This window comes from Salvelinus sp. IW2-2015, linkage group LG4q.1:29 (genome assembly GCF_002910315.2).
Source record: "Salvelinus sp. IW2-2015 linkage group LG4q.1:29, ASM291031v2, whole genome shotgun sequence".
Lineage (NCBI taxonomy): Eukaryota > Metazoa > Chordata > Actinopteri > Salmoniformes > Salmonidae > Salvelinus > Salvelinus sp. IW2-2015.
The window spans coordinates 55652372-55795288 of NC_036842.1; the positions used below are offsets into that span (position 1 = coordinate 55652372).

The 142917-nt window shown below is 40.9% G+C and overlaps 6 protein-coding genes and 1 long non-coding RNA gene across 16 annotated transcripts in view; all 7 read left to right on the forward strand.

The window, feature by feature from the left end:
- Positions 1-14701: 14701 nt before the first annotated feature.
- LOC111962185 (troponin I, fast skeletal muscle-like) lies at positions 14702-30759 on the forward strand. The gene is made up of 7 exons (XM_023985066.2): positions 14702-14791; positions 27212-27244; positions 27364-27400; positions 28459-28587; positions 29014-29103; positions 29207-29383; positions 30052-30759. The coding sequence occupies exons 2-7, from the start codon at positions 27237-27239 to the stop codon at positions 30145-30147; spliced, it is 537 nt and encodes a 178-aa protein (XP_023840834.1). The 5' UTR covers positions 14702-14791; positions 27212-27236; the 3' UTR covers positions 30148-30759.
- A 9900-nt stretch (positions 30760-40659) lies between these two features.
- LOC111962184 (troponin I, fast skeletal muscle) lies at positions 40660-53851 on the forward strand. Of its 2 annotated transcripts, none has more exons than XM_023985064.2 (7): positions 40660-40747; positions 46425-46451; positions 46948-46990; positions 47169-47297; positions 47458-47547; positions 53217-53393; positions 53527-53851. In XM_023985064.2, the coding sequence occupies exons 2-7, from the start codon at positions 46444-46446 to the stop codon at positions 53620-53622; spliced, it is 543 nt and encodes a 180-aa protein (XP_023840832.1). In that variant the 5' UTR covers positions 40660-40747; positions 46425-46443; the 3' UTR covers positions 53623-53851. The 2 variants fall into 2 exon arrangements, with proteins under 2 accessions (XP_023840832.1, XP_023840833.1); XM_023985065.2 differs by having other exon boundaries at positions 40692-40747; positions 46428-46451.
- LOC111962183 (troponin I, fast skeletal muscle-like) lies at positions 40722-72361 on the forward strand. 3 transcript variants are annotated; one of them, XM_023985063.2, is made up of 9 exons: positions 40722-40747; positions 54369-54384; positions 54574-54609; positions 65873-65909; positions 67836-67872; positions 68035-68163; positions 69909-69998; positions 70114-70287; positions 72023-72361. In XM_023985063.2, the coding sequence occupies exons 4-9, from the start codon at positions 65902-65904 to the stop codon at positions 72107-72109; spliced, it is 525 nt and encodes a 174-aa protein (XP_023840831.1). In that variant the 5' UTR covers positions 40722-40747; positions 54369-54384; positions 54574-54609; positions 65873-65901; the 3' UTR covers positions 72110-72361. The 3 variants fall into 3 exon arrangements, with proteins under 3 accessions (XP_023840831.1, XP_023840830.1, XP_023840829.1); XM_023985062.2 differs by lacking the exons at positions 40722-40747; positions 54369-54384; positions 54574-54609 and adding an exon at positions 55388-55477; XM_023985061.2 differs by lacking the exons at positions 40722-40747; positions 54369-54384; positions 54574-54609 and adding an exon at positions 55516-55627.
- Positions 72362-73549: 1188 nt separating this feature from the next.
- Positions 73550-79525, forward strand: LOC139027558 (uncharacterized). Of its 2 annotated transcripts, none has more exons than XR_011479673.1 (4): positions 73550-73637; positions 73801-73868; positions 79058-79094; positions 79439-79525. It is a non-coding gene; the product is annotated as an uncharacterized lncRNA (long non-coding RNA). The 2 variants fall into 2 exon arrangements; XR_011479674.1 differs by having other exon boundaries at positions 73801-73859.
- Positions 79521-93280, forward strand: LOC111962186 (troponin I, fast skeletal muscle-like). Of its 2 annotated transcripts, none has more exons than XM_023985068.2 (7): positions 79521-79557; positions 85957-85989; positions 86602-86638; positions 87949-88074; positions 92450-92539; positions 92629-92802; positions 92970-93280. In XM_023985068.2, the coding sequence occupies exons 2-7, from the start codon at positions 85982-85984 to the stop codon at positions 93048-93050; spliced, it is 516 nt and encodes a 171-aa protein (XP_023840836.1). In that variant the 5' UTR covers positions 79521-79557; positions 85957-85981; the 3' UTR covers positions 93051-93280. The 2 variants fall into 2 exon arrangements, with proteins under 2 accessions (XP_023840836.1, XP_023840835.1); XM_023985067.2 differs by lacking the exon at positions 79521-79557 and adding an exon at positions 84267-84337.
- A 1266-nt stretch (positions 93281-94546) lies between these two features.
- On the forward strand, positions 94547-100128 carry LOC111962187 (troponin I, fast skeletal muscle-like). The gene is made up of 7 exons (XM_023985069.2): positions 94547-94652; positions 96046-96078; positions 96226-96262; positions 98828-98953; positions 99186-99275; positions 99362-99535; positions 99834-100128. Exons 2-7 carry the CDS (start codon positions 96071-96073, stop codon positions 99915-99917), a joined length of 519 nt encoding a protein of 172 aa, XP_023840837.1. The 5' UTR covers positions 94547-94652; positions 96046-96070; the 3' UTR covers positions 99918-100128.
- Positions 100129-131251: 31123 nt separating this feature from the next.
- The window catches only part of LOC111962189 (non-muscle caldesmon-like), a 71148-nt gene continuing 59482 nt past the window's right edge, over positions 131252-142917 (forward strand). For 2 of the 5 annotated variants that reach the window (XM_023985073.2, XM_023985076.2), the window contains exon 1: positions 131252-131631. In XM_023985073.2, the coding sequence (XP_023840841.1) occupies positions 131573-131631 (59 nt within the window). In that variant the 5' untranslated portion in view covers positions 131252-131572. The remainder of the gene's footprint in view (positions 131632-142917) is intronic. The other 3 variants (XM_023985074.2, XM_023985075.2, XM_070442962.1) reach the window with 3 other exon arrangements.

Sequence of the window (142917 nt, forward strand, 5' to 3'; positions counted from 1 at the left end):
GGCGGTAGGAATGTGAGACATTATATCCACAGGAATGTAGAATTACATCAACTTTTCAAAGCACTGGTAGTGCTACGTGTTCAGATTTTCAGCATTCACAAGATAAAAACACATGCATGAGACTCATGCATACTTGCCGAGCTCGTGAACGTGTTTACATGTTTTATGCAAGATTCAGGTGATTGAAATCTGAACGCACTACCAGTGCTTTGAAAAGTTGATGTAATTCTACATTCCTGTGGATATAATGTCTCACATTCCTACCGTGTGTCATCATGATCAAGGGCTAGGGTTGCACTTGTAGTAAWGTACACACATAATGTTGGTTAGCTAGTCATTGGGTATGAATGAATGGTAAATAACACAGATGGAACTGCAAAGATCAATGTTCCTTCATTCACAGGAATGGTTGCTAAGCATCTTCACAACACATTCAGACTTCAACATAGTTTGCATAGACAGTCCATCACTTGCTCAGAATATGCCACTGGTAAGAAAACATTTGACCTTTTTACCCTTTCTTATCCTGGTAATATTTCAATGTTGAATCCTGTTTGAGCACTGCATCATAAATGTTGGGTTTTAGCCTTTAGTTTGATAACAATCTGTTTTACGACTATGTATTAGCTACAGCATATATATATATCCCTAATGTGGTGATGCTTTCCAWTGTGTACAGCATAGCCACGCACAGTTACATAGAAATGACTCTGCCGATTGTCAGTGGGGTTGGTCCTTCAGCTCGTCGAAATTTGAGACAAAACATCCACTAAAAGTTTTATTAAACTGACTTCAAAACGTGGGTCTCTGTGTGTGGCAATCAATATGTTTGCTCATGATCTAAGGCACGTACACAAGACGGAAGTACATGCATGCGTATCAGGGGAGAACGCATGCCCCCTCTCATTGAAGCCACAGAATATTCAAGGCCGACCACGGAACTGCAGGCCTTGTTAGCAGAAAAMAGGGTCCCCCATTATAGTGCATGGAAAAGTGGAAATCTTCATGGTCAATCTGTGTGTAATAAATCATTCGAAGACAACCATGGTACCAATAATTGCTTCTAATACACCAGATGTAAGTCCTTAAGTGTAGTTATTMTGCAATTACTGCGTCCAAAATACCACAGTCGACTTCAGTTACTGCACTTTYGCTGCAGTTTCAAAACTGCTATAATTTTTTGGAAGGGTTGTTTCAGACTGTATACAAATTATTAGTACAGTATCAGTCTGATTTATTAGGCAACAGCACATCCCTAGGATTCATGGGGTTCCTAACTAATCACATTTGACACATCCCTTGTCCTTTGTAAATCAGGGATGTCTGTGTTAATGTTTAGTCCCTTAGCAAGCAACATTTGGTCTGATATAACAGACTCTATCTAGTAGAACAGAAATGGCAATGTTCACGCAGTGGTTAAGCTGTAGATAAAATCAGAGTAGTCTTTTTGCTTGTGAGATCCACTATGCTGTTGAGGCCTTTCTCGTAGTTTTTAAGAAACTGTGCAAAGTTACAGAAAACCTGGWTGTCTTCCCTGTGTGTGTAATTCAGGCTCCTGTCCAAATTTGATGATGAGTAGGAATRAGCACCGTGAGCCTTGGCCTGTCCCCATGGCCCTTGCCCCCAAGTTGCCCCCAAGGGCCCACCGCCCTCTCTGCCTCTCCATCTCCTCAGACAGCAATGGCCGCTTCAAAGCTCTGGAGACCCAGGAGTGGAAGAACAACCTCAAAGCCCAGGTCTGTCTATTAGGCCTACACATACTGGTGGATTTTCTCCTCAGTGACTGCCGYTAGCTATGTGGGTGGCTGTAGTACTTACATTGTAACACTTTAGGTCCACWATGCGCGTGGTGTTGCTTTGCTATCAGAGTTGTGTCAATGTGACGTTCTACCTGCTACACAGAGCGCACTGTTTTGAGAGCTGAGAGGAGCAGAGGCGAAGAACGTCTTTATTCTATTTTTCCCTACTGTAATGTACCGTATTCATCGATTATTGCTTTGGTCCAGTTTTTAGCATGTAGTTTAGCATGTAATTGTTGCTAGTGGTTGTACTAAATTATCCTCTAATTACAGAAGTTGCTTTTGTTTACATTGCGAACATAGTCAATTTAGCTAGCAAGAGTTTATGCTAGCTACTAGCTTATTGACTTCATATATCTTAGTACAATAACCAGTGGTATAGGCGACTCCATATGCAACCAAAATCAACTTTCTTTCTCATTATTTAAATTCACAAGATATAATGAATGTGTGTGTCAGCCATCCAAAATTTAACCTCTGCAATTATTGAGGTTGTCACCATTTGACGTGACACAACCGAGYGCAACACGGGCAGTAAAGCAGCTTTCATTGATTTCAAAGGAAGCATTTGAATATAGAGTAGCAGGGCTGTAACTGTATGTATGCTAACTGCATTCTATTGTTTTTGTTTATCTAGTATTTTAATGTATTGCTGACCTCTCAAAATGAATTTCCTTGAAAACTGATGATTGTCATGTCATTATGGTATCGTATCGCACTTAAATGTAGACTCCTGCATTGGGTTGGATTCCCACGGTTCCCCTCCAGTTACCTGCAAAAAAATCCGCTGGTGGGTGGAAAAATTATTCTCTCAACCAGTGGGTCGGCTCGCAGTTCAGAACAATTATATTGTGGGTCGATAAACGTTTTAAATCAAGATAATAATTGATTTTAGAAACCTAGGAGCTTGTTGTGTTGCATTGTGTTGCGAATTATTTGCCGGGCTCTGGGAACAATTCTATGTGGGTGGGTCRGGTTGCAGAGAAAAATATGTCCTGATGGGKCTCGGAATTGATATGGACAGCGCAGGTGGGTGCAGCTCCAAAAAACCCATGCAGGACTCTACATCAGTGTGCTGTGTGTGTGTGTGTTTGATATTGTTTGCGTCTTCCTACAATTGGAGCAGGCCCACAGTGCAGGAGCAGCCGGCAGCACAGGCTCTCTGGAGAGGGACTYGTTGTTTTGTGCCTCTGGTTCCACCCCGGCCTCCAGCTCTGGCCTGTCCAGCCCCTTGGAGAACCTCCCCAAGATCACCAGCCGCTTCTCCCTATTCTTCCCTCCCTGGAACAGCAGCTCAGAGTCCGACTCCAACCCCCCCTCCCGCTCCGGCTCCAAGAAGCTGTGTAACTACAGCATTAGGGCGGCCACAGGTCCGGCCGGGGTAGGCGTGGGGTCAGTGGGCAGGGTGGGTCCACCAGACACCCCAGACATGCACAAACAGAACRTCCCGGAACAATTCCAGTACTCTGTGCCCATCATATCGAAAGTGACGGACTACATCTTCGTGGGCAACCTGAACACTGCATACAATGGGCGCGTGCTGTGCCGCAACAACATCGACAGTATCATCGACATGAGCAGCCTGCCGGGGGACCCTGGCCCCAGCCTCTGCCTTATCCCATGCACCTGCTCCCAGGGCGCCCGCCACAGCTGGTCCCGCCTCAAGGTGGACATCTGCGACGTGCCRGACGAGCTGGGCGAGGGCAGCCCCGCCCTAAAGCAGTGCTGCTTCGAGGACATCAACGAATGCATCGAGGCGTCCACGGAAAAAAGGAAACGTGTGCTGGTCCACTGTCGTGACGGGCACTCCCTGGCACCGACCTGTATCATCCAGTACCTCATGGTGAAACAGAATATGCATCTGATCGCAGCCTATGAGCTGCTGAGGGCCAAGTATCCTGTCAACATCAGGGAGTGTCACCAGAATGTGCTGGTGACCCTGGAGAGAGCTCTGCGGCCTGGAGGAAACGTGGACCCAGAGTGCTTCAAGCAGGCCATCTCAAGGAAAGTGGCTTGGACTTGACCGGACTCCCTCCCCTCTCGATACAGTTCGGCCCTCTTTATTTTTCAAATCTAATCGTGGCATTCACCGGATCATTTTTTATGGACATTTTTTTAAAGGCAGCATTTCTTTCTGTCATAGTCAACTGGATATATTGATGTTGCACCTACTTGCGGATCATGCAAGTTGATGTAAACTCAGCAAAAACAGAAACGTCCCTTTTTCAGGACCCTGTCTTTCAAAGATGATTTGTAAAAATCTAAATAACTTCACAGATCTTCATTGTAAAGGGTTTAAACACTCTTTCCCAAGCTTGTTCAATGAACCATAAACAATTAATGAACATGCACCTGTGGAACAGTCGTTAAGACACTAACAGCTTACAGACGGTAGGCAATTTAGGTCACAGTTATGAAAAATTAGGACACTAAAGAGGCCTTTTTACTGACTCTGAAAAACACCAAAAGAAAGATGCCCAGGGTCCCTGCTCATCTGCTTGAACGTGCCTTAGGCGTGCTGCAAGGAGGCATGAGGACTGCAGATGTGGCCAGGGAAATAAATTGCAATGTCCGTACTGTGAGACACCTAAGACATTGCTACAGGGAGACAGGATGGACAGCTGATTGTCCTCGCAGTGGCAGACCACGTGTAGCAACACCGGCACAGGATCGGTACAASCGAACATCACACCTGCGGGACAGGTATAGGATGGCAACTGCCCGAGTTACACCAGGAACGCACAATCCCTCCATCAGTGCCCAGACTGTCCGCAATAGGCTGAGAGAGGCTGGACTGAGGGCTTTAGGCCGGCTGTAAGGCAGGTTCTYACCAGACAGCACCGGTAACAACGTCGCCTATGGGCACAAACCCACCGTCGCTGGACCAGACTGAACTGGCAAAAAGTGCTCTTCACTGACGAGTCGCGGTTTYGTCTCCCCAGGGGTGATGGTTGGATTCGAGTTTATCGTCAAAGGAATGAGCGAGGCCTGTACTCTGGAGCGGGATCGATTTGGAGGTGGAGGGTCCGTCATGGTCTGGGTTTTGTCACAGCATCATCGGACTGAGCTTGTTTTCATTGCAAGCAATCTCAACACTGTGCGTTACAGGAAGACATCCTCCTCCCTCATGTGGTACCCTTCCTGCAGGCTCATCCTGACATGACCTTCAGCATGACATGCCACTAGCCATACTGCTCGTTTGTGCATGATTTCCTGCAAGACAGGAATGTCATGTTCTGCCATGCCCAGCAAAGAGCCCGGATCTCAATCCCATTGACACGTCTGGGACCTGTGGATCGGAGGTGAGGGCTAGGGCCATTCCCCTCAGAAATGTCGGGAATCTGCAGGTGCTTTGGGGAAGATGGGGTAACATCCTACAGCAAGAACTGGCAAATCTGGTGCAGTCCATGAGGAGGAGATGCACTGCAAAACTTAATGCAGCTGGTGGCCACACCAGAGACTGACTGTTACTTTTGATTTTGACCCCCCCTTTGTTCAGGGAAACATTATTCMATTTCTGTTAGTCACATGTCTGTGGAACTTGTTCAGTTTATGTCTCAGTTGTTGGATCTTGTTTKGTTCAAACAAATATTTACACATGCTAAGTTTGCTGAAAATAAACGCAGTTGAYAGTGAGAGGAYGTTTCTTTTTTTGCTGAGTTTATTTGCCRACTTATAACCCTATGAATGTATGACTTGGTGATGTTTCTCAGAAGAGGAAAGAGATTAAATGTTTTACTGTATACAGGTGCTAAATATGGGAAAAAATTGTGTCTTCAATCTGAAGAAGCTCTTTGTCAGGTTGGTTTTATTGCGCCCGTGCCAGTTAGAAGGCCAGCGTCCCGGAGTCGCTTCTTCACTGATGACGTTGAGACTGGTGTTTTGCGGGTACTATTTAATGAAGCTGCTAGTTGAGGACTTGTGAGGCGCCTGTTTCTCAAACTATACACTCTAATGTACTTGTCCACTTGCTCAGTTGTGCACCAGAGCCTCCCACTCCTCTTTCTATTCTGGTTAGRGCCAGTTTGAGCTGTTCTGTGAAGGGAGTAGTACACAGCGTTGTACGAGATCTTCAGTTTCTTGGCATTTTCTTACATGGAACAGTCTTCATTTCTCAGAACAAGAATAGACTGACGAGTTTCAGAAGAAAGTCTTTGTTTCTGGCCATTTTGAGYCTGTGTTCGAACCCACAATGCTGATGCTCCAGGTAATCAACTAGTCTAAAGAAGGCCAGTTTTATAGCTTATTTAATCAGAACAACAGTTTCCAGCTGTGCTAACATAATTGMAAAGGTGTTTYYAATGATCAATTAGCCTTTTAAAATGATAAACTTGGATTAGCTAACACAACGTGCCATTGGAACACAGGAGTGATGGTTGCTGATAATGGGCCTCTGTACACCTATGTAGATATTCCATAAAAAATCTGCMGTTTCCAGCTGCAATAGTAATTTAAATCATTAACAATGTCTACACTGTATTTCTGATCAATTTGATGTTTTTTTAATGGATTTAAAAATATAAAAAAAAATTAAACAAGGACATTTCTAAGTGACCTCAAACTTTTGAAAGGTAGTGTACATGGGGCTTTGCACATGGATACCGATTGTAGTTGTTGTAAATCCCTCCCTCACAGCTCCATTGGTCTGTGATCCTCCTGCCCTCTGCAGACATTTTCCATTGTGGTTCAGAAGACCAGGCGGAAGATGATGAATTACCCTGTATCATCCTCCTATGAGGAAAACTAACTGTCGGAATCGTAAATGACATACCTTATCCCTTTTACTCACAATTGCAATAACTTGCTGTGGTACTTCTTGGAAACTGTGACTTTGTGATTTCAGCTTTTGTGTATGCAGTGAAACTTGACGGTCAGTATCTATCTCTCTGGAATGTCAGTATATTATGAATCTGACTGAATGGTGATTCAGTGTTGTACTGCGAGAAATTCTATTGCACTACCTGACCATCTGCATGTCAACCATTTTATCTCAATCAGTTACACGGGAATATGCATTTAGATCTAAAATCTCATAAGAAATGTTTTACAGTAAGGAATGTTACACTATGCTATTAGTTGGTTCTGTTATGTACTGTACAATACTATCATTATGTGATCTTGCAGACATTGATTCAGCTTTGATCTAACTTTATTAAACGAGCACCAATCGCCAGAGTAGCTTGTTTTCTACGAGTAGAGAAGAGTATCCACATGCACAGAGGCTTCAGAGTGGCTGCGGATGACACTTTTCTGGATCTTTCTTCCTGGGGGCTAAAGGGTCCAAAGAAATCGGATTCTGTGGTATAGAAATGTAATTGTTTTGAAGACTTGTGCTCTAGTGTTCGATTCAGTTCATTTGGTCCCAATATTTCTCCCTTAACGGGGCAGTTTGTTCAATTGTAATAATTCCATAATTTAACTTATCTTGGAAGAAGTCATATGCCAGTAGTGACTGTGTCTATGATTAGGGTTTCATTACCTTGCTTCAACCACCACAGGCTAAATGTTACCATCCTCTACCCCAAAACCCAAGGGTTGAATGTTGCCCAGTTTAGCACTGTCTGAATTGCAAAATCAACTCAAAGTAACATCACATTGGGAAGCAGCACTTTCCCATAGGAAATTGTGTAGAGGCTCATATGATTTCAAAAATGGTTACATTACTGTTTAAAAAACTGTTTTCTCTGACAGAGATGTAGTATTAGAATGAATTATTTTCGTCGGCAGTGGTGGTTATACATTTTTGTTCCTTTGTGACCAGTATGGGTGGAATGGTAGCTATCAGAGTACTGTACGGTGACACTTGTACACTTTGTATGCAGTTGTTGGGCATCAATAAAAGTTTTTTATGCTGTAAAATGTTGTCTATTAATTGATGCTATCAGTGTTTTAATTGGAATACATGATGTAATGATTTTATGAAATAATACAGTTATGTGAAATGGTTATTTCTGTATTGCTGTAACTGTTTTGGACCCTTAACATATTTTTAAGTTACCAGAATTTTGCAACCCTAGATGTGGTCATTGAACATTTTGTGCACACCATATAATTTAGGCCATGATATACCTAGACACATGTTTTAATATTTTCAAGGGGAAAATGCTATATTTAAAAATAAACGTTATTGAAGGTTAATTTGACCCTTGTGGTGAGTGTTTGGGTCGTCTCTCAAATTGTTTGGTTTTACAACTTGTTCTTAGGTGAACTGTATAATCATGGCCCNAAGGTTAATTTGACCCTTGTGGTGAGTGTTTGGGTCGTCTCTCAAATTGTTTGGTTTTACAACTTGTTCTTAGGTGAACTGTATAATCATGGCCCAGAATGTTCTGACTGAACTGAATATAAAACCAGAATATGTGAAGAAATGTATTTCCTGTGTCATGTTTTTAAGAGTCAAATGTATTGGTAGGTCTAAATATAAAATAAATACCTGATACATTGTTGCCATTATGTATATTGTTTGACTGGATCATTCTGTATAGGCTTAAACAAAAACCTGAATGAGTTTTTTCTTGATAGTGTTCCCAGGAACGTTTTCATTAGTGCATTCCATAGCAAAATGTTTATGCAACAAAAAGGAGAGTTTCTTATCTGGGTAGTCCCTCCCCATTTCGGTCCATTTTCTTCTGTTTGGTGTCTAGTGAATACAACCCAGTATTTACATAAGGGTCATTTCATCTTGGATTCCCCCATCAATATCAGTCGTGATGTAAACAAATGCACACTCAGGGAAAAGCAATCCTAGGCAACTAGGAGAATAGGGTCTTCAAGGTCTGAGGTTCAGTATAAGGAAACTCTTATTCTGCTCTCTGAAGAGGAGAAAATCACACATGGTGGGGTTGTGTGTCTATTTGTCAATAACAGCTCGCGCGCGATGTCTAATATTAATGTAGTCTCGAGTTATTGCTCGCCTGAAGTAAAGTACCTCATGATACGTTGTAGACCACACTATCTATCGAGATAATCTATAATTTTTGTCTATTTACCACTACAAACCGACACYGGCACTAAGACTGCACTCAACGAGCTGTATAAGGCCATCAGCACCGAGCTGAAGGCTAGAGCTGCCGCTTACAAGAGCGGAGCACTAATCCGGACGCTTATAMGAAATCCASCWATGCCCTCAGACGAASCATCAAACAGGCAAAGCGTCAATAAASGACTAARATTAATCCTACTACACCAGCTCTGATGCTGGTTGGATGTGGCAGGGCTTGAAAACGGATAAGGACTACAAAGGGAAACCYGTCCACGAGCTGCCCAGTCATGCGAGCCTACCAGGTGGGCTAAATACTTTTTTGCTCACTTCGAGGCGAGCAACACTGAAGCATGCATGAGAGCACCAGCTGTTCCGGACAACTGTGTGATCACGCTCTCCGTAGCCAATGTGAGCAAGACCTTTAAACAGGTCAACATTCACAAGGCCGCAGGGCCAGACGGATTACCAGGACGTGTATTAAGAGCATGCTCGGACCAGTATCTTCACTGACATTTTCAACCTCTCCCTGACCGAGTCTGTAATACCAACATGTTTCAAGCAGACTACCATAGTCCCTGTGCCCAAGGAAGCRAAGGTAACCTGCCTAAATGACTACSGCCCCGTAGCACACACGTCATATAGTGCTTTGAAAGGCTGGTCATGGCTCACATCAACAATATCATCCCGGAAACCCTAGACCCACTCCAATTTACATACCTCCCCAACAGATCCACAGGTGACGCAATCTCAATAGCATTCCACATTACCCATTCCCATCTGGACAAAAGGAACACCTACATGAGAATGCTGTTTATTGAATAAAGCTCATCGTTCAACACCATAGTGCCCTCAAAGCTCATCACTAAGCTAAGCACCCTGGGATTAAACACCTCCGTCTGCAACTGGATCCTGGAATTCCTGACGGGCCACCCCCAGATGGTAAGGGTAGGTAACAACACATCTGGCAYGCTGATGCTCAGCATGGGSGCCCCWCAGGGGTGTGTGCTTAGTCCCCTAACGTACTCTCTGTTCACCCACAACTGTATGGCCAAGCACRAATCCAACACCATCATTAAGTTTGCTGATGACACAACACTGGTAGGCCTGATTACCGACAATGACGAGACAGCCTATAGGGAGGAGGTTAGAGATCTGGCATTGTTGTGGCAGGAGAAAAACCTCTCCCTCAACGTGGGCAAGACAAAGGAGATGATCGTGGACTACAGGAAAAGAAGGGCTGAACAAGCACCCCATTCACATCGACTGTGCTTTGGCAAAGTGGGTGGGGTTATATCCTTCCTGTTTGGCCCTGTCCGGGGGTATCATCGGATGAGGCCACAGTGTCTCCTGAGCCAACGTCACCATGTCCGTACACCTCCAGTATTGTACTGACTGCAGTAGTTTATGTGTGCGGGGGCTAGGGCAGTTTGTTGTATCTGGAGTACTTCTCCTGTCTTATCGGTGTCCTGTGTGATTTAAGTATGCTCTCTCTAATTCTCTCTTTCTCTCTTTCTTTTCTCTCTCTTGGAGGACCTGAGCCCTAGGACATGCCTCAGGACTCACCTGGCATATGTGACTCCTTGCTGTCCCAGTCCACCTGGCCATGTGCTGCTGCTCCAGTTTCACTGTTCTGCTCTGCGGCTATGGAACCCTGACCTGTTCACCGGACCGTGCTACCTGTCCTAGACCTGCTGTTTTCAACTCTCTAGAGACAGCAGGAGCGGTAGAGATTCTCTTAATGATCGGCTATGAAAAGCCAACTGACATTACTCCTGAGGTGCTGACTTGCTGCACCCTCGACAACTACTGTGATTATTTATTATTTGACCATGCTGGTCATTTATGAACATTTGAACATCTTGGCCATGTTCTGTTATAATCTCTACCCGGCACAGCCAGAAGAGGACTGGCCACCCCTCATAGCCTGGTTCCTCTCTAGGTTTCTTCCTAGGTTTTGGCCTTTCTAGGGAGTTTTTTCCTAGCCACGGTGCTTCTACACCTGCATGGCTTGCTGTTTGGGGTTTAAGGCTGGGTTTCTGTACAGCACTTTGAGATATCAGCTGATGTAAGAAGGGCTATATAAATAACATTTGATTTGATTTTGATTTGACGGGGTGTAGTGGAGCGGGTCGAAAGTTTCAAGTTCCTTGATGTCCACAACACCAACAAACTACTTCATAGTCCAAACACACCAAGAAAGTAATGAAAAGGGCACGACAATGCCTTTTAACCCTCAGGAGACTTAAAATATTTGGCATGGGTCCCCAGATCCTCCAAAAGTTCTGTAGCTGCACCATCGAGAGCATCCTGACCAGTTGCATCATCTCCTGGTATTACAAATGMTCGGCATCTGACTGTAAGCCGCTACAGAGGGTAGTGCGTACAGCCCAGTACATCACTGGGACCAAGCTTCCTGCTATCCAGGACCTATATACTAGGCGKTGTCAGAGGAAGGCCCAAAAAATTATCAAAGACTCCAGTCACCCAAGTCATAGACTTTTCTCTCTGCTACCGCACTGCAAGAGGTACCAGAGTGCCAAGTTTAGGTCCAAAAGGCACCTTAACAGCTTCTAGCCCCAAGCCATTTGACTGCTGAACAATTAATCAAMTGGCCACCCATACTATTTGCATTGTGTAACGTCCGCCGTTAGGAGAGGAGAGAGGAGGACCAAGATGCAGCGTGGTGAGTATTCATATTCCTTTTAATGAAAACCGAATACTTGAACAAAACAACAAAATAACGATAAACGAGATAAACACGAAACGAAACTGTCCTGTCTGGTGAAATCCACAACGACACAGGAAACAGGAACAATCACCCACAACCCACAATGACAAAACAGGCTACCTAAATATGGCTCCCAATCAGAGACAACGACTGACACCTGCCTCTGATTGAGAACCATATCAGGCCAAACRCATAGAAACAGACAAACTAGATATACAACATAGAATGCCCACTCACATCACACCCTGACCAAACAAAACATAGAAACATACAAAGCAAACTATGGTCAGGGCGTGACACATTGACACTCCCACCCCTTTGTTTTTACACTGCAGCTACTCGCTGTTTATTATCTATGCATAGTCACTTTACCCCTACCTACATGTACAAATTACCTCGACTAACCTGTATCCCCGCACAATGACTCGGTACCGGTACCGAGTCAATGGAGCCTCATTATTGTTATTTTATGATGTTAATTTTTTTTTTTTCTTCTTTAGTTCATATAGTAAATATTTTTTCTTAAAACCTCTTGAGAATACAGGGGGTGCTATTTTTGCATTAGCATAATTTGCTCTACAGATTAAACTGCCTCTTATTCAATTATTGCTCTTACTATATGCATATAAATAATACCATTGGAAAGAAAACAATCTCTAGTTTCTAAAACCGTTTCAATTTTGTCTCTGAGTGATACAGAAGTCATTTCACAGCACTTTCCATGACCAAGAACATAAAATCAAGATGTGTTATGCTGGCTTCAAAGCTCTGCCTATATATGGTCTGTCTCTTATACACATCTAGATGTGTATAAGAGACAGGAGGAGGACCAAGATGCAGCGTGGTGAGTATTCATATTCCTTTTAATGAAAACCGAATACTTGAACAAAACAACAAAATAACGATAAACGAGATAAACACGAAACGAAACTGTCCTGTCTGGTGAAATCCACAACCTGTCTCTTATACACATCTAGATGTGTATAAGAGACAGGGTCTCCACCTTCGGCGCATGTGACAAATGCATTTGATTTGATTTGAAATTGCATCTTGATGACATCACACATTTCTGTAGAGGGGGAAGGGGGGCTTGCTGACCGTGACCCCATCACAGTATTATTAGCCTTATCCCACACACAGGGCTAACACGTTCTGCTGCTGTGGCCTGTCTGTCACCAGCCTCCATGACTTCTATAACCGGCATGACTTCAGCTCTCCCTTTCATCATTCCACCGCCCCGGGGTCCTCCCCTTCTGGCGCTCAGTGGTGCTACATTTCCCTTACGGTTTTCCTCTCTTCCTTCCCTTCTATCTCCCCCATTTCCTGATTGCATGCTGAGGCTGCTGTCTTCACTAACTCGTCTGTCCAACCCATTAGCGATGTGACATCTGCAAAAAGCCCTTTTTACATACAATCGGGGATTTGATATCATTACAACCCAAAGTCCAAAGAAATAAATCAAGTTATACCGAAGTCTAGAACTGAACAGTACATGAGGTCACCAATCCCATATTTCTACTCATTGATTAATGAGTCACTTTAAGACTGCAGGACATTATTGATTTACATAATTGTATTCTTATTTTWGAATTTTTACCCATTATTATTTTGTATGCACATTGTATTCAGTTTGTATTGACTGCTATATGAGTGTAATAAAACAAATTATTGCCCATTGCAACACAGTGTTGGATTCAATGTAGTCTGGCTGTCTGAAAGAAACAGCTCCTGAGATAACATCATACACTTGATCAAATCATACAATACTGTATAAAGCACTACAACACTACTTTCTTCTGTTCGGATGAACACTTTTTCTCAGTGCTGTTCTCTGTTTAGGATGAACACTGCTCAGCGCCACCTCAACCTGGTAAGTTCTGGAAAGAAAAGCCCAAGCATGATGCTGTTCTATACTGAACAAAAATATAAATGCAACATGCAACAATTTCATGAGATTTTACTGAGTTACAGCTCATAGAAGAAAATCGGTCAATTAAAATKAATTCATAAGGCTCTAATGACTGGAAAGGGGCACAGCTTATAAGAATGATTTTTTTCCTCCACAAAAGGGCTTTACTACAGACAGAAATACTCCTCAACATCCCTCCCCCCACCTCCCTCAGACGATCCCACAGGTGAAGAAGCCTGTGGGAGGTCTGGGCTGGCGTAGTTACAGTTGTGAGGCCGGTTGGACATACTGACAAATTCTATAAAACGGGGATGGCTTATGGTTGAGAAATTAACATAACATTTTCTGCCGATAGCTCTGGTGGACATTCCTGCATTCAACATGCCATTTGCACGCTCATCTGTAGCATTGTGTTGTGTGACAAAACTGCACATTTTAGAGTTGCCTTTTATTGTTTTCAGCACAAAGTGCACCTGTGCAGTGATCATGCTTTTAATCAGCTTCTTGATATGCCACACCTGTCAGGTGGCTGGATTATCTTGGCGAAGGAGAAATGCTCACTAACAGGGATGTAAACAAATTTGTGCATAACATTTGAGAGAAATAAGCTTTTTGCGCATATGGAACATTTCTGGGATCTTTTATATCAGCTTATGAAACATGGGACCAATACTTTACATGTTAGGTTCATATTTTTGTTCAGTATATATTGCATCACCATTAACTGCTCACTGTTTCTCTACAGTTGCTTGCACTGTAGGCCACACTGTTGTCAGTTCTTGATAATTATAAGTCTATGGTCACTTGATTAACAGCTTCCTGAACAGTCTCCTTCACTGTGCAGACAAAACCAATTCCCTGGGACCTTTTACCACGTCACACTTACACCTGCCGTCTCCTTAACTTTCATCACTGAGTGTACCCTCCGTTCCCTCTTTTCTTCTCCCTGCTTAAACTGGTGGTGGTGGTACACTTCCATATCACACCGCCACTTCTTTGTTGACATGTTTTTCTAAATCTCCCTATCAAACACACTAGCAACTCTAAACCTGTCTCTCAATTCTTCACACTTTCTAAGCGAAAGGTGCCTATCTAACTGGCAGTAGTAAACCAAGATACCCACAACCAATCAAAAAGGAAGTACTAAATAAGGCTGTTGTCTAAAGGAAAGTGTGAAGGAGGGGGTTCTTGCTTGCCAGCCTATTGGCCCGTGGATAAATTGACTTCCATAAACAGAAAGATTGGATTTCCTTGGCCATTGGGGAATGCAATATATACCATCTTATAATTCCATCTGCTGCTGTACCCACTAGCCAGTCTCACCCATCCCTCTGCCAAAATCTGTCGCTCTCCTCTTCCTACTTAGCTCTTAGGTAAGAACTGCTATTCTTTCAGCCTGCTCTGCTGGTGAATTGGTTGGATTTATTCATTTAGTCGTTTTCTGTTTCCTAGTTTTAAATCCGTTGGTGCTGGTTTATGTTCGTTTTATATTTGGGGTTTTGGACTTAATGATTCTGTTTGGACCTGGAGGTTTTTGCGGCGTTGCTTTCTTGAATTCTGTCGGAGTGGTTGTTTCAAGCAGATGTATTGCCCAAATGTTTATGATTACAGCATGTTTTCATTGAAGTACCTTGCAAACATTTGTGAAAGAGATATCCAGCACTTTCTACATTACAGTAAGTTGTGTCTCAGTTGTTCTAGATTTAGATGGTGTTTATGGGGCCGTTTGACATTGCAAATATCAACACCATGTCCATTTCTGAGGTAAACAGGTAAACAAGAGGCAATCCAACCAATATTGCGGAGATATAGGTGGGCTATGTTCATACAGTCACCTGCCTTGATATGCGGTCCGACAAAGTGTTGAAACGTGACACCTTTAACTGATGGATTGCGGTGTAATACCCCCAGTGTGTATCTTGGTGTCAACACAAACTATTTTGATGTAACTAATACTTTAAAGATGAAGGCTCGGCTGGAGTATCTCAAACTTGAGGATGGTTATGTTGATGGTGGGGATGGGAAGGCGTGTACTGTGGTAAAGCAGCTACGTCAGGTTGATGAATTGGGTTTGCATAATAAAGGAGATCATAGAGGGTTATACTACGTTATCACAGAGGTGATATCAGTTAAGACTTTTGTCCTGCCATTGTAATGTGATACAGTGATTGTCAGCTTTCTGAACATGTCTTTGTGTGCTGAATGAAGTCACTGCATTTGTATATCAGTGTTTAATCAAGTGTGAAGTTAACTTCAAGTATTGAAGGCTGCATGTTGATATTCCATGGTTTTATGTATCTGCAATGATACCAACACTCATGTCACTGAAATGGTTTTTTATCACATGCGTTGATACATTTTAGTATGCAATACCCTCAAATAATGTATTTCTAAAGATGTGTACATATCCAAAGTACAACAAGAAGAGTTCCCTTTTGGTCAGGGGTGTAACGTCTGCTTCCAAATCACACCCTCAAACACGTAGATCCCCTGAACGCAGCTCACTTTCCAGCACACTTTCCAGCTCACACTCTCAAACACCTGGATCCCCTGAACGCAGCTCATTCTCCAGATCCCAATCACCTGAATTCTAATCACCTGTTCACACACCTGTCATTATGTCATTATCATTATCACACACTATTTAGTTCAGTTCTTTGCACCCCGTCACTGTGAGATATTGTTTGTTTTGTGACACATGTCTTTCAGCGCTCTGGGTTGCCCATGATGCACGCCTCCCGTGTATGATGAGTTTTTGCCTGCCTCATTAACGATGCCTTTTGCCTATTCCCTGCCTGTACTTTAGCTGGATATCCTGTTCTCTACCCATTGCCTGATCTCCCGGACTACGTTACTAGCCTTTTCCCTGCCTGTACTGTTGCCCTTTTGGACCCCCTGTGTATGACATTCTGCCTGTCCCTGGACCCAGTTACCTGCATCCTCCTGTGGTCCTTTGCAAAAAACACTTGCTTTGCACTGCGGTTTAAACCAGCTCTCTGTCTCCCCTCGTGTTCATTACAAGGAGAACACAGATCTACTTTTTATGTTTATTTTGAGGAATTAGATATGTTTTTCACTGATATCAATGTCACTGACCATCTTTGAAAGCTGTTTCCTTTCAAACTTCCCCAGCTGATAAGCCTCTTTGATTTTTACTGAGGATAGTCACTGTCCATGGCACCATCTGCCAAAGAAGAAGAGTCAAAGCCACATCTAATCCTTTACGAAAGCACTGGGATTATCAAATTCACAATACATGTTTATAGGAGATTTCGGTTTAGCAGATTTATCCAGGGGCTTTTATTGTGGTATTTATTGTGGTATCAGTTCTGACCATAGGTGTTTAAACACCAACTCAAAGTAGTTATGTTAAGTCTTGAAGCACTGGAGTGGTCTCATTGGTCTGTTGCAGGCAGGGGAGCCTTTATTTCAGATGGTGTGTAACGTCTCTGCCATCCCAGGGATGTTCTAGAGGGTAAGGTGGGCATCAACAGAGGTGGTATCAGGTTGTTGATAATCTCCCAGCCTTCCATTACGGCACTTCTCATGGATAACAGCTGGCTCTCATATATTTATCCTAATTTAGACCCTGCTTCTTTTTTCCAGGGCCAAATGGCCCTCACTTGCATTGGTAGGCTATAGTGTTTCCCCTTAGCGGATCACTTATGGCAGAATCTACTGTATAGGGACATTCCTAGGTGACTCAACTTGGCATGACTTCTGCACGGTCCTCCTTAAGAGATTCCGGGAGAGGTTAATTGGTACATCTGTTTATGTTAGGTGAACACAGTCATGTGTAATTATTTTTGGTATGTGGTATCCTCCCACGTTCCATCAACGTTAATCTGAACAGGAATGGAAAACACAAACTATTTGATAGTTCGATACTCATACTCTCATTAGAATATGTCAAAAGTTAAGACCTTTAACCATTATAGTTACGTCACATAATGTAACGACTCTCGTCGTTGGTTGAAGGAGAGGAGGACCAAATCGCAGCGTGGTATGTATCCATATCTATTTGAATACTTTTTTAAAGACGAACAAAACGAAACCCAACGACGCTACAGTCCTGAACTTGAGAATATATAAAACACAAATAACGCACGAACAGGAACAATCACCCACAAACAAACAGTGAGAACAGCCTACCTTAATATGGTTCCCAATCAGAGACAACGTAAAACACCTGCCTCTGATTGAGAACCATATCAGGCCAATTAGACAACCCTAAACCAATGAAACACATAACATAGAATATACCCACCCAGCTCACGTCCTGACCAACTAAACAAAGACTAAACAAAGGAAATAAGGTCAGGAACGTGACACATAATTTGACATAATGGTGAAATGTATTCTTATTTTTTTCCACTGTAAAACAAAACCAGGTAGTTTATAACAAAAAGTTGCCAAGTAAATCCTAACCTAATTCATGATACAAACAAGATTTGAAATGTCCCACTTTCAAATACAAAAATTTGAAACATTTCTGCAGCAATGGGAAAAAAAGCAGGTAATTTCTCATTGGCAAGTAATTGTACTAAATGAGTTGGAAATGTATATGAAATAATTTGGGGTGGGCACCAATATCAATAATTCGATATAATATTGGTATCGATATGAGATAGGCATATCGTAATAAAATACAATGTTATTTGTCACATACGCTGAATAAAACAGGTGTAGACCTTACAGGGAAATGCTTACTTACAAGCCCTTAACCAACAACGCAGTTTTAAGAAAAATAAGTGTTGAGAAAGAATTTACTAAACAAACTGAAGTAAACAAATAAATAAATACAAATAAAAAAATAAAATAAATGAAAATAGAAAAACAACAATTAAAGAGCAACAATAAAGTAACAATAGCGAGGCTATATACATGCGGTACCAGTACAGAGTCAATGTGCGGGGGCACAGGTTAGTCAAGGTAATTGAGACAATATGTACTGTACATGTAGGTACAGTGGAGTTAGTGACTATGCATAGATAATAAACAGAGTAGCAGGAGCATAAAAATGGGGAGGGGTGGGGGGGCAATGCAAATAGTCTGGGTTGCTATTTGGTTAGCTGTTCAGGAGTCTTATGGCTTGGGGTTAGAAGCTGTTAAGAAGCCTTTTGGACCTAGACTTGGCGCTCTGGTACCGCTTGCCGTGAGGTAGCAAAGAGAACAGTCTATGACTAGGGTGGCTGGAGTCTTTGACAATTTTTAGGGCCTTCCTCTGATATCGCCTGGTATAGAGGTCCTGGATGGCAGGAAGCTTGGCCGTACGCACTACCCTCTGTAGTGCCTTGCGGTCAGAGGACGAGCAGTTGCCATACTAGGCAGTGATGAAACCAGTCAGGATGCTCTCGAGGGTGCAGCTTTTTTAAGATCTGAAGACCCATGCCAAATCTTTTCAGTCTCCTGAGGGTGAGTAGGCATTGTCGTGCCCTCTGCATGACTGTCTTGGTGTGTCTGGACCATGACAGTTTGTTTGGGATGTGGACAACCAGGAACTTGAAGCTCTCAACCTGTTCCACTACAGCCCCGTCAATGAGAATGTGGGCATGCTTGGCCCTCCGTTTCCTGTAGTCCACAATCAGCTCCTTTGTCTTGATCATGTTGAGGGAGAGGTTGTTATCCTGGCACCACACTGTCAGGTCTCTGACCTCCCTATACGCGGTCTCATCGTTGTCGGTTATCAGGCCTACCACTGTTGTGTTGTCGGCAAATTTATTGATGGTGTTGGAGTCGTGCTTGGCCTTGCAGTCATGAGTGAACAGGGAGTACAGGAGGGGACTGAGCACGCACCCCTGAGTGGCCCTCGTGTTGAGGATCAGCGTGGCAGACGCGATGTTACCTACCCTTACCATTTGGGGCGACCCGTCAGGAAGTGCAGTTGCAGAGGGAGGTGTTAAGTCCGAGGGTCCTTAGCTTAGTGATGAGCGCTGAGTTTTGAACGCTGAGCTGTAGTCAATGAAAAACATTCTCACGTAGGTGTTCCTTTTGTCCAGGGGGGAAAGGGCAGTGTGGAGTGCAATAGAGATTGCATCATCTGTGGATCCGTTGGGGCGGTATGCAAATTGGAGTGGGTCTAGGGTTTCTGGGATAATGGTGTTGATGTGAGCCATGACCAGTCGTTCAAAGTACTTCATGGCTACAGATGTGAGTGCTAAGGGTCGGTAGTCATTTAGGCAGGTTACCTTTGTGTTCTTGGGCACAGGGACTATTGTGGTCTGTCTGAAACATGTTGGTATTACAGTCTTGGTCAGGTTGAAAATGTCAGTGAAGACACTTGTCAGTTGGTCTGTGCATGCTACGACTACACGTCCTGGTAATCCGTCTGGCCCTGCGGCCTTGTGAATGTTGACCTGTTTAAAGTTCTTACTCACATTGGCTTCGGAGAGTGTGATCACACAGTTGTCTGGAACAGCTGGTGTTCTCATGCATGCTTCAGTGTTGCTTGCCTCAAAGCGCACATTTAGCTTGTCTGGTACTCTTGTGTCATTGGGCAGCTCGCGGTTGTGCTTCCATTTGTTGTCCATAATAGTTTGCAAGCCCTGCCACATCCGACGAGCATCAGAGCCGGTGTAGTAGGATTCAATCCTAGTCCTGTATTGACGCTTTGCTTGTTTGATAGTTCGTCGGAGGGCATAGCTGGGTTTCTTTTAAGCATCCGGATTAGTGTTCCATTCCTTGAAAGTGGCAGCTCTAACCTTTAGCTCAGTGCAGATGTTGCCTGTAATCCATGGCTTCTGGTTGGGGTACTGGCGAGTCACTCGTACTTCCAGCTTTAGTGTTTTCTTGTAAGCCGGAATCAGGAGGATAGAGTTATGGTCCGATTTGCCAAATGGAGGGCGAGGGAGAGCTTTGTACGCACATCTATGTGTGGAGTAAAGGTGGTCTAGGCTTTTTTATTTTCCTGTGGTTGCACGGATTTAAGTTTCCCTGCATTAAACGTCCCCGGCCACTAGGAGCGCCACCTATGGATGATAATTGTGTTGTTTGCTTGTGGCCTTATACATCTTGTAGAGTGTGGTCTTAGTGCCAGCATCGGTTTGTGGTGGTAAATAGACAGCTACGAAAAATAGAGACGAAAACTCTCTTGGTAAATAGTGTGGTCTACAGCTTATCATGAGATACTCTACCTCAGAAGAGCAAAACCTTGAGATTTCATTAATATTAGATTTCGTGCACCAGCGCTTACTGACAAATAGACACAGACTGCCACCCCTTGTCTTACCGGAGGCAGCTGTTCTATCTTGCTGATGCACAGAAAACCCAGCCAGATGTATGCTGTTCATGTCGTCTTTCAGCCACGACTCGGTGAAACCTAAGATATTACAGTTTTTAATGTCCCGTTGGTAGGATAGTCTGATCGGTGCTCATCCAGTTTATTATCAAATGATTGCACGTTGGCTAATAGGGCTGATGGTAGAGGTGTGTTACCCACTCGCCGTCAAATTCTTACAAGGCACCCCGACCTATGAGCCCTATATCTCCATCTCTTCTTCATGCAAATGACAGGGATTTGGTTCTTGTCCAGTGTCTGAAGTCTATCCTTCGCGTCCGACTCGTTAATGAAAAATCTTTGCCCAGGTGAGTATTCGCTCTTCTGATATCCGGAAGCTCTTTTCAGTCATATGAGACAGTGGCAGAAACATTATGCACAAAATAAGGTCTAAATAACGTGAGAAAACACACACAATAGCACAATTGGTTAGGAGCCCATAAAATGGCAGCCATCTCCTCCGGCGGCATTATATAACACATCGATTTATCCATGCTGTTAATCTACAGTACAATATACTGTACGTACATGACTGTTCCTGTAGGCACAAAACTCTTTCACAGACCTTCTTACAGGCTATCAACTTGCTTGCTGATGAACTTCTCATTGTATTGAAACTGGTTAGGTAGGTTAAGGCCTCAAAAACGTTCCCATCTGGCACAATGCGCAATCAACAAATAGCTCTCTGGACTTCACAAAGCCTTTGAAGTGAGCAGAAAATTAACACCATTGCGATGCAGTGAGGTCAGTGGCCAGGTAAGCACAAGCTATTATCAAAGACAGATTTACTCACAAACCTTGATGAAGTCTAAGTTCACCAAACAACAGATAGCTCCAACAACCAGTGACATAGGCTATTAAACGAAATTGACAAACAATTTCCACCAAATGTACTATAAATATCAATGTACCCAAGATACACAATTGATAGCCTCCGATGGCGGCATATTTAAATTTCATCCGACAAAATGACACACTTCTCAAAACAGTTCAGCCATAGACCGATGTAGCATCCAGTTACAACTGATAGCTGGCACTGAAATACCAACATATGAACACATTTCATCTGAATAATTCAACGCAAACTCCAAAGCCTTTTACCATGGATCTACATTTCTTCCAATGTCCATGGCTATTCCGTGCCACTAGTTTGAAGTAGACTAGCTGGCTAGCTAGCTAATCAGATACATGGCTTTAAGATCACAGACATCAACAATATAACACAACATCAATGATACATATACAGTGCCTTCAGAAACTATTCACACCCCTTGACTTTTTCCACACTTTGTGTTACAGCCGAAATGTAAAATGTATTAAAACCTCTCTGGGATAGGTGGGACATTAACCTGGCCAAAATACAGTGAAAATGCAGAGCGCCAAATTCAAATAAATTACTATAAAAATTAAACTTTCATGAAATCACACATGCAATACACCAAATTAAAGCTACACTTGTTGTGAATCCAGCTAACATGTCAGATTTCAAAAATACTTTACGGCGAAAGCAAACGATGCTATTATCTGAGGATAGCACCCCAGCAAACAAACACAGACAATCATTTTTCAACCCACCAGGCGCGACACAAAACACAGAAATACAGATATAATTCATGCCTTACCTTTGACGAGCTTCGTCTGTTGGCACTCCAATATGTCCCATAACCATCACAAATGGTCCTTTTGTTCGATTAATTCTGTCAATATGTATCCAAAATGTCCATTTATTTGGCGAGTTTGATCCAGAAAAACACCGGTTCCAAGTCGCGCAACATGACTACATAATATCTTATAAGTTACCTGTAAGCTTTGTCCAAACATTTCAAACTACTTTCCTAATACAACAGTAGGTATTTTTTAACATAAATAATCAATAAAATTTAAGACGGGATATACTGTGTTCAATACCGGAGGAAAACAAAGTGTAGCGAGCTTTCAGGTCACGCGCCTCTAACAAAGAKTACACTTCYCTCTACCCTCGTTCTGAACAGTGCTACTTCTTCATTTCTCAAAGGAAAAACCTCAACCAATTTCTAAAGACTGTTGACATCCAGTGGAAGCGATAGGAACTGCAAGAAAGTCGCTTAGAATTCTGGATTCCCATTGAAAAGAGTGACTTAAAAAGACAAATCAGAATGGTTTGTCCTCTGGGTTTCGCCTGCCAAATAAGTTCTATTATACTCACAGACATGATTCAAACAGTTTTAGAAACTTCAGAGTGTTTTCTAATAATATGCATACCTTAGCTTCTGGGCCTGAGTAGCAGGCAGGTTACTTTGGACACGCTTTTCATCCGGACGTCAAAATACCGCCCCCTATCTCAAAGAAGTTTTAAATTGAGATTTTTGTTTACTGGCCTACACACAATATCAAACTGGAATTATGAAGTGCCTTGAGTCAATAAGTATTCAACCCCTTTGTTATGGCAAGCCTAAATAAGTTCACGAGTAAAAATGTGCTTGAGTTGCATGGACTCACTCTGTGTGCAATAGCGTTTTACATGGTTTTTGAATGACTACCTCATCTCTGTACCCAACACATACAATTATCTGTAAGGTCGCTCAATCGAGCAGTGAATTTCAACCACAGATTCAACCACAAAGACCAGGAGGTTTTCCGATGACTCGCAAAGAAGGGCACCTATTGGTAGATGAGTAAATATAAAAAAATCTGACATTGAATATCCCTTTGAGCAAGATGAAGTTATTAATTACACATTGGATGATGTGTCCATATACCCAGTTACTACAAAGATACAGGAGTTTAGTTGTCAGAAAGGAAGGAAACCGCTTAGGGATTTAGGGAGGCCATGAGGATAGATCAACAACATTGTAGTGAAAAGAAGGAAGCCTGTACATAATATAAATATTCCAAAACAAGGCACTTTAAAGTAATATTGATTACAAAGTGTTATGTTTGGGGCAAATCCAATACAACACATTACTGAGTACCACTCTCCATATTTTCAAGCATAGTGGTGGCTGCATCATGTTATGGGTGTGCTTGTAATCATTAAGGACTGTGGGGTTTTTCAGGATTAAAAAAAAAATGGAATGGAGCTAAGCACAGGAAAAATCCTATAGGAAAACCTGGTTCAGTGTGTTTTCCACCAGACACTGGGAGATGAATTTACCTTTCAGCAGGACAAATTACAGTCTTGGCGTAAATCTCCTTGAAAATCTATGGCAAGACCTGAAAATGGTTGTCTAGCAATGATCAACAACCAATTTGACAGAGCTTGAAACATTTTGAAAAGAATAATAGGCAAATGTTGCACAATCCAGGTATGAAAAACACTTACAGACTTACCCAGAAAGATTCAAATCTGTAATCACTGCCAAAGGTGTTTCTACAAAATATTGACTCAGGTGTGTGAATACTTACAGTACCTACTCATTCAAGGGATTCTAATTTTTTTTAAACTATTTTCTACATTGTAGAAGAATAGCGAAGACATCAACACTATGAAATAACACATATGGAATCATGTAGTAACCAAAAAAGTGTTAAACAAATCAAAATATATGTTACATTTGAGATTCTTCAAAGTAGCCACCATTTGCCTTGATGACAGCTTTGCATACTCTTGGCATTCTCTCATCCAGCTTTATGAGGAATGCTTTTCCACCAGTCTTATTAAGAAGGAAAGAAATTCCACAAATTAACTTTCAGCCATGCACACCTGTTAATTGAAATGAATTCCAGGTGACTTAAATAAAGGTTTAATAAAAAAATAAAAAAAGACTACCTCATGAAGCTGGTTGAGAGAATGGCAAGAGTGTGCAAAGGCAAACAGTGGCTACTTTGAAGATTCTCAAATATAAAATATATTTTGATTTATTGAACACTTTTTTGGTTACTACATGATTCCAAATGTGTTATTTCATAGTTTTGGTGTCTGAACTAGTGTTCTACTATGTAGAACATAGTAAAAACATAGAAAAACCCTTGAATGAGTAGGTGTGTCCATACCTTTGACTGGTACTGTATGTAAATGAGATATTTCAGTATTTCATTTTCAATATATTTGCAAACATTTCTAAAAGCATCTTTTCACTTTGTCATAATTTTTTTAATACAAGCTAGCTACACTAGCTAGCTGGCTGCTAGTGTAGTTTGAAAACAACGATCAAAACAAGTAATCCATAGTAGCTATAACACTCGCATACATATTTTTAACAACATAGCAAACACAACATATCACTTTATTTAGCAAAATATAGCTATCTCTTACCTTTTCAGCCATCTGGTTTTGAATCTCTTAGCTAGCTAGCAAGTAAACTCCATTCCTTATGTGCACAAAGTAAAAGTAAATGTCCAAGATGTGTAAAAGTCTGGGTAACAAGTTTTAATTGGTATTGACATTTCAGACAAATGGACAGTCCAGTGCTCACTCTGTTCACCTGCCAACAGCTAGCAGTGAAGGAGATGGTGTCATGGTGGTTGCCTCTGAGCAGCTTACCCCAGGGCAAAACCCAGACAACATGTTGATGCAATATGCATCTCAAAATATGTAATCGTCTCGATTTAAGCTACTACAAGCAAGGCAAAGCAGTGATGCCCATGCTGACCCTGTCTATTAACAGTGACTGGAGTCAGATAAGATCTAGCGTCAAGGATTCTAATGGATTTGAATGGATGGATAGAAAGGCATGAACACCCTGGTGCATTTTCTTAGGTTCTGATGCAGTTTTAGACAATTTTGAGATTTTGAGCATAAAATCACCAGAATCATTGAGAAAATACATTGGATAGCAAAACATTTTTTTCATAACAGCTTTTTTTATTTGATTATCACATGGGTACGCCCTGCCTACCCTGAACGCATGTCACTATTGCAATGTTATTTATAAATCTGATATGATATAATTTCAAAAACTGCAACTTACAGTGCATTCGGAAAGTATTCAGACCACTTGACTATTTACACATTTTGTCACGTTACAGCCTTATTCTAATGGATTAAATAATTTACACACAATAATCAATCTGCACACAATACCCAATAATGACAAAGCGAAAAAAGTTTTTTAGAAGAAAAAAACCCTGAAATGCCTTATTTACATAAGTATTCAGACCCTTTGCTATGAGACACGAAATTGAGCTCAGGTGCATCCTGTTTCCATTGATCATCCTTGAGATTTTTTTCTACAACTTGATTGGAGTCCACCTGTGGTAAAGTCAATTGATTGGACATGATTTGATAAGGCACACATGTGTCTATATAAGGTCCCACAGTTGACAGTCCACGTCAGAGCAAAAACCAAACCATGAGGTCGAAGGAATTGTCCGTAGAGCTCCGAGACAGGATTGTGTGGAGGCACAGATCTGGGGAAGGGTACCAAAAAATGTCTGCAGCATTGAAGGTCCCTAAGAAAACAGTTGCCTCCATCAATCTTAAATCGAAGAAGTTTGGAACCACCAAGACTGAGCTGGCCGCCCAGCCAAACTGAGCAATCGTGGGAGAAGGGCCTTGGTCAGGGAGGTGACCAAGAACCTGATGGTCACTTTGAAAGAGCTCCAGAGTTCCTCTGTGGAGATGGGAGAACAGTCCAGAAGGACAACTATCTCTGCAGCACTCCACTAATCAGGCCTTTATGGTAGAGTGGCCAAATGGAAGCCACTCCTCAGCAAAAGATACATGACAGCCCGCTTGGAGTTTGCCAAAAGGCACCTAAAGGACTCTCAGACCAGGATAAACAAGATTCTCTGGTCTGATGAAACCAAGATTAAACTCTTTGGCCTGAATGCCAAGCGTCACGTCTGGAGGAAACCTGACACCATCCCTATGGTGAAGCATGGTGGTGGCAGCATCATGCTATGGGGATGTTTTTCAGCAGCAGGGACTGGGAGACTAGTCAGGATCGAGGGAAAGATGAACGGAGCAAAGTACAGAGAGATCCTTGATGAAAACTTGCTCCGTAGTGCTCAGGACCTCAGACTGGGGCGAAGGTTCACCTTCCAACAGGACAACAACCCTAAGCACACCGCCCAGACAATGCAGGAGTGGTTTAGGGAGTGGCCAAGCTGAGCCCGTAATTGAACCCGTTTGAACATCTCTGGAGAAACCTAAAAATAGCTGTGCAGTGACGCTCCCCAGCCAACCTGACAAAGCTTGAGAGGATCTGCAAAGATGAATGGGAGGAAGTCCCCAAATACAGCTGTGCCAAGCTTGTAGAATCATACCCAAGAAGACTTAAAGGCTGTAATCGCTGCCAAAGGTTGAATAAAGTACTGAGTAAAGGGTCTGAATACTATTGTAAATGTGATATTTCTGTTTAAATTTCTTATGAATTTGCATAATATTCTTAACATGTTTTTGCTTTGTCATTATGAGATATTGTGTGTAGATTGATGAGTGGGAAAAAATATTTAATCCATTTTTAAATAATGCTGTAACCTAACAAAATGTGGAAAATCAAGGGGTCTGAATACTTTCCAAAGGCACTGTATATCAATACAGATTTTCCATATCAGTGCCCATCACTATAAATAATTGACCTCTCTTTTTTCACAGGGTGTGAAATTAAAGAAACGCCAAGATGTCGGAGTGAGTAACTTAGAACGAACATTGATTATGATCAAACATTTATTATGACGTAAATGACCCAGTCCAACTTTTCCCTTAACCTTTTTTTTTAAATCAAACAATATATTATACCTCCACAGGAAAAAGATGTCTTCGAGTCGGAGGCATTACCTGAAGGTAAACATTTTCAAATATCTGATGTTAATCGTTGTTTTATTATATATATTTTTTACTGCAGTAGCAACCATGGGAACATTCTTTGAGTTGGGGGTGCTGGTGGGGGGAGGGGGGGAGAGTGAAAAAAACTCCTTTATCAATAAATTGCATTTGCGTATAGTGGTATACAGTTGAGGCGTTTTTCGGGTCTGAAAAAAAGGCCTTTTAAAAACTAATTCCATGCAATTCTACGTCATTTACATGATAGAAGACATTACCAGAATATTTTTTTATGTTTTTAATATTTCTTTTATACTCTGACCGTGACAAACTGAGAGCAATAAAAACGACCTGGTCTAAAATTCAAACAATAGCTCTGGCCAATGAAGAGACCCTAGGCTAGTAAACAAACTTTCCAGTGGCACTGACTCACCCAATGGTGAAGAAGAAGCCTAGGCTACTCACCGGTGATGTTTGATGCGCTCGTGCCTATAGCCTGACAGTGGCAACCAACCATAGAAATAGAAGTTCCCCTTCAAGTCAGGACTGACAGCCATTGCTAGCTCACCCATGAGTTTAACCGTCAAATTTCCAGGGTTAGAGGTTCCAAAACCCTTCTATGGATTATATGTCTATGGCCACAACGTAACAATCTGTTCCATATTAGGTGTGCATGCTGCCCAAATTGCGGCCTTCCCGTCTGTAAATGCTTGTGATAAAACTTAATCCACAGTTATTTTTAGAAGCATTTGATCTTCTGTGGCGAAATTATGCTCTCTGGTGTAGTATTTTATTTATGTCTGTACAGACAGGAGTAATATAAATGTAAAAAAAAGAAAATTATACAATTTTGCCCAAATTATTTCAATTAATCAGGGAGTGCTGCAGCACCTCCAGCACCCCTACTTCCTTCGGCTATGTCAGCAACCATAAATACAATGGTTATACTGGAGAACACAAGAATATCATATCTTACGGTTAAGTTTTACACGAAAGCCTGTTTACAAAAAAGGTCTACTTGATTCTGGTCGGGCTAGGCTTTTCATAAGTGTAACCTGCATGCTTTCCATTGTCTCCAGAGCTTGATGCTCTCCGTTGCTAAAGGCTTACTGGAAGAAGAGGCAAAGGAGAATGAGCAGGAGAGAATAAGATGGATGGAGGAGAACTGCCCTCCCCTGTCCCTACCAGGGGGTACTCAACAGTTAATGGTAAACCAAACAACTAATCAAATAATTACATGATATTCCTCAAGCAAGGGGGGTGGCCGATGTCATCACATCAGACAAACTCCTTGAATGCCCTACTCATTGAAGTTTGCAGTTGTGTAAAGAAAATGTACTTGGGATATAGTTTTCAACAGGAAAGATTAAAAAATATCTGGAGTGCATCTTTAATGTGGTATTTCACTCCACAATCAAAGTTTGGTCTGTCCCTAAATCTATTTGGAGGGGGGGGGGGGGGGGGTGGATGTGCCTTTGTATAAAGATGATTACAACATTTGTTGCTGTATTCAAACGTGTTGAATAACGTTTTCACTATTATATAATAAAAATAATAAGAATATTAGTAGTTGTATTAGTATTATCATTATGATGCTGATTATTAATGTCTGATATTTGTTGATATCACCTCAGGAGTTCTTGAAAGAGTTACACCATAAGATTGACGTGATAGATGAGGAGAGATATGACCTGGAGAGCAAAGTGAACAAAGCCACTAAGGAGGTATATCAAATTCACTTTCCCTCACACCTCCTAAAACTTGAAATCCATTCCATCAGTAGCAACAATGTGGTGACAGTTGTTGTTCTCTTCTTCCATTGACCAGATTGAAGATTTGAACATTAAAGTTATTGACTTGAAGGGCAAGTTCAAGAAGCCAACTTTGAGGAAAGTGCGTATGTCTGCTGATGCTATGCTCCAGGCTCTGCTGGGCTCCAAGCACAAGGTGTCCATGGATCTGAGAGCCAACTTGAAACAAGTGAAGAAGGAGGTGAAAGAAGAGGTGTGTAACTGTTCAATAACATAACACTATATTGTAGAGTTGTCTCATCGACTAACTTTGTTCTGGTGCACTTATTTTGAGTCACTGATCATTTAGACAAATCACAATTTCGGAAGTCTTTCGAATTTCAGAAGGGGAGGGGACATTTGGACCATAGACTTGCCGAAAATTGTCTGAGAGTTTCCGTTTAGAGGGGTGGAGACTTAACTTGTCTCATTAGCACATTTTCTAACACGACTCCCCCTCAATCGAGCATCTGACGCGATTACACAAGATTTTAGTTCTGGGTGTCCAAGGTGACCCATTGGGAGACATTGTTATTGTCAAACCTGAGGCCTTGTTATTATGTTCTATTGTAAGAGGTTGGTCTTACTGAAATGTGTTCATAGATAAGCTCAGCAGAGGGTGCCTATGTTAATAAGACTGATTGATTTTATATAGAGTTGCCCCAAACCCCTAATACAGGGTAAGATATATTTTTATCCCCCTACTGTAAGTAGGATTGGGAGAAGGGTCAAGGCTCATCTACAGTAGATCTGTGGTTAGGGATCATGTGACATGACAAACAAGCCGCCTTCTTTGCCTTCACCACTCTATTATCTCAAGGTTTCATGGACACCATTTAGTGAATTCTAAACCCTGAACCTTTGACTATGTTGCTATTGCAGGATAAGGAACTGCGTCATGTTGGAGACTGGCGTCAGAACATTGAAGACAAGTCTGGCATGGATGGCAGGAAGAAGATGTTTGAGTCCGAGAGTTAAATTAGTCCACATATTTTCCCTGTATAGATCCCGATAAGCCAAAGTTATTTGTTCGACCGAATGGGAAAACATTTGTGTGAGCATCTTTAATGGCTCATGCTAGCAATGGCTGATAAGCAACACATAGCTCAGAGTTTGTCATATTTATCACCATGTTATAATTTGCACCAGTGTATGTTTCTGTAAAACAAAAGTACATTTACATTTTATTAGTGGAACAGAAAAGTATTAATACATTATTTTCAGATTGCCAAAGACACACAAAAGATACACGTCAAATAACACTATTTGACGTCACAAAATATTTTAATTTGACACTTCAAAAAACACAAGTCTATTATAGAATGTTGTGTGCACTGAATTTGCATGCGCAATCCATTGAAGTCAAGAGCCACCACTATGGTCAGTAGCACTGTCAAAGCTGTAAAAAAAACTCTGCAAACAGGCACACACACCGCACACGATGTGATTACAATACAGCGTTTGTAATAAGCCAAAGTTATTTGTTCGACCGAATGGGAAAACGTTTGTGTGATCATCTTTAATGGCTGATGGTAGCAATGGAACAGTGGGACAGAAACTTATTAATAAATGCTTTTCAGTTGGCCACAATTTCTTGTCCCTGTGTGATCAAGTCTATGTTTTGTTTATGACTTGTCTCTGTCTTGTCTACACTCTAAGACATGCTGGTTTAAAAACAACCCAATATGGATTATTTGGTAACCCAGTGCTGGGTGAATATAAAACAGAACCCACGTTGGGTTATTTTGATCCAGCCAGTTGGGTTGCGTGTATAACCCAACATGTTGGGTTGTTAAGATTTCCCAAACACGGGTTCATTTAACCATCAGTTGGGTATTATTTACTTTCATGACGGGTTGACCTAGCAGCTTGTTCTTTTTATATTAATCCTCAGGTTATTTTCAGGAGGCGTGGCTTAGTAGTGGCATGGCTTTCAGACCTTATTGGCCACCCATGAGAGTACATGTAATTCCTGTTCGTCATGTTAAGTTTACATACTGCACATAACATTTTTCTTTGTGTGCATTTGACACGATGTGATTACAATACCGCGTTTTTAATAAGCCAAAGTTATTTGTTTCACTGAATGGGAAAACGTTTGAGTGAACATTTGACATAAGATCAGGATTAAAAGATCAGGATTAAACTATCAGGATAAAAAATGTTAGCTAGTTAGTCCAACATTCTCTCCGACCATAAGGTTCCTGACATGCAACCATCCCACAGGCAGAGAAGAAAGGATGGTGATCCTGTTGCTTCGAGAGACCCTGCTGCTTTTGCCTGCCAGCCAGCCACATCCCAAGCAGTTGCACCTGATTCATCCTAGCAATTCAAAAACCAGAATAATAATCAAGCATTATGTCAACATTGATGACAGTTTAGAAACTGGAGGTAGGCCATCTCCCTACTACATTGACTCTGGTTTTCAGTATGACAAAGTCAGTCACAAATATCTTTGATGTTATTAGCAACTTTTGAGGTAGCTAGCTAGCAAGCTTTAGCTTGGTACTTAGCTACTGTAGCTAGAACAATGCAACCAGCCTGAAAACAATGACCAGAGAAGCTGCAATCATTTTCAAAATTGTTAGCAATTATTTAGAAATCAACGTGACTAAGTACTAGCTAGGCAGCCACTTGTCCTACTATTGAAAATAACAAACTAAACAAGCTAGCCAGCTAGGCAGGCCTCTTGCCCCAAGCTAATATTTATAAGCAGCTACATTCAGTAGCTATCTTCATCTGGCTCGTGTGGCTTGACCGCATCGGGTCCGACATTCATCAACCAAATACGGAAACTGTTATATAAATTACGTTTTTTTAGATGATGACACATAGCTAGTGAAACAGATGTCATTTTGCTTTGTTTTTGGCAGAGAACATTGTTTGCATCCATCAGCTAGCTAACTTCTTTTCTAAACAGCACTGTCCCAGAGCCTGGGGAAGTGTGTGAGACTAGGAAAACAATTATAGCTCAATAATCACTCAAAACCCACCCAAAAGGCCTGAAAACCAGCCCCAGTTTTATTTTCATGGAAAGAGAGTAGTTGCCACATTTATACAGTAAACCCTTTTCCATAACTTTATTGAACCAATTAAGAAGGAATATCGATGTAACTTCTAATGATGTTAGAAGCTAAATTTTGTTTTCATCAAAATAAAAATATTGCAAACTATGACATGAAGTAATACACCATTTTGAATATGTTGCAAGAGAAAATATAATTTGCCCTTGTTCAACTCGCCAGATAATTTCCCATCAATGGATGTCGATTTAACTAATTTGACTGCTATGATTAAGCAAAATGATATAGCACGGCTTTCAGCTAATCAGCATTCAGGGCTTGAACGCAGTTTATAATCATGAATAAATCCCTTTTGAGAATTTGCATAGCTACAGATAAATTCGATAGGAGAGTTTGAGTGATGAAAGTTGGACAGAGGATCTCAAAATCTCTGAGCAGGAAACACTTGGCAAACTATAAAAAATTCTAATGTTAGGCTATCTTCGGTCACGTCTACCGCCGCTCCCCCTCTCTGGCGCTTGACATCGCCGGAGACAGTTGAGGCTCTGTTCCTATTGTGGCCAGGAGGGGCTTCAGCGGTGTCCGGTGCGCCCTAACCTGGGGTCCACTAGAGCAGAGAGGCGGCCTCATGACCTTCCGTATAGAGTATTCCAGTATCATTGTTTTCTCCCAAACCCTTTATGGTTCCTATTTCACTGGCTGGCTGTCCCTCAAGTGTTGTCTCTACAGTTATCGTGGACTCTGGTGCCGCTGAGAACTTCATCGACCAGGCCCTAGCCTCCTCCCTGAACTTAGCCTCGTACCCGCTCTCCTTTTCTTTTCCTTTCCTAGTCCTAGATACGTGGCCTTTGGGATCCAGGACTATTATCCACATCACAGCACCACTCACCCTCACCATGCACCAGGAAAGTCTTCCCTTCTTCATCACCACTGCACCCGAACACAAGGCCATCACTAGCACATTAGAGGCTGCTGCCCTATATACATAGACTTGAAATCACTGGCCACTTTAATAATGGAACACTAGTCACTTGAATAAATTTGACATATTTTGCGTTACTCATATCATATGTATATACTGTATTCTATCCTATTCTACTGTGTCTTAGTCTATGCCGCTCTGACACTGCTCGCCCAAATATTTATGTATTCTTAATTCCATTCCTTTACTTTAGATTAATGCACCTCATCACTAGGCACATCTGGACTTCACCACTTCACTGATTACTTCACTTTTACAGTTAAGTCGGAAGTTTACATACAGTCATTAAAAATAGTTTTTCAAACACTCCACAAATTTCTTGCTAACAAACTATAGTTTTGGCAAGTCGGTTAGGACATCTACTTTGTGCATGACACAAGTAATTTTTCCAACAATTTTTTACAGACAGATTATTTCACTTAAAATTCACTGTATCACAATTCCAGTGGGTCAGAAGTTTACATACACTACGTTGACTGTGCATTTAAACAACTTGGGGAAATGATGTCATGGCTTTAGAAGCTTCTGATAGGCTAATTGACATCATTTGAGTCAATTGGAGGTGTACCTGTGGATGTATTTCAAGGCCTACCTTCAAACTCAGTGCCTCTTTGCTTGACATCATGGGGGGAAAAAAAAAAAATGTAGACCTGTAGAACCTAACAATACATACATACATACATACAGGGCACATGTGTAAAAGAGACTTAGGTCTCAATATGACTTCCTTCTTAAAATAAATATCAAAATGTCACTTTTTCATATGGCAGTGGTTCCACACATTGCCGTGATGCAAGTTGTGTGGGAAAAATATTATTTGTATTTTATTCTGTCATTTTTCATTATTTTCTAAGCCTACGATAAAATAGCCTATGTGTATTGACTGTGATCAAGGTAGCCTAAGTGTGTCTTGTCTGTTTAATTAACAAAATAACTACTGATATCATGTGCATGGCGCCACCATTTAACATATAGGCTGCACAGACCAGTAACATAATTCAATTCAAAATATGTCATTCTATTCTTTTGAAAATACATTTTTATAATGTTTCTTAGGACTTGCCAAAAACAAATTAATAATGGATTTATTTGTGATAGAATATATTCAATGTATTTATTAAAATAGAAGTCCACCCACATCAGCCCACCTCAACTCCCACTACTAAACTTGCCGGCATGTGCACAAAGATATAAGTCTTATCCTGCCAAAAATGTGGTTAAAATGGGACTGTATGAATTGGGCTCTAAAAAACATGGCTTTTTTTTTTTTTTTTTTTTTACAGGCAACTGTCACGCCCTGACCAAAGTTTGCTTTGTATGTGTCTATGTTTTGTTTGGTCAGGGTGTGATGTGAGTGGGCATTCTATGTTGTATGTCTAGTTTGTCTATTTCTATGTGTTTGGCCTGATATGGTTCTCAATCAGAGGCAGGTTTCTGTCGTTGTCTCTGATTGGGAGCCATATTTAGGTAGCCTGTTTTGTATTGTGGGTTGTGGGTGATTGTTCCTGTTTCTTTATGTATGTCACCATAAGGGACTGTTTCGTCTTTGTTCGTTTGTTGGTTTATTGTTTTTGTTCTTTGTTTAAGTATTCTTATTAAAATGAATACTCACCACGCTGCATCTTGGTCCTCCTCTCTTTCACCCGACGAAGAACGTTACAGCAACACACAGTAAGGTGAGTTTGTAAAGGCTACATACAGTGGGGCAAAAAAGTATTTAGTCAGCCACCAATTGTGCAAGTCCTCCCACTTAAAAAGATGAGAGAGGCCTGTAATTTTCATCATAGGTACACTTCAACTAGACAGACAAAATGAGATTTTTTTTCTCCAGAAAATCACATTGTAGGATTTCTAATGAATTTATTTGCAAATTATGGTGGAAAATAAGTATTTGGTCAATAACAAAAGTTTATCTCAATACTTTGTTATATACCCTTTGTTGGCAATGACAGAGGTCAAACGTTTTCTGTAAGTCTTCACAAGGTTTTCACACACTGTTGCTGGTATTTTGGCCCATTCCTCCATGCAGATCTCCTCTAGAGCAATGATGTTTTGGGCTGTTGCTGGGCAACACGGACTTTCAACTCCCTCCAAAGATTTTCTATGGGGTTGAGATCTGGAGACTGGCTAGGCCACTCCAGGACCTTGAAATGCTTCTTACGAAGCCACTCCTTCGTTGCCGGGCGGTGTTTGGGATCATTGTCATGCTGAAAGACCCAGCCACGTTTCATCTTCAATGCCCTTGCTGATGGAAGGAGTTTTCACTCAAAATCTCACAATACATGGCCCCATTCATTCATTCCTTTACACGGATCAGTCGTCCTGTCCCTTTGCAGAAAAACAGCCCCAAAGCATGATGTTTCCACCCCTATGCTTCACAGTAGGTATGGTGTTCTTTGGATGCAACTCAGCATTCTTTGTCCTCCAAACACGACGAGTTGAGTTTTTACCAAAAAGTTATATTTTGGTTTCATCTGACCATATGACATTCTCCCAATCTTCTTCTGGATCATCCAAATGCTCTCTAGCAAACTTCAGACGGGCCTGGACATGTACTGGCTTAAGCAGGGGACACGTCTGGCACTGCAGATTTGAGTCCCTGGCGGTGTAGTGTGTTACTGATGGTAGGCTGTTACTTTTGGTCCCAGCTCTCTGCAGGTCATTCACTAGGTCCCCCGTGTGGTTCTGGGATTTTTGCTCACCGTTCTTGTGATCCTTTTGACCACACGGGGTGAGATCTTGCGTGGAGCCCCAGATCGGGGAGATTATCAGTGGTCTTGTATGTCTTCCATTTCCTAATAATTGCTCCCACAGTTGATTTATTCAAAACAAGCTGGCTTACCTATTGCAGATGCAGTCTTCCCAGCCTGGTGCAGGTCTACAATTTTGTTTCTGGTGTCCTTTGACAGCTCTTTGGTCTTGGCCATAGTGGAGTTTGGAGGTGTGACTGTTTGAGGTTGTGGACAGGTGTCTTTTATTTACTTGAAATTTAAACAAGTTCAAACAGGTGCCATTAATACAGGTAACGAGTGGAGGACAGAGGAGCCTCTTGAAGAAGTTACAGGTCTGTGAGAGCCAGAAATCTTGCTTGTTTGTAGATGACCAAATACTTATTTCCCACCATAATTTGCAAATAAATTCATAAAAAATCCTACAATGTGATTTTCTGGATTTTTTTTTCTCATTTTGTCTGTCATAGTTGAAGTGTACCTATGATGAAAATTACAGGCCTCATCTTTTTAAGTGGGAGAACTTGCACAATTGGTGGCTGACTAAATACTTTTTTGCCCCACTTTATGTAGGCTATTACATTATCAGCCACTGTTGTTATTTTGGATGTGCGTAAACAAATGTCAATGTGGGCTACAGTATATGTCATGGAAGGAGAAATGCGATAATCCGTTGACATTTGTATTTAGAAACATTTAAGTTATTTTCCAAAAATTGCTTGTTTTCCGTTTACTTTGATTAAAAAACAAGCCCTTAGTAGGCTACCCTTACCCTACTATAACGAAAGCTGGTTCAACAGTAATGCTTCTCGTGTCTTTTGTATCCTGGCCATGCATTAGCCAAGTAGCTTGTCCATAACATGTTTCTAAATGGTCTACTCCTAAGGCTTTTGCCGACATGCTTTTGCATTATTCACATAGGCCTACCTGCAGTGCTTACTCCATTTGGCTTGTATCCATCCCCATTTCCAAAGAGTGCCTCTTGTCCAGTTAAGAAAGACGCACTACTCCAAACATAGGCAATTCAAATTTGTCAGTCCTACAATCTAAAAATTAAGGGTTCAACGAGGGTTCTTCAAAGATCCTTAAAGTTCTTTGAAGAACCTTAGGGTTCTTGGCACTGAAAATTGCCCCCAAAAGGTTCTTTCAAGAACACTATAGGAGACAGGGTTCATTGAGGAACCTCCTTAGTTAGTGTTTTCTTTTGCAGGAACCTAACTGCCCAAGAGAAACATTTGGATTTAAATTTGAAAGGACAGCAGGTGTAGTCACTTAACTGAAAAATGTAAAGATCTCAATTTAAGATAAGGTTTGTCGGTTGTATGATCTAAATTGATATTGATTTATGATGATATAACATCTATCTTTTCATATTTGTACCAATCTTTCTAAAGCAGAAAATGGACACAATTCAATGGATATCAATCAACAGAGGTAAGAATATGTAGGCTATAAGAATATGTTGAAGTCTAGCTGTATTGGGTGCAGATGACTGAACTGCTCACTTTTGTGTCTGTGTCTGCAGGTATACAGACGAGGAGGCATACAAAGGCATTTGTAGCTGGGGATTTTAACAAGTCTAATCTGAAAACAAGGCTTCCTAAATTTTATCTTCCGCGACGCATACAAAGCCCGCCCTCGCCCTCCTTTCGGCAAATCTGACCACGACTCCATTTAGTTGCTCCCAGCCTATAGACAGAAACTAAAACAGGAAACGCCCGTGCTCAGGTCTGTTAAATGCTGGTCCGACCAATCTGATTCCACGCTTCAAGATTGCTTCAATCACTTGGACTGGGATATGTTCCGGATAGCATCGGACAACAATATTGATGTATACGCTGATTCGGTGAGCGAGTTTATTAGCAAGTGCATCGGTGATGTTGTACCCACGGTGACTATTAAAACTTTCACCAACCAGAAACCGTGGACTGATGGCAGCATTCACGCAAAACTGAAAGCGCGAACCACTGCTTTTAATCATGGCAAGGTGACCGGAAACATGACCGAATACAAACAGTGTAGCTATTCTCTCCGCAAGGCAATCAAACAAGCTAAGCGTCGGTATAGAGACAAAATAGAGTCGCAATTCAACGGCTCACACACGAGACGTATGTTGCAAGGTCTACAGTCAATCACGGATTACAAAAAGAAAACCACCCTCGTCGCGGACACCAATGTCTTGCTCTCAGACAAACTAAACAACTTCTTTGCTCGCTTTGAGGACAATACCGTGCCACTGACATCAATCCCTATCCAAGTCTGCTGTTCCCACATGCTTCAAGAGAGCCGCCATTGTTCCTGTTCCCAAGAAAGCTAAGGTAACTGAACTAAACGACTATCGCCCCGTAGCACTCACTTCCGTCATCATGAAGTGCTTTGAGAGACTAGTCAAGGATCATATCACCTCCACCCTACCTGACACCCTAGACCCACTCCAATTCGCTTACCGCCCCAATAGGTCCACAGACGACGCAATCGCAATCACACTGCACTCTGCCCTAACCCATCTGGACAAGAGGAATACCTATGTAAGAATGCTGTTCATCGATTACAGCTCAGCATTTAAAACCATAGTACCCTCCAAACTCGTCATTAAGCTCGAGACCCTGGGTCTCGACCCCGCCCTGTGCAACTGGGTCTTGGACTTTCTGACGGGACGTCCCCAGGTGGTGAGGGTAGGAAACAACATCTCCACCCCGCTGATCCTCAACACTGGGGCCCCACAAGGGTGCGTTCTCAGCCCTCTCCTGTACTCCCTGTTCATCCATGACTGCATGGCCATGCATGCCTCCAACTCAATCATCAAGTTTGCAGACGACACTGCAGTGGTAGGCTTGATTACCAACAACGATGAGACGGCCTACAGGGAGGAGGTGAGGGCCCTCGGAGTGTGGTGTCAGGAAAACAACCTCACACTCAACGTCAACAAAACACAGGAGATGATCGTGGACTTCAGGAAACAGCAAAGGGAGCACCCCCTATCCACATTGACGGGACAGTAGTGGAGAAGGTGAAAAGTTAAGTTCCTCGGCGTACACATCACGGACAAACTGAAATGGTCCACCCACACAGACAGCGTGGTGAAGGCGCATCAGTGCCTCTTCAACCTCCGGAGGCTGAATAAATTTAGCTTGTCACCAAAAACACTCCCAAACTTTTACAGATGCACAATCGAGAGCATCCTGTTGGGCTGTATCACCGCCTGGCACGGCAACTGCTCCGCCCACAACCGTAAGGCTCTCCAGAGGGTAGTGAGGTCTGCACAACGCATCACCGGGGGCAAACTACCTGCCCTCCAGGACACCTACACCACCCGATGTCACAGGAAGACGAAAAAGATCATCAAGGACAACAACCACCCGAGCCACTGCCTGTTCACCCCGTTATCATCCAGAAGGCGAGGTCAGTACAAATCTCTAGCCACTTTAATAATAAAAAATTGTATGCAAGAAATGTATCACTAGCCACCTTAAACAATGCCACTTTATTTAAACAATGCCACTTTATATAATGTTTATATACTGTCAAACTGTGTTTGTCTATTGTTGTGACTAAGATGAAAATCAGATCGAATTTGATGACCAATTTATGCAGAAATCCAGGTAATTCCAAGGGGTTCACATACTTTTCTTACCACTGTAAGTATGCCCCAATGCAATGCCCCCAGTGCGAATTCAACTAACAATTGTATTTTGTTTAATGTATATAACAACACTCCAACCTTGAGTAGTATTATTTAGTCCAATTGTGGCATTTTCTTTCTCACAATTTCTATAGGTTTGCATCAGTTGTAATGGGGGGCTTTTATTTTGAATTCCAAATTCCATTATTGTTGCTCATGCAAATGTTGTTCAAGACACACTGGTGTCAATAACTTACAAAACTTGAGACAAATGAATGCAGTATTAAGCCATGGAATGTCGTGAGTGGACAAAACCGTGTCACACCTCCAACTTGTTTATTGATCAAAACCCAGCCCTTTTGCACCACCTTCAGCTATTGCACTCATGGTAATGGCTGTGAAAATAGCCAAAATATTTGACATACACCCAGACCTATAGTGCTACTGTGAGCGCCTAGATTTACCATTGCATTAGGTTTGTTAAAATAGAGCGCTCAATGTGAGAACTGATTACAAATGTTAGTATTTAGGTAGTGCTGATGAATGTTTCCAAGTAGCCCTCAATATGTTTCCAAGGTTAATTCTTACATCCATAATGAAAACTTGAGTTTGTAGTAATAAATATCCATAAATCATCCTTGAAATCCTTGTCTATCTTACTTTTCTTTCAGTAAGAGATCCGAAAGTGACAGAACTGTCATCAGGTCCTTTGGGCGCCTCAGGAAGCACGGACATCAATCCCAGACACATGACGCCTCCGAGGTATGACCAGTTTAATAGTTTGTCATCCTTTTACAATATACAACATGGATGCCAGACAGTTGCACGTCTGGTGTTCTGAACATACTGCATGTGTGTGAATTACAGCATTCTCTATTACTGTTGATGTGAGTGGCCTTTAAAGTTCTACCCCTCTCTGCTTCTTATGGGTGATGGCATATGCTAAATAAAAGATAATGAAATAAGAACAACAATCTTGAAGGACGAGTTATTTATAATGGAGACGCTGGGGAGGGGAGCGAACAGGGAAACACTGTACTGTATTTCATGACCTTGTCAGCCCATTGGTTTGGTCTGTAATCCGCTTCCATAAAGAGAATTTAGGATTATAGAGAGTGATCAGAGAATGCAATATATACCTTCTTAACACTTGAGCTGCCTGCAGTCAGTCAGTCAGTTGGACATCCCTTAACAAGCCTGTGCTGCTCTCCTCAGTTCCAAGGTGAGAACCATCAAGTCTGTCTCTGTTCTGTACTTCTATCTAGTTAGACACTATCCAGAGGAAAGAAGAATCATTTAGAGATTTTGATTTTCGGAGAAACTTAATTACTATATAGCAGCATGACGTCTTTGCGCCAACTTATTCATGAGTACTTGTAGTATTATAGTGATATGCCTATTACAGATTTAATGTAATTACCTAGCTGTTGGTTGAGAAAAAGATTTTAGCATGTGAAATGCATTTGAATTTGTGAAATGTATGAGAATTGTATTGTGCATTGGAATTGTATTTGAATGCGATTACTCATTTTTTAATTGGCTATTAACATTGGCTATAAATTAAGGTTTTTGGATCGTTGCTTCACATGGTAATGCTCTCTGTCTATTACATTTTATTCCTATTTAAACAAATGTAATGTCTTTCACTAATACATATTTTCATAGTCGGCTGGATTGCAATAAAATGATCCATGTTTAAATGACTCAAATGTAAATGATAAAATATTGACATCAGTGTTTTAAAGTGCACACATACATTTCTTAATTACTTGGTTTATTTCAACACATTTGACATTTCAGTTGTTTTGTACAGTATTTCTTGATTTATGTTGTTGATGGATCTTAATGTGTAACATTTCAATAGTAGTATTTGCATAAAGAAAAGTTTCTCAGGTACCAGTAGTGTATTAAATATGTTTTAGTGAGCAGACATCAACTGTATAATTGTCCACGGGGTGGTAAATGATTGATATATGGACTGATGATTTGACATGCTGAAAGGGTACACCACCACAAGACATGGATCTGAAAGTGATCTACAAATGTTTTCCTTCCTGTCAACATATTTTGGACATAACTAAACAGCCTGTTACAACATCGTAGACATCTCTGATACATCACCTAATTCGCCATCTGAACATACACTGAGTGTACAAAATATTAGGAACACTTTCCTAATATTGAGTTTGCGCCCACTTTTGCCTTCAGAACAGCCTCAATTTGTTGGGGGATGGACTTTACAAGGTGTCGAAAGCGTTCCACAGGGATGTTGGCCCAAGTTGACTTCAATGATTCCCACAGTTGTATCAAGTTGGCTGGATGTCCTTTGGGTGGTGGACCATTTTTGATATACACAGGGAATTGTTGAGTATGAAAAACCCAGCAGTGGTGCAGTTCTTGACACACTCAAACCGGTGCACCTGGCACCTACCACACCCCTTTCAAAAGCACTTAAATAGTTTGGCTTGCCCATTCACCCTCTGAATGGCACACACACACAATCCATGTCTCAAAAATCCTTCTTTAACTTGTCTCCACTCCATCTCCACTGATTGAAGTGGATTTAACAAGTGACATCAATAAGGGATCATAACTTTCACTTGGATTCACCTGGTCAGTCTGTCATGGAAAGAACAGGTGTTCCTAATGTTTAGTACACCCAGTGTATAACCTAATTCACAGTATTTGCTCCACTACATTTTCGGAGCCGCAAAAATGTCCTGCGTTTTGATTTTCGATATGACTAAAGCACTTGAGTTACTGTACTGGAGTTCATGGGCATAGTGAGGATATGTCTTTGTTAATAGATGAGCTCATACCACGGCAAGTTGAACAGCTGACATGTCAGCACACAAGAGTTGCTGTATTGTAAATACCTCTATGCCTGTGTCATTGAGCTTATTGAAGCTGGAGTTATACTATTCCAATTTTAAAAGTACTGTGCAGCTCTCTGAAGTACCCACTCTTCTGCAGGTCTGAAATGTACTGTCTGGGACTGGAGTTTTTGAGAACTCTACTCCTTTTAAATATCATTATGAGACATTCATGGCTTTGGTTTATTACACAGTAAACTAATCTGAATTTGAATCTGAACAATAATTACCCTCGAAAGAAAAAGAGAGATGCTTATAACATCTATTCAGTGTATGTAATCATGAAGAGTGGAGACAGTTGAGTTAGTGCACTGAACAGACCTGATAGAGCAGAAGCAGTTATTTTTGGCCTAACGTGGCCTAACGTCTTGGTCAGCTAAGGGATGTTCTAGAAGGCACCACCAGCTGTCGTGTTGGCTTACTGTGACCTCTCGGAGACAAGTCTGCCATAAAGTAGAGCCACTTAAGACAAGATCTAGGACCAATTTAGATCTCCTCCACTCAACTCAAGATAACGTTCCCATCTCCGGGGACACCCTGAGCCCAGACCAAAGATTGTGTCGGCTGAGTTTAAGGGATTCGGAATGTATTCTAATTACTTGTCTCCATTACAAACCCAAGCAAAGACGTCCATTGTCAATGCTGGCTGCATGGCCCCTGTTGGAAGTATAGGAGAGTGGGGACAATTATAAGAAGGGACAGACTCAATAACACTAATTAGAAACAATCTAGAGAGCTGTTATTCGATGTGCTTGAAAAAAGTGAAACTGTTTTGTATTGACCTGTCTAACATTCTCAATTTACCTAAACCTACAGTACCAGTCAAACTTTGGACACACCTACTCATTCCAGGGCTTTTCTTCATGCTTACTATTTTCTACATTGTAGAATAATAGTGAAGACATCAAAACTATGAAATAACACATATGGAAACAGAAAGTAACTGTAAGTGTTTAGCGAATTAAAATATATTTTAGATTCTTCAAAGTAGCCACTCTTTTTCCTTGACGACATCTTTGCACACTCTTGGTAATCTCTCATCCAGCTTCATGAGATAGTCACCTGGAATTAATTTCAATTAACAGGTGTGCCTTGGAATGTCTTTCCTTCTTAATGCGTTTGAGCCAATCAGTTGTTTATGACAAGATAGGGGTGGTATACAGAAGACAGCCCTATTTGGTAAAAGACCAAGTCCATATTATGGGAAGAACAGCTCAAATAAGCAAAGTGAAACGTAGCCACCCTTTGCCTTGATGACAGCTTTGCACACTCTTGGCATTCTCTCAACCAGCTTCATGAGGAATGCATTTCCAGCAGTCTTGAATGAGTTCCCACATATGCTGAACACATGTTGGCTGCATTTCCTTCACTCTGTGGTCCAACTCATCCCAAACCATCTCAATTGGGTTGAGGTCAGGTGATTGTGGAGGCCAGGTCATCTGATGCAGCACTCGATCACTCTCCTTCTTGGTCAAATAGCCCTTACACAGCCTGAAGGGGTGTTTTGGGTCATTTTCCTGTTGATAAATAAATGATAGTCCCACTAAGCTCAAACCAGATGGGATGGCGTATCACTGCAGAATGCTGTGGTAGACATGCTGGTTAAATGTGCCTTGAATTCTAAATAAATTACTGACAGTGTCACCAGCAAAGTGACACGGTGGGAACTACACATGCGGAGATCGTCCGTTCACCGACTCCGCTGCGTCTCACAAAGACACGGCGGTTGGAACCAAAAATATCAAATCTCAAATTTAGACCAATGAACAGATGATTTCCACCGGTCTAATCTCTATTGCTTGTGTTTCTTGGCCCAAGCAAGTCTCTTCTTCTTATTGGTTGGTGTCCTTTAGTTGTGGTTTCTTTAAAGCAATTCGACCATGAAGGCCTGATTCGCACTGTCGTCTCTGAACAGTTGATGTTGAGATGTGTCTGTTACTTGAACTCCATGAAGCATTTATTTGGGCTGCAATCTGATGTGCAATTAACTCTAATGAACTTATCCTCTGCAGCAGAGGTAACTGGGTCTTCCTTTCCTGTGGCGGTCCTCATGAGAGCCAGTTTCATCATAGCGCTTGATGGTTTTTGCGACTGCACTTGAAGAAACGTTCAACGTTCTTGAAATGTTCCGGATTGACTGACCTTCATGTCCTAAAGTAATGATGGACTGTCGTTTCTCTTTGCTTGTTTCAAATCAAATCAAACTTTATTTGTCACATGCGCCGAATAAAAGAAGTGTAGACCTTACCGTGAAATGGTTACTTTCAGGCCCTTAACCAACAATGCAGTTCAAGAAGAGTTAATAAACTCTTAAAAATATTTACCAAATAAATTAAAGTAAAAAAAATATAAAAAGTAACACAATAATATAACAATAATGAGGCTACATACAGGGGGTACCGGTACCTGGTCAGTGTGAGGAGGTACAGGTTAGAGGTAATTTGTACATGTAGGAAGGGGTGAAGTGACAATGCATAGATAATAACAGCGAGTAGCAGCAGTGTACAAAACAAATGGAGGGGGTCAATGTAATAGTCCAGTGACCATTTGATTAATTGTTCAGCAGTCTTATGGCTTGGGGGTAGAAGCTGTTAAGGAGCATCTTGGCACTCCGGTACCGCTTGCCGTGCTGTAGCAGAGAAAACAGTCCCTCGTCACGACTGTCTTGGTGTGTTTGGACCATGATAGATCATTGGTGATGTGGACACCAAGGAACTTGAAACACTTGACCTGCTCTACTACAGCACCGTTGATGTTAAAATGGGACTGTTCGGCCCGCCTTTTCCTGTAGTCCACGATCTGCTCCTTCGTCTTGCTCACATTGAGGGAGAGATTGTTGTCCTGGCACCACACTGCCAGTTCTCTGACCTCCTCCCTATAGGCTGTCTCATCGTAGTTGGTGATCAGACCTACCAGTGTTGTGTAATCAGCAAACTTAATTATGGTGTTGGAGTCGTGTTTGACCACGCAGTCATAGGTGAACAGGGTGTACAGGAGGGGACTAAGTACACACCCCTGAGAGGCCCCAGTGTTGAGGATCAGCGTGGCAGACATGTTGTTGCCTACCCTTTCCACCTGAGGGCAGCCTATCAGGAAGTCCAGGATCCAGTTGTAGAGGGAGGTGTTTAGTCCCATGGTCCTTAGCTTAGTGATGAGCTTCGTGGGCGCTATGGTGTTGAGCGCTAAGCTGTAGTCAATGAACAGCATTCTCGCATACGTGTTCATTTTGTACAGGTGGGAAAGGGAAGTGTGGAGTGCGATTGAGATTGCGTCATCTGTTGCCATAATATGAACTTTGTCTTTTACCAAATAGGGCTATCTTCAGTATACCACCCCTACATTGTAGGGTCAGCAGGTAGCCTAGTGGTTAGAGTGTTGGACTATTAACCGAAAGGTTGCAAGATCGAATCCCCGAGCTGACAAGGTAAATATCTGTCATTCTGCCCCTGAACAAGGCAGTTAACCCACTGTTACTAGGCCGTCATTGAAAATAAGAATTTGTTCTTAACTGACTTGCCTAGCTAAATAGAGGTAAAATAAATTGTCACAATACAACTGATTGGCTCAACTGCATTAAGAAATTCCACAAATTAACTTTTAAGAAGGCACACCTGCTAATTGAAATGTTTCCAGGTGCCTACCTCATGAAGCTGGTTGAGAGAATGCCAAGAGTGTGCAAAGCTGTCATCAAGGCAAAGGGTGGCTACTTTGAAGAATATAAAATATATTTTGATTTGTTTAACATTTTTTGGTTACTACATGATTCCATATGTGTTATTTCATAGTTTCGATGTCTTCACTTTTATTCTACAATGTAGAAAATAGTAGAAATGAAGAACAACCCTGGAATAAGTATGTGTGTCCAAAACTTTTGACTGGAACTGTATATAATAGTATCAGTAATCGTATTGGTATAGTTTTCGTATTTGTATAGTTGATGGAGGATATACTAGTATTGTTGGTAAAATGTTCGCTGTTATAAGTACACATTTCATGATTATTATTGTTTTTCATTTTTTGGAATAGAAGACACCAAACACTTAAGATGGCTGAGTAAGTATATGCCAATTCATTTGCATGTTGTGTTTCAAAGGGGTCTTTCACTCATTTTTACATGGCCTTATTTTCACTCTCTCTGGGCTTGTAGTTGATCCCCCAAACCATTGTTTTATATCTTATTTCTTACAGAGAAAATTGGTTGTCACATTTTGCTGAGTAATCAATTGCCTTTCACTACAATACATTATGAAAATGTGTCTAAAGCATGATGGAAAACGCTCCAAAACATTCCAAACCAACTCATATTAAATCAGAATCCCATTCTGAATTGTCTCTGCACCAAATAAATAAAAGGTGTCCACTGTGCCATAAATCCATGTTTGAATGATGCTGTTTATAGCAAAAACAAAAATATGCAAGTATGAAAGTATGGACAGTGAAACACTTAAAACAAAAATTGTGCAGAGACATCATTCAGAATTGGATTATGATGTAATATGAGTTGGTTTGTAGTGTTACTAAACCTGACTTTCTCTCCTTTGTCCAATAGCAAGAAAGGCAATGTGTCCTCAAGCCGTAAGCATACTCTGAAGGTAAGGAATCCCACTCAGCCCTTCCTTTAATGCTTTGTTTTTTATGTAATAAAAACGTAAATAATGTATAAAAATATTAATAAAAGACACTTTTTTATAAAATAGTAAATCAAAGGGAGATATTGGTCAATCGTCTTATCAACTGTCAAAATATAGGTTGTCATAAATTTGTCTTCAGAGTTGTATGCTGGCAGTTGCTAAGGATTTGCTCGAAGCTGAAGCATTAGAGAAAGTTAAAGAGAGGGAGAGATACATGGACGAGAACTGCCCTCCTCTGGAGATTCCCCACTCCAAGGATGATTTGGTGGTATGATATTCAGATATTCACAGATATTATGAAAACATATCATACCTGCTTGATACAGTGTGCTGTATGAGTTGTGCTTCTATCAGGTTCAGCTGTACCAAGGAAGTTAAGGTATTATATGCTGGTGGTAACATTTTTCTTTGTTTAATTCTTTCATTAGGACCTTTGCACAAAGATGTACGACAAAATTAATGTGATTGATGAGGAGAGATACAACTTAGAATACAAAGCAGTCATGGTTTGCAATGAGGTAAGCAACCCTCTTTTAATTGATTTATGTTTCAATATAAATAAATTTACAGTGCCTTCAGAAAGTATTCACACCGCAACAAACATTTTAACAGATTAAAATGGATTTAATTGTCATTTTTCGGTCTATCTACAGAAAATACACTAATGTCAAAGTGGAAGAAAAATTCTAACATAAAAAACATTACAAATAAAAATAAAACACACTAATATATAATTAACATAAGTATACACACATTAGAATCACCTTTGGCAGCAATTACAGCTGTGAGTCTTTCTTTGTAAGTCTCTGAGAGTTTAGCAAACCTGGATTGTACAATATCAGCACATTATTTTATTTTTTTATTCTTCAAGCTGTATCAAGTTGGTTGTTGATCATTGCTAGACAACCATTTTCAAGTCTTGCCATTTTAAGTCAAAACTGTTACAAGGCCATTCAGGAACATTCAATGTTGTCTTAGTAAGCAACTCCAGTGTTAATTTGGCCTTGTGTTTTAGCTTATTGTCTTGCTGAAAAGTGAATTTGTCTCCCAGTGTCTGTTGGAAAGGAGACTGAACCAGGTTTTCCTCTAGCATTTTGCCTCTGGTTAGCTCTTTTCCATTTATTTTTATGTAAAAAAAAAACTCCTTAGTCCTTGCCAATGACAAGCATGATGCAGCCACCACCATGCTTGAAAATATGAAGAGTGGTACTCAATGAGATGTTATGTTGGATTTGCCCCAAACGTAACATTTTGTATTAAGAGCATGAAGTTCATTTCTCTGCCACATTTTTTGCAGTTTTACTTTAGTGCCTTATTGCAAACATGATGCATGTTTTGGAATATTTTTTATTCTGTACAGATTTCTTTCTTTTCACTCTGACATTTAGGTTAGTATTGTGGAGTAACTACAATGTTGTTGATCCATTCTCAGTTTTCTCATCACAGCCATTAAAATTGGTAGCTGTTTTAAAGTCACCATTGGCCTCATGGTGAAATCCCTGAGCGCTGTCCTTCCTCTCCATCAACTGAGTTAGGAAGGGCGCCTGTGTCTTTGTAGTGACTGGGTGTATTGATACACCATCCAAAGTGTAATTAAAAACTTCACCATGCTCAAAGGGATATTCAATGTCTGTCTTTCTGTTGTTTTTTTTTTACCCATCTACCCTTCTTTGTGAGGCATTGGAAAACCTCCCTGGTCTTTGTGGTTGAATCTGTGTTTGAAATTCACTGCTCGACTGAGGGACCTTACAATTATCTGTATATGTGGGGTACAGAAATGATGTAGTCATTCAAAAAAATAATTTCAAACACTATTATTGCGCAATGAGTGTGCCCATACAACTTATGTGACTTGTTAAGCATGTTTTTACACCTGAACTTTCTTAGGCTTGCTATAACAAAGGGATTGAATACTTATTGACATACTGTAAGACATTTCACCTTTCCATGTTTTATTAATTTGTACACATTTAGAAATATCATAATTCCACTTTGAAATAATGGGGTATTGTTTGTGGGTCAGTGACAAACAAATCTAAATCATATAAATTTACAATTCAGGCTGTAACACAACAAATGTGGAAAAAGTCAATCGGTGTGAATACTTTCTGAAGGCACTGTTCTATCTACCACACAGTGAGGTTCAAAATTATTGACACCCTTGATAAAGATGAGCAATAATGACTGTATAAAATATATAATAAAACATTTGAGCTAAATTTTATGCAACAAAAAAAAGGAAATTATATTGTTTTATAGTAATACAATTGCTCAGAGAAAGAGATATTGTTTAACGATTAATATCGTTTTTTTCTCAAGTTAGGGGACAAAATTATTGACTACCCTAAAGATTCTTATAAATTAAGTACTCAAAGGTTCAGCATTTGGTCCCATATTCCTAGCACGCAATGACTACATCACGTTTGGGACCGTACAATCTTGTTGGATACATTTCAAGTTCGTTTTCATAGTGTTTCAGATTATTTTGTGCCAAATAGAAATGAATGTTAAATAATGTATCCTGTCATTTCGGAGTCACCTTTATTGTAAATAGCAATATATGTTTCTAAACACTGCTACGTTAATGTGGATGCTTCCATGGTTACGGAAATTCCTGGATGAATTGTTACTGGTAATAGGGAGAGGTTAGCATGTCTTGGGAATATGATCTTTGACCCACCTTACTCACTCATCATTTTTCACGATTCATTCAGGATTATCCGTAATCATTGTAGCATCCACATTAATCTAGAAATGTTGAGATACATATTCTATTCTTATTTACAATAAAGTATTTGTGTATATACAGTACCAGTCAAAAGTTTGGACACACCTACTCATTCCAGGGTTTTTCTTTTTTTAAACTATTTTCTACATTTTATAATAATAGTGAAGACATCAAAACTATGAAATAACACATATGGAATCATGTAGTAACCAAAAAAGTGTTAAACACATCTAAATATATTTGAGATTCTTCAAAGTAGCCACCCTTTGCCTGGATGGCTACTTTGCTACTAAATCTGCCGTTTCCAGCTACAATAGTCATTTACAACGTTAAGAATGTCTACAATGTATTTCTGATCAATTTGATGTTATTTTAATGGACAGAAAATGTGCTTTTCTTTAAAAAAACAAGGACATTTCTAAGTGACCCCAAACTTTTGAATGGTAGTATATATATATATATATATACAGTTGAAGTCGGAAGTTTACATAAACCTTAGCCAAATACATTTAAACTTAGTTTTTCACAATTCCTGACATTTAATCCTAGTAAAAATTCCCTGTCTTAGGTCAGTTAAGATCGCCATTTTATTTTAATAATGTGAAAAGTCAGAATAATAGTAGAGAGAATTTTTTATTTCAGCTTTTATTTCTTTCATCACATTCCCAGTGGGTCAGAAGTTTACATACACTCAATTAGTATTTGGTAGCATTGCCTTTAAATTGTTTAACTTGGGTCAAACGCTTCGGGTAGCCTTCCATAAGCTTCCCACAATAAGTTGGGTGAATTTTGGCCCATTCCTCCTGACAGAGCTGGTGTAACTGAGTCACGTTTGTAGGCCTCCTTGCTGGCACACGCTTTTTCAGTTCTGCCCACACATTTTCTATAGAACGAGGTCAGGGCTTTATGATGGCCACTCCAAAACCTTGACTTTGTTGTCCTTAATCCATTTTGCCACAATTTTGGAAGTATGCTTGGGGTCACTGTCCCTTTGGTAGACCCATTTGCGACCAAGCTTTAACTTCCTGACTGATGTCTTGAGATGTTGCTTCAATATATCCACATAATTTTCCTGCCTCATGATGCCATCTATTTTGTGAAGTGCACAAGTCCCTCCTGCAGCAAAGCACGGCCACAACATGATGCTGCCACCCCCTTGCTTCACGGTTGGGCTGGTGTTCTTCAGCTTGCAAGCCTCCCCCTTTTTCCTCCAAACATAACGATAGTCATTATGGCCAAACAATTCCATTTTGTTTCATCAGACCAGAGGACATTTCTCCAAAAAGTACTATCTTTGTCCCATTGTGCATTTGCAAACCATAGTCTGGCTTTTTTATAGCAGTTTTGGAGCAGTGGCTTCTTCCTTGCTGAGCGGCCTTTCAGGTTATGTCGATATAGGACTCGCTTTACTGTGGATATAGATACTTTTGTACCTGTTTCCCCCAGCTTCTTCACAAGGTCCTTTGCTGTTGTTCTGGGATTGATTTGCACTTTTTGCACCAAAGTACGTTCATCTCTAGGAGACAGAACGCATCTCCTTCCTGAGCGGTATGATGGCTGCGTGGTCCCATGGTGTTTATACTTGTGTACTATTGTTTGTACAGATGAACATGGTACCTTCAGGCATTTGGAAATTGCTCCCAAGGATGAACCAGACTTGTGGAGGTCTACAATTTTTTTTCTGAGGTCTTGGCTGATTTCTTTTGATTTTCCCATGATGTCAAGCAAAGAGGCACTGAGTTTGAAGGTAGGCCTTGGAATACATCCACAGGTACAACTCCAATTGACTCAAATGATGTCAATTAGCCTTTCAGAAGCTTCTAAAGCCATGACATCATTTTCTGGGATTTTCCAAGCTGTTTAAAGGCACAGTCAACTTAGTGTATGTAAACTTCTGACCCACTGGAATTGTGATACAGTGAATTATAAGTGAAATAATCTGTCTGTAAACAATTGTTGGAAAAATTACTTGTGTCATGCACAAAGTAGATGTCCTAACCGACCAGCCAAAACTATAGTTTGTTAGCAAGACATTTGTGGAGTGGTTGAAAAACGAGTTTTAATGACTCCAAATTAAGTGTATGTAAACTTCCGACTTCAACTGTGTGTATATATATATATATTGAGTCTACAAAATATTAGGAAAACCTTCCTAATATTGCATCCCCTTTTGCCATCAGAACAGTCTCAATTCGTCGGGGTATGGACTCTACAAGGTGTCGAAAGCGTTCCACAGGGATGCTGGCTGATGTTGACTCCAATGCTTCCCACAGTTGTATCAAGTTGGCTGGATGTCCTTTGGGTGTTGGACCATTCTTGATACACATGGGAAACTGTTAAGCATGAAAAACCCGGCAGCGTTGCAGTTCTTACTCAAACCGGAGCGCCTGGCATCAACTACCATAGCCCGTTCAAAGGCACTTAAATATTTTGTCTCTCTCAAGGCTTGTCTCTCAAGGCTTAAAAATCCTTCTTTGTCCTGTCTCCTCCCCTTCATATACACTGAATGAATGTACTGTATATACTGTAATTACAGTAACAGTCAAAAGTTTGGACACACCTACTCATTCAAGGTTTTTTCTTTATTTTGACTATTTTCTACATTGTATAATAATATTGAGGACATCAAAACCATGAAATAACACATGGAATCATGTAGTAATAAAAAAAAGTGTTAAACAAATCTAATTATATTTTAGATTCTTCTAAGTAGCCACCCTTAGCCTAGGCAAGTCAGTTAAGAACAAATTCTTATCTTCAATGACGGCCTAGGAACAGTGGGTTAACTGCCTTGTTAAGGGGCAGAACAACAGATTTGTACCTTGTCAGCTCAGGGATTTGATCATGCATCCTTTCAGTTACTAGTCCAATGCTCCAACCACCAGCCTTGATGACAACTTTGCACACGCTTGGCATTCTCTCAACCAGCTTCACCTGGAATGCTTTTCCAACAGTCTTGAAGGAGTTCCCACATATGCTGAGCACTTGTTGGCTGCTTTTCCTTCACTCTGTGGGCCAACTCATCCCAAACCATCTTAATTGAGTTGAGGTCGGGTGATTGTGGAGGCCAGGTCATCTTATGCAGAACTCCATCTCTTTCCTTCTTGGTCAAATAGCCCTTACACAGCCTGGAGGTGTGTTGGGTCATTGTCCTGTTGAAAAACAAATGATAGTTGCACTAAGCTCCAACCAGATGGGATGGCGTATCACTGCAGAAAGCAAGACAAGACAAAGGGTGGCTACTTTGAAGAATCTGAAATATAAAATATATTGGTTACTACATGATTCCATATGTGTTATTTCATAGTTTTTATGTCTTCACTATTATTCTGCAATGTAGAAAATAGTGAAAATAAAGAAAAACCCTGCATTGAGTAGGTGTGTCCAAACTTTGTATATGTTTCCTCCGTTGAGCCCTCCTGAATCACTGATTTTCCTTTATAAAATTACACCCACCAGGTTATAGACCTAAACATAAAAATCATTGACATGAGGGGCAAGTTCAAGAAGCCAGCTCTGAAGAAAGTGCGTATGTCTGCTGATGCTATGCTCCAGGCTCTGCTGGGCTCCAAGCACAAGGTGACCATGGATCTGAGATCCAACCTAAAACAAGTGAAGAAAGACGAGAAGAAAGAGGTGAGTATCTGTCCATTAGGCTAACACAATATATTACAGAGATATTGCATGGGGAGACATTGTCAATGTTGAATGCACTTTAGGCCTTAATATTCCACCCTTCGATGTCTTCTCACCCTTTCTATCATCACAGGATAAGGATTTGCGTGACGTTGGTGACTGGCGTAAGAACATTGACGACAAGGCTGGCATGGACGGCAGGAAGAAGATGTTTCAGGGAGATTCTTAGATCATTGGGATGTGTTTGTGTGATGTGGCTGACTACTGTCCTGTAATGTCTAGCTGTCAACCACATACTGATATTCATTACAACTAATATCAGAACTATGTAATACATCTTTGTTTCTTTTGAAGACAGAAAGAAACAGAAACAAGATGTGTGTAATTGTTTGACAGTTGGTTTACTGTAGTAAAGGTAAAGGTGGACAACTTTTCTAATAAATTGCCTTTAAAGGAAATCTTTCTTAGTTTGTGTTATTTATATTTTGTCATGCTGATACACTAAGAGAACTAAAATGCTATATCTCGGAACCACTATCCTGTACTATTACCGTATAGGGTGGACCCTTGGTAATGTTCTACACTAGAGTGCTGAGCTGCCCATCTCTCTTTCAAACATGCAAATCTCTGCTATAGTTGATACTCATCTCAATTGAGTCTAAATGGAGCAACATGTAACGAGTTTCTAGAGGTTTTGAAATCAATGCTTTCTGTCATGTTATACAACTGTATTTGGATTGTTATTCATTTACTGTTGGATTAAGATCACTTCCCAAGACATGTTAAGTGAAATCATGAGGTTTGTTTTAGAGATTTTGTATGTATTTTAAGAGCTTGAAAAATTGGCCACAGCTTTTTTCTGTTTCATTCTGTACCCGTTTCTACTTTGAGGTCGTTGTAGCTTTTTTTCCCATAGAGATCCTGCTATTCTGCATATGCTAATTCCTAATTATGTTTTTTTTTTTTTACCACTAGGGCAACTGAAAATAAGGTGAGTTTCTTTATTCGTTTTTCTTTTTCTTTGCATCACAAAGTTATCAAGTATATTATTAGTCCATTGCTGAATTGTTTCAAAAGTAACACATTGACTAAGCAATTTTATGTTTTCAAAAATTGTTAAATTGTTTCAAATGATCTTTCCCGTCTACATTGCCATTTACTGTAATTTATCTCTCAACAGAAACAGTCCCTTAATCATCAGATGGAGTCTTCAGTGGTAAGTGTCTATATATTGAGGATATCTATTTATTCTCCAACCATCACATCTCCCACCATCTCACCATCATCATTTGGGGCGGCAGGTAGCCTAGTGGTTGGAACTTCGAGCCAGTAACCGAAAGGTTGCTAGATTGAATCCCTGAGCTGACACGGTATAAATCTGTTGTTCTGCCCCTGAACAAGGCAGTTAACCCACTGTTCCTAGGCCTTCATTGTAAATAAGAATGTGCTCTTAACTGACTTGCCTAGTTAAACAAAGAATAAATCAATAAAAAAAAAATCACATAAATATGTTTAACATTTAGCAGACGTTGTTATCCAGAGCGATTTACAGGAGCAATTAGCGTTAAGTGCTCAAGGGAAAATCTATTTTATTTTTATCTCACCTAGTCAGCTCAAGGATTCGACTCAACAACCTTGCAGTTACTGGCCCAATGCTCTTAACCGTTAGGCTGCCCGCCACCCTGGTTATGTCAGTTCACATGCATATTATATTCTCAGAAAGAGTTGTTTAATATTAGGCCAATGCTTATCTCTTTATCAAGATTGTACAAAAATGTAGAGTTGAACTATCCGATCTGCACTGTAATTTTGTAACTCATCAAAGCTTAAATAAACAAGCAATAAAACTAGAATAACAATCTTGAAGGGTTGGTTATTTATATGCATGGAGGTTAGGTTGTGGCTAGAGTTTCAGCAGCTTGCTGAACCATTGGTCTGGAGTGGGACTCCGTTCCAATTTCCTAAAGAGAAATGCAGAGTTTTGCTGACCCATCATAGAAACCCATTAAAACCCTCAGAGCATTTCAGTTGCCTGTCCCAGTCCCAAGCGTGTGTCCTGCTTGATCGCCAGCCTTCTATAATAGGTGAGAACCTCTCACCTGTCTATCCTGACTCTATCTGCTCTCTGTTCTCGGCTTGGTTAAGCATGACAGGATTTCAGCAACTCCACCGGCTCTCCCGTTCTGGATTAGCACAACTTTTTCTATTTGGAAACCCTGCAATCAGCTGCACACGTGAGATCAGACCACGTGTCTCTCTATGTGCAAAATGACTTGTTCAAATTGGTATATATAAAGCTTGGATGATAAAGTAACTAGGACATAGTCCTGTCACAACACACATATTATAGAGCATGAATGACTTTGCTCACTTGTCTTTTAGTCATAAAATTGATAAGCCATCCATGTATGCCTCATACCTGTTGATGTAAACCTACTGTACCTGAATACATATTCAGCTATTGCGATAATAGAGAAAGAGACACACTTTATTATTGCCATTGTGATTGTGTGAGTTGATTTGAACTAACCTACTGTATGTGATTTAATTTGCATGTTAGACTGTTTAATATTATTATTGCAGAGCTGCATTGTGCTATGATGTTTTTGTTTTTTATTTGAAAGGTGGCATGACTGCAATAGCTATGTATTTTATATTGAGCATGTCCTATTAGTATTCCACATTTACCATGTGTAGAGGGCATTAGAAGTATTGACCCTGGCAAGCAAATTGGTCTTCCTAACATAGGCAGCATCATACACTACATACATAATTACAATTTGTAAGCACATTTAAAAATAAATGTGGCTCTACTTTCCAGCATTTTGGATTTGAGGTACAATGTTTCATTTGAGGGTATTTTCATAAATATATATTTGATCATTTAGAAATAAAAGCACTTTATGTATCTAGTCCCCCCCAACTGAATATGTAGGTTTTTTTCATAAGTATTTGAACAAATTCACTTACAGTGTATTAAAGTAGTTAAAAGTTTAGTATTTGGTCCCATATTCCGAGCATGCAATGACCACATGAAGCTTGTGTCTCTACAAACTTTTTGGATATATTTGCAGTTTGTTTTGGTTGTGTTTCGAATTATGTTTTGCCCAATAGGATTATTGTAAATTAGAATAGAAGATGTTTCTGAACACTTCTACATTAATGTTGATGCTACCACGATTATGGATAATCATGAATAAATAGTGAATAATGATGAGTGAGAAAGTTAAAGGGAACAAAGATTATACCCACCCCAAAATACTAACCTGTAACCGTTTCCAATAACCAAGAAAGTTAGGATGTTTTTAACTTTCTCAATCATCATTATTCATTATTCATTTATGATTATCTGTAATCATGGTAGCATCCACACTAATGTAGAAATGTTCAGAAACAACTTATATTGTTAAAGGTGACAATAAAAGTTATTCCAAAATGCATTTATAATGGCCACAACGAAATCCAAAACTCAACCAAACAAACTTCAAATGCATCCAAAAAGTTTGTGGAGTCACAGGCTTGATGTAGACATTGTGTGTTAGGAATATGACCAAATACTAAACTTTGACTAATTGAATACACTATAAGTGAATTTCTCCAAATACTTATGACACATTCAAATGGGGGGACTTGACATATTCATTTCTAGGAAAATAAAAGTTGATATTCTGTACTTTCACCTCATAAAACATATTATCGAAAACCAAAATGCCTGAGTATGGAGCCAAGTTAAACGTGTCACCTTCAATCGCCAAACAAATACGTATTGGAGTGTATATTATTTAAACCTGGAATTCATTTAGAAAAATGAAATCATACAGGGAAAAAAACTGCTGGGTAAAACATGGTGATCTCATTTAATAGGTTTGTTTGAGTTCCATATACTCTGGAATATAGTGTTACATGTATCATATTCTTTCCAATTTTGTGACTGACGTGACCGAATCATATTCCAATTCTGGAGAACATCGCTGTCTGATGAAGTGTAGCAAATTCTTGGGGACATTGCCAGCTATTTGATATATGAACTGTTGATGTGACATTCGGAAACCAGACTCCTACACAAGCAATTTGTTTAGAAAGCTACAGTGCTTTCAGAAAGTATTCATACCCCTTGACTTTTTCCACATTTTGTTGTGTTACAGCCTGAATTTAAAATTGATTAAATGTAGATTTTGTGTCACTGGCTTAACACACCCATAATGTGAAAGTGGAAATATGTTTTTCATTTTCATATTTTTATTAATTGAAAATAAAAAACTGAAATGTCTTGAGTCAATAAGGATTCAACCACATTGTTGTGGCAAGCCTATATATGTTCAGAAGTAAAAATGCGCTTATCAAGTCACATAATAAGCTGCATGGACTCACTCTGTGTGAAACAATAGTGTTTAACATTATTTTTGATTGACTACCTCATCTCTGTACCCCACACAAACAATTATTTGTAAGGTCCTTCAGTCACGTAGTGAATTTCCAACACAGATTTAACCACAAAGGCCTGGGAAATGTTCTAAAGCCTCGCAAAGAAGAGCACCTATTGGTAGATGGGTAAAAAAAAACTAAACAGACATTGAATATCTTCTTGAGCATGGTTAAGTGTTTTATTACACTTTAGATGGTGTATCAATACACCCAGCCACTACAAAGATACAGCCGTGCTTCCTAACTCAGTTGCCAGAGAGGAAGGAAAGCTCTCAGGGATTTCACCATGAGGCCAATAGTAACGTTAAAACAGTTAAGGAGTTTAATGGCTGTGATAGGAGAAAACTGAGGATGGCTCATCAACATTGTAGTTACTCCACAATACTAACCTAAATGTCAGAGTGAAAAGAAAGAAGCCTCTTCAGAATATTCCAAAACATGCATCTGTTTGCAATAAGGCACTAAAGTACTAAACATCTAGTCAAATGGCTACCCAAACTATTCACATTATCCTCCCCTCTCCACACCACTGACACTCTCTGTTGTCATCAATGCATAGTCACTTTAATTAACTCTACCTACATGTACATACTACCTCAACTAACCGGTGTCCCCTTACATTGACTCTGTACCGGCACCCAGCGGTATATATTGTTATTTTTTACTATTCCTCTTTATTTACATGTTACTTTTAACTCTTATTCTTATCTGTATTTTTTTGGAACTGCACTGTCGGTTAGGGGCTCGTAAGTAAGCATTTCACTGTAAGGTCTACACCTGTTGTAATTGACGCATGCGACTAATAACATTTGATTTGAAGTACAAAGAAAAAAAACGGGGCAAAGAAATGAACTATACAATCTGAATACAAAGCAATATGTTTGGGCCAAATCCAACACATCACTGAGTACCACTCTTCATATTTTCAAGACGGGTGGTGGCTGCATCATGTTATGGGTATGCTTGTCATCGGAATAGAGCTAAGCACAGGCAATGCCCAAGAGGAAAACCTTGTTCAGTGTGCTTTCCAACTGACACTGGGAGACAAATTCACCTTTCAGCAGGACAATATCCTTAAACACAAGGCCAAATATACACTGGAGTTGCTAACTGTACCAAGATGACATTGAATGTTCCTGAGTGAACTACTATCATATTTGGACGGCATTTTCCTCCCCAAACTATCACTATCAGCTGCTTCGCGATTCTCGTTTTACACATGAGGAAGTGTTAGTAGCTATTAAGTCCATGCCTGCTAATAAATCCCCAGGCCCAGATGGCTTCCCAGGTGAATTTTACAAGCAGTCCTGGCCAGAACTATGTCCTATATTTATGGCTATGATAGACAACTTTTGTACTAAGGGAATTTTGCCTGATTCTATGAATAGAGCTTGTATCACTGTCTTGCTTAAAAGTGGAAAGACCCATTAGAATGCTCTTCATTTGAAGTTTGTTGAATTTTGATTATAAAGTGATACTAAATTGATAGCCAGATGACTAGAGTCCCTATTACACTCGCTTATTAAACCCGACCAAACAGGATTTATAAAAAAAAAAAGGGTATTTATCGGATAAAGTCAGGACTGTTTGATGTTATCGACCACTTAAATGAGTATAAGACTCCTATACTGTTGTCAAAGCAGCAGCTACTCTTCCTGGTGTCCAGCAAAATTAAGGCAGTTTAAGGAATTTCCTCTTTTCTATTCTGCAAACATTTTATACATTAGCTAATTTCTTGAAATGGGTCAAATCGATTCATACCAGTCCCAGAGCTATGGTCTCCACTAATGGTTTAAGGTCACAACAACTCCCACTGAGTGGGGGCAAGGCTGTCCTCTGTCTCCCCTCCTCCTTCGATGGCTGTAGAACCATTGGCAGAGTCCATACGTTCCAATGAGAGGATCAGAGTTCCCTCTATTACTCATCAGCTACAGTATCTTTATACGCAAATAATATGATATTGCATGTTGTTAACCCAATGAACTCTATTCCACATATCTTTGATATTCTTGCCCAATTTGGTAAATTCTCTGGCTACAAAGCAAATCTAATGCTTGTTTTTTAAATAGCCAGCTATCAGATGAGTTGAGTTTAGTCTGCCCTTTCTCTTGGAAACCAAATGGATAGAAATATCTGGGAATAAATGTTACCACAGACATAAAGAATCTGTTTAAAGAATTTAACACTCCCCTCGTTAGCAAAATTAAAGAAGACCTGATCAGTTTCTCCACTCTCCCAGTAACAATGATTGGATGGATTAACATAATCAGGATGTTTTTATGGTGCAACAAAAAAACGCAGAATTAAGTACTCTACTCTGGTCAAACCCGAGTCTATGGGGGTTCTGGGTCTGCCCAATTCCAACTTTACTATTGGTCAGCCCAAACTTGCAATTTGCTGTCCTGGACTTTGGGCAGACTGTACTCCCTATGGGTTCAGATTGAATTTACCTCTGAAGATATTTGTGATAACAGTAAGACCTTCACTATGTACAACACATTAATGGCATGGGTAGACTGTAGAAAACACTTGGGTATTTCAAACACCTGCTCCTATTTCTTCTAACCCTGAGTTGACAAATGTGTCTCTAAAAGGTCGGCCTTCATAATTGATGCTTATGGGGTCTTATGAGGCATTGTATGCTGCTGAGGGGAGGACGGCCATAATAATGTCTCTAACGGAGCGAATGGAATGGCATCAAACCCATGGAAACCATATGTTTGATGTATTTGATACCATTTCACTCATTCCGCTCCAGCCATTACCACGAGCCCGTCCTTCCCAATTAAGGTGCCACCAACCTTCTAGTGGCTTGCGAAAGTATTCACCCCCCTTGGCATTTTTCCTATTTTGTTACCTTACAATCTGGAATTATTATTATTATTTTTTAGATTTGTATCATTTGAGTTACATAACATGTCAACCACTTTGTAGATGCAAAATATTTTTTTGTGTAAAACAAACAAGAAATTAGACAAAAAACCAGAAAACTTGAGCGTGCATAACTATTCACCCCCCCCCCCCAAAGTCAATACTTTGTAGAGCCACCTTTTGCAGCAACTACAGCTGCCAGGCTATTGGAATATGTCTCTATAAGCTTGGCACATATAGCCACTGGGATTTTTGCCCATTCTTCAAGGCAAAACTGCTCCAGCTCCTTCAAGTTGGATGGGTTCCGCTGGTATACAGCAATCTTTAAGTCATACCACAGATTCTCAGTTGGACTGAGGTCGGGGCTTTGACTAGGCCATTCCAAGTCATTTAAATGTTTCCCCTTAAACCACTCAAGTGTTGCTTTAGCAGTATGCTTAGGGTCATTGTCCTGCTGGAAGGTGAGCCTCCGTCCCAGTCTCAAATCTCTGGAAGACAGAGAATTTCCTTGTATTTAGTGCCATCCATCAATCCTTCAATTCTGACCAGTTTCCCAGTCCCTGCCGATGAAAAACATCCCCACAGCATGATGCTGCCACCACCATGCTTTACTGTGGGGATGGTGTTCTCGGGTGATGAGAGGTGTTGGGTTTGCGCCAGACATAGTGTTTTCCTTGATGGCCAAAAAGCTCAATTTTAGTCTCATTTGACCAGGGGAGTCTCCCACATGCCTTTTGGCGAACACCAAAGTGTTTGCTTATTTTTTTCTTTAAGCAATGGCTTTTTTTCTGGCCACTCTTCTGTAAAGCCCAGTTCTGTGGAGTGTACGGCATAAAGTAGTCCTAAGGACAGATACTCCAATCTCCGCTGTGGAGCTTTGCAGCTCCTTCAGGGTAATCTTTAGTCTCTTTGTTGCCTCTCTGATTAATGCCCTTCTTGCCTGGTCTGTGAGTTTTGGTGGGCGGCCCTCTCTCTTGGCAGGTTTGTTGGGGTGCCATATTCTTTCCATTTTATAATAACGGATTTAATGGTGCTCCATGGGATGTTCAAAGTTTCAGATATCTTTTTATAACCCAACTCTGATCCACTACCCACTTACTAGTCCCAATATTAAAGAAACTAACTACAAATTCATCTTAAAGCTGTATTTTACTCCTGTTTAATTAAACCGTATGTTCCCAGACACTTCACCAAATTGCCTGAAATGTAAGGCTGAGAAAGGAACTTTTTTAGCAGTGCGATAAACAAATGGATTTCTGGCACTCTATTCATACAACTAGTCAGACAGATTATTTAAATACAGAATGGTACAATCCCCAAGCCTTTACCTTGTTAATTACATGCTTGTTTCAGACAAGGTTGCTGATAACTATTTCTACTTTGCAAAGAAACGTATTCTTGTGTGTTGGAAGAATTACATCCCACCAACTGAACATTGCCATTTGTGTAGCTTCAATGCGTCTTACAGAAGTGTATGAGTTCCCTAAAAACCTATGTAAATTGTTGGGATGCAATAAGGTGGTATACTTTATGATAATATGTAATAAATAACTGTAATATTATAGAAGAATTTGTGAAAAAAAATGCAGTGTGTGAACTTAACATGATGAACAGGAATGACGTTTACTCTCACGGGTGGTCAATAAGATCTATCGGAAAGCCATGCCCTTAACTTTTTCGGGATCGTTGTCCCTTCCACGGATCCATACATTTCAAAGTGTTTCCTTTCAAATCGTACCAAGAATATGCATATCCTTGCTTCAGGGCCTGAGCTACAGGCAGTTAGATTTGGGTATGTCATTTTAGGCGGAAATTGAAAAAAGGGGGCGGAACCTTAAGAGGTTTTAAGGACAATAGCGGGGAACATACACAATAAAAAAAAATGCTGGGTTAAAACCAACCCAATTTGGGCTATTTGGTAAACCAGCGCTGGGTAAATATTGGACAGAAGTAATGGACAGAACGGTTATTTTTACCCAGCCAGTTGGGTTGCGTGAATAACCCAACATGTTGGGTTGTTGAAATTACCCAAACACGGGTTAATTTAACCATTGGTTGGGTATTTTTTACTTTCATGCTGGGTTAACCATGCAGCTGTTTTTTTAACGTAATCTTTAGGTTATTTTCAAGAGGCGTAGCTTATTAATAGAACAAAGCTCTTCAAAAGTGTCCAGCATCCTGAGACCCAGCAAGTACCCCTATTTGAAATTGTATCTACATTTATAGTACTTGTTTGGATTTACTCTGAAAATATATCTGTATTAACAACATTAACAGTATTTTGAAATTATATCTGCTGCCATCTACTGCTAAGTTGTAATACTAAGGCCTAGATTCAAATCAGATCCAGCATTAACTGGCGATAGCAGACAGTCGCATAGCGGATATTTTTGCGGTGTCAGAGGTGGAACTGTGTTAGAGTGTCAGGTTTTGGCCAGGACTGTTCAGGTTTTGTTCACTAGATGTCCCCCTTGCACCTTTTTTGTACCTTTTGTTTTTCTTGCCCTAATTATTGTTTGCACCTGTAAGTCATTCCCTTGTTAGTATTTAAACCCTGTGTGTTCCTCAGTTCCTTGCTCAGTGTTTGTATGTTAGCACCCAGCCCCAGCCTTTGTGATCATTTTTCTCTTGTTGGATTTTCCAGAGGTTCTCTGGTTTTGTTCTCGTGTATTTTTGGATTGGTCTTTTGAGATTTGTTTTTCCCTTGCTGTTTTTACCACTTTGTGGATTTTCTTTGTATTTTGGAAGATATCTATTTTTTATTAAACCACATCTCTTACTGCTGTGTCTGCCTCATCTTCTGGTTCTGCCATTATTAGTGACTGTTTTCTCGCAACCGGGTCCTGACATAGAGCCATCAAATTTGGTGAGCAGCTGCCCTGTGATCATTGTCCAGAAGCCACATTCGCCCACTCGTAGGTGTAATTCCGGTAGCTACTTGTGGATATGACAGCTCTAAACGAAGTTTCAACCTCCGACACCTCCAAAACAACCACTATTGCGGATGTTGGCTGAAGATCCTATTGAATCGAGCCCTAACTGTACTTTATATATTATGTGCATGTGATAGTCTTTCTGTTTATTTCTGTTTGTCTTTATAATTGTTATAAAAACATATATATATAGTATATAAAGAAAAGGATAAAATTCAATTGCACCATTGGCAATATTCAAGCAAGTTTAAGTCGTGATCTTATCTGTTACATGACAAGCACAATGTTACATCTTGTATTTTTTATTTAGTCGTGATCTTATCTGTTTACATGAAAAGCACAATGTTACATCTTGTATTTTGGCAATATTCAAGCAAGTTTAAGTCGTGATCTTATCTGTTTACATGACAAAGCACAATGTTACATTCTTGTATTTTTTATTTTAGTCGTGATCTTATCTGTTACATGACAAAGCACAATGTTACATCTTGTATTTTTTATTTTATTTAACCATTACTTAACTAGGCAAGTCAGTTAGAACAAATTCTTATTTACAATGACGGCCTACCAAAAGCAAAAGGCTCCTATGGGGAAGGGGCTTTGATACATTTTAAAAATAAATAAATACATTATATCAGACAAAACACACATCACGACAAGAGAGACATCACAACATACATAAAAAGAGACCTAAGACGGCAACATAGCAAGGCAGCAACACATGACAACACAGCATGGTAGCAACACAACATGAACACCACATGGTAGCAACACAACATGGTAGCAGCACAAAACATGGTACAAAATTATTGGGCACAGACAACAGCACAAAGGGAAAGAAGGTAGAGACAACAATACATCACGCAAAGCAGCCAGACACTGTCAGTTAGAGTGTCCATGATTGAGTCTTTGAATGAAGAGATTTAAGATAATGTCCAGTTTGAGTGTTTTGTTGCAGCTCATTCCAGTCGCCAGCTGCAGCAAACTGAAAAGATAAGCGACCCAGGGATGTGTGTGCTTTGGGACCTTTAACAGAATGTGACTGGCAGACGGGTGTTGTATGTGGAGGATGAGGGCTGCAGTAGATATCTCAGATAGGGGGGAGTGAGGCCTAAGAGGTTTTATAAATAAGCATCAACCAGTGGGTCTTGTGACGGATATACAGAGATGACCAGTTTACAGAGGAGTATAGAGTGCAGTGATGTGTCCTATAAGGAGCTTGGTAGCAAATCTGATGGCGAATGGTAAAGAACATCTAACTGCTCGAGAGCACCCTTACCTGCCGATCTATAAAGTATGTCTCTGTAATCTTGCATGGGTAGGATGGTCATCTGAATCAGGGTTAGTTTGGCAGCTGGGGTGAAAGAGGAGCGATTACGATAGAGGAAACCAAGTGTAGATTTAACTTTATCTTGGAGCTTTGATATGTGCTGAGAGAAGGACAGTGTACCATATAGCCATACTCCCAGGTACTTGTATGAGGTGACTACCTCAAGCTAAACCCTCAGAGGTAGTAATCACACCGGTGGGGAGAGGGGCATTCTTCCTTCTTGTTCAGAACAAGGTTAAGGGTAGAGAAAGTTTGTTGGACACTAAGAAAGCTTTGTTGTAGAGCATTTAACACAAAATCCGGGGAGGGGCCAGCTGAATATAAGACTGTATCATCTGCATATAAATGGATGAGAGAGCTTCCTACTGCCTGAGCTATGTTGTTGATGTGAATTGAGATGAGCGTGTGGCCTAGGATTGAGCCTTGGTGTACTCCCTTGGTGACAGGCAGTGGCTGAGACTTTATATACTGCACTCTTTGAGAGAGGTAGTTAGCAAACCAGGTCAAAGACACCAATATTCCTTAGCCGGCCCACAAGAATGTAATGGTCTACCGTATCAAACGTTTTGGCCAAGTCAATAAAAATAGCAGCACAACATTTCTTAGAATCAAGAGCAATTGTGACATCAATGAGGACCTGTAAGGTTGGAGTGACACATCCATAACCTGAGGGGAAACCAGGTTGCATACCAAAGAGAATACTATAAACATCAAGAAAGCCAGTCTGTTGATTATTGACAAGTTTTTCCAACACTTTTGATAAACATCTCATTCATTGAAGTCAATTATTTTTGGTCAAAGATTGCTATTGGTATTCAAATGCTTTTCGAAAAAAGAAAAGGTTGTCAACAGTACAAAATTATTTGCAAGTGAACTGTATATTCTGTGAGTTTTTTACATTGTTGTATTGTTTGCTTCAGAACCCTTTGGAAAGAAACAAGAGTCCAAGATGTCTGAGTAAGTTCCAATATGTTTTTATGATATCAGTATACAGTCGTAAGCGGAAGTTTACATACACCTTAGCCAAATACATTTAAACTCAGTTTTTCACAATTCCTGACATTTAATCCCAGTAAAAATTCCCTGTTTTAGGTCAGTTAGGATCACCACTTTATTTTAAGAATGTGAAATATCAGAATAATAGTAGAGGGAAAGATTTATGTCAGTTTTTATTTCTTTCATCACATTCCCAGTGGGTCAGAAGTTTAATACACTCAATTAGTATTTGGTAGCATTGCCTTCAAATTGTTTAACTTGGGTCAAACGTTTTGGGGATCCTCCCACAAGCTTCCCACAATAAGTTGGGTGAAATTTGGCCCATTCCTCCTGACAGAGCTGGTGTAACTGGGTCAGGTTTGTAGGCCTCCTTGCTCGCACACGCTTTCTGCAGTTCTGCCCACACATTTTCTATGTGGACTGATGTCGGCACTCCAATACCTTGACTTTGTTGTCCAAAAGCCATTTTGCCACAACTTTGGAAGTATGCGTAGGGTCATTGTCCATTTGGAAGACCATTTGCGACCAAGCTTTAACTTCCTGACTGATCTCTTGAGATGTTGCTTCAAAATATCCACATAATTTTCTTGCCTCATGATGCCATCTATCATATGAAGTGGAACAGTCCCTCCTGCAGCAAAGCACCCTCACAAAATAATACGGCCACCCCCGTGCTTCACGGTTGGGATGGTGTTCTTCGGTTTACAAGCCTCCTCCTTTTTCCTCTAAACATAACTATGGTCATTATGGCCAAACAATTCTATTTTAGTTTTTTTCATCAGACCAGAGTACATTTCTCCAAAAAGTACGATCTTTGTCCCCATGTGCAGTTGCAAACCGTAGTCTGTTTTTTTATGGCAGTTTTGGAGCAGTGGCTTTTTCCTTGCTGAGCGGCCTTTCAGGTTATGTTGATATAGGACTCGTTTTACTGTGGATATAGATAATTTTGAACCTGTTTCCTCCAGAATCTTCACAAGGTCCTTTGCTGTTAATCTGGGATTGATTTGCACTTTTCGCACCAAAGTACGTTAATCTCTAGGAGACAGAACGTGTCTCCTTCCTGAGCGGTATGACAGCTGCGTGGGCCCATGGTGTTTATACTTGTGTACTATTGTTTGTACAGGTGAACGTGGTACCTTCAGGTGTTTGGAAATTGCTCCTAAGGGTGAACCAGACTGTGGAGGTCTGCAATTTTTTTTCTTAGATCTTGGCTGATTTCTTTAGATTTTCCCATGATGTCAAGCAAAGAAGCACTGAATTTGAATGTAGACCTTGAAAGACATCCACAGGTACAACTCCAATTGACTCAATGACCTCATTAACCCTATCAGAAGCTTCTAAAGACATGACATCATTTTCTGGAATTTTCCAAGCTGTTTAAAGGCACAGTCAACTTAGTGTATGTGAACTTCTGACCCACTGGAATTGTGATAGTGAGTGAAATAATCTTTCTGTAAACAATTGTTGGAAAAATTACTTGTGTCATGCACAAAGTAGATGTCCTAACCGACGTGCCAAAACTATAGTTTGTTAGCAAGAAATGTGTGGTGTGGTTGACAAACGAGTTTTAATGACTCCAACCTAAGTGTAGGTAATTTTCGACTTCACCTGTATATTTTATGCCCTGTTTGAATTATATTAACATCACCTTTATATTGGTGTTCATCTATGTAATATCCTCCTATTAGAGGAGAGATGCTCAATGTGGAAAAGGAAATATAGTATTCACTCTAATTATGATATCATCTTCAGGATCTTGGGCATTCATGGAAATCAAGAAACTGCCATTTTTTTTAATTAATGGTTAGAAACTCATCTTTACCTCCCCAGTGTCAGAAATGTGTACCTTTCTGGAAAATTCACACGTCTTTTCATGAACTATTTTAGGAAAAAAATGCCATCGAGTCGCAAGCATCATCTGAAGGTAAGTGGTCACTAGTAACATTGAATTGTTATTTTTGTAATGAAACTTAATCTTGAGCAAAATATATTATATTATTATTATTATAAAAGTCTCTGTGTGTTGTGTATTCACCTGTTAACCATAATCCAGTTGTGTCACTATTCATGCTTCTCTCTCCTCCAGAGCGTGATGCTCCAGATTGCTAAGGACTTGCTGGAGGCAGAGGCCATAGAGGCAGTGGAAGAGAAAAAAAGGTACATGGAAGAGAACTGCCCCGCATTGGACCTGCCTGGGTCATTGGTGGAACTGCAGGTACAGTATCACCAATAGTTGAAAACACCAGTGTTTACCATAGCTTCACAAAGCAGTGCTTAAACAGCTGTTCATAACGGTCCAATGCAGGCATGATTTATGGGTAATAATTAAGTACTTTACTGTGATTGTTTTCAAATACAATGGTCAAAAGGAAACAAAAATAGCTTCTTAGCAAAGAACAATTTCTCAAGCAAGAATTTTGCGAGAACTGTGTTGGAGTGGTCTGAGTGGGGAGGGCAGAGAGGCAGAGAGGTTTGGAACTCTCTTATCGGTCTGTTAATTCATGTAGTATATCAGGCCAAAACTCCATCCCACCAAAACAGGATGAAATTTCATGTGGTCTTATACTTAAGCATTAGCCCCTTTTCCCCCCCAATTTTCGCCTAAAATGACATACCCACATCAAACTGCCTGTAGCTCAGGCCCTGAAGCAAGGATATACATATTATTGGTACCATTTGAAAGGAAACACTTTGAAGTTTATGGAAATGTGAAAGGAATGTAGTAGAATATAACACAATAGATCTGGTAAAAGATAATACAAAGAAAAAAACAACCGTTCTTTTGTATTTTTTTTGTACAATCATCTTTGAAATGCAATAGAAAGGCCTTAATGTACTATTCCAGCCCAAGTGCAATTTAGATTTTGGGCAGTAGATGGCATCAGTGTATATGCAAAGTTTTAGACTGATCCAATGACCATTGCATTTCTGTTAAAAATGATGTATCAAGACTGCCCAAATGTGCCTAATTTGTTTATTAATAACTTTTCATTTTCAAAATTGTGCACTCTCCTCAAACAATAGCATGGTGTTCTTTCACTGTAATAGCTACTGTAAATTGGACAGTGCAGTTAGATTAACAAGAATTTAAGCTTTCTGCCCATTACAGATACGTCTATGCCCTGGGAAATGTTCTTGTTACTTACAACCTCATGCTAATCGCATTAGCCTACGTTAACTCAACCATTAGCTCAACCGGGGACACCGATCCCAAAGAAATTTTAAAGGGAATTATCATAATTTTCACAATTTTACAGTATTATTCCAACCTCATTGTGTGGAAATATACACTGAGTGTACAAAACATTATGAACACCTTCCTAATATTGAGTTGCACTCCCTTCTGCCCTCAGAACAGCCTCAATTTGTCAGTGCATGGACTGTGTCGAAGGTGTCAAAAGCACTCCACAGGGATGCTGGCCCATGTTGACTCCATGCTTCCCACAGTTGCGTCAAGTTGGCTGGATGTCCTTTGGGTGGTGGACCATTCTTGATATACACAGGGAAACTGTTGAGCATCAAAAACCCAGCAGCATTGCAGTTCTTGACACACTCAAACCGGTGCGCCTGTCACCTACAACCATACCCGGTTCAAAGCACTTAAATCTTTTGTCTAGCCCATTCACGCTCTGAATGGCACATATACATAATCCATAATCTCAATTGTCTCAAAGCTTAAAAGTCCTTTAACCTGTCTCCTCTCCTTCATCTACACTGATTGAAGTGGATTTAATAAGTGACATCAATAAGGGATCCTAGCATTCACCTGGTCAGTCTATGTCATGGAAAGAGCAAGTGTTCCTAATGTTTTATACACTCTGTGTTTTTAAAACACAGGTAAATCATGTTTTTGACTGCACTGGGCCTTTAAACTGGATTTTCAATCTACGCTGTCAGTAAATTCACTGTAAACCCACAGTACTGTTGTTGAAGGTTCCTTTTGTTGATAACCAACTGCAGGAAATGTGCAAGACAATCCATCACCAGCTTGATAAAGTGGATGAGGAGAGATACGACCTGGCAGGCAAAGTGGGCAAGTGTGACAAAGAGGTATTTTCATCCAGTTGAGGTCGATTACATTTGTTGATTTTCTCTCTCGTTTTGATTGAAGACCTGAAGATAAAAGTGCATATCTCGCTTTTTTCCTGATCTTTTCTCTTTACAGATTGATGATTTGAGGATTAAAGTGGTTGAGATCCAGGGCATCAAGAAGCCAGCTCTGAAGAAAGTACGTATGTCTGCTGATGCTATGCTCCAGGCTTTGTTGGGCTCCAAGCACAAGGTGACCATGGATCTGAGATCCAACCTGAAACAAGTGAAGAAGGAAGTCAAAGAGGATGTGAGTAACATGGAGGCATAATAATGTTCAAATATATATATGTACTATGGATTGATATCAGTGCATAGCCGCCGGAAGATGTTTTGAGTTGGTGGGGTACGTCTATCATCTTATTTGCGTATAGTGGCATAGAGTAGAGCAGAGGTGTTTCTAGAATTTTCACACATGGGGAAAAAGGAATCCAGACTTTTAGTAAGGTCCAGGGAAAATGTAGCATTTTAAAAACGGATTTCATGCAATTCTACATAATTTTACGTGTGGAGAAGTTACCAGAGTATGTTTTAATACCACACAAATGATCAAGTGGACAGGGTTCTGACACCAAACTAAGATCAATTGAAACAACCTAGCCTTTGTTATGCAGGTGAATGAGGACCCAAAAGCGACGTAATAGAAACAGAGTCTTTATTCCAGTATCAAACAAAACAATGATTCTCCTGGATATATCAAAGGTAAATCCAAAACAGGAAACTGAAATCCTCTCGTCAGTAGAGAGGAACGACAGGAGACGCGACCACAGACTGCAGGTCGCTTCAGGAAGGCACAGGCCGTAGCTGACATAGACACCTGCTCACACGCAGCATCTGAAGAAGGCAAAAACACGACAGGGCGGAACAGGACACAGGAACAGCAAACATCAAACAAGAATCCGACAAGGACAGAAGCGGAAAACAGGAGGGAGAAATAGGGACTCTAATCAGAGGGCAAAATAGGGGACAGGTGTGAAAGAGTAAATGAGGTCGTAGGAGAATGAGAAACAGCTGGGAGCAGGAACGGAACGATAGAGAGAGAGAGCGGGAGAGGGAGAGAGGGAGGAGGAGAGAGAGAGAGAGAAAGAGGGAAAGAACCTAATAAGACCAGCAGAGGGAAGCACAGGGACAAGACATGATGATCAAAGACAAAATATGACAGCCTTGAATGCAACCAATAGCCTAGGCCAACGAAAAGAGTGGAGACACAATATGAGGAGGAATTTATAGTCCTCAAAAGCTTTGACTACCAGTGATGGAGAGACTGAATACACGCCTCACCAGCGATGGCAGATGAGGTCGTGCCAATAGCCTATCTCTCATAGATACTTTGTAAAACAATGCTGTGCATTCAATATTGCAAAGTTGATAACATATTCAGTAGCTTAATTATAGGTAATACTTGTGTAGCCTAACTTCTCTTTTCAGCAGTAGCCAATCTGTTTTTCCCGTGATTGTATTTCAAAATATTGCGAGAGGCCAGGATATTTTAGCTGCTGTTCACTCAAAAATCAGCTGCTTGATATTTGTGCTGTCCAAATTGTAGCAGGATTCCTGACAGTATGCGCTTGTGATTACACACAATCGACAGCTAAAGAAGCTATTGATCCTCTCTGGCTAAATTATGCTCTCTGGTGTAGTAATTTGAATGATTTGATTATATTTCTGTACAGACAGGAGTAGTTCTATAATTTTGGTTAACTGTATTTCATTTATCAGAGGGTGCTGCAGAACTTCCAGCACCCTTACTTCCCAAGGCAATGTATCAGTGCCAATATACATTACATTTGTAATCAATCATTTTACTCGAATCCAATTATTTTGGCACAAATGTGACTTCATATTGACGAATATCATCCTATATATTTATTTTCCTTTTATAAACCCCTTAAAGCTCAAAATAAATCATTTCCTTGACCTAAACAAATAGCTTATTGTCACTCTTGACCTGATATCTCTGCTGTAACACCCACTTTCCATTAAAGGACAAAGATACAGTTGGTGACTGGCGTAAGAACATTGACGACAAGGCCGGCATGGACGGCAGGAAGAAGATGTTTGAGGCCGCATAAACGCTATGGCAAGACCATTTCCCCTGCTTTTCTCTGTGTCTTAATAAATCAGTTGTTAGCCATGGCCGTCTTTTGTGTTGGATATATAAGGTAGTATTGTGGTTAAGTCACAGGTGGATTTGTATGACCTTGTTATCGATTTCACTGCTTCCTTTTTGTCTGTATACCCCAGACCCAGGTAATTACCTCACAGCAACTTAAACACATTTTGAAAAGCACTTACTGTATATTAAATAAATATTTCCACACTTACACCTTGAAAAGCAGTTTTATTTTGCTTGCACGTCTTCATAATGTGTGAGATTTAAAAAACGATAACTACTTATGCAGTAGACTACTTGATTTGGGTAGGATTAGTATACTATTCAATGTTATTCAATAGAAGATAATGGGCATGAAAAGCTAGGTGTGAAAAAAAACTGGAATAACTAAAGGACTTTAAACCTAGGACTTGATTTATTGGAACATATCACACACACCAAAAGGCATATTCTCTGTGCATGTACTCTTTTGCTCTCATATAATGAATAATAATTTCATGAATTAATCATTGCATAACTTTTTAAATAATATAACAATAAACTATTTATATATATTAACCAAAACCACAAGATGTCAGTGGAGCACCTGTTATCCTTGCCTCCTCTCTCCCTCTCCCGTTTCTCTCTCGTTCTCCCTCTCCCCCTGTCTCTCTATCTCTGTGTCAATCTGCTGACCTATTGAACTTGAGGTAATTATGACTCCTATAACTGGTATGGCAAATTTTTATTGTGTGAGCATTTTGTGCATGAAAACTGATAGAAACATATTTAAGCTAGGATTTAATCAATTGTTGATGTTTTATCAGTACTAACACTAAAATACAACACTCATTTGATGTAAGTAATGAAGAATGAATATAGACTAACATGTTGTAACACATTTTATGAATGTCTTAATTAACTATTTACAATCTATTATTTGTAAACATTTATAAACTTTTATATGCAGAAACAGCATTACAATTCATAAGCATTTATAACATGTATGATCATTTAGGCCTATAAAGTTTTGTAAGCATTTGTAATGGTTTATTCATGAGAGTTATTTTAAAGGGGCAATCTGTAGTTGCTACAGTACATCAATTTTTGGAATCCTAAATTAATTATATATACCCATTGACTCTTGAAGAATAATACTTATAAATGCCTCATGAGCTTAGTTCATGTGTCATTCCCCATCAGAACCCAAAATATAAGCTTGTTTTACTCCAATGTTTGTAAACAAAGTACATTTAAATACATGCTATAAAGCTTAAGGAGTTACAGAATATAGGATTGTTAGTATTTCTCACACAAAAATCAGCATGCATGTGTTGACCAGGGTAGTTGAGTATTCATGATGAAAAAGTTATGTTTTGTTGTATCTTGTGACACCATAGGTTGGTGCTGCATCTTGTGACATCTCCGATGCAGTGAGAGCAAGACAGTGGAGGACTAGCATGGATATGATGCCCTCTACTGCCCCACCATAGCTCACACAACTGCAGGTAAGGAAGAAATAAGAAACTGGATAAGAAACCTGTTTGCTGGATGATGTAAAAATGAATCAATACATCGATCATCAGTGTAGTACACTTATCTTTACCTTTCACTTACAACAGCTTCGATGTGATTTATTGACAAGTGCCTTGGTTTTATTGTCAATTACAGTGTAGAATTCAGTCTGGGTACCTGAACAATTGAGACATCTGATGGAAAAAGGATATTGGGTGAGTGATGTAAGTACTGTTTAGATCATGGTGCTTTATGAGGTGAAAAGGAAATGGTTGTGTGATTGCATTGTTGAAGCTTACAGGATCATAACTCTGTGTAAGCAATGCGTGACAAAATCTTCTATATAGAAACTGATAAACCATAGGGTGCATGATTCCCCTGTCTCTACGTCTTGGTGTCTGTCTTGGTCTCTGCCTCTACTTCTTGGTTGCTGTGAGGCCCATTTGCAAAATCGTCCCTCTTACTTTTAAGGTGACACTTTTCACTGGATATCAAATTTAACCGACTGTGTCTTTAACGGACAGATTCCCTTACAGTTTCACATTAAGCAAACGTTGCATTCCAAGTTTGCATGTCACTAATACAGAGGAGCCCTTCTCCCCAAAATAGAGGACGCCTGCAATATCTTATAAGAGCTGCAGAAATATTTGCCACCACATATTCCAATACATTTGTCTAGGAGGGACCATTACATTTTGGCAGATCATTTTGCCAGACTTTATGCCTTTAGTTACATGGCCGGGGAATATAGGACTAGGCCTACACGGTTAGCAAGCTAATTCTGGCACCAAATTACCTACAGTAAATAAACAGTATAGATGTGGTCAAAGTATGGATCATACCCCCTACCTATCCTACCATAAGATCCTGAAGCACCGCCGCAATACATCATATTTTACCGCGAAGGGTGTCAGCGACTCTAAATAGTAAGATCCACTATTTCCAACACGTATAACATCTGGCCCTGTAGTGTAGGCCAACTATGACCACATTATTTAGCATTAATTGATTAATACTCAATCACAACAAGAAAGCTATAGAGGGATATATATATATAGAGAGAGAGGGATGAAATTGTGACAAGCAGTTGCATGTTGTTTTTTATTGTTTACGTTACAGAGCAAGACGTGAAAATATTATTGATACTGTAGTTATCTGGTTGGTCAGTGTGGAGCCTATTTTAAGCTTGGGGCTCAGACTGACCCTCATGACATGTGTTACCTCTCATGATGTAGAATAATGCAAGAGCCAATGTTCGCTTGCGGATGGCAGGATATGATGATATTACAGGCATGACAGGGCAGTATATCAGGCTGACAGGGGGCCGGCAGCATCATTTTCTATTACCATAAAGACCGTAGGAAAAATTACCACGTAGAGGGAGGGATAAACAACTGGCATCCACTATTAGCATTTAATACTGTGTACTGCCTCGTTCATCTGCCAGTGGCTTGCCATCCTCTCACAGCTGCTCTTCATTTCTCATCATTGTTTCTCTCATAGGTGAGGATTATAGTGGGATCTGATAGTGCTCCAGCATCCATAATGTGCTCCTGTCTCTTGACTGTTTTGAACTGTGTCTAGTATTGCAGTTGTGTATTAACTGTTGGTTTCTGCATATTGTGAGGTATTAAGATCTCAGTTGAAGTGTGGTGCTTTATGGCTCAGTTGGTAGAGCACAGCGCTTGCAATGATAGGCTTGTGGGTTAAATTCCAAGGGCCAGCCACGCAAAAAATCTATGCATGCATGACAGCTAAGTTGCTTTTGGTTAAAAGCGTCTGTTAAATGGCATACAGTATAATTGTGGAAGTAAATATAGATCTGTATCCACACCTTAGTTAGTTTTGTATGTAAAATATGTTAATTCATTATGTGCACATGATTGACAGATATTAAGGAATTTAAATGCTTAATTGCTTTTATTTCATTGCTGGATTGTTTTGCGTCACCAAATGTGAATCTAGCTATTCAGGAAGTATAGCTAGCTCAATAGTTTGAGCCGTCTTGGTCACTAAGAATAGTTTACTTCGTAGGCAGATTGCATGCATGAGGATGCTCAAGGGAACCTTGTTACCTGGATGTTTTACTTCCGCTATGTCTGTGTAATCTCATGCAAAAATGTATTTTCCTGAATAGATTGTCTCTAGATGTCGGGAATGCATAGGAATGAAATATAAACAATGATCAGAATATGAAACCTTGTATCATGAGTTAATACAACAAGTTGCATTTTGTTTGAGTAAGATTGTAGCATTCTTTAAAAAAATAACTGATATTTAACTTTTTTGAACTATTCGCATATTTTCGACTTCTTTAGAGTGTTGTCATTTCTCCAAACTGTATGTAAATTGTATTTTCGAAACAGTCAGGAGGAAACAACAACAATTTAGGGAAGTTGAAAGAAAAGCAAATAAAAATATATACACTATAAGTAAAACGTTTTAGAACACCTACACACCTACTCAAAAAGTGCTAAACAAATCAAAATATATTTTATATTTGAGATTCTTCAAATAGTCACCCTTTGCGTTAATGACAGCTTTGCACAATCTTGGCATTCTCTTAACCAGCTTCACCTCGAATGCTTTTCCAACAGTCTTGAAGGAGTTCCCACATATGCTGAGCACTTGTTGGCTGCTTTTCCTTCACTCTGCAGTCGAACTCATCCCAAACCATCCAAACTTGGTTGAGGTCGGGGGATTGTGGAGGCTAGGTCATCTTATATGGGGCAGCAGGTAGGCTAGTGGTTAGAGTGTTGCACTAGTAACCGAAAGGTTGCAAGATCGAATCCCCGAGCTGACAAGGTAAACATCTGTCGTTCTGCCCCTGAACAAGGCAGTTAATCCACTGTTTCTAGTCCGTCATTGAAAAGAAGAATTTGTTCTTAACTGACTTGCCTAGTTAAATAAAGGTTAAAAATATATATAAAAATACAGCACTCCATGACTCTCCTTGGTAAAATAGCCCTTACACAACATGGAGGTGTGTAGGGTCATTGTCCTGTTAAAAAACAAATGATAGTCCCACTAAGCCAAAACCAGATGGGGTGGCGTATCGCTTCAGAATGCTGTGGTTGCCATGCTGGTTAAATGTGCCTTGAATTCTAAATAAATCACAGACAGTGTCACCAGCAAAGCACCATAACACCACCTCCTCCATGCTTCACGGTGGTAAATACACATGTGGAGATCATCCATTCACCCACACCACATCTCACAAAGACTTCTTCTTTAGTAGTGGTTTCTTTGCAGCAATTTGACCATGAAGGCCTGATTCACACAGTCTCCTCTGAACAGTTGATGATGAGATGTGTCTGTTACTTGAACTCTGTTAAGCATTTATTTGGGCTGCAATTTCTGAGTCTGGTAACTCTAATGAACATCTCCTCTGCAGCAGAGATAACCTTCCTCTGTCGGTCCTCATGAGAGCCAGTTTCATCATAGCACTTGATGGTTTTTGCGACTGCACTATAAGAAAGTTCTTGAAATCTTCTGTATTGACTGACTTTTATTTCTTAAAGTAATGGTGGAAGGTCATTTCTCTTTGCTTATTTTAATTGTTCTTGCCATATATGGACTTGGTCTTTTACCAAATAGGGCTATCTTCTGTATACAACCCCTACCTTGTCACAACACAACTGATTGGCTCAAACGTAATAAGAAGGAAAGAAATTTCACAAATTTCACAAACAGGCACACCTGTTCATTGAAATGCATTCCAGGTGACTACCTCATGAAGCTGTTTGAGAGAATGCCAAGATTGTGCAAAGCTGTCATCAAGCCAAAGGGTGGCTATTTGAAGAATCTGAAATATAAAATATATTTTGATTTGTATAACACATTTTTGGTTACTATGTGATTCAATATGTGATATTTCAAAGTTTGATGTCTTCACTTTTACTCTACAATGTAGAAAATAGTAAACATAGGTGTTCTAAAACTTCTGACCGATAGTGTATGTATATTTATAAACTCAGCAAAAAAAGGAACGTCCTCTCACTGTCATCTGCGTTTATTGTCAGCAAACTTAACATGTGTAAATATTTGTATGAACATAACAAGATTCAACAACTGAGACATAAACTGAACAAGTTCCATAGACATGTGACCAACAGCAGATTAATAATGTGTCCCTGAACAAAGGGGGGTCAAAATCAAAAGTAACAGTCAGTATCTGGTGTGGCCACCAGCTGCATTATTAAGTACTGCAGTGCATCTCCTCCTCATGGACTGCACCAGATTTGCCAGTTCTTGCTGTGAGATGTTACCCCACTCTTCCACCAAGGCACCTGCAAGTTCCCAGACATTTCTGGGGGGGAATGGCCCTAGCCCTCACCCTCCGGTCCAACAGGTCCCAGACGTGCTCAATGGGATTGAGATCCGGGCTCTTCGCTGGCCATGGCAGAACACTGACATCCCCCTCTTGCAGGAAATCACGTACAGAATGAGCAGTATGGCTGGTGGCATTGTCATGCTGGAGGGTCATGTCAGGATGAGCCTGCAGGAAGAGTACCACATGAGGGAGAAGGATGTCTTTCCTGTAACGCACAGCGTTGAGATTGCCTGCAATGACAACAAGCTCAGTCCGATGATGCTGTGACATACCGCCCCAGACCATGATGGACCCTTCACCTCCAAATCGATCCCGCTCCAGAGTACAGGCCTTGGTGTAACGCTCATTCCTTCGACGATAAATGCGAATCCGACCATCTCCCCTGGTGAGACAAAACCGCGACTCGTCAGTGAAGAGCACTTTTTGCCAGTCCAGTCAGGTTCAGCGACGGTGGGTTTGTGCCCATAGGCGACGTTGTTGCTGGTGATGTCTGGTGAGGACATGCCTTACAACAGGCCTAAAGCCCTCAGTCCAGCCTCTCTCAGCCTATTGCGGACAGTCTGAGCACTGATGGAGGGATTGTGCGATCCTGGTATAACTCGGGCAGTTGTTGTTGCCATCCTGTACCTGTCCTGCAGGTGTGATGTTCGGATGTACCGATCCTGTACAGGTGTTGTTACACGTGGTCTGCCACTGCGAGGACGATCAGCTGTCCGTCCTGTCTCCCTGTAGCGCTGTCTTAGGCGTCTCACAGTACGGACATTGCAATTTTTCCCCCTGGCCACATCTGCAGTCCTCATGCCTCCTTGCAGCATGCAAGCATACCTCGACACCGGTGCCCCCTGTACAGTATATGACCCCGCTATTGTTATTTACAGCTGCTCCTTAATTATACGTTTTTCTTATCTCTTACTTTTTTTTAGCTATTTTCTTAAAACTGCTTTGTTGGTTAAGGGCTTGTAAGTAAGCATTTCACTGTGAGGTCTACAACTGTTGTGTTCGGTGCATGTGACAAATAACATTTGATTTGATTGTCAGATCTCTATCATGTCACAATTTGTCTACATCTTCATCTCACAGGAAAAAGATGACATCGAGTCGCAGTGGTCATCTGATGGTAAATATACTGATCTAATCCAATTTTCCCCTCCAATATGGAAAGCTGTTTTGTTCTTGCTCTCTTATTATATAACTTTTATCTATACAGGTAATTCAATTATTTAAAACAAATATGAATGTCAAAAGGCGAGCACAGCAGCAATATAAAATACAAATATCTTTCCTTATTTAATCAAATAACCACAGAGTAACTATGTTTACAAATGGTAGCACAAGATGGTATCAAGAGAAATACAAACTCTGCACCAAGCCACCTTGTTTCCATTGGTGAGTCCCACATGTTTTTGCCTAGTCTTGGTCTGTGTTAGCTGCTCTAACACCCGTTCTCCCCCTGTTCTCTAGAGCTTGATGCTTTCGATTGCCCATAACCTGCCGGAGGAAGAAGCAGTAAAGGAACAGGCAGCGTATATGGAAGATAACTGCTCTGCTCTGATATGCTTGGGGGTCTTCCTGAGCTGCAGGTATCTTACCACTCTGACCAGTTTATTCTCATTTGATCTGCTTTGAATACCTGACATATGAAATCATCCATACAGCCATACAATGGGTACCACAAAATCCTTACTTAATTATCTTCCGTGCTACATATTGATTTTGCAGTATGTGTTAAAGCTTCTTTTGGATGGATTTGATTTGCATAGAAATGAAATGAATTGAATGAAATGTATCTATCTTAAACTTCCTCCTTAGAATCTGTGCAAAAGCTGAACCCGACCATTGAGAGACACCATCAACGAGTTTGATGAGGACAATATATATATTTAACATTTATTTAACCAGGCAAGTCAGTTAAGAACACATTTTTATTTACAATGACGGCCTACCATGAGGCAAAAGGCCTCCTGCAAGGACAGGGGCTCGGATTAAAAAGAAAAATGTAGTACAAAACATACATGACAAGAGAGACACCACAACACTACATAAAAGGAGACCTAATACAGCAACACAGCATGGCAGCAACGCATGACAACACAGCATGGTAACAACACAACATGACAACAACACGGTAGCAACACAACATGACAGCAGTGCAACATGGTAGCAGCACAAACTGGTACAAACATTATTGGGCAGACAATAGCACAAAGGGCAAAAAGGTAGAGACAACAATACATAACGCGAAGCAGCCACAAGTGTCAGTAAGACTGTCCAGTTTTAGGTTTTTTTGCAGCTCACTCCAGTCGCTAGCTGCAGTGTTACTGAAAAAAGGAGTGACGCAGGGATGTGTGTGCTTTGGGGACCTTTAACAGAATGTGACTGGCAGAACGGGTGTTGTATGTGCAGGATGAGGGCTGCATTAGGTATATCAGATAGGGGGGAGTGAGACCTAAGAGGGTTTTATAAATAAGCATCAACCAGTGGGTCTTGCGTTGGTTATACAGAGATGACCAGTTTACAGAGGAGTATACTTTAGAGTGCTGTGATGTGTCCTATAAGGAGCATTGGTGGAAAATCTGATGGGGAATGGTAAAGAACATCTATCTGCTCGAAAACACCCTTACCTGCCGATCTATAAATTGCATCTAGGTAATCTAGCATTGGTAGGATGGTCATCTGAATCAGGGTTCATTTGGCAGCTGGGTTGAAAGAGGAGTGATTACGATAGAGGAAACCAAGTCTAGATTGAACCTTAGCCGGCAGATTGGATATTTGTTGAGAGCAGGACAGTGTACTGTCTAGCCACACTCCCAAGTACTTGTATGAGGTGACAACCTCAAGATCTAAACCCTCAGAGTGAGTAATCACAACGGTAGGTAGAGGGGAATTCTTCTTTTCTGAACCACATGACCTTTGTTTTGTAGGTGTTCAAAACAATGTTAAGGACAGAGAAATCTTGTTGGACACTAAGAAAGCTTTGTTGTAGAACGTTTAACACAAAATCCGGGGAGGGGCCAGCTGAGTATAAGACTTTATCATCTGCATATAAATGGAAAGGAGAGCTTCCTAACACCCAGATGTTTTCTTGGGGTCAAGATTAAGGAGAGCCTTTAGCACCTCGGACTCAGTGACCGACTGCAGCCAGAAACTGTGTACCAGGGCAGGGTAAAAAGAGGGAGGAGCTTTGGGGCTAGTCGCATTAGAAGGGCTGAGAGATGAGGAAATGTTGGACGGGCAAGGAGGCATGGCTGAGTCAAATAGGAATCCTGACTTAATGAAGTGGTGATTAAAGAGGTCAGGCATGCAGTCCTTGTCAGTAACAACCACAACCACACAGGGACATGGGCAGCTGTGAGGAGGAGGGTGTTTTTTTCAGGTTTTTCACCGTTTTCCAGAACTTCTCGGGATTAGACCCACAGGGAGAGAACTGCTCCTTGAAGTAACTAACTTTGGCCTTCCAAATAGTCTGAGTGCAATCATTTGCCTGAACGACAGCCAGTCAGCCTGACTATTTGTGTGCCGAGCCTTTCGTCAAATGGTGTTCTTGAGATGGAGGAACTCTGCCAGATCACAGTCGAACCAGGGGCTGAACCTTTTTTTAATTCTAATTTTCTTTATGGGGCGCGTCCTAGCTTCTAGGCCTGAGTAACAGGCAGTTTACTTTGGGCACGTCATTCATCCGAACTTCCAAACACTTCCCCCTAGCCCTAAGAGGTTTAACAAATATCAAAAAAGAAGGTCCAAGCGTCTTCGACAGAGGGGATCAAGCTGATTCTATACCAATTTACAGAGGCCAGGTCATGAAGGAAGGCTTGCTCATTAAAGTTTTTTAGCAATGACAAATCAGGACAGGTTTTTTAACCAAGAAACCATTACGAACATAGGCTGTAAAACAGTGGTCACTACGGTCATTGCAGAAAACACCAAACTAATATCAGGATTATTTGTGAGGATAACATCAAGAAGAGTAGCCTTTTCCGGGTGTTTGGTGTCATACCTTGCGGAATTGGTAATACTCTGAGAAAGATTTAGGGAGTCCCATTGCTTTAGGACTTGTTCAGTTGGTTTAACCATGTACCATTTTAGGTCACCTAGCAGGACAAACTCAGACTTAGTGTAAGAGGCCAAGAGAGAGCTTAGGGCAGGTAGGGTATAGGCCGGTGCTGATGGTGGACGATAACATCCAGCAACAGTCAACAAAGAGCTATTTGAATGCTTAATTCTTAATACTTAAAACCAGCAAATTGTTTGGGTGACAGACTTGGTGACAGAGCACTCAATGTGTTCCTTGGTAAAGATTGCCACTTCACCACCTGTGGAAGATCTGTCGAAAAAGGTTATTACCAAAAAGGTTAATATCAGTGCTCAAAACACTCTTTCTTAACCACGTCTCAGTAATGACCAACACATCTGGATTGTAGCTGTGAACCKTAAGACAGATATGACACAGAGGMAAAAGTGAATAAGGCAGACATAGAGGTACAGTAGATTGTATTCCATATTGTCCTCACCCTGGAAACAAATACTGCCGGTCTTTACAATATCTAAGATTTGACTGAGTTACAGTTCGTATAAAGAAATCAGTCAATTGAAATAAATTGGTGGGACAACTGATGAAAAYATAAGTTTTGCTCTGTGATGCTAACAAGCTACACAAGAGTCAGGTAAAGGGTTCTTCTACATAGAAGAGTGTAGGAAATCCCAAGACATAGTGTCTATAATACTGTAATAAGCTGGAATAGTTGCTATCACAAACTCCAAACAAGTGTCACTGACTAGTTGAATATTAATTTCCCACTGAGCAAACCATTTATGTACTTAAGCATTCATATAAAATCATTTKATCCGTTTTCTTCTTTGGCTGACCTTATTTTTTTTATTGACATTTGTCAACTGTCTATGTCAAATTGTTTTGTGTTCTAATTGTAGCCCTGGTTTTCCTGAAAAGAAAATGGTAAAACCCTTCATTGTGAGGCTAAACATAAGGGCTAGACATGCATATAAAAGGCAACTAAATGAAATGGCCATTGTTGCTGGCGTCTCAGGATTGATAGGGTTGCACCGACGTCACTCGGTTGTGTCACGCCATTGTTAAGAATGTTTTCAAGACACTCTCAGCCATAGTGACTCCAGAAAAGGAGTGGTGCACAGTCATTCATAATAGGGGCCAATGATTGTTTTACAGCATAGTGGCCTGGAAATACGATGCCATTGTTAAAAAGCAGGCAAATCATTAGTAGGAAACAACTTTGTCATCATTATGATGTCATCAAATTTACTTTAGTAATAAAGTAATTATATATCAATTAAAATGCTATTAACAGCAGATTACATGCACCTACGTGTTAAAACAAACTTGCTTGCAACCGAAAACCCACAATGAAAAACCAGCAGATCAGTTGATCTCATGTGTCAAGCGAATGTGACACCAGACAGCTGCATCTAGGTTCTTTAATTAACTCAATCAAGATTGGCATGATATAGTAGTTAAACATTTTAGATGTTAATTAATATTAAAACATATTATTTATATTTAATTAAACATTTAATTAATAAACAATTTATAATAATATAAATAAATAAACCAATCCCCCCACGCTGTCTCAGCGCGCCCATTCTCTCTCTCCCTCCTCTTCTCCCCCTCTCCACCTCTCTCTCTCTCTCTCTCTCTCTCTCTCTCTCTCTCTCTCTCTCTCTCTCTCTCTCTCTCTCTCTCTCTCTCAATCTCTCGCTCTTTCTCCCCACCTCCGATCCCATCTCACCTTTGAGCAACAGAGGGCTGTTTGCTTGCCCACTTTTTTCTCAGGAATTTGTCATTATTTGTAGATATTTGATTTGCAGGCATTGCAATGAATATTAAGTTAGTGCACTGCAATGAGGAACTCTAGCCCTGCAAAACAGTGGCAGGGTGTTCACTTTGTTATCGTTTGAACTGCAGATTGCCCCTTCAACAATTGATTTCTGATTTTTATCATCATTCAACCAAAATAGTTCCAAGAATATATCAATGTTGTCCCTTGCTTAACCGGGTTTATCTATCCATGTTGTCCCTTGCTTAACTGGGATGGCTTTGTCTATCCCTTCCAACACTGTAGGAATGGAAGCCAAGTGGCAGCTCAGGTTTTGGGAGACATTTTGCATGAAGGGAAATTTATGATATGAGTTGGAGGAAAGGGTTGGTGGTATTTCAGGAGCTCGCAGTTCCATTGGCCTAAGTTGTGTCCACCACCATAAGAAGGTTCTGGATTTCTGCTGATTCATCACTAGTCTACATATAAACCCTGTTTAATTTGTTCTTGGCCTGTGACTTGCCAGTGTCTCCCCTTCTTCACCAGAGTGTGTCCTGTCCTCCTCTTCTCATAGGTGAGAACATCTATTTTCCTCCTCTGATCTTTATTACACGGAAAATAAAGTCTGAACGTGTCTTATTGATAAATAATGAAATACAAAGTCACACGGTGGGTCGTAGTTTTACCTAATTAATTAAGACTTACACAGTGGGTGCACATGTAGACTGTGATGAGAAGGTGGTTTCATGGCTGAATTTACAGATAGCATCTGGAAATGATCACACTAAGTGACGTCTGTCACAAGATCACTACRTTTTACCTGTCAGTACAGGTGAATACATTGAGGTAAATATATCATGCTTTCCTCCTGACAGCCAGTGGATACTATGAGAGACAAATTAGCCTGTCTAGACAGAATGATGAGGCCCATGGGGGGAAGGCTCCTGCTCACAGGCTTTACTCTAGCGTGGAAGGTGGTTGAAGACGTTGACTTAGCTATCCACATACCAAAGAGTTGAGTTTCTGTTTGCTTTTGGTGGGATTTAACACTTCTCTCTTTGAGTGATTTATGTTGCTCCAATATTCAATGTGAATAACTGTTATGGGTAACAATATGGGATTTGTGATACTTATATTATAACTAGTGTGCGAGGTAACTAGGTTACAGCAGACAGTGTTTTCTGAATGGGGCTTTGGGGCCATTGGTTCGTGGCCAGATCCTCTTGGGTTACAGCTAAGAACTGGGTGTGGGCTAAAAACATTTGGTAGGTCACAACGCCAAGGGTCGTCGGGTTGATTGCCGCTGGGGCCACCTATACCAAAAGTGTATGCATGCATGACTGTAAGTTGTTTTGGATAAAAGCACCTGCTAAATGGAATATATTATTATTATATTAAAGTATAATTTTCTTGAAGTATGGAAGCTCTACAGTTATGACATGTCTATCTTGCGTTAGAAAGTAACAGCTTAAAGCAACTTTTGCTCGCCGTGTATGATCCTAGTTGACAGATTGGAAAAGGATGTGTTTGCAAGAGTTTTTATTCACTATTTCTCTGTTTGCTGAAGTATAATAGTACCATTTATTTCATCAATTGATATGACTGAATGTGAACCAATTTGAACTGAATGTGTCATTGATTAAAAACTACAGAAAACAGCGAAGTTCTTAATAAATTAAGACAAACAAAAGTATATCCTATTCTTAACATTGATATTCATTGCTGCAGTGTGGTTAAATAACAGTGTCTTTTGAGTCATTCTGATGACCACACTGTATTTGATTGAAAGGACTTTTCAAAGAGATACTGGTAGGGTTCGCTGAGGACGCAGTTGCATTGATATAAGTGATACCCAAGATGTTCTCAGGGTAGAGCAGGACCATGACGCCTGCTGAGGTTTTGTCTATTAATGACATCAATAAAATAACAGCCCATGAATGTCATGGGTGACTCCAGTCTCCAGCTGTCCAAATGTAGCCTGATCATAATTGCTCCGAAAGGTCTTATCGGTAAAAAGGATCAGGTTTCCCCTCCCTTCCTTGAAGAGTCCAGATTGTTCCATTAGCAGCCAGTGTTCATTAATCAATCTTGAGCTGGATAAAATAGCCTTTGCTAACTTTAGGCAGATAGCACCCTGCAGTGCATGCTATTGCTAAAAACATTTATCTTGCCTGTTGCCTCTTTTTGTTACAGGGTCTGAAGCACACATTCCGCAATCATGTCTGAGTAAGTATCATTACCTTGTTGTTTGCTACAGTTTGGTGTTAGAAAGTAATGGCGTTTTTATACCAAAACAAACAGGCAGACAGGTAGACAGGCAGACAGAAAACAAACAGGCAGACAGGTAGACAGGCAGACAGAAAACAAACAGGCAGACGGGTAGACAGGCAGACAGAAAACAAACAGGCAGACAGGTAGACAGGCAGACAGAAAACAAACAGCAAACCCTAACCCTCAAATTGACCAATTGCTAGTATGTCTAAACCATACCCTAATATGGGCAAATATCCACATGTCTAATATGTGAAACGTAATATTTACTTAAGGCTAAATGTTTTAATTGCATAGCAATTGAGTAGAATACGTAATTCCACTAATGATACCACATTGCTCCTAAACTCCCTAGAAACTATTGGGTTTGCCTCTTTCTTTTTTCAATAACAATGTGAGAAAAGTAAAAGTAAATGAGATATTTAGGACCTTTCTATTCTATGCAGCATGCCATAGAATATCATTGCTACAACCCTTGGTCAGCGTATTGACCAGTTATGTCCCCTCAGCATATTAACTAGTCATGTATATAACAATACTATATGTCAAACTCCCCTTTCTTCATAGGAAAAGAATGACCTCGAGCCGTAAGCATCATCTGAAGGTAAACCAACACATTTCATTGTGACAACTTTCTACAGTGCCTTCAAACTATTCACACCACTTGACTTTTTCCACACTATGTTGTGTTACAGTCTGAATTTAAAATTGATTAAATTAATAGTTTTTGTCACTGGCCTACATGCAATACCCCATTATGTCAATGTGGAATTATGTTTTTTTACATTTTTACAAATTAATTAAACATGAAAAGCTGAAATGTCTTRAGTCATTAAGTATTCAACCCCTTTGGTATGAAAAGCTTAAATAAGTTCATGAGTAAAGATTTGCTTAACAAGTCGCCTAATAAGTTACATGGACTTTGTGTGCAATAATAGTGTTTAACGTTATTTTTTAATGACTACCTCATCGCTGTACCCCAGACATACAATTATCTGTAAGGTCCCTCAGTCGACAAGTGAATTTCAAACACAGATTCAAYCACAATGATCAGAGAGGTTTTCATCGTTAAATACTGGGGTGTTTTTCATGATAACAAAATAAACGGAATGGAGCTAAGCACAGGCAAATTTCTAGAGGAGAACCTGGTTCAGTCTGCTTWCCACCAAACACTGGGAGATGAATTCCGCTTTCAGCAGAACAATAACCTAAAACACAAGGCCAAATCTAAACTGGTGTTGGTTACCAAGAAGACAGTGAATGTTCCTGTGGCCGAGTTACAGTTTTGACTTAAATCTACTTGAATATCTATGGCAAGACCTGAAAATGGTTGTCTAGCAGTGATCAACAGCCAATGTGACAGAGCTTGAAGAATTTTGAAAATAATAATATGTAAATGTTGCACAATCCAGATGTGGAAAGCTCTTAGAGATGTACCCAGAAAGACTGACAGCTGTAATAGCKGCCAAATATGCTTCTGCAAAGTACTGACTCAGGGGTGTGAATACTCATGTAAATGAGATATTTCTGTATTTCATTTTCAATCCATTTGAAAACATTTCTAAAAACATGTTTTTAATTTGTCATTGTGGGGTATTATGTATAGATATATCAGGAACATTTTGAATTCAGGCTGTAACACAAACATTTTTGGAATAAGTCAAGGGGTAAAAATACTTTCTGAAGGCACTGTAAGTATTCTTATGGTGTGCTCGGCGAGTTTGGTGCCAAAATTGCATTTTGTCGATGGCGTTTGCTTAAAAGCAGTATTTGGCTCTAGGTATGAAAATATACATATGTATCTCTTTGTCCTCAATAATCTTTAAGCATCCGAAACAAGCTAGTGTGTCATAAATGTACACCAAACCAAGTACTAGACTGGGTTTGGCCTCACTATATGTCTTTGTCATCCAGAGCTTGATGCTCCAGATTGCAGCCAATTTGATTGAAGAGGAGAAAAAGGAGATGAAGCAGGAGAAAGCCAATTTCATGGCTAATATCCCCGCCCTGGATTTGTCTGGAGATCAAGCGGCGCTGATGGTACGATACTAGTCATTCATTCCTTTACAAGTTCCACAAAGCTACTCTAATCTATTCAATATATCACTATGTACACTGTGTGTAAAAAACATAGGGAACACCTGCTCTTTCCAAGACTGAACAGGTGAGTCCAGRTGAAAGCGATGATCCCTTATTGATTTCAATTGTTAAATCCACTTCAATCAGTGTAGATGAAGGGGAGGAGACAGGTTAAAGAAGGATTTTTAAGCCTTGAGACAATTGAGACATGGGTTGTGTATATGTGCCTTTTTAGAGGGTGAATGGGCAAGACAAAATATTTAAGTGCCTTTGAATGGGGTATGGTAGTTRGTGCCAGGCGCACYGGTTTGAGTGTTTTAAGAACTGCAACACTGCTGGGTTTTTCATGGTCAAAAGTTTCCCGTGTGTATCAAGAAGGGTCCTCCACACAAAGGACATCAAAACAAATCAAATCAAATGTTATTTGTTACATGCGCCGAATACAACAACCTTACCGTGAAATGCTTACAAGCCCTTAACCAACAATGCAGTTCAAGAAATAGAGTTAATAAAATATTTACTAAATAAACTTTTTTGAAACAAGTAACACAAGAAATGTACATAACAATAACGAGGCTATATACAGGGGGTATCGGTACCGAGTCAATGTGCGGGGTTAGAGGTTAGTCGAGGAAATTTGTAAAGTGACTATGCATAGATAATAAACAGCGTGTAGCAGCAATTGGGGGGGGGCAGTGTAAATAGTCCGGGTAGCCATTTGAGTAGTTGTTAAGCAGTCTTATGTCTTGGGGGTAGAAGCTGTTTTAAGGAGCCTTTTGGTTCAAGACTTGGCGCTCCATTACCGCTTGTCGTGCGATAGAAGAGAGAACAGTCTATGACTTAGGTGACTGGAGTCATTGACAATTTTTTAAGCCTTCCTCTAACACTGCCTAGTATATAGGTCCTGGATGGCAGGAAGCTTGGCCCCAGTGATGTACTGGGATGTAAGCACTACCCTCTGTAGAGCCTTACGGTTAGATGCCGAGCAGTTACCATGCCAGGTGGTGATGCAACTGGCCAGGATGCTCTCGATGGTGCAGCTGTAGAACTTTTTGAGGCCAAATCTTTTCAGTCTCCTGAGGGGGAAAAGGTATTGTCGTTTCCTCTTCACAACTGTCTTGGTGTCTTTGGCCCATGATAGTTTGCTGGTGATATGGACACCAAGGAACTTGAAACTCTCGACCTGCTCCACTTCAGTCCTGTCGATGTTAATGGGGGCCTGTTTGGCCGTCCTTTTCCTATAGTCCACGATCAGCTCCTTTGTCTTGCTCACATTGAGACAGAGGTTGTTGTCCTGGCACCACACTGCCAGATCTCTGACCTCCTCGCTTACCACTGTGGTGTTGTCACCAAACTTAATGATGGTGTTGGAGTTGTACTTGGCCATGCAGTTGTGGGTGAACAGGGAGTACAGGAGGAGACTAAGCACACACCCCTGAGGGGCCCCAGTGTTGAGGATCAGCTTGGCAGATGTGTTGTTGCCTACCCTTACCACCTGGGGGCAGGAAGTACAGAATCCAGTTGCAGAGGGAGTTGTTTAGTCCCATGGTCCTTAGCTTAGTGATGAGCTTTGTGGGCACTATGGTGTTGAACACGGTGCTGTAGTCAATTACCAGCATTCTCACATATGTGTTTCTTTTGTCCAGGTGGGAAAGGGCAGCGTAGAGTGTGATTGAGATTGTGTCATCTGTGGATCTGTTGGGGCTGTATGCGAATTGAAGTGGGTCTAGGGTTTCTGGAATGATGCTGTTGATGTGAGCCATGAACAGCCTCTCAAACACTTCATGGCTACCGACATGAGTGCTACGGTGCGGTAATCATTAAGGCAGGTTACCTTAGCTTTCTTTGGCACAGGGACTATTTTCTTGGCACTTTGCCCAGTCATATTTAAGGTTAGAACTACCTTTCTAGGCATGCTGATGCTTCTAGCTTGGAGTAAAAAATGTTGATAACATATCTACAGTATTTCACTTTTTAATGTGTATATTATTGCTTACTAGGTGTTGTCAAACAATTTTGCAACCATTCCCTCTTCTAATTAGGGCTGATTGGAAAAAGCTGTTCAAAGAGGACATTGTATTATCATTTATTTGTACTCCCTGACAAAGGCCATGCAGCCAAAACGTGTCAGATTTTTAAAACTTTGTTTCTATTGAACATGCCATACAAATGAAGGAATTTAAATTAATTATATGAAGAGTGCCTTGGTCCTCCTTTGTTTTTGATAACCAATTTACCCCTTTTACCAAAGAGCACCTTTTGTCTACCAAAATCTACTATTGTGTACCTTAGCAGCGCTTCCTTTCCTCCTCGTTTTTTTTCTACAGGGATAGTGTGGTGTTAATATGATGTTCTGTTTGAAACAAGTAGGTATTACAGACGCGACCAGGGAGAGGTTGAAAATGTCAGTGAAGGCACTTACCAGTTGGTCCGCACATGCTTTGAGTACATGTCCTGGTAATCCGTCTGGCCCCGCGGGTTTGTGAATGTTGACCTGTTTAAAGGTCGTGCTCACATCGGCTATGGAGAGCGTGATCACACAGTCGTCCGGAACAGCTGGTGCTATCATGCATGCCTCAGTGTTGCTTGCCTCGAAGCGAGCTTAAAGGGCTTTTAGCTCGTCTGGTAGGCTCGCGTCACTGGGCAGTTCGCTGCTGGGTTTCCCTTTGTAGTCCGTAATAGTTTTCAAGCCCTGCCACATCCGACGAGCATCAGAGCCGATGTAGTAGGATGATTCAAACTTAGTCCTGTATTGATGCTTTGCCTGTTTGATGGTTCGTCTGAGGGCATAGCGGGATTTCTTATAAGTGTCGGGATTAGTGTCACACTCCTTGAAAGTGGCAGCTCTAGCCTGTTAGCTCGGTGTGGATGTTTTCTGTAATCCATGGCTTCTGGTTGGGAAATGTAGGTGCGGTCACTGTGGGGATGACGTCGTCGATGCACTTATTGATGAATCCTGTGACTGAGGTGGTATACTCCTCAATGCCATTGGATGAATCCTGGAACATATTCCAGTCTGTGCTAGCAAAAAAGTATTGTAGCATCCGCATCATCTGACCACATCCGTATTGAGCGAGTCACTGGTTTTTGCTTGTAAGCAGGAATCACGAGGATATAATTATGGTCAATTTTCCAAAATTGGGGAAGCTTTGTATGCATCTCTGTGTGTGGAGTAAAAGTGGCCTAGAGTTTTTCCTSTGGTTGCACATGTGACATGCTTTTAGAAATACGGTAAAACAGATTTAAGTTTGCCAGCATTAAAGTCCCCGGCACTAGGTGCGCCACTTCTGGATGGGCATTTTATTGTTTGCTTATGGCCTTATACAGCTCGTTGAGTGCGGTCTTAGTGCCGGCATCGGTTTGAGGAGGTAAATAGACAGCTAAAAATAATATAGTTGAGAACTCTCTTGGTAGATAGTATGGTCTACAGTTTATCATGAGGTATTCTACCTTAGGCAAGCAATACCTTGGGACTTCTTTAACATTAGACATCGCGCACCAGCAATTATTGACAAATAGACACACAACTCCGCCCCTCGTCTTACCAGACGTAGCTGCTCTGTCCTGCCGAAACACAGAGAAGTCAGCCAGCTCTATATTATCCATGTCATCGTTCAGCCATGTCTTGGTGAAACATAAGATATTACAGTCTTAATTGTAGATTGTCCCATTTGTTTTCCAATGATTGCACGTTGGCCAATAATACAGAGTGTAGTGGTGGTTTACCTACTTGTCTGCAAATTCTTACAAGGCACCCTGTCCTCCTCACCCTTTTGATGACGGGGATTTGGGGGATTTGGGCCTTGTTTTGAAAAAGCAGTATATCCTTCGCGTCAGTCTCATTAAAGACAAAATCTTCATCCAGTTCGAGGTGACTAATCGCTGTTCTTCTGTCCAGAAGCTCTTTACGGTCATAAGAGACGGTAGTAGCTAAATGATGTACAAAATGAGTTACAAACAATGCGAAAAAACAAACACAGTTGGTTAGGAGCCCGTAATACGGCAACCATCCCCTCCGGCGCCCACTTGACACAACTGTGGGAAGCATTGGAGTCAACATGGGCCATCATCCATCTGGAACGCTTTCTACACGTTATGGAGTCCATGCCCCAACGAATTGAGGCTGTTCGGAATGCAAAAAAGGGGGTGCAACTCAATATTAGGAAGGTTCCTAATATTTTGTACACTCAGTGTAAGGCAAAGCCTTTATCAGCTCTCTCTCTAGATAGCTGTTGCCTGCAGAAAGTTGTTAATTCCACAGACTTTAGATGCTGGTGCCACGCTGGTGCTCTGGTGCCTTTTACAAATCATCTGTAATGTGTTTGTGTGCCAACAGGAAATGCTCAAAAAGTTGTCCCAGACCATCGACAAGGTTGATGAGGAAAGATATGACGCAGAATCAAAAGTGAAGAAGACAGAAAAAGAGGTACAGTACATTGCATTCCATATTGTCCTCATCCTGAAAACATATACCTCTGGAAATCTAATATTTCTCTTGACTTTCTCACTTCCCAGATTGAGGACTTGAAGTTGAAAGTGATTGAGGTTCAGGGCATCAAGAAGCCAGCTCTGAAGAAAGTGCGTATGTCTGCTGATGCTATGCTTGCAGCTCTGCTGGGCACCAAGCACAAAGCTTCCATGGACTTTAGATCGAACTTGAAAGAAGTGAAGAAGGAGGTCAAAGAGGAGGTGGGTATTTGTGTGGAATCTTACAGAGCAGTGAATCACAGCACTATAGGAGTTGGCAACATTTGTCCTACGTTTTCAGAGCTTAAATGAAAAATTATGAAAAATATGTCCTCATATTATGTCCTCAAACACTGAAAATGTCACATCATAAACTTTGTGTCATGCAGGAGGAAGTTGGTGACTGGCGTAAGAACATTGATGAACAGGCTGGCATGGATGGCAGGAAGAAGAAGTTTGAGTCCGCATAAATGATTGAATTAGTTTTGGTGTTCAAAACTACGGAGGCTACTGTAAACCCCCATTTATCTTTTTCATTATTTTGTGGTACTGTTAGAGTATAGCATCTGATAAGCACTTATACTAACTGTAAACTGTCATTGAATTGTAACATATTTTCCAAATGTATAGGCTTATTGGAAATATATTCAACTGCCAAACTGTAGTAATTAAATAAATGTCAGCAACATGGTAAAAATGATATACATTTCGTGGTCCTGTTTTGTGTTCAGTTTTGTTACCCCTTTCAGATTTGGTCCCTCAATGCTTTTGGATGTAAGATGTTCTGAAGTATGGTCGCAAAAAGTTGACTTGCTTCCCTTCTAATTTCGGGAATCTTCCAATCAGGATTTCTGGAAAACCTAGACATTTTGGGAAAGTTACCAGCATTTTGCAACCCTATTCTGGAGAAGCCTAGATCAGCTTGGGCTGATCCAAATCAAGGCTATCAAAATACTGTATAAACAAATCTGAATTATAAACCACAAGATGTCAGTATAGTAGAACATTCGTTTTCTTTCTGATGACCCTTCCTCTTTCTTTCATTCACTACCCCACTCTCTCCTCTTTCTCTGACTCTGATTCCTCTTTGACCAGCAAACAAGCATGTCATCTTTGACAAACATTCATCAAACACCCCCCCCCCCCACATAACCTTTCAAATTGAAAGTATGGCAATGGAAAAAGTGAGGAAGTTAATGAGTTTTTAACAAACAAAGGCAATCTGCACTTGTAACCAAGTGCAATGTGTAACCAAGCAGAATGAGTAGAGTAGCATTTCAGTTATGTGTTATTCATTATTTTGTTTATCTAAATGTGTTATATGTGGGCCTGCTTAAGCACTCGACTTATTAGATTGTGTTTTGTCTTTAAGACAATACATTTGTTTCAGATGTCAATACAATTTCTGAGTACTTCATTGTTTGGACAAAAGTACAACTTTTGAAAATGTATTAAGATTGTAAAGTACTTTGTTTTCTGGAATTGATAGTATGATTCACTTGTTGAATTACATTACAATGATTCACTTGTTGAATTACATTACTATGATTCACTKGTTGAATTACATTACTATGATTCAATTGTTGAATTAGATTCCAACTTCAATTCATAGAGATTTTAGAAATAAATGTTTTGTACAGTATTGATTACACATTTAGACATCCAAAAGGAACTGAAAGTCAATTTTTTCCAATACTTACATTTGTTATCCATGTTGCCCGTGAATATCATAGACATAGAATAACTTCACTCATATCTATAATTACTTTCCCTATCGCTCCCATACTGTACTGTAATTCTATACTCACTGCCCAGAGCAACATACATGTATGTCTTGGAAGACATCTTGAAGGAAATAATATGAGGTGAACAGGGTTGGGCAGAGTGTATTTCAGGAGCTCGATGTTCCATTGGTCTGACACGGAAACCACTTCCATAAAGAGGACCCGGTGCTTCTGCTGATGTATCATCCGACACCATATATACCGTGTTTCATGTTTCACTGCCTGTTGCTTGCCAGTCTTCCCTTCTTCCTCCAGGTGTGTCCTGCCCTCTTCCTCTTCCTTTCGTAGGTGAGAATCTCTCTTTTCCTGTCTTTCTATCACACTTTGAGTGTGTAGCATCACTGGGATTAAAAGCACAAAGAAATAGAACGAGACTATAAAGCCTCCCAACAGATGTCAATCTTAACTATCAAACACACTCATTGCACATTGCTGTATTACTGTACATCACCTTATGGATCATTACAAATTGAACATATGGAACAGACGAATTCACCTGGCAATACAGGTGTATACACGTCCGGTTTTCCCTCTGACAGCCAGTGGATACTGATAGAAAAATGAAGTTGTCTTGACAGAATGATGTGAGCCATGGCCTCTGCCTTTTTATTCAGATGTATAGAGGTAGATGGAAGATTGTGAAACTTTGGCTAGGTTTCTGGTTAGGGGTGATACTCTTGCAGTCAAAGCTGGTAAATACATTTAACCGAAATCCAGAAAGTTGGTATGTGTTAATTTGAGGAGTTGGATGGTGTAACAGCTTTGTGAAACTGAACAATAGACAGCATGCTGTGTCATGTTAATTGCTATGTATGTGTAATGTTAAACAAGGAGAGTAAGGTAAACTAGTTGTGTTTCATGAGCGATCTTTCATCAGTCTTGGCTTGCTAAATTGTATACTTGACTTAATTCGATGATTTGAAATGTAAATAATTGATTTGATTAGATTATGAATGAAGCAATGGGAAGGTAAAGTGTCAGATGTTCTCAGTTCACAAAAGTGGTCTAATGAATTAGTTAAATCCCTTTAGACATTGCCTATCTTTCTAATTAACTTAGAGCTCAGTCATGTAGCTGGATCCAGACAACAGATGGAATTGGAATAGGGCTCATCTCCACATCAAAACCTTTTTTGAGTTTTGAAAATGTTTGAATGAACTTTTCACTGAGACTTACTGTAATCCTGGGGAGGAAAAAGAGCAAACCATTATATTAGTTGATTAAGTGTGACTATCTTTATTCAACACCTACACATCTGTCTGCAGAATGAAGAAGATGCTGTTGATTTATGTGAKTAGGAAGGCTTTTCTGATTCATGCCACAGCGGCAGGTTCATAGATCGAGACATGTGTCTTTGAAGGCAGCAGCAGTTAAAGTCTGTTGAGGAACACTTGGCCAAACTAGGTTCTTAGGTGAAACATTATCCATTTTCAGAGCTAGAGTCTGGAGCGATTATGAGCGAGCTAAATCTGGACCGCTAGAGTCAGGTGTCATCTCTGACTTTTTTTATGGTTGATGGTTGTTGGCGTGTGAAACCCTATCAATCTTCAGCTAAATATCACAGCATGATCTTTAGACCAGACATGTCTCTCGCTTTTGAACTTATTGCACCCTAATGATATTATAAAAGGTTTTATCATAAATATCAAAACAAGTTTTCTCTCTTCTGTCTTCTATTCAGGGTGTGAAGCACAACAACAGCCAAAATGTCGGAGTAAGTCTTGGCATATTTTTTTTTATTCACTAAAAGTTGCATTCCAGACTTTCAGCCTGACACAAAACATGTCTGATCCAGTCATAAGTTCTCTCAGTAATGCAAATGCCGCTTATATCCCTAACAAAAATCCACCTTTCTTCATAGAAAAAAGATGACATCGAGTCGCAGGCATCATCTGAAGGTAAACGAATACAATGAATTGTGGTCAATTGTCTGAAAGAATCATTACAGGCACGCCAATACCCAGTACTTGAGTGGATTAGTTTGGCTTTCACACGACTGGTTTAAAAACTTTTCACCTCTTTAATACTTTATATATTTTTTTTTACCCCTGTTTCATGGTATCCAATTGGTAGTTACAGTCTTGTCCCATCGCTGCAACTCCCGTACGGCCTCGGGAGAGGTGAAGGTCGAGAGCCGTGTGTCCTCCGAAACACAACCCAGCCAAGCCGCACTGCTTCTTGACACAATGCCCACTTAACCCGGGAAGCCAGCCGCACCAATGTGTCGGAGGAAACACYGTACACGCGTGACCATGTCAGTGATCCCGACCCGCCACAGGAGTCGCCTGCCGGCCAAACCCTCCCCTAACCCGGACGACGCTGGGCCAATTGTGCCCCACCCCATGAGTCTCCCGGGCGTGGCCGAGCCTGGTTTCGAACCAGGATCTCTGGTGGCACAGCTCGCACCGCGCTGCAGTGCCTTAGACCACTTCCCCACTCGGGGGGCCCCTCTTTAATACTTTAAAGGGGAAATTTGCACTTCAAACAATAACACAGTGAACACCTCACCACTGTTTTGGTAAAAAGCTAAGGGATGGTCCCGCATGGCTTACTTAGTTGGTAGAGCATGGCACTTGCAACGCCAGGGTTGTGGGTTTAATCCCACGAGGGATCAGTACGAAAAAGATAAGTACAACAATTTATGCACTTACTGTAAGTCGCTCTAGGTAAGAGCATCTACTAAATTACTAAAACGTGTTGTTTTTCCATAAATAAATACAAAATGGTTTGGGCCTAGAGAAATGTAACCACTCTCAAATTCATAGACAGGGCTATGAATACAAGGACCATTCATGATATCAAAATTAGACAATTTGTTGGGGCTATACAATGTTTGTTTACAGTTAACATTATTTACAAACAATGGAGTAAACAAGCATATATTTTGGCTTCTGATGGGGCATGACAGTTGAGCTAAGTTCATGAGGCATTTATACCACAGTAGGCCTACTGGTCTTCTTGTCTTGTAAGAAAATATAAAGATTCAYCTATTGAGTGTTATTGACTTKTTCTACAAATAAATAAATAATCTTTGCTAGCCATAAAACATAGGAAATGTTAGGCTACTCTTATACCAGCCTAACCAYGAAAAAAAAAAGATGGAATATACAGTAATTTGTGCAACTTAATACTTTTATTTGAATACAATTTAATTCAAAATACAACACAATTTAGTTTCAAATGTCAAATGTGTAGCCTATAGTTCGTGAATATTTAATTTCCCACTTTTGATAAGAAATGTTCATATTAGATTCAGACAAGTAAAATCATTAATGAATTACGTACATACATTAGAAACTAAAAAAAATATTCATACACTTTTCCATTCATACAATGTGTGGGGTATGATATATTGCCATAGTAGATTTGCCATGGTAAATTAAAAAATGAAATACTTTAGTTCAGTAATACAGAATTGCTATATAGATAAACTGGCTTTAGGTAAAATTGCCGGATCAAATTGTTCCGATGATAATACCCACCAGAGGGCTGGTTGAAATAAGGACTAAAAGCCCAGAGGAAGAGGCGAAGCGAGAGGGATAACCTGTCTTCTCTAGCAGGTGGCGTTTAATCACGATATTTGTCGCTCACCAAGTGATGAGTTTTTGTATGGCGGTCAATGAGAAAGTGTTGAATTTGGTTAACAAAACTGTAATGGCTTATTTGCTACGTGTGGGTTATTTGATCGAATAGAAGTTTCACAATGATAAGATTATTAGGAGTGTATTGATATACGTAGGACAAGTGACATCCCAGCAACTTTGAGATAAAAAAAACACTTTATATCGAGTTGTGCTTGGTCACCAATAGTTACCACAGCAACAAAGTCCTAAACCCTGCCCATTTCTAAAATGTATCTTCATAAAAGGTCATTTTCAACCTAACTTTGACCACACTGCTAACCTTGTGCCTAACCCTAACCTTAAATGAAGACCAAAAAGCAAATGTTTGTTTTCATGAATCTTTACAATGTAGCCGATTTCGACTTTGTGGCTGTGGTAATTAGTGGAAACCATTGTGCCTGTTGTTCACACACRTATCTGCCACTCATTGGCTAGAATGTTCCCACCTGATCGTGCCTACTCCCAACTCCCTTCCATGAAGACATTTCTTTTCATTGTTAGAGCAGCCACTAGACCTATCTGGTCATAACAATGGAAAATCTGTGCAAAAAAATTATCCTAATATCTGAGTTAGGGAGTGGTAAATCAGTAGCCAATGTTGTTGCAGTTGAAATCAGCTGCATGGGTGAATTTAGTGCATATTGATGGTTTAACAAGAGACACACTGGAGATAATCTAGTGGCCAAAATTCATTGTAATAGGCCCAATGGGTATATATTATTGATTTAAAAGTCCAAACATTTATGTAGCAATCAAAGATTTCCACTTTAAGTCACATTTTGTTCACCAATACTATGTTGTAGACTAGGTTTGGCCTTACTGTGTTTCTTTGTTCTCCAGAGCTTGGTGCTCCAGATAGCATTTGAGCTGATTGAAGTGGAGAAAAAGGAGGCTGAGCAGGTGAAAAAGAATTTCATGGCTGAGATCCCTGCCCTGGATTTGTCTGGAGATCAATCGGCGCTGATGGTACGATACTAGTCATTCATTCATTTACACAAGCTTTGCACATCTAGTCCAATGTTCTAGGCCTGCAGTGTACCATTGGTGGTTCTTGTAATAAGCAATGTGTATTTGCATACAAAGTACACAGACTCCAATTCCTTTACTCTAAATAACTGTTGCCTGGAGAGACTGATTCCTTCAGGAGAAGATAGTTTGTGTTACAAATTCTATGACTGATGTGTTTGTGTACCAACAGGAAATGCTCAAAAAGTTGGCCCATACCATCGACAAGGTAGATGAGGACAGATATGACGCAGAATCAAAAGTGTCGAAGGCTGACAAAGAGGTAGATTGTATTGTATCTTGTATCTTTCCTCATATTGAAACATATACAGCAAATCTAATCTTTCTCCTGACTTTCTCACTTCCCAGATTGAGGACTTGAAGATGAAAGTGATTGAGATCCAGGGCATGAAGAAGCCAGCCCTGAAGAAAGTGCGTATGTCTGCTGATGCTATGCTCCAGGCTCTACTGGGAACCAAGCACAAGGCTTCCATGGATTTCAGAGCGAACTTGAAAGAAGTGAAGAAGGAGGTCAAAGAGGAGGTGGGTATTTGTGTGGAAACCTGCATAGCAGAAAGTACTGTGTACCGAATCTGTATTGAGCTTTGATTGTCCAATGTGGCTCAGTTGGTAGAGCATGGCACTTGCAACACCAGGGTTGTGGTTTGATTCCCGCGGGGGACCCGTACAAATATAAATGTATGCACTCATTACTGTAAGTCACTCTGGATGAGAGCGTCTGCTAAATGGCTAAAACCTTTTTTATATGAAAGAATCAGTTGATAGTATATCCTCAATATGTCTTTGATATATCATCTATCACAAACTTTCTGTCATGCAGGCAGCGGATGCAGTTGGTGACTGGCGCAAGAACGTTGATGAACAGGCTGGCATGGACGGCAGGATGAAAAAGTTTCAGGGTTAAACACAGCTGTCTTTTCTCGTATTGTGGTACAGAGATGGATTTATATGACCTTGTTGTTTGGCATCCCTGCAGGAAGAGGATCTTTGATCCGAAATGCTGTTCTTTTTTTTACTGTAGCTGTTCAACTTTTCAACACTATGGTTTTGGATCTCTTTCTCTCTCTGTCTCGCTCTCTCCGCCAAATAAAACAATAAAAAATGTTTAAAAAGCTTGTGAAAGTTTTTGTCATCCGTTTGCATATATTTAGATCTGGAAATTGTACCTGTACAGTGGCTAGATCCAATACAATAAATATAATTGGGATTTAGCAAAGTGTTATATACAAAATATATATTGTTTGATTGATAGTTTTTTATATATATTTTTTTTGTTGAGATACAACAACAAACACACAACCTTGGATTGAACAACCAATTATTATTCATTAAATAGCCAACCTAATTTTTTTCATCCAGATTAGGAAATTGTTGTGGATGTAATCTGAAGTTCGAAATAATACTGTTCTTAACATCTGTTGTGCTAATACTTTTAGCCAGAGCCATATACAGTACATAGAGAGTTAGGTCAATGTGGTTAAATGTTCAGATAGCAACCACTATGGATGATAAAGTTGTGCTAAGGGACAATTAACGCTTCTGTGTTGTGCTGTTTATTTCTGATCGTTTTCAAAACCTGTGAAGATGTCCAGTGAAAGCAGATATGCAATTTGATGACACAGTAAAGACTTGGATACACCAACTTTCAAGAATAAAGTTCTATATGGGTGCTAACACAGACGTTCTAAAACCTGGCCTAACTCTCTATGTACAGTGCCTTCGGAAAGTATTCAGACCTCTTGACTTTCTCCACATTTTGTTACGTTACAGCCTTATTCGGAAATTGAGGAAATAAACAAGGTGTGAATAGGTTTTTAGAAAAATATTCACGTTTATTAAACATAAAAATCAGAAATCAATATTTACATAAGTATGCAGACCCTTTGCTATTAAACTCGAAATTGAGCTCAGGTGAATCCTGTTTCCATTGATCACCCTTGAGATGTTTCTACAGCGGATTGGAGTCCACCTGTGGTAAATTCAATTGATTGGACAAGATTTAGAAAGGCACACACCTGTCTATATAAGGTCCCACAGTTGACAGTGCATGTCAGAGCAAAAACCAAGCCATGAGGTCAAAGGAATTGTCCGTTGAGCGCCAAGATAGGATTGTGTCGAGGCACAGATTGGAGGAAGGGTACCAAAACATGTCCGCAGTATTGAAGGTCACCAAGAACACAGCGACCTCCAATATTCTTAAATGGAAGAAGATTGGAACCACCAAGACGCTTCCTAGAGCTGGCCACCCGGCCAAACTGAGCAATCGGGGAAGAAGGGCCTTGGTCAGGGAAGTGACCAAGAACCCGATGTTCACTCTGACAGAGCTCCAGAGTTCCTAGGTGGAGATGGGAGAACCTTCCAGAAGGACAACCATCCATGCAGCACTCCACCAATTAGGCCATTATGGTAGAGTGGCCAGATGGAAGTCACTCCTCAGTAAAAGGCACATGACTGCCCGCTTGGAGTAAGCCAAAAGACACCTAAAGACTCTCAGACCATGAGAAGCAAGATTCTCTGGCCTGATGAAACCAAGATTGAACTCTTTGGCCTGAATGCCAAACATCACATCTGGAGGAAACCTGGCACCATCCYTACGGTGAAGCATGGTGGTGGCAGCATCATGCTGTGGGGATGTTTTTTAGCGGCAGGGACTGGAAGACTAGTCAGGATTGCGACAAAGATGAACGGAGCAAAGGACAGAGAGGTCCTTGATGAAAACCTGTTCCAGAGCACTCAGGACCTCAGACTGCGGCGAAGGTTCACCTTCCAACAGGGCAATGACCCTAAGCACACAGCCAGGATAATGCAGTCTCTGAATGTCCATGAATGGCCCAGTCAGAAAACTGGACTTGAACCTGATCGAACATCTCTGGAGACACCTGAAAATACCTTGAAGCAACGCTTCCCATTCAACGTGACAGAGCTTTAGAGGATCTGCAGAGAAGAATGGGAGAAACTCCCCAAATACAGGTGTGCCAAGCTTGTAGCGACATACCCAGGAAGACTTGAGGCTGTTGCTAAAGGGTCTGACTACTTAGGTAAATGTTGTATTTCATTTTTTTATATTTAATAAATTAGCAACATTTTCTAAAAACCTGTTTTTGCTTTGCCATTATGGGCTATTGTTTGTAGATTGATGAGGGAAAAAAATCTGTAACCTAACAAACTGGAAAAAGTCAAGGGGTCTGAATACTTTCCGAAGTCACTGTATATAAACTGTATATAAATATACATATATAGTCAAAAGTTTGGACACACCTACTCATTCAAGGGTTTTTCTTTATTTTACTATTTTCTACATTGTAGAATAATAGTGAAGACATCAAAACTATGAAATAACACATATGGGATCATGTAGTAACCAAAAAAGTGTTCTGCAATGTAGAAAATAGWAAAAATTAAGAAAAACCCTGGAATGAGTTGGTGTGTCCAAACTTTTGACTGATACTGTATATATGTGTGTTTGTGTGTGTGTGTATGTTTAATATAGCTTGTAAATGTTTTTGTCATGTTTTCATAAAATAGCATTGCCAGTTAGGCCCAAATTGCCATGGGGCGTGCTTCTGCCAGTGAAACATTGCACTCAACGAGTTAATGCCTATCTTCCCAGAAGAGTACACTACAAAGCAGGATCAATGAATTAGCCAGCTAACTTTGGTAAACAACCAGACAAATGTTGATTTTTTGGTTCATTAAGAATGCTAAACATAGGAACTTAATTTTGGTTGTTGTAGACCATGACCAWTTCAAGCTTATCTTTTAAAAACAAAAAAGTTTTTTCGGAATATTCAGGCACCTTGATCCTGCTTTGTAGTATACCCCTCTGATGAGTCCCTAATTCGCCATATCCGTGAGTCTGTAAGGTTCTGTGATAGATCCAGCAGCCCAGTAGTAGGCTGTTATTTGTGTTATGCATAGCTTACACTACATACACAAAAGTATGTGGACGCCCTTTCAAATTAGGGGATTCAGCTATTTCAGCCACACCCGTCGCAGACAGGTGTATAACATCAAGCACACAGTTATACAATCTTCATAGACAAACATTGGCATTAGAATGGCCTTACTGAAGAGCTCAGTGATTTTCAACATGGCACCGTCATAGAATGCCACCTTTCCAACTAATCAGCTGCCCMAGTAAGTGCTGTTATTGTGAAGTGGAAACGTCTAGGAGCGACAATGACTCAGCCACGAAGTGCTAGGCCACACAAGCTCACAGAACGAGATCGCCAAGTGCTGAAGCGCGTAGCATGTAAAAATCGTCGGTCTTCTGTTGCAATACTCGCTACCGAGTTCCAAACTGCCTCTGGAAGCAACATCAGCTCAATAACTGCTCGTTGGGAGCTTCATGAAAGGGGTTTCCATGGTCAAACAGCCGCACACAAGCCTAAGATCACCATGCGCAATGAAAAGCGTTGGTTGGAGTGGTGTAACGCTTGCCGCCATTGGACTCTGGAGCAGTTGAAATGCGTTCTCTGGAGTGATGAAACACACTTAACCATCTGGCAGTCCAACGGATKAATCTGGTTTTGGCGGATGCCAGGAGAACGTTACTTGTTTCAATGCATAGTGCCAACTATACAGTTTGTGGRGGAGGAATAATGTTCTGGGGCTGTTTTTCAATGTTCGGGCTAGGCCCCTTAGTTCCTGTTTCAGCATGACGATGCCCCTATGCACAAAGCGAGGTCCATACAGAAATGGTTTGTCGATGATCGTTGTGGAAGAACTTGGCTTGCACAGAGCCCTGACCTCAACCCCATCGAACACCTTTTGGATGAAGTGAAACGCCGACTGCGAGCCAGGCCTAATCGCCCAACATCAGTGCCGATCTTACTAATGCTTGTGGCTGAATGGAAGCAAGTCCCCTCAGCAATGTTCCACATTTAGTGGAAAGACTTCCCAGAAGAGTGGAGGCTGTTATAGAACCAAAGAGGGCAACAACTCCAGATTAATGTTCATGATTTTGGAATGAGATGTTCGACGAGTAGATGTTCACATACTTTTGGTCATGTAGTGTATATTTAGATCTGGAAATTGGACCTGTGCAGTGTAGAGATCCAATCCAATAAATATAACTGAGACTTTGTGGTCAATTGTGGATTTTGATGTGTCCTTTTGGGTCATTGCTGGAAGATCCACATGCGGCAAAGTTTCAGCCTCCTGGCAGAGKCAACAAGGTTTTTGGCAAAAATGTCCTGGTACTTGGTAGAGTTCATGATGCCACTGACCTTAACCACGGCCCCAGGACAAATGGAAGCAAAACAACCCCATAACATAAAAAAATCCAGCACCATATTCTGCATATGCATCAGTCTTGGCCAAATACCTCTATTGTCGTCTCATCTGAACATAGCACCCGGTTCCAATCCAAGTGCCAATGCCGTTTAGCAAACTCCAGGTGTATACATTTGTTGGTTGCTCTCATAAGTTTGTTTTTATGGCAACCCTTCCAAATAGCCAATTGGCATGGAGATGGTGTATAATTGTAGATTTGGACACTTGGTGACCCCAAGATGCGACCAAGTTCTGTAATTCTCCAACTGTGGCCCATCTTCCTCACTGTGCGTGGAGACAAGATACACTTGGATCCTCTATTAGACAAGTTTACCACTGTTCCAGTGGTTGTAAATGTCTTAGTCTTTTCCCTAACAGTGGTAAGTAGTATATTTGGGTTTTTAATTATTTTTTTGTACCAATTGCCTGATTTATGAAAGTCAACAAACCTTTGTCTCTTTTCATTTGTGAGCGCTTTGCCTTTTACCATGGTGACGGATGACAAAGGRATTTTACATGCTTGTTATCTCATTTTTATGCCCCAATGAAACAGGAAGCCATGGAAGGCTTAAGCTGAAATTACCTTAAACGAGTAGAATGTTAATGCAGATTKAATTTTCTAAGATTTAATTGCTAAGAATCTTTAGGGGTGCCAATCAAACAAAATATTTTTCTCTGAGCAATTGCATTAGTATAAAATAATTTTCACATTTTTTTGAGCATTCAATGGAGCTCTGTATTTATTTATTTTATAGTCTTTTTTGCTAATCTATTTCAAGGATGCCAATAATTTGGCAGGTGACTGTACATGCACATGTATTGTGCAGACATTGCTAAAACATTTACCCACAAATATTTTCAGACATTACTCAGATTTACTCAGATGTGCCCGTCTGAGCACCTAACCACCCATTCACGCTCAATATTTGAATGCTTAGCCTATTCAGTTTCGATATCAAACCTCCAGGCAGCCAGCTCCTCCCAATGGCATACAGATACCTTAGCAGTCCATCTACGGTCACGATGGCCTGTATTTAATGGCCCTCCTCAGCTCCCTGGGCCAGCAGTTAAACTTGGGCTGGGCATCTTAGGTTACCTCCAAGAAACTCAAATGCAGTACTGAGACTGGAGGACTGGCTAAGTATATCCCCTGACGCGGGTTCAGAATGCAAGATGATGCCATAGTGCTGTATTTGGAGCATCTGACTCCACCAAGGCACATCATTTATAAAAGACGCGATATTCAGGAGACTCCTTGGTGGAGATCTACTGTCAGTGGTCTCCTGGGACTTACTTGGGGGGGGGGGGAATTCTGTCGAGTTAAACGCGTGTAAATGGAATATAATTGGCTTTTTATGCACTTTTCTCTCTAAGTGTATTCTGACCTTGAACTTAAAAGGAGAAGTTTCCTTTTTTTTACAGCCAATCTCAATTTTTTATGTGAATGGCATGTTAAAGAAGGGTCTAGACACCTTTTTTTGCGATTTCACATTTTTGAGAAACTTACCCCAAATAGAAAATCACTTCCTCATCCTCCTTGTCTAGTATGGGGGCCCTGAAAAAACATGAACAAGGCTCCAAAAACATCCAAATAGGTCCTTTTAGAAACAGCAAAGCTCTCAGTATAGTAATGTTGGTCTTTAGATGTTGTACACATGTAATTGTGTCGTTCTGTACTTTATCCGCAACGTTATATTCCATTTTGTTGCAACTCGAGTGATACAGTATCTCTCAATCCATTCTACATGTACCTGCCAAAATAAAGGAAACACTTGAGTAAATGAAGCTCATGAAACACATAAAGTGTTGTAAAGTGTTGGTCCCATGTTTCATGAGCTGAAATAAAAGAAATGTTCGATATGCACAAGAAGCATATATTTTTTAAATGTTGTGCACAAATTTGTTTACATCCCGGTTAGTGTACATTTCTCCTTTGCTAAAATATTCCATCCACCTGACAGGTGTGGCATATCAAAAGGATGATTAAAAAGCATGATCACTACACAGGTGCACCTTGTGGTGGGAACTATAAAAGGCCACTGCAAAATGTGCAGTTTTGTCACACACCGTGAATTGCTCAAGTTTTTTAAGGTATCTGTGACCAACATATGCATATCTGAATTTCCAGTCATGTAAAATCCATAGGTTAGGGCCTAATGAATGTATTTCAATTGACTGATTTACTTATATGAACTGTAGCTAAGTAAATCTTTGACATTGTTGCATGTAACTTTGTTCAGTATATTTTGAAAGCATGGGCTGCTTCCACACATGAAGTTCCAGACAGTTGTAGATTCTATACCAAGGCGCATTGAAACTGTTCTGTCGGCTTGGGGTGGCCCAACGCCATTTTAAGATGCTTTATGTTGGTGTTCCCTTCATTTTGTCAATTACATGAAGCAGCCGGCTGAAAATGGAACAGCTTATGCTCCAGTCACGCAAAAGGGAATATAACATTCCGGATTAAGTTAGGAATGACACAATTTCATGTGTACAACACCTAAAGACCTGCATCACTATACTGAGAGCTTTGACATTTCTAAAATGATGTATTTRMGTGTTTTTGGAGCCTTTTTTTGTTTTTCAGGGCCCCCATACTACATTTTTACATTTGACATATTAGTAATTTAGCAGACACTCTTATCCAGAGCATGAATGAATGTAAAGTTGCGTATCATCTGTGTAGCAGTGAAAATCAATGCTGTGCTTTCTGGTAACACTGCCAAAGGGTAACATATGTAAACTAAACCGGACCGGACAAAAAATCAAAGCTTGTGGAATGCCACGTGTCACACCCTGATCTGTTTCACCTGTCTTGTGCTTGTCTCCACCCCCCGCCAGGTGTCACACATTTTCCCGATTATCCCCTGTGTATTTATACTTGTGTTTTCTGTTTGTCTGTTGCCAGTTCGTCTTGTCTCGTCAAGCCTACCAGTGTTTTTTTCCCGTACTCCTGTTTCTCGTTAGTTCCTGTTTTCTAGTTCTCCTGGTTTTTGGCCATTCTGCCTGCCCAGACCCTGAGCCTGCCTGACGTTCTGTACCTCTTGACACTGCCCTGCATTACTGACTCCTGCCTGCCCTGACCCTGAGCCTACCTGCCGTTCTGTACCTTATGGACTCTGCCCTGGATTACTGACCTCTGCCTGCCCTTGACCTGTCGTTTGCCTGCCCCCTGTTTTGTAAATAAACATTTGTTATTTCAAACTTTCTGCATCTKGGTCTTATCCTGAGGTCTGATAACATGTGATATGTATTTTCTCTGAGTTAAATAAGTCCTACACAAATTTAGAACTAGACTGGAGAGGCCAACCCGCCTCTCCTGTCTGTCCCAAAGGACATCATGGTCAACAGTGTCCGAAAGCTGTTTTGCATCTGTGTTGGCTCTAAGATCATTTACCACTTTAACTAACCAGATTGGAAAACCAGATTGGAAGTTTTCAAAAATACAGTAGGCACTTAAAAAATRATTTAGCTGGGGCCTCCCGAGAAGCGCAGCGGTCTATACCACTGCATTGTGCTAGAGGCAACACTACAGGCTGTATCACAACCTGCTGTGATCAGGAGTCCCACATGGGGGCGGACAAGTCGTCCAGGTTAGGGGAGGGTTTGGCCGGGGGGGCTGTACTTGTCGCATCGCAGGCTGACCTTGGTCATCAATTGGTGCTGCTGGCTTCCGGGTTAAGCGGGCTGGTGATAAGAAGCGTGGTTTGGCGGGTCATGTTTTGGAGGACGCATGACTTGACCTTTGCCTCCGGAGCCTGTTGGGCAGTTGCAGCRATGAGACAAGATCGAAATTGGAGGTAAAATTAAAATAAAAACATTTACAGTAGCTGCTTCAAAACCTATTTCTCCAGAAGTTTGCTTAAAAGAATGGAAGGTTGAAGATTGGCGTAAAATTGCTAAGAGCTGAAGAACCTAGATTACTTTTCTTCAGAAGGGGTTTCACCGTAGAAGTTTTTAGTGCAGTGTTGAAAGTTCCTGTGAATATGTAATGGTTAACAATAGCTTGCACTTCTTAAGATATGCAATTAAAAACTGTTTTGAAGAAGTTGGTGGGGATAGGATCGAGAAGGCAGGTAGAAGGCTTAAGTTGAGATATTCCTTTCCTGAGCATGTCTGTGTCAACCATGGAAAATAAATCCACAGTGCCTTTGCATGATAGGCTAGGGCACGTATCATCAATCTTTTCATTAGGTCTTGCTTGACTGTTACCCAGCCTAATGTTTGTTATCTTATCTCTGAAATATGCCACAAACTCATCACATTTAAATGTGGAGGAAAGTTCACATAGTTTTGAAGGGGTAGGATTTATCAAGCATTCAATGGTCGAGAAGAGCACTCTCAAATGATTCTGATTGTTAGTAATCAAGTTAGAAAAATGAGCCTGTCTGGCATTTCTAATTGCCTTGTTATACAGAGCCTTCTGAAAGTATTCAGACCACTTGACTTTTTTCACATTTTGTTAGGTTACAGTCTTATTCTGGAATTGATTAAACCTATTTTTTTCTCATCAATCTACACACAATACCCCATAATGACAAAGCAACAACAGGTTTGTAGACATTTTTGCAAATTTATGAGAAAAATAAACAGAAATATCACATTTACATAAGTATTCAGACCCTTTACTCAGTACTTTGTTGAAGCACATTTGGCAGCAATTACAGCCTCGAGTCTTCTTGGGTATGACGCTATAAGCTTGGCACACCTTTATTTGAGGAGTTTCTCCCATTCTTCTCTGCAGATCCTCTAAAGCTCTGTCAGGTTGGATGGGGAGCTATTGGTTGGATGGGGAGATATTTTCAAGTCTCTCCAGAGATGTTCGATCAGGTTCAAGTCCGGGTTCTGGCTGGGCCACTCATGGACATTCAGAGACTTGTCCCGAAGCCACTCTTGTGTAGTCTTCGCTGTGTGCTTAGGGTTGTTGTCCTGTTAGAAGGTGAATGTTCGCCCCAGTCTGAGGTCCTGAGCGCTCTGGAGCAGGTTTTCATCAAGGATCTCTCTGTACTTTACTCTGTTCATCTTTGCCTCGATCCTGACTAGTCTCCCAGGCCTTGCCGCTGAAAAACACCCACGCAGCATGATGCTGCCACCTCCATGCCTCACCGTAGGGATGGTGCCAGGTTTCACCCAGATGTGACACATGGCATTCAGGCCAAAGAGTTCAATCTTGGTTTCATCAGACCAGAGAATCTTGTTTAAAAAAAATGTAATCCATTTTAAAATAAGGCTGTAATTGAGCAAATGTGGAAAAAGTCAAGGGATCTGAATACTTTCCGAAGGACTGTATATGCCAAGTTGCTCTCTCATAATAGCATAATGGACCTGCAACTTTCACTTTCTCCACTTCCGCTCTGCCTTTCTGCAATTTTTCTTTAATTTATTAGTGTCACATTCTGACCTTAGTTTCTTTGTTATGTCTTTATTTTAGTTTGGTCAGGGCGTGAGTTGGGGTGGGCATTCTATGTTGTTTTTTCTATGTTTTGTTCTATTGTTCTATTTCTATGTGTTTGGCCTATTATGGTTCTCAATCAGAGGCAGGTGTCAGTCGTTGTCTCTGATTGGGAGCCATATTTAGGTAGCCTGTTTGTCATTGTGTGTTGTGGGTGATTATTTTCTGTTCTGTGTTTTTGTTTCACCGTACAGGAGTGTTCGTTTGTCGTTTTATTGTTTTTGTTCAGTGTTCATTATTCGTATTAAAACAATATGGACACTTACCACGCTGCGCATTGGTCCTCCTCTTCTTCCAACCACGACAAGTGTCACAATTAGTTTCCTCACATACATGGAGGGAACGATTTGGCATTTCCCATATAATTGATGAGGACCTCCATGTGGCAAATGTACGGTTCCTTACTAGACGTCTGCGAGCGTTATTAAAATAGGCTKACGGCCTCGGGTCGTGCGCCAGGGCCCGCTCTTCCAGGAAGTCAACAAATGAAGTCTCTCGGACATTTGGTTTCCGTTTGATCCTTCTTTTTTTTAAATGTAATTTTTCCTATGTACCGAAAAATTCCACCAGATGGCGACTGGCTGCTTATTGCAAATGGACAAGAAATCCCCAAACAGACATGGTCGTTTCTCCTACACGGAAAAGACTTCGAAGACGAAACTCGGTGAGCACAGGAATGGCCAAATGGGCTTTTAGCCCAGAAAGAAGATGGCGTCAAGGCCTCAACGCTTTTTGAGTTAACTTCTTATGGCTGAAGGGGCAGTATTGAGTAGCTTGGATGAAAGGTGCACAGAGGTGCCCAGAGTAAACAGCCTGCTCCTATGTCATAGTTGCTAATATATGCACATTATTATTAGTATTGGATAGAAAACACTCTGAAGTTTCTAAAACTGTTTGAATTATGTCTGTGAGATTAACAGAACTCATATGGCAGGCAAAAACCTGAGAAGTTCCACTTCCTGTTTGGATATTTTCTGGGGGTGCCAGAGTTTCAACCAAGCTCTCATTGAAAATACAGAGAGATATTGATGGGTTTTCACTTCCTACGGCTTCCACTGGATGTCAACAGTCAATAGAACTTTGTCTGATGACTCTAATGTGAAGGGGGGCCAAAAGAGACAGGAATGAGTAATCACTTCCATGAGGTGCCCACGTATTGAACTGGCGCGTTCACGTGAGAGTGAGCTCCGTTCCATCGGTCACTTGAAGTCGATGTAATTCTCCGGTTGGAACGTTATTCAAGATGTATGTTAACAACATTCTAAAGATTGATTCGGTACATCGTTTGACATGTTTCTACTGACTGTAACGGAACTTTTGGACATTTCGTCACGTTATRGTGGACGCGCTTTGAGACTTTGGTTAGGGCGTTTGGTAAACAATTCRAAAGTAGCTAATTGGACATAAATAACGGACATTATCGAACAAATCAAGCATTTATTGTGGACCTGGGATTCCTAGGACTGCATTCTGATGAAGTTCATCAAAGGTAAGGAAACATTTATCATGTATTTTCTGGTTTCTGTTGAGTCCAACATGGCTGCTAATTTGGCTATTGTTCTGAGCTCCGTCTCAGATTATTGCATGGTTTATTTTTCCGTAAAGTTTTTTGAAATATGACACAGCGGTTGCATTAAGGAGAGGTATATCTATAATTCCATGTGTATAAGTTGTATTATCATCTACATTTATGATGAGTATTTCTGTTGAAACGATGTGGCTATGCAAAATCACTTGATGTTTTTGCAACTAGTGAATCTAACGCGCCAATGTGAACTCAGATTTTTTTATATAAATATGAACTTTATCAAACAAAACATGCATGTATTGTGTAACATGAAGACCTATGAGTGTCATCTGATGAAGATAACCCAAGGTTAGTGATTAATTTTATCTCTATTTCTGGTTTTTGTGAAAGCTATCTTTCGCTGGAAAAATGACTGTGCTTATTGTGGTTTTGTGGTGACCTAACATAATCGTTTGTAGTGCTTTCGCTGAAAAGCATATTTGAAATCAGACACATTGGTGGGATTAACAACAAGATTACCTTTAAAATGATATAAGACACATGAATGTCTGAGGAATTTTAATTATGAGATTTCTGTTTTTTGAATTTGGCGCCCTGCACTTCGACTGGCTGTTGTCATATCGATCCCGTTAACCGGACTGCAGCCATAAAAGGTTAATGCAACAGCTGTGTCAGATTTCAAAATAGCTTTACTGAAAAAGCACACCATGCAATAATCTGATTACAGCGCTAAGCCACAAAAAACAAGCCATACAGATACCCACCATGTTGTGGAGTCAGTAAAAGTCAGAAACAGCATTTTAAATATTCACTTACCTTTGATGATCTTTATCAGAATGTACTCTCAGGAATCCCAGTTCCACAATAAATGTTTGTTTTGTTCGATAAAGTTCATCTTTATGTCCAAATACCTCCTTTTTGTTAGCACGTTTAGTTCACCAATTGAAATTCACAAGGCGAAAAGTCTAAAACTTTCTATTACAGTTCGTAGAAACATGTCAAACGATGTATAGAATCAATCTTTAGGATGTTTTTATCATAAATCTTCAATAATGTTTCAACCGGACAATTCCTTTGTCTTTAGAAATGAAAAGGAACGCAGCTCACTCTCACGGCCRCGCGCATGACTTAGCTCATGGCACTCTGCCAGACCTCTTAGTCAAACAGCTCTTATTCTCTCCCCCTTCACAGTAGAAGCCTGAAACAAGGTTCTAAAGACTGTTGACATCTAGTGGAAGCCTTAGGAAGTGCAATATGACCCCATAGACACTGTATATTCGAAAGGCAATGACTTGAAAAACTACAAACCTCAAATTTCCCACTTCCTGGTTGGATTTTTCTCAGGTTTTTGCCTGCCATATGAGTTCTGTTATACTCACAGACATCATTCAAACAGTTTTAGAAACTTCAGAGTGTTTTCTATCAAAATCTACTAATAATATGCATATTTAGCTTCTGGGCCTGAGTAGCAGGCAGTTTACTCTGGGCACGCTTTTCATCCGAACGTGAAAATGCTGCCCCCTATCCCAAACAGGTTATGTACCTGCATAAGATATGTCTGAACACCAACTACTGAGAAGCGCGTAGGAAAGGCGTGAGCAGGACAGGCGTTACAATTCCTAAGTCTGAATCTGGCCCTTGGTGAAGAGGTGCAGTCTGGTAGTCATGGTTTCATTTGGTCTTAGTTCAACTCTAGTAGGGATATTCCTTAACGTAGTTATATTGATCATCATTTTGCTGCTGATCCTCTGTCTCCACCTCTAAATGGAGGCTGTTTTTGTTATTATTTGAGAGGGGCAAAAGGAGAAATTGAGTGGAGGGTTGTGATCCCACAACCTAAGGTGGGAAAAAAGGCTGCCTAAGTATGATCCCCAATCAGAGACAACGATAGACAGCTGCCTCTGATTGGGAACCATACCCGGCCAACAAAGAAATAGAAAAACTAGAATGCCCATCCAAATCACACCCTGACCTAACCAAATAGAGAAATAAAAAGGCTCTCTAAGGTCAGGGCGTGACATAATTCTTATTTTCAATGCCAGTTGTTATTCAGATAGTTAAGACCCTTTTAATGTTATGACTTGGATGTATGACAGATTGCATCCAGAAATAAAAAATTACATTTATAGATGAAAAATGCTAACATTTGGTAGTCATATCGCCCTTACTGGCATATCCAGTCTGCAGCCAAGCATGTGTTGATATTCTGTCAGTGATGTCATGACTCTGTGTTCTGGCTTATTTCAAACCCAGGTCAGTCAGCCGTAGAAACAGAGCGAGCATTCACAAGATTGCATTTATTACTGTAGGTGCAATGGCAGCCTTTAAAATAATCCCTGTTTTTTGGTCCCATGTGTTTCAGTTGGTAGAGCATGGCACTTACAACACCAGGTTTGTGAGTTCAATTTCCCCGGGGGGACCAGTACAAAAATGCATGTACTCACTACTGTAAGTTGCTCTGCTTAATGACTAAAATGTAACACAATAAAATGCATGAGGGGAATCTAGACCAATCCTTTCTTCATCAACACACATGTAGACCAGATATACAGAATCAAGTGAACATATGAAAACAAGTCCCCTTTGTTTTCCTCATCATGATCGTCATTTCACTGACCTGAACATGCTTCTGATAGAAGCAAAGACAAAAACAGACACTATTGCCGGCTTGTACAGTAAAGTTGGCAGAGATTCGGGGTTGAAGGTGTGTCTGTTTTCTAGACCTTTATTCAGAGAGAACTGAAATGTCTTTATAATACCAATGGTCGACATGGCCAATAGGGCCTTTTCTTTTATTTATGATCATCCAATGATACCCTCTGACACTCAGTCACTGTTTTAACCCCTCTACTGCTGTACCAAGCTCACAGTACAGTTACAGTATATGAAGGGTTACACTATACCCCCAACCACAGTCTCTATCAGAGAGCTTTACGGGTCAGCCATTACCACCAATGATGAATGTTAACTACAACTGTATTAGCAATTGAGTCATTTTCTGGTTGTGCGGAAAATAGGCAAATGAAGCAGGTCACAATGCCCCCAGGACCCAGGCGGCTCATAGCAGGGATATGAGGTCATACTGCAGCCAGACTGCTCTAATGGCCCAGAGTAACTCAGCCGAGACCAGGCTCTTCCTGTCAGGACTGTTTGGATGTTGAGCCCTTACATTTGGCCTGTGGAATGGTCCAGGTCCCGATAAAGTCGGGCTGCTGCTCTGTTTGAAAGGCTCAGCCCAGTCAAAACTGTTCGCTGCTCTGGCACCCCAATGGTGGAACAAACTCCCCCACGACGCCAGGTCAGCGGAATCAATCACCACCTTCCGGAGACACCTGAAACCCCACCTCTTTAAGGAATACCTAGGATAGGATAAAGTAATCCTTCTAACCCCCCCCCCCCCCCCTTAGAGTTAGATGCACTATTGTAAAGTGGTTGTTCCACTGGACATCATAAGGTGAATGCACCAACTTGTAAGTCGCTCTGGATAAGAGCGTCTGCTAAATGACTTAAATGTAAATGTAAATGTGTTCCAAATGGCACTCTGTCCCCTATATAGTGCACTACTTTTGACAAGAGTCCTACGGGCCCTGTTCAAGAGTAGTGCACTATATAGGAAATAGGGTGCCATTTGGGACATAGCTCAGGGCTAAAGGATCCTCTGTTCACAGACAAAAGCCTATCTTCTAGGCACAGACACATGCATACAAGCACACGACAACGTACGCTCTATACACATGGATTTTGTAAGGGGCCTGACGGCATTCACTTAATATGTTGTGAAAACATWAAAAAATGTATAAYTGCCTTGATTTTGCTGGACCCCAGGAACAATAGCTGCTGCCTAGGCACCAGCTAATAGGAATCCATAATAAATACAAATACAAATGGCAGCTAGGGACACTGTCTTCGTCGGACTAGGAAGAACGCGCCCCCCATGGAGGATTGATTGTGACACATACTGACCCTGATGTTGATCGGTGATGCCATTATTAGGAATTACAATTGGAATGTAGTCTAAAAGCCCCATGCATTTTGTGATTATCTTTTTGATAATAATATTCCCTGATGAGCAATGGCCATACATGTAGCAGCACAATTAGAGACGGTCGGACATACAGTACCAGTCAAAAGTGTGGACACACCTACTCATTGCAGGGTTTTTCTTTATTTTTACTATTTTCTACATTGTAGAATAATAGTGAAGACATCAATCTATTAAAAAACACATATGGAAAAATGTAGTCACCAAAAAAGTGTTCAATTGTATATTTGAGATTCCCTCAAAGGAGCTTCATTAGGTAGTCACCTGGAATTAATTTCAATTAACAGGTTTGCCTTGTTAAAAACCAATTTGCGGAATTTCTTTCCTTCTTAATGCGTCTGAGCCAATCAGTTGTGTTGTGACAAGGTAGGGGTGGTATACAGAAATACAAAAATAGCAAGTCCATATTAATGCAAGAACAGCTCAAATAAGCAGAGAAACAACAGTCCATCATTACTTTAAGACATGAAGGTAAGTCAATGCAGAAAATTTCAAGAACTTTTAAAGTTTCTTCAAGTGCAGTCGCAAAAACAATCAAGCGCTATGATGAAACTGGCTCTCATGAGGACTGCGACAGAAAACACTGTACTTCTCTCAGCACATATCAAAGCACATATCAAAGCTGCAGGCTAAAGATAAATCTAGACTTGGTTTCCTGTATCGTAATCACTCCTATTTCACCCCAGCTGCCAAACTAACCCTGATTCAGATGACCATCCTACCCATGCTAGATTATGGAGACGTAATTTATAGATTGGCAGGTAAGGGTGCTCTCGAGCAGCTAGATGTTCTTTACTATTCGGCCATCAGATTTGCCACCAATGCTCCTTATAGGACACATCACTRGACTCTATAATCCTCTGTAAACTGTTCATCTCTGTCTACCCGTTGCTTATTTATAAWACCCTCTTAGGCCTAACTCCACCCTATCTGAGATATCTACTGCAGCCCTCATCCTCCACATACAACACCCGCTCTGCCAGTCACATTCTGTTAAAGGTCCCCAAAGCACACACATCCCTGGGTCCCTCGTCTTATCAGTTTGTTGCAGCTAGTGACTGGAGCGAGCTGCAACAACCACTCAAACTGGACAGTTTTATCTCAATCTCTTCATTCAAAGACTCAATCATGGACACTCTTACTGACAGTTGTGGCAGCTTTGTGAGATGTATTGTTGTCTCTACCTTTTTGCCCTTTGTGCTGTTGTCTGGGCCCAACAATGTTTGTACCCTGTTTTGCGCGCTACCATGTTGAGTTGTACCATGTTGTTGTCATGTTATGTAGTTTTGTGTTGTTTCTCCTGTTGTGATGTCTGTTTGTCCTATATTTTTATTTAATTTATTTTTAATCCCAGCACCCATACCCGCAGGAGGCCTTTGCCTTTTGTTAGGCCGTCGTTGTAAATGAAAATGTGTTCTTAACTGACTTGCCTAACCTTTAAATAAAGGTTACATAAACAAAAGAAAGAAAGAAACACCCAGAGTAACCTCTGCTGCAGAGGATAAGTTCATTAGAGTTACCAGCCACAGAAATTGCAGCTCAGATAAATGCTTCACAAAGTTCAAGTAACAGACACATCTCAACATCAACTGTTCAGAGGAGACTGTGTGAATCAGGCCTTCATGGTCTAATTGCTGCAAAGAAACCACTACTAAAGGACACCAATAATAAGAAGAGACATGCTTGGGCCATGAAACACAAGCAATGGACATTAGACTGGTGGAAATCTGTCCTTTGGTGTGATGAGTCAAAATTAGAGATTTTGACCTTAGTGACTTTGTGAGACGCAGAGTAGGTCAATCGATGATTTCCGCATGTGTGGTTCCCACCGTGAAGCRCGGAGGAGGAGCTGTGATGGTGTGGGGGTGCTTTACTGGTGACACTGCCGGTGATTTATTTAGAATTTAAGGCACACTTAACCAGCATGTCTACCACAGCATTCGGCAGCGATAAACCATCCCATCTGGTTTACGCTTAGTGGGACTATCATTTGTTTTTCAACAGGACAATGATCCAACACACCTCCAGGCTATTTGGGCTATAAGGGCTATTTGCCCAAGAAGGAGAGTGATGGAGTGCTGCATCAGATGACCTGGCCTCCACAATCATCCGACCTCAACCCAATTGAGATGGTTTGGGATGAGTTGGACCGCAGAGTGAAAGAAAAGCAGCGAACAACTAATCAGCATATATGAGAATTCCTTCAAGACTGTTGGAAAAGCATTCCAGGTGAAGCTGATTGAGAGCATGCAAAGAGTTTGCGAATCTGTCAAGGCAAAGGGTAGATACTTTGAATAATCTAAAATATAAAATATATGTTGATTTGTTTAACACTTTTATGGTTACTACATGATTCCACGTGTGTTATTTCATAGTTGTAATGTCTTCACTATTATTCTACAATGTATAAAAACCCTTGAATGAGTAGGCGTGTCCAAACTTTTGACTGGTACTGTATGTACTTGTACTAACTAACTTCACCACAAATACAGCGTTTCAGTCACAGACAATCATTATTCATGTTAACTTAAAAACAAGAGATATGTGATTTACATTTTGTTTGCTGTGGTTAATTTCCCCCCGAACACGCCATAGTGTCCCAATGTCTCCCATAGTTTTACTACAGTTATTCACCTCACTTAACCAGTCCTGGGAAAGATCTGTAGGGGGCATGTTTGCTCTGTTTAACGTCAGCTTGTTTGAGTAGCTGGCTACTACATTAGCTGGCACAAATGACTGAAGCTGTGCTGCCTCATGGTGACTCTGATTGAACTGTTATTAAATAGCTGATCAAAACATAGACTCTTGACCATAGGTCTTAATTCAGAGAGGTATGTTCATCCAAATGAATTATATAAATAAACAAGGTTCAACATGTATCACAGATCAAAGAGCAATCCATCTTTTGAAAGATGTTAAATCAAGAGTTCTTCACAGTTACTAGGGAAAAATGTAATTCTTCATCAATATTTTTGGGCTGTTACTGCGGGTGTTTTCTGGTATTTCCCTATTGTCCTAATATTATGGTCAATAGTATAATCAACCACACCATCCTTACCCTGGCTCGTCTAATGTCACAATGCCATGAAATATTGCTCCCCATTGGTCTCATAAAGGTAGCAAATGCAGGGCCTAATAAGTGACCCATGTGGTAAAGTAATTKATGGTCATTATGTGTCCACCCCGCTGAGGTCATTGTAAAAGTTAAGAGAGTGCTGTTGGATTTAGTGACTGACCAAAATCTCATTATGTTTTTCTCTCTATTCGGGTAGTCCCCATATGTTTTCATTTTGTGCAGATTGTAACCTATTGTAAGCTAAGATGTAGTTTCTGCTTTCCCCTTGACTTGGCGGGATAATTGCAGCTTGAATATCAGTGTCACTGCACATGCACACGCACACACACGTTAGAACTGGATTAATGAAGATGTGTTTCTCATTCAATTCCATCTTGCAACTAATATACTGTAATCGTGCTTCCATGGCCAGAGAGTTAATTGTGTCACGTTTAACGTTTTGAAGGGTCTTGAACGTAGCCTCAGCTAGCAACACTTACTTACTGTATGTTTATTATGCCATTCAGTAGGGGAGAGATGTAAGTTATCTCTGTTTCAAAACTGCCCTGTCCCCTGGCCCTCTACTCTACCCCTGTTTGAGTAAGTACAGTTAGGGATGTGGTTGTCAAATGTCTCAAACAAAAATGGTAATAACTCCACGTAATAGTTTACTAATCGTGTATTAATCATTACTTACACATTTGTAAATGTTAATAACTTAATTATTCACATACTTATAAACAACTTTTTAAGTATTTAATAATGATTCATAAGATCATAAGATGTTTAATATCGGTCCTTTTAAACCATTTACTAATCATGAGTAAGTATTTTTGTGTGGGCTAGTTATACTTTATAAATGTTTTGAGTGACCATTGTAATTTCAAACAAAAAAATGGATATGCCATTGGTAGACATTCTAAACGTACCTGATGCTCTTTAAGGTCTCAAAATGCCCTCTAGAACGTATCAATAAGTACACAATACAGAGGGATGTTTAAGAAAATATATTGAACATTTTATTCCAAAACAGTCACACGGTTGTAATAGTGTGATGTGTAACTTCAGACACTCTATTTGAGTAAAACAACGTTTTTGTCAGAAAATGCTAAGCGTTTCTTGGTAGTGACTTATCTACCAAAACCAAAGCAAATTGTCGTCACTTCTTACAGCAGTCTAATCTTGGTTAACTCAGAAGTAAAATCTTGCATAATTTGGTCAGCTTCCTCTCTGGCAACTGAGTTAGGAAGGACGTCTGTATCTTTGTAGTGACTGAGTGTATTGATACACCATCCAAAGTGTAAGTAATAACTTCACTATGCTCAAAGGGATATTCAATGTCTGCTTTTTTTTACAGAATAAACTGGAAAACTTCCCTGGTCTTTGTCGTTGAATCTGTGTTTGAAATTCACTGCTCGACTGAGGGACATTACAGATAATTGTATGTGTGGGTTACAGAGACAAAGTAGTCATCAAAAAATTATGTTAAACACTTTTATTACGGGGATTTCTGGGTGTTGAACGATTTCTGATTGGCCCAAGGCGGGCGATGTAGTAATCAACTGTACATACGTTAGCCACATGCAATATATATATATATAATATTTTTTTTTGCCTGACTGCTCTGAAACAAGAAGCAACTCCCCAGGGAATTATCAACTTTTTCAGTCGCATTTAGCTTTTACCTCATATAATGACTTCCATGAAATTGCAAAAAAGAATAAGCCTGGTTCATTCTAAGGTAACTTTAATACGGAAGCTAGTGTAAGCCTAAGAGCGCCTGTCTAGCGATGGTTCAGATAAACACCAGCATTTAGTTACAGCCAGCACGTTTATGTGAAGATGCATAAATTATTTTGTTTAGCTAGCTTGCTTGCTAACATTACCTAGCTGTGTAGCCTAAGGGCTCCCAAGTGGTGCAGCAGTCTAAGGCACTGCATCTCAGTGCGAGAGGCATTTCTGCAGTCCCTGGTTCAAATCCAGGCTGCATCACATCCGGCCATGATTGGGAGTCCCATAGGGTGGTGCACAATTGGCCCAGTGTCGTCTGGGTTTGGCTGGAGTAGGCCTTCATTGTAAATAAGAWTTTTTTCTTAACTAGTTAAATAAATAACAATATTATAACATGAATGACACTGTATTATATCATTACTTGTACTTTTATGTTCGTATGTGAGGGGTCAATGTTCAATATTGATATGTTAACAGTTCTTGATCATGAAGCATGTTGTTAATTAGCTAGCTGGAAACTAATTATTGCATTGGACATCCTAGAGTGTGYGGCTTGTCCTGTTCTTTTTAGTTTGTTAGCTAGCTACTTAGTAGAAGTTAGCTGTGTATTGCCAGCTAATTTAATGTGTAAAATAAACCCTTTAATAGTCTACACTTGTGTATTGTTGCATTATTCAAGAGTGTAATAGGTTAWAGAAGAAAAGTTGCTTGGAATGTTAAGTACTTTGAGCTTACTGGCTAGTGGCTTCTGTGATATTTACAGGCAATTCGAGCTGCGGACCAAGAATGATCCATTGCCAGCCACAATGAAAGGTAAGGCAAGGATGTAATGTGAATTGAAAAGTAGAAAAAGTCTCTGCTCCTCAGAGTCTCAGTGGGTGAACACAAAACACTACCCTGTAATGATAGAAGTCACTCGATTAACACTTCAACCCCATTGATATACAGTATATGGCTCGGGCTTACACCTTTATACCGGGAAGTTGTATTCAGCCCATCAGATGAGAGGTTTACAGGACAGTACTCTATCTTGTCATGTAGTAATCTCCACTGTGTGAGGTCCTGGCTGCCTGCATGGATGCTGTAATAAAGAGATTACATTTCTACAGGCAAACAAGCATTTAATTGAAGAGGTGATTAGATTAGTGCATCTGCGGTTTGAACCCTTCCAGTTTATGTACAGATATGCTCATGTTTCGAAACATGTCACATGGATATCTGTAATTAAATCTACACTGTGTCCAAATGTAAGATGGATATGTGCAGATTTCAATTGAGAGAAATTCAGAGGGTTAGGACATTTCCCCTTTGAAATGTATTCCTCACTTGGTTTTGTGAGTGTCTGGGGAGAATCCAGTGCTACAGAAGTGTTATATCCCAGGGCAGTCTGGAAAATTCAGGAAAGACAGGGAATGAGTTCATGTTCAGTTACTGTAATGTTTGTGTTCAGGGGTCATGACATGGTTGATTCTCCCTCTCTGTTCTGCCAAGGTGTTGAAATTGGCCCCTGAGGCCAGAGGGGTCTGTGTGTGTCTGTACTTTCTCTCATGGATCTTTCACTCTTAAAAAACCCACTATCCCCAAAATATTCTTACATGATTGATATGGAAAAGTTCMGTTTTAAAATTCATCATGACATATGCTCAGCCTCAGTTTCTATTACCTCATGCATTCATTTTTAGGGGTTCAATGCTCAACTCATAAATTCACTCCAGTTCTGCCCATTCATTATTTTTCATGTCGCCACTGCGCTGATTATAATGGTCAGACGTTCTCAGGGGGAGGGAGTGATTAAAGAGAGTGATTTCTCTTTTTGAAAATACTGGCTTTTCGGAGGTACCCAAATCATTTGCACGGTACTTTAGAGGTTATTGAGTTGTTATTAATTCTTCCTGAACCTGTTTTAATGTACCTGTACCTCAGGTAAAATAGTCTGCCATTTCAAGCGAGGACTTAGGAAACACATCTGAATCTAAAATACTATAACTTTTATAAGAACGTGTTGTATCAAAACAGCTCATAGCTCATTTCTTCCTTTCTTTGTGGATTTGTGTGAGAACTTGACCAAAGCCATGTATAAAGCTCATCCCTCAGGAGAGCTATTTGTTCTGTTGTTATCTCCTCTCCTCTGGGCTGGAGGAGTCATATAGCTGCATGCCTGTCAGCATGGGGGAGGCAGAGAGGATCTATAATGAGTGGGAGGGAGGTGATGAGTAGAGCTTGGATATTTGAGGGAGGAGAGGGAAACACATTCCAGGTCACAGGTCAACACTCAGCTCCTGAGATGGGAGGATTTAGTTCTCCTGGTCACTTATAAACACAACCTTTCCTTTCTCTGAGATGGAATGAGAGACAGTGTGAGGGACTGAGGGAAAGGGAAGGAGGGTACTTCCCAGCTAGCACATTTGGTTACTTGGAAGTTGTGGGAATGTGTGTTTTTGGTTTCATATTGTTTCCGAGAACGGAGAACTACGTTTCCTTACAGCTAAAACATTCTTAGAACAAATGTGAGCATTCCAGACGGTTCTGGGAACTTMTTTTGGCTGAAGGGAAGTTCTGAGAATGTCTTACTCAAGTTCTGAATGTTTAATTAATGCTCTGAGAACAGAAATGATTTTAAAGTTACTTTAAAGTAGTTAAATAACATTCTGAGAACATTATCTGAATGTTATGGAAGTTTTGTTATGATTGTTATTGGAAGTTTGCCTAACACTCTGAGAGCGGATTGTAAAGGTTATTTTGGAGGTTTTTTAATAACTTTCCTGAAAACATTCCATGTGATTTTAAATAACACTGCTAGCTTATTTTGGGTTATCTTTTTTTAACTCCAAACACAGATAGGACACAGAAAGGGAAATTAATTTGATTATGCATTAATACTTATCCCTCTAGAGTCTGTTGATAAACCGGTGCGKCAATATAATGATATATATTTTTTTAAACCATCAAAATCTGTCAGTTTAACTAGAGATATCAGTTTTTTGCATGGGCTGCATCTCAATCCACCTCATCCGCCAATGACTGCCTTCCGCATCTGCTGTGGAAGGTGGCCGAGCTACAGCTGTGTTTGTCAGACCATTAGATCCCGAAAATCGGTCTTTTCATGAAAAGGCTGTAGTGTCCGAACGGTTTGGCCTACAAAAAAAATATGACCACCCTACAGAAAGATGAGAATCTCACGAACGCGATGGTGGTCTCCGTTTTTCTCTACACACCTCATTCCTCTGAAATTGATGTGCCAACTTCTGTTTGTAGCGTCCAAATAATTTAAAATCAAATCAAAGTTTATTTGTCACGTGCGCCGAATACAACAGGTGTAGACCTTACAGTGAAATGCTTACTTACAGGCCCTAACCAATAGTGCAATTGTTAAGTAAAAAATAGGTATTAGGTGAATAATACATAAGTAAAGAAATAAAAACAACAGTAAAAAGACAGTGAAAAATAACAGTAGCGAGGCTGCATACAGTAGCCAGGCTACATACAGGTACCAGTTAGTCGGGTTAATTGAGGTAGTATATACATGTAGGTATGGTTAAAGTGACTATGAATATATGATAAACAGAGAGTAGCAGTAGCATAAAAAGTGGTTGGAGGGTGGTGGGTGGCGGGACACAATGCAGATAGTCCGGGTAGCCAATGTGTGGGGGCACCAGTTAGTCGTGCTAATTGAGGTAGTATGTACATGAATGTATAGTTAAAGTGACTATGCATATATGATAAACATTTGATTACCATTTGATGACCTGTTCAGGAGTCTTATGGCTTGGGGGTAAAAGCCATTGAGAAGCCTTTTGGTCCTAGACTTGGCGCTCCGGTACCGCTTGCCATGCGGTAGTAGAGAGAAGAGTCTACGACTGGGGTGGGTGGGGTCTATGACAATTTTTAGGGCCTTCCTCTGACACCGCCTGGTATAGAGGTTGTGGATGGCAGGCAGCTTTGCCCCACTGATGTACTGGGCCGTACACACTACCCTCTGTAGTGCCTTGCGGTCGGAGGCCGAGCAGTTGCTGTACCAGGCAGTGATGCAACCAGTCAGGATGCGCTCAATGTTGCAGCTGTAGAACCTTTTGAGAATCTGAGGACCCGTGCCAAATCGTTTTAGTTTCCTGAGGGGGAATAGGTTTTGTCGTGCCCTCTTCACCACTGTCTTGGTGTGTTTGGAACATTCTAGTTTGTTGGTGATGTGTACACCAAGGAACTTGAAGCTCTCAACCTGCTCCACTACAGCCCCGTTGATGAGAATGAGAATGGGGGCATTCTCGGTCCTCCTTTCCTGTAGTACACAATCATCTCCTTATTCTTGGTTACATTGAGGGATAGGTTGTTATTCTGGCACCACCTGGCCAAGTCTCTGACCTCCTCCCTATAGGCTGTCTCGTCGTTGACGGTGATCAGGCCTACCACTGTTGTGTCGTCTGCAAACTTAATGATGATGTTGGAGTCGTGCCTGGTCACGCGGTCGTGGGTGAACAGGGAGTACAGGAGGGGACTGAGCACGCACTACTGAGGGGCTCCAGTGTTGATGATAAGCGTGGCAAATGTGTTGCTACCTACCCTCACCACCTGGGGGCGGCCTGTCAGGAAGTCCAGGATCCAGTTGCAGAGGGAAGTGTTTAGTCCCAGGATCCTTAGCTTAGTGGTGTGCTTTGAGGGTACAATGGTGTTGAACGCTGAGCTGTAGTCAATGAACAGCATTCTTACGTAGGGGTTCCTTTTGTATAGAGATTGCGTCATTTGTGGATCTGTTTGGGTGGTATGCAAATTGGGGTGGGTCTAGGGTTTCTGTAATAATGATGTTGATGTGAGCCATTACCAGCCTTTCGAAGCACTTCATGGCTATAGACATCAGTGCTATGGGTCTGTAGTCATTTATTCAGGTTGCCTTAGTGTTCTTGGGCGCTGGGACTATGGCGGTCTGCTTGAAACATGTTGGTATTACAGACTCAATCAGGGACATGTTGAAAATGTCAGTGAAGACACCTGCCAGTTGGTCAGGTCCTGGTAGTCCGTCTGGCCCCGCGGCCTTGTGAATGTTGACCTGTTTAAAGGTCTTATGTCGGTTACGGAGAGCGTAATCACACAGTCGTCTGGAACAGCTGATGCTCTCACGCATGCCTCAGTGTTGCTAGCCTCGAAGCGAGCATAGAAGTGATTTAGCTCATCTGGTAGGCTCGTGTCTACAAACTAATGTAACCCCACTGTGGAAAGGGGAGATTATTTTGCTCTACGTTCCCCACAAGAGTCACGGGACTCGTCTGAAGGTAACCGGTACCGGATAAAAAATGTACTACACAATAAAAGGTGGTTAATACACTATGTACACAAACATATGTGGACACCCCTTCAAATTTGTGGATTCAGTTATTTCAGCCACACCCGTTGCTGACAGGTGTATAAAATCGAGCACACAGCCATGCAAGGACAGACACATCAAAACCTTATTCCTAATGATTTATTTTTGGATCGTTTTTTTCAATGTGTTTTGATAGGCTATAGTAGCTGTCTCTTATACACATCTAGATGTGTATAAGAGACAGGTCCACAATCATCTCCTTATTCTTGGTTACATTGAGGGATAGGTGTATAAAATCGAGCACACAGCCATGCAAGGACAGACACATCAAAACCTTATTCCTAATGATTTATTTTTGGATCGTTTTTTTTGTTTAGTTTTCGTTTAGTCTATTCAAACGGACCACATTTCAAAGGAGACACACACTCATTAAGATCAGGTGTGGCCTATTAGTGGGTGCAGCCAACACACCTGAACAAACTTAACAAGATAGAGGATAAGAGAGTTGTGTTGATGCTGAGGATGGAATGTATATGTTTYTAAATAATATTCTTAGAAGTTCTCTGAAAGTTACTTTAATTATCTGCTGAGTGAAAATCTCAATTTGTAAAGATAAAATTCTGTTTACTCAAACCCAAATAATGTTGTTGACTCGCCCTATACTCATATTTGTGGCCAAAGCATAAATTGGAGAAAAAAAACACTTCAAAAACCGCACCTCAAACTTGAATCACATACTCCTAACTAACCCATAACCCATAACCGTGTGTGTGTGTGTGTGTGTGTGGTGTGTTGTTGTGTGTGTGTGCGCACATATGTGTCAGACCCTGGCCCTGCAGCTGTGGATCAACTACGCAGGTGGTGGTATCATACTGTAGAGTTGGCTGGCGTTATGCCTACTCTTGAATACATGACTTCACTGTACTCTGGATCAAATACTATAGACAACTTGCTGAAACTTGAGAGTGTGATAAATATAACATTTTGCAAAAGAATAATGCATAATATTATTCCATTGTAAAAAAAAAAGGAGAGTAATGTAATCTTTTTTCWGTTGTATTGAAGTTTTTTTTAACTTCCTTCACTTCGGGTGCCATTACTGTTATATTTCCAACTTGACTGAGTAGAAATTTTGCAGCAAAGACTAAGTAGGGACTTAGTTGCGCTACTGTATAATTACTCTACAATTATGCTGTTGTAATGGAAACTAATAACACAGTAGCCTATGTACAAATTAGGGGGAAAGCTGGTCAGATGAGCAGATCTAGCTGGACCAGTGTCTTAGACTTATCGGACCGTTTGTTCTGTGTGTCTGGGATACGACCAGACTATTTGAAACCGTTCAAGTACTTTSAGCCTTTTCTCTAGCGTGCCAGATGGGCTGGGTTTAATGTTTTGGGACTATTCTATTGATTTATTTAGCCAGGCATGCTTAATCAAGCACAGATAAAGTATTTGAAATGATTTGAAATAGTATTTGCACCCAAGTCTGGAGATGACCAGTGTTCAGGTCAGTGAGTGTGCCATGAAGCCGGGTCTTTTATTTGGCTTTGGTTGTCTTACTTGTCCCCCGCTGTTCCCCTGCTGTGTGAGCAGCTTCTTCTGACAAGTGGGGTGGGATGGAGGGACGGCCAATCTATGGCAGGCTTTGACACGCTGAGTACTCTCTTTGTCTGACGTGTCACCGAGAAAGACCCAGCAGCACTTGAGGTGTGATTGGTGTGCCGCTTTGCCATGGTAACTATGTTGTCGGCGCGGTGGATGTGTGTGTCTGTGTGTGTTTTAGTAGGGATGGTGGCGGGGCATTTTCTCATCAACACCCCAAAACGTTGGATATAGAAGCTATAAATGATGTTATTATGTTTGAATAATGTATGATCGGCGCTATGCTACCGTTTGTCTGCTCACAAGAAAGCTTGTTCTTYGTCAAACTGAACACACAGGAGACTCCCACGATGACCTGTTGTTGCAGGTTCAGAATATCCCCTTAAAGTTTTCCAAGAAAACTGAACTTTGTCATGCATCTTCTGCATGGTCTCACTGGCACCAAGTCCCACTGAACTTGTCACTCTCCAGACCTGAGCCTCATAGGCTGGAAATGGGCTATGGGACCACCAAAGGGACACGCTTTGCCAAGGTAATCAGTCACCCCCAGTGCACAAACTGATTGAATCAACAATGTTTATTGCACATTGTGTTGTGTTACAGCCTGAAATCAAAATGGATAAAATACTTTTTTTTCTCACACAATACCCCATAATGACAAAGTGAAAACATGTTTTCAAATGTATTGAAAATGAAATATATCTAATTTACATAAGTATTCAAACCCCTGAGTCAATACATGTTAGAATCACCTTTGGCAGTGATTACAGCTGTGAGTCTTTCTGGGTAAGTAGAAGAGCTTTCAGACATGGATTGTATAATATTTGCCCATTATTCTTGTCAAACTTCTTCAACCTCTGTCAAATTGGTTGTCCTGTAAAACTTAGTTTGAAGTGAGACTCTATATCGCATGACGCTGTATTTCATTTAAAGTCAGAACCCTTTGGTCATACATAAATGCCTTGTAACGTATTACGCTGTGCTTACTATAAGGTCAGACACCTTTGGTCATTCATAACACATACATAAAGGCGTAATGATGTAAACACAAATGTATTAACCATTAGGGAATTATCACTAGCAGCTAAAACAAATAAGCATTAAAGACATGTTTAAATCATACATTTCCTTTTATTTGTAAAGTTTCAAATAGTCCAGCAATGCAATTACACTACCGTTCAAAAGTTTGGGGTCACTTAGGAATGTCCTTGTTTTTGAAAGAAAAGCACATTTCTTGTCCATTAAAATAACATCAAATTGATCAGAAATACAGTGTAGACATTGTTAATGTTGTAAATGACTATTGTAGCTGGAAACTGCAGATATTTTGGGAATATCTACATAGGCTTACAGAGGCCCATTATCAGCAACGATCACTCCTGTGTTCCAATGGCACGTTGTGTTAGCTAATCCAAGTTTATCATTTTAAAAGTCTAATTGATCCTTAGAAAACCCTTTTGCAATTATATTAGCACAGCTGAAAACTGTTGTGCTGATTAAAGAAGCAAGAAAATTGGCCTTTAGACTAGTTGAGTATCTGGAGCATCAGCATTTGTGGGTTCGATTACAGTGCACAACTGAGCAAGAGGACAAGTACATTAGAGTGTCTAGTTTGAGAAACAGACACCTCACAAGTCCTCAACTGGCAGCTTCATTAAATAGTACCCGCAAATCACCAGTCTCAACGTCAACAGTGAAGAGGCGACTCTGGGATGCTAATTAGATTTCCAATTTTGTTGTTTTTCTATTAAAAAAGTGTGATAAACCAGAAAAAAATGACAGGGTTATACATGCTTTGTGAAGCCTCAATTGAATATGATTTATAATGCCTTTATTAAGCAGTGCTTATGCCACCCTTTATATAGCATGTATGTAATATTTTATTTAGTGGGTTATGTCACATTTGACAATTGTGGTTATGTCACACAGCAATGCCTCTTAAAAGCTCTTTACAAAGCATGACATACTGTTATAGACGGTTTATGAAGCCTTCATAAGTTGCATGCCATTTAAAGCAGGACCAAATTTCAACAACAACAAAAAATCCACTTTGTGTGTGTATATGGTGAGAACTTTAAAAAATACTTGATCCATTTTGAATACAGGCTGTAACACAACAAAATATGGATTATGTCAACATGTATGAATACTTCCTGAACAGTGTTTTTTCTGAAGGGTTCAATTTAAAAATAGACAATGCATATAGGCCTAGGGTTTCAAGCTTTGGTTGACTTGAAATGTAATCTTCAAGTTCATCATTAATATGTTGGATTCACATCTTCATCTCAACCAAAAATCTACATTAAAGAATAGGCCAACATCAAATCAATCTTCATTTAAAGTGCATTTAAAGATTTGATAAAATGTAATCTTATTCTTTCATTTAGATATTTGATGGATATGGAGATGTGAATCCAACATATTAATGATGAACTTGAAGATTACATTTCAAATCAACCAAAGCTTGAAACCCTAGGCCTATATGCAATTCAACATATCAATTATTAATTTGTAGACAAACTGTAATTCAAGCCAGACTAAGTCTGTGGCACAGAAGATACATCTCCTTCAAATGTTAATATTTGTATTTATTAGGGATCCCCATAGCTGCTGCCAACTCTTCCTGGGGTCCAAACACACCAATGCACTTACATTACACACAAAACAAAAGATTAAACAGTACATCATATAACACCGCTACACTACTACATATCCACAACACAAAATGCAGGACACCACCATACAACAATATTAAAATGTACTTGTTTGGTTGCATTGACAATGACACAACAATTCAATATCACTTTTGCAATACAGTAAACAGTAAATGGTGCTGTACTCCAGCACATTCGACTTGAAATAATACAATGATTCTGTGGTAAAAGTGCAGACTCTAAGCTTTAAATTTGAGGGTCTTTTAATCAGCTTTAATCATCTTTAGGGTCAGCTTTAATTTGAGGGTCATCCATATCAGGAGAACCATTTAAAAATTACATTTAAAAATTACAGCACTTTTTGTATGTGCGCTCTTAGAAAAAAGGGTTCCAAAATGATTCTTTGACCCATAGGAGAACCCTTTGTAACAGTTTTTATTCAACCTTTGAATGAGAAACACAACCATGGCCACATTTTGGGGATATTGTAACTATATGTAATCATAGAACGTGTGCATTTTCAAGATAACATGATAACAAGATAACACGCAAAGGTCGGTAAATCTGTGGTYTTCACATTGCTATAGTAATCTGTGCAGAATCTCGAACAGCCTTGATCACTTGCACTATTTACTTTTAATATGATCTCAACTGCAATCCAGGTCATTTGGTTGTGCTATTAGATGAAGCACATTGATAATACATGAAGTTGTTGTATTAATACACAATATCTGACATTGTATTCCCATTTGAAATTCGTTGTGCTTTTAAATGGTTTAAAGTGTTGTGATAACACATTTAGATGACAATTAAGGGCTCGTGTCACCAAAGATCAGCGCTATAGCACGATTGAAATTTAAAGGCAATGTTCCCGGGTTTGCAGAGACTGCATCCATGGTAAATAAGTCTCAATCGGAAATGACCTTTTAAATTTCGGATTGAATCGAACCCTAACCCAAAAATCTGACGTAGTTTTTCAAATTCTAATTTGGTTGTGCTTTTAGATGGCTGAAAGCATAATGATAAAACATTGGGAATTCCACAAACTTCTGGCTGTCTTTCTGAATGTGTGCATAAAGGATGAAATCCCATTGATCAACGTCTAAACCAAATATTACCCAAATTTCCACATTGAAATGACATGGTGCGCCCAGTAGCCTTCTCCAAATTCCACATAACAAATATATGTATATATAAGTCATCTGATAAACACAATGTGTTCAATCATAGTGTTTTTACTACTTTATGATTGGCAAATTAAACAATTAAATTAGCATGAATTAAACAGAACCTACTCAATATTGCTATTGATTATTAGTAATTCCAGGACCATTAAGTGTTGTTTGTGTCCAAACAGTTATATCTTTATTGTTTTTCTTAATCTTATCTAATCTGAGTGAAACTTGAGATCAGGGAAGTGCATAGGCTGGGCAACAGACAGAGAGACAGGGGGGTGTTAGGGGTCTGGATTAGAGAAGTCTGGGTTATCGTTTTACACCTCCCCCAGGGAAAGCCACATGACCCTGCAGAAGGGAGGTAAAAAGATGTTGGGCCACGTTCTGAGCACTCAATGAGAAACACATGTAGGAGAGAGGGAGAGGAGGAGGAGGGGAGGTGGGCAGTGACTAAAGCCTGTCTCTGTGAGAGGAAAGAGAGTGCTGCTCTGAACGCTCCTCACATTTTCAACAGGCTGCGCAGGGGACAGGATCTAAGAGAACAGGAATCCCTGTGTGTGTGTGTCTGTGTGTGTGTCCGAGAGTGAATGAGTGAAAAMGGAGTACATAAATCTGTCTTATAGAAACCTCCACGCTGGACATTGGGCTCAGGACTGGAAGATACAGAGAGGTTATTCTGAGGAAGAAGAGGAGCTACACTGTCAAATTTTTTATCTGATTAAAAGGGGAAGAAGAGGAGAAAGGGACATGTCACGTGCAATCCCGAGAAGAAACACCAGCAAGCAAGGTTTGCAGAACCTCTTGAAGTGAGTAAAAATATGAATACAGTTTTTGGAGTACAAATAKATTGAATAGAGAAAGAAAGTTAAGTATGCTGTTTATCAGAAGGGAAGAGCTAGAGAAAATGATAAAGAAAAGGTATGCTAGACTCTGGTAAATTGAGTCATAGTGCTATATTATTTTACAGGCAGCGTGCTAGAGTAAATTGAGTTGTGGCTCCAGCCCCTTTCTCAAGCTCTTTGTTCTGTGGGCACAAGGCAGCAATCAGGTTAATAGTTACTGTGACTGAGGCACAGGTACTGTGTGGCCAAAACAGCACACAACTCAAACACACGAAGCAGCTGGATAATTCAAGACCAAATGCTGTATACTAATCTATGAATGGTCTTCAATTACAGCTGAGTTGGTGTTCCACGTATGGACGTGAGTCAGAACCTGTCCTCATTTAACTCAGAACAGCCTTTCTTGGCTGAAGAAAACTGCTGCATTAATTTGTCTAAAATCCATATTTCATTAAAAAATACACTGAACGGTTCGATATACTGCATAATATTCTCCATGTGTTAAACCATGTGTCCATATATCCCCAGTTCTGGCTAGCCTCTCCTTAGTAAACATGTTTGTCTGATTGGGCACCAGAGGGAAGGATCAGTGTACTGTACTGTAGATGTGGGTCAGAGATCAGAGATCAGATCACACAGCAGCATACACAAAGCGTCTCAGAGTAGGAGTACCGATCAAGGATCAGTTTTGCCTTTTAAATCACGTGTCTTTTAAATCATAACGACTAAGAGGGGGGACCTGATCCTAAATCAGTACTCTTATTCTGAGACGCTTTATAAATACAGGCCCTGGGCTTTCTCCTGCTGCTCTGATTACAGGAAGGGTTATTCAATGACCATTGCCCTGGGTCTTATCACTGTTGACACAACCTGGACAGGGACCGAAGCAGAGGGCCACTCTGTCACCAGAGACAGACCTTTTCATCAGTCCTCCTGACTGGGTTGTTTATTGTTCCTTTAGGAGGCTTGGAGGGTGGTGGAGGAGAGAGAGAGAGAGAAGTGGAGAGAGAGAGAGGGAGGGACAGAGAGAGGGAAGAAAAGAGAGATAAAGAGAAAGATTATGAGAGAGGTGCCCAAGGCTTTCTCTTCTGACTGCAGCTGAGGGAAATTCGGGCAGTGAGCTGTGTCAGAAGTGACGGGTGACATGGGCAGCGCGATTGTGAAAGAGGCTGCTTATGGGTGGTGGCATGTTAGGTCTTTTTCCTTATTTTTTTCATTCCTCCAGCGTTGCTCTGTGGGAGAAAGCAGGTAGTGAAAGAACAGTGTAGGTACTCTGTAAACTCTCAAAATGAAGGGTGGTGTAACGAGTTTCCTCCTCCTCTTCGTCTGAAGAGGAGGAGTAAGGATTTGACCAAAGCGCAGCGTTGTGAAATGACATAATGAGTTTATTAAAGTAAGACGGAAAAACACGAAAACACTTTAACAAACTACAAAACAACAAACGAYGTAGACTGACCTGAACATAAGAACTTACATGACACGAAGAACGCACGAACAGGAAAATGACTACATAAACGAACCAAACAAACAAACCGAAACAGTCCCGTGTGGCGCGACAAACACAGACACAGGAGACAACCACCCACGACAAACAATGTGAAAACCACCTACCTTAATATGGTTCTCAATCAGAGGAGATGAAAACCACCTGCCTCTAATTGAGAACCATATCAGGTCACCCATTACCAACATAGAAACACATAACATAGAAATGCCCACCCACACTCACGCCCTGACCGACTTAACACATACAAAAACAACAGAAAACAGGTCAGGAACGTGACATAACCCCCCCCTCAAGGTGCGTACTCCGGACGCACCACCAAAAGTCTAGGGGAGGGTCTGGGTGGGCATCTGACCACGGTGGTGGCTCAGGCTCTGGACGAAGTCCCCACCCCACCATAGTCAATCCCAGCTTCCGTATTCCCCTCCGAATGACCACCCTCCAAATAAACCCCACTGTATTAAGGGGCAGCACTGGAATGAGGTAGCTCAGGACAGAGAGGTAGCTCAGGACAGAGAGGTAGCTCAGGATAGAGAGGTAGCTCAGGATAGAGAAGTAGCTCAGGATAGAGGGCAACTCCGGACTGAAGGGCAGCTCCGGACAGAGAGACAGCTCTGGACTGAGGGGCAGTTCTGGATTAATGGCAGCTCCGGGCTGAGGGGCTGCTCATGGCTGGCTGACGGCTCTGGACGCTCATGGCTGGCTGACGGCTCTGGACGCTCATGGCTGGCTGACGGCTCTGGACGCTCATGGCTGGCTGACGGCTCTGGACGCTCATGGCTGGCTGACGGCTCTGGACGCTCATGGCTGGCTGACGGCTCTGGACGCTCATGGCTGGCTGACGGCTCAGGACGCTCATGGCTGGCTGACGGCTCAGGACGCTCATGGCTGGCTGACGGCTCAGACGCTCATGGATCACTGGCGGCTCTGGACGCTCATGGATCACTGGCGGCTCTGGCTGCTCATGGCTCACTGGCGGCTCTGGCAGATCCTGGCTCACTGGCGCTCTGGCAGATCCTGTCTGATTGGCGGCTCTGGCAGATCCTGTCTAGTTGGCGGCTCTGGCAGATCCTGTCTAGTTGGCGGCTCTGGCAGATCCTGTCTGGCTGGCGGCTCTGGCAGATCCTTGCTGGTTGGCGGCTCTGGCAGATCCTGTCTGGTTGGTGCTCTGGCAGATCCTGTCTGGTTGGCGGCTCTGGCAGATCCTGTCTGGTTTGCGGCTCTGGCAGATCCTGTCTGGTTGGCGGCTCTGGCAGATCCTGACTGACGAATGGCTCTAGCGGCTCCTGACTGACTAACGGCTCTGACGGCTCGGGACAGACGGGCGGCTCTAATGGCTCGGGACAGACGGATGGCTCAGATGGCACTGGGCAGACGGATGGCTCAGATGGCACTGGGCAGACGGATGGCTCAGACGGCACTGGCAACGGATGGCTCAGACGCGCGGGGAGACGGATGGCTCAGACGGCCTGGGGAGACGGATGGCTCAGATGGCGCTGGGGAGACGGATGGCTCAGATGGCGCTGGGGAGACGGATGGCTCAGATGGCACTGGGCAGACGGATCTCGATGGCTCAGATAGGCACTGGGCAGACAGATGGCTCAGATGGCACTGGGCAGACGGATGGCTCTGGCCGGATGGAGGCGCACTGTAGGCCTGGTGCGGGGTGCCGGAACTGGAGCACCGGGCTAAGGACACGCACCTTCAGGCTAGTGCGGGGAGCAGGGACAGGGCACACTGAACTCTCAAGGCGTACTATTGATCCTGGTGCGTGGTACCGGCACTGGTGCACCGGGCTGAGGGCACGCACATCAGACGAGTACGGGGGAGAAGGAACAGTGTGTAACAGGGCTCTGGAGACGCCACAGGTGGCTTAGTGCGTGGTGTTACCGGAACTGGAGGCACTGGGCTGGGACACGCACCATAGGGAGAGTGCGTGGAGGAGGAACAGGGCTCTGGAAAATGCACTGAGAAGGCCTGGTGCATGGTGTAGGCACTGGTGTACTGGGCTGGGGCGGGAGTAGCGCCGAAATACGCGGACCGTGCAGGCGTACTGGCTCCCTTGACATGAGCCTGCCCAACCTTACCTGGTGAATGCTCCCCGATCGGCCGACCAGTGCGGGGAGTGAATAAACCCGCACCGGGCTATGTAGGCGAAACCGGGGGACACACATGCGTAAGGCTGGTGCCATGTATGCCGGCCCGAGGAGACGCACTGGAGACCAGAACGCGTTGAGCCGGCTTCATGACACCTGGCTCAATGCCCAATCTAGCCCTACCAGTGCGGGGAGTGGAATAACCCGCACCGGGCTATGAACACCGTACAGGAGGACACCGTGCGCTCTACGCGTAACACGGTGTCTGCCCGTACTCCCGCTCTTCCACGTTAGCCTGGAAGTGGGCGCAGGTCCTCTACCTGCCCTCGCCCACTACCTCTTAGCCCCCCCCCAAGAATTTTTGGGGTTTCTTCACGGGCTTCCAGCCACTTCTCCTTGCTGCCTCCTCATACCACTGCTCTTGGCTCTCGCTGCCTCCATCTCCTTCACGAGCGCGGCGATATTCCCCAATATGAGCCCAGTTGTCCTTTTCCCTCCAATACTTCTTTCATGTCCAGGATTCCTGTTTCGATTCCACTGCTCGAACTTACGCTGCTTGTCCTGGTTGTGGTGGGTGTCTGTAACGAGTTCCTCTCTCCTCTTGTCTGAAGAGAGGAGTAAGGATTTGACCAAAGCGCACGTTGTGAAATGGACATAAGAGTTTATTAAAGTAAGACGGAAAAACACGAAAAACACTTTAACAAACTACAAAAACAACAAACGCGTAGACTGACCTGAACATAAGAACTTACATGACACGAAAGAACTGTGGTACTATAGATGCAAATTGACGAAACACAAGGGAAAATGTTATCATACATAATACGAACGAACCAAAGCAATTATCCAACCAGAAACAGTCCCGGTGTTGTGGCGCGATCAAACACAGGACACAGGAACAACCACCCACGACAACCGAATGGTGAAACCACCTACCTTTAATATGTCTTCTATAGTGCAGAGGAGTATGAAACCACCTGCCTCTAAATTTATATGTGAGAAAGCCAATTATCAGTGTGTTCATAGCCCAGTTAACACCAACATATAGTAAACACATCAAAACATAGAAATGAACCACATCCCAATCACCACTCACGTCCACCTGACCGACTTAACAAACATCACTAGAGAAATACTAACCAACAAAACTACACGCGTCTAGGACTACCGTCCAGCAGCAGGAGACAACATGCTCGTCCTTTATTGAGTTCTTATTTTTGTGCTTACTTTGTCTCTACGTTCCAGGTGTGTTCGTACGTGTTTTGATTTCCCAACGGGACCAGTTACGAAACAATTTCTGCATTAAGAGCATTCTGCTAACTGACTGTACAATGGACACACTTAAACATGTGGTAGACATGCCCAAATTATAATCTATTAAGTAGGTATCCTCTAATAAAAGAAGAATCCAATTGACAATAGATAACTATCCAAGTTAACTAAGCAAAAATACTCTAATTCTGTACTTCCTCCAGTTGGTTCTGAAGAAACAGAGCTAGAATCTCACCGTCGACTGGTATGGGGTATATAAGGAACATTGATAGTATACACTTCTTCAAGGCCACTTAAATGATCCAAACAAAACAAGAATACAAGTTGCAAACGAGAGTGAATGAAGTACTTAAGTATGCATGCGAATTCGAGTTCTCAATGAATTAATTACAAATCCTTTTTAGTGTTTACTATTCCGACTCTTGTGGTAGATCAGAAGTTTTATTATACCTAATTTGTTTTTACAGTCCAATGAGAAGGCATGAGAGGTACTACTGGAGCATTGACACTCTGCCAGGAAGCTTGCTGACAGCAGAGCAGGTATGTGGTACTCATATTCGACATCACATACAGCTGGGATAGTGGAGGCACATTTTAGTGACATCTCGTCCTCTCCTGTATGATTGGTGTGGAAATATACAAGATACTACACAGACCAAATAACGAGGTAGTAATATTGTCGGTGCCTCATCTTTTCTTCCTATGGTTATCGCCTGCCCTATCAACCGTATCCTATATTTTCATCGCACAACCAAGAGCACAACTCTAGTGCCATCGACAGATAACCACTATGATTCCCTCTTTGAATTATCGTCCCTGCTTGCCATCGTTCTCATGTCTTGACATCGTCCAGATGAGAACGCTGTTATCTTGAAAGTGCCAGCGAGTGTGTTAAAGATGTGACAATTTAACATCCCAAAGAGTCAAAGCAGGAGAGCTTTCAAACTGGTGTCGTCCCACAGCGCTTTTTTGATTTAAACGATGAGCCAATTATATTGGCTTGTGTAATGGGTGAATCGTGTGCGCGCTTTGGATCAACTGCCCACATATCCCATCAACCGATATCCTTATCCCCTCCTTTCACTAACCTTCTATGCGCTTCTTACTCTCGCTCTTCCGCCCATCCGACCCTTAGGACTCGCGTCTCTCTATTACTACCATATCATACTGTAAGACATAATTCTACAATAATGAGTCATGAAGCGAGGTGTGACCCGTTCTCAGTCCCTGACTATGGTCGATCTCAAGATGGTCGAGGATTCAAGTCTTTTAACTTTCCCACTTTGAATATGAGAGTTTAGCTCCAAATCGCATATGTGTATAGAACTATCTCTCTTACTACATCTATCTGGTTGGGAATTCACAGACATTTAGCGCAACCTGCGGACCTTCCTATGTGAGTCCCGTAGTTTGTGGCGTGGTTGAATAGTCCCCCTAAGAGATTCCCTTATACATACATTCTACATCGACATTCTTGCTAAACCCAAGAGTGTTACTGAGACTCGGTATTGAGGTGGAGATATCAGGAACTGATATTGATATCTTTTATAAAAAGTGAAGCGTGAGTATGTGATGAGATAAAAGTACTACGAATTGATCCAGTAACATTGAAGTCTAAAGTGCTCCCAAAGATACCTTTGTAAGATAGGCAGCATATAGAAGGCCTTCAAGCTCTGAATGAGAGAACGCTGTAGAATATGGAATCAACCCAGAGAGCAACAAATATATATCTATGAGTCATAATTTTCTATTTAAGTTTATATTTTCTTGAGTCGTTAACACCAATTTACTTATAGTACAGTTATAATCTCTGGCGAGCAGAAAAGTATCAATTGTCATTACTTGAGTAAAAGTAAAAAGTAATAGAGGCTAGTATAAAATGCCTGAGAACTAAGTTACTCAATTTCTAATATCTCCAATACTAAGCTCGTATACCTGGGCACAAAAACGCAATATAGACAGCACAAAAAACAGGAGCATCCGACAACTTCCCAATCTATCAGCGAACAGAGTGGTACCATGGAGATAGGAGTAAATCACAAATGACATTATCATAAGTTTCGACATAAATTGGACCTATTGCTGAATTCACTGCCTAGAGAGCATTTGAAATGTAGTACCTTTTCGGGATCTAGGGGAACATTTTCTGGGAAGTAAAGGAGAAGTACATATTTTCTTTAGGAATGTTAGATGGAAGTAAAAGTAAAAACAGTTGAGAGTCCAAAAAATACAATTAAAATCATAAGAGTAAAATAGATATACTCCCCCACAAAAATGACTTAAGTAGTACTTTAAGTATTTTACTATGTACTTTTACACCACTGAAGTAGGGAAACCGTTAGGAGGAGTAGAATGCCTCTTCAACCAATGTGTTTAGGGAACAGTCATAAACACTTAACAGCCAGGCCATGGGATGCATCAGAGCTGTGTCCCAAGAAGCACTTGTGGTGCGAGATTGCACAGTGCAAGATATGGGAGAGAGGAATGGATAGCATCAGCTTCAGACAGACAACCCTCCATCCCATCCCTTCCTTAGTGAAAGTGCTGATTTATGCCAAACTGCTTCATCCCGCTTGTCTTAAAGGTTTCTGTTGCTCTCTGATATATGAGGGAGGTAAGGCAATAAATAGGGCCAGTAGCGAAGTTAATTATAATATTAGCAATTAAACACTGCAAGGTAGATGTGCAGAAGATGAATGTGCAAGTAGAGATACTGAGGTGGCAAAGGCAGCAAGAATAAATACAAAATAGTATGGGGATGAGGTAGTTGGATGGGCATTTTACAGATGGGCACTATCAAATGTGGTACAGTGCCCATCCCATCCCTCGCGATCTCATAGGATAGTGTCTGGAACAATTGCTCAACCCGTTGATGAGTCTTTTTGGGAAAGTGTTTATGCAAATTTTTCAGATGTCAACCCCCGCAACGGAAAGTATGGTTTTCAGGTTTGTCCATGCTCTGGAAACCCTCAAGTCCTGAGGTGTGTTGTCCTTAAATGTTATGTAAATGTGCTCATATGATTACTATTTGCAAATGAGAGAGAAGAATGATATTGATATATGTTAGTAGAAGCCCACATCCAGCACAAACACTCATACTGCTCAAATGTAGCTATGTGTTATAGAAAAAGGCACTCTTACAACGAATCAACTTGAATAAATATCCGGCCAGCCTGGCGTCAGCAAAAAATAACTGACATAGCGTAGCTTGCGCTTGCGCCTTGTGTCATAGAGTATTTTTGGGGACAATGTTTTGCCATATTTTTGTTCTGTTTGTTTTTTGCAACGGGTATTGACCACGGCACTCTTAGAGGTACCAGATGAGCGCCTAGCAACACACAGTTTTAATCTCATGTTGTAACATTCATTTGAATGGGGTCAGAAAAGCCATGTTGGTCTGTTTTGAATGAAGTGAAGAGAGAGACAGAGCGAGTGAGGGCACCTCCTCTGAATGATACATAAAACTATCAAAAATCCCACCCACAGTTGAGATAAGATGAAATGCAAATGGTTTCACCCAGAGGACTGCTCATTGGACCAGCTTTATCATGGTATTCATGCAGTTTGAGGAAATGACGTGCGCATATACAGTTTCCAGTCAAAAGTTTTGGGTTTTTATTTTTACAATTTACATTGTAGAATACATAGTTGAAGAATCAAAACTTATGGAATACGCACATATGGAATTGTGTAGTAACCAAAAAAAGTGTTAAACAAAATCTAAAATATATTTGTAGATTCTTCAAGTAAGACCAACCCTTGCCGTTAATGACAGCTTGGCAGTTCTCCCAACAAACTTATCATTTTTTATACGTTCCAACGTTTCACCTTTATTAACCAGTAGGCCAGTTGAGAACAAGTTCTCATTTACAACTGCGACCTGGCCAAGATAAAACAAAGCAGTGCGAAAAAAAACAACAACACAGAGTTACATATAAAAAAAACTTTGTCAATATTCACCAATAGAAAAGAAAAATTGAAAAATAGAGAAAATCTATGTTACAGTGTGTGTAAAATGTAGAAGAGTGAGCGAGGTAAGCAAATAAAAAATGGCACATAGAGGCGAATAAATACAATTTCAGCATTAATACTGGAGAACAGACGTGCAGATGATGACGTGCAAGTAAGATACGTGGGGTGCCAAAAGAGCAACAAGAGGGTAAGTAATAATATGGGGAGAGGTAGTTGGGTGTGGCTATTTACAGAATCTATGTAACAGGTACTGTGATCGTAAGCTGCTCTGACAGCTGATGCTAAAGCTTCAGAAATTTTTGCAATTCGTTGTACCAGGCTAACGTCATATACTGCTGGAGCGCATGCTACGAGTGGGTGTTACTTTGGTGACCAGTGAGCTGAGATAAGGCGGGGCTTTACCTAGCAAAGATTTATAGATGACATTATAGATGACCTGGGAGCCAGTGGGTTTCGCAACTGATAGTGTAGTGAGGCCAGCCAACGAGAGCATACAGGTCGCAGTGTGTGTGGGTAGTAAATGGGCTTTGGAGTGACAAACGGATGGCACTGGTGATCAGACTACATCCAGTACATCACAGTAGTCACCTGGAATGAGGTAGTCACCTGGAATGTTTTTCTCAACAGTCTTGAAGGAAGTTCCCACAATATTCTGCCGACTTGGTTGGCTGTTTTCCTCCAACTCTGCGGTCCAACTTCAATCCCAAACCATTTCAATAGTGATGGTCTTGTATATTTAGCGCGCGAGGTCATCTATGATGTGCAAGACTACTCTCATCACATCTTCCTTCTTTTGTTAAAATAGCCCTTACAGAGGCCTGTAGGTTGTGTTTGGTTCATTTCCTAGCTTGAAAACAAAATGATATGTCCCACTAACAGTCGTCAAGAGCCAAAGTGAGCAAATGGAGGCCTATATATGTTGCAGGAATCTGTGGTAGCCTGATGCTGGTTGTTGTGCCGCTTGAATATCTATATATATTCACAGACAGTGTACACCAGCAAAGCACTCCCAACCCCATCACAGCTCCTCCTCCAGCTTCATGGTGGGAACCACACATGCAAAGATCATCCTTTCACCATACTCTGGCGTCTCTTCACAAAGACAGCGCTGTTGGAACCAAAAATCTCACATTTTGGGACTCATCGAGCACAAAGGACAGATTTCCACTGGTCAAATATCATTGCTGTCGTGTTCTTGGCCCAAGCAAGTATCTTTTTCTTATTGTGTCCTTTAGTAGTGGGTTCTTTGCCGCGAATTTCAACAACGAAGGCCTGATTCCCACACATCTCTGAACAGTGATGTTGAGATGTGTTCTTTTACTTGAACTCTGTGAAGCATTTATTTGGACTGTAAATTTCTTGAGGCTGGTAACTCAAATTAATGTATCCTCTGCAGCAGAGGTAACTCTGGTGTTTCTTCCTGTGGCGGTCCTCATGAGAGCCAGTTTCATCACAGCGCTTGATGGTTTTTGTGACTGCACTTGAAGAAACTTTCAAAGTTCTTGAATTGTCCCTTGATTGACTCGCTTCATGTCTTAAAGTAATGATGACTGTTCTTCTTCTTTGCTTATTTTGAGCTGTTCTTGCCATAATAATGGACTTGGGTATTTTACCAAATAGAGCTATTCTTCTATACCACCCCTATCTTGTCACAGCACAGAACTGAATGTCTCAAACTCGATTAACACTTTTTTTGGTATAGTGTACAATGATTCCATATGTTGTTATTGCATTGATTTGATGTTGATACCAATGTACATTGATACAATGTAGAAGAATAGTAAAAAAGAAAGGAAAAACCTTGAATGAGTAGGTCCGTCCAACTTTTTGACCAAATAAAATACGAACAAAGTAAAATTACATCTATAAGTAGAATACTAGGAATACAGGAAACACAATTTAAATACAATATTTACACGAATATGGGAAGGGGGATGGGGGCAAATGTGATCATTGAGCAGTATAATAAGAGTCTTGTGAGCAACAGTTGTGGTTGTGCTGCTAAGGTGAGGAGAAATCCGAGCAGGTGTCAGTCCAGTTCAAGTGTTCAGTAGTCTTATGCGGTTAGATAGGAACTGTCTCTGAAGCCCTGCTTGGTATACGACCTCATGCGGCCGTCACCTTTTGCCTGACGGTAAGGGAGAGAACAGCTTTGTGGCTGGGGTGCGTGGGGTTCTTGTTGATGCTGCGTGGCTTCCTCAGGATTGTTTCAAGGTAGATGCCCTGGGTGTGGTGGAAGCACGGTGCTAGTTGATGTACTGGGTGTCTTCACCACCCGCTGGAGGGCATTAACGTCGTGGATGGAGGCAAATTCCCGTACCAGGCCATGTTGCAAGACCGGTCAGGATGCTCTCGATGGGTGCAGAGAGCCAGCAGATATAAGTTTGGAGAAGAACTCCGGTTGGC

What these genes read in the sequence shown, in the direction of transcription:
- LOC111962185 (XM_023985066.2), top strand. An exon ending in GGGGTACTCAACAGTTAATG is followed by an intron (nt 28,588 to 29,013) that starts GTAAACCAAACA and finishes ATATCACCTCAG; the next exon opens with GAGTTCTTGAAAGAGTTACA. An exon ending in AGAAGGAGGTGAAAGAAGAG is followed by an intron (nt 29,384 to 30,051) that starts GTGTGTAACTGT and finishes TTGCTATTGCAG; the next exon opens with GATAAGGAACTGCGTCATGT.
- LOC111962184 (XM_023985064.2), top strand. An exon ending in CAGTCATGGTTTGCAATGAG is followed by an intron (nt 47,548 to 53,216) that starts GTAAGCAACCCT and finishes TACACCCACCAG; the next exon opens with GTTATAGACCTAAACATAAA. An exon ending in AGAAAGACGAGAAGAAAGAG is followed by an intron (nt 53,394 to 53,526) that starts GTGAGTATCTGT and finishes CTATCATCACAG; the next exon opens with GATAAGGATTTGCGTGACGT.
- LOC111962183 (XM_023985061.2), top strand. Translation starts at nt 55,540, where the DNA reads ATGACAGGATTTCAGCAACTCCACCGGCTCTCCCGTTCTGGATTAGCA. An exon ending in CAAGAGTCCAAGATGTCTGA is followed by an intron (nt 65,910 to 67,835) that starts GTAAGTTCCAAT and finishes GAACTATTTTAG; the next exon opens with GAAAAAAATGCCATCGAGTC. An exon ending in AGAAGGAAGTCAAAGAGGAT is followed by an intron (nt 70,288 to 72,022) that starts GTGAGTAACATG and finishes TTTCCATTAAAG; the next exon opens with GACAAAGATACAGTTGGTGA.
- LOC111962186 (XM_023985068.2), top strand. An exon ending in GCCGTAAGCATCATCTGAAG is followed by an intron (nt 86,639 to 87,948) that starts GTAAACCAACAC and finishes TTTGTCATCCAG; the next exon opens with AGCTTGATGCTCCAGATTGC. An exon ending in GAGATCAAGCGGCGCTGATG is followed by an intron (nt 88,075 to 92,449) that starts GTACGATACTAG and finishes GTGTGCCAACAG; the next exon opens with GAAATGCTCAAAAAGTTGTC.
- LOC111962187 (XM_023985069.2), top strand. An exon ending in GTCGCAGGCATCATCTGAAG is followed by an intron (nt 96,263 to 98,827) that starts GTAAACGAATAC and finishes TTTGTTCTCCAG; the next exon opens with AGCTTGGTGCTCCAGATAGC. An exon ending in TGTCGAAGGCTGACAAAGAG is followed by an intron (nt 99,276 to 99,361) that starts GTAGATTGTATT and finishes CTCACTTCCCAG; the next exon opens with ATTGAGGACTTGAAGATGAA.